The sequence below is a fragment of the Corvus moneduloides genome, unplaced genomic scaffold (genome assembly GCF_009650955.1).
Source record: "Corvus moneduloides isolate bCorMon1 unplaced genomic scaffold, bCorMon1.pri scaffold_63_arrow_ctg1, whole genome shotgun sequence".
NCBI classification, from domain to species: domain Eukaryota; kingdom Metazoa; phylum Chordata; class Aves; order Passeriformes; family Corvidae; genus Corvus; species Corvus moneduloides.
In genome coordinates, this window is record NW_022436935.1 from 75147 (window position 1) to 200102 (window position 124956).

The window sequence follows — 124956 nt, forward strand, 5'->3', positions numbered from 1 at the left end:
AATAATTGGTCTGGTCCTGCACTGCTCCAGGCCTTGAGATTTTCTCTTGTGGAAGCAATAATTTCCTGAAATGAGTTGCAAAACATTCCAGCTAATGATATGGTCAGTGTTTCAGATTCCTGCATTGTTAACTTTTGATTCCTGTGTTTATGTTTATTCCCCCATGGATATTTACTCTGAGGGCTGATGAGAATTCCAAGAATTTCTATTGCAGGAGCATGTCATTGCTACCATAAACTGCATAGGAAGTCCTGGAGGGTTCCCTTGCAGGCCAGAGTCACTGGCCTGGCACGCTCCTGTGGGGAGTTTCCAGGCAAGCTGACAGGGCACACAAAGCCAAGCTCCTTCCAGCCGTGCAATCCTTGGCCAGAGAGCCAAGGGTTCCTATGTGTGAGGACAGGTACTGCTCACCTGCAGAACTGCTCCTTTAGAAGAGGTGCTCTCACCTTGCTCTGGTGAGGGTGAAAAGACGCATCAGGGAATTAATTCAAGACTGGCCCTGACGTTGAAGGGATGCAGGGATTCTCTACTGGGGCAGGAGTTTGCCAGTTCCTCAGAGGTCCCCACCGGTCCCCAGTGCTCTGTTGCCAGGGTTGGCACCTGATTCCTCTCTCAGATATCCTTGAATAGAATGGAATCCCTGTGGCCTGACTCAGTCTGGTTATATCTGGGCCCTTCTGGCAGAGCTGTAAGAGCAGCAGCAAGCACTGCCCAGGACATGGCCATGGGGCCTAAGTCACTGCACACTTAACTACTGCTTTTCTTTCCACCTTCTTCCCTTCCTTGCTCCCTCTCTGCCTCCATTTATCTCTGCCTCACCTTCTAAATCACTCAGGCCAAGGTTTCTCACTTGTGTCTCTGAGGAAGTTCTCTACTGCTGTTTGGATTTTCTGCCCTCTAAACATGGGTTCTGTATTTCGAAGATGCAGCTGTGCCCATTAACACTAACAGGCGTCCCTACTGTATTTTCTGACTGGTACATACAGCTGTGTGTAATTTCTTTTTGTGTGTCAAAACTGCCAAAGACCCCTCTTTCCTCCATTCTAGCTTTGATTTGTGGATATTTGGACCCTGGATAACAGGAAATTGGGAGAAGGATGTAACTTTCTTAGCTGCTCCATAAATCCCAGAACCAGGGTGACACAACAGACCATTTCCTGGGAATTTTGTGGAACAAGAGAGCAGGAATCTGGGAGTGGGGCCACAGGCAGTTGTCCTCTAGGGCAACCTTACATGAGGTAAAGGTCATTACTGCGCTGTGGAACCACACTGATCTGAGAGCTGAGAGCTCTTGCCCTCACAATTTTGCTGTCCCCAGCCCTTGTGTTCTTGCTGATGAGCAAGGAATGGGGAAAATTCTTCCATGAGAACTTGCACCACACCTCTAGGTTTGCTTCCTGTAGCCTTTCCTTGCACTTCTACTGTTTCTCACATTTTTCCAGACACTGTGGGCCAGAGCACCATCACCCAGAAAAAGGACCAAGTCATGGCGGGACAGAATCACCTTCCAGACCACTCACACCTATCAGAGCTCTGACTTTTACACTATGATCTGATACCAGCAGAGGAGAGGACAGGTTCCGCCCAGTTGTTGCCATATCAGGCAGCAACTGGGTCCAAGGAGAGGAGCCCGTTCACCACATTGCTAAACACCACATGAAGTTCAGCTTCCTGACCTGATGTCTTGTGAGGTTTCTTGTTTGCCAGAGGGCAGATGCAACATGTTTCAGAAGGGCTGCTCAGCTTGTCCTGCCTTTGGAGCAATCCCATTTGCTGCTCTTTGATGTGGGCTCCAAGGAAAATGTCCAAAGTGTTTCTAGACTGACTGCAGAGCTCTGGGGTATAGTAAGGGTGTGAGGGCCCAAGTTGGAAAAGCTTGAGTAGAAAAGAACTCATCCCATGGGTGAATGCCTGACTGCAGGCTTTGTGCTGCAGGTGGAGATTTGGTTTTGATTGCCAGAGAAATGTCTGTGATGAATGAGGGGTACTGAGCAAGGATGGGAAATATTTGATAAAGTCATACAAATAATCTTTAAGCCTCGTAAGAAATCAACAGCATCCTTTACCTACCTCTTTATTCATCCTTCCCTTGGGTGTTATATTGGTATTGAATCTGTGCAAAGGAATTCACTGCTCTCTTGAGGAGGTATTATACAGAAATGGATCTCCTTGGCGCACACATCTAGAGTTCCCAGAGGAACAGTTTTTGTACAGTAGCATCAGACTCAGATGCTGGCTGGGTTGCCCGCAGTGGTTTTAAAACATGTGTGATCCCCCTAAAGGCATTACATGGCCCTGCCCCTAATGAAGTGTGGAATGTTTTTCACCACTCATTAAGAACTGGAAGGCAAATCATTCCCATGTGGTTAATTGGGGAGCTTTTCCAGTTTTGTTGGTTTGTTTGTTTTTACTGGCAAGGAGACGGTAAACAGGAGGATTTTAATCAGCTCTCAAAACAGTGGCATTTCTTTCTGTATTCTTTTGTCTGAGCCTTTGCCCTTTGTTTCTAGTAAAAGTCAAGGCATTCTCATGATGCAAATTTAGTGGATCAAGGTGCCTGTGTGGGAGATGCAGTATTTAGCTCTGGTGAGAGTCCTCTGAGCCTGGACATCTAGTGGAATTTTCACTCACCTTAAACTCCACTTCTCCAGCCTGTATCTCCCCAGTTTGGCTATAAGAATTATTTGGTAGAGAGGACAGAAGATTTTGGTAAAGCCAATGTGAACTGAATGTCCACTGCTCTGGTTGAATGGTGGGAACCAATTGTGTGATCCACGTGCATTTCCATGTGTGCATAACTTGCTCCAGCAAATGATTAGATGTGAACCCCCCACTTGCCATCGGAGCCTGTACCAGCAGCCCCACCTGATTGCCGAACCTCACACCCATGGCCAAAGTACTCTAGGGAGAGAGGTGGCACAGAGAGGGTTTTTGTGAGCAGGAGAGAAGTTGTGCTGGTTGCTCTAATCAGCTGCATCTGTCACACAAAGCACAAGTAAATCAGCCTCCTTTTAACCTCACTGAGCCTTTGGACTTGACACAGGAGTTGCAAAAAGTGATTTTCTCATGTCCAGCATATTTCTCTTTTGCCTCTAGACAGTGTAGGTCTTTTTGGGTGGGAGTCTTTTCAATAAAACCTGGAGATCTTCTCTGAATTTTTTTGCCTAGGTTATTTTTAGTCTTTAAACTCTCTTGAGCACCACTGGGAGAAAATTTGATCCTTGTAAAATGTGGCTTGCCTGACTTGTATAGTAACTTTTGGAGGAGATAAATTTAGGTCTGAAATTGCCCGTTTCTCCCCACTGATGATCTGTGACAAACAGCTCAGGTGAAGACACCTGCTCTGGAGGTCCAGGAGATAAATTCTTTTCTATTTAGAGTTATGTCTCCAAATAAATATCAGAAAAGTCTCAATTATCTCAGATAAGCTCTGTCTTGGAGCACAGTTTGCTCATTTATAACATGAAAAGGAGGTTTATGAGACTGATTCCTTGCAGATGTCTCCACTGGGATGGTAAAGCTACGTGTGGTGTATCAAAGGCATTCACCTCAATCCTTTCCTTCATCCATGCAAAGCGAGCGGCGCTTCCCATGGGTGATTCTTCACCTCCTACAGCAGGTCACCACCAGAGACACCTGCAGAGATACCTGCAATACCTCTCCCCACTGTCCTGAGTAAGGGCTGCAGATCATTTGCCTGATGCACAGCTCAGATGTTTATTTAGATTGTTATGATTTACACCTTAGCTGTGACAGGTGCTCTGGCATCTAAAATGAGCTTGGGAACACTTTGAGAGGACCAAAGGCTGGGTGCTTTGCTCTGGCTGCAACACCCTTGCTGTACTGGGGGAGCAATGGAGTGGAGAGGGAGAGGGAATACACATCCCTCTTCCCATCCATGAGTAAAATGGGTTCTTTCATTTTGCAGGCTCCCTAAGTCCTTGTTTACCCTCACCCAAGCTGTTTAATTAACTTGAATTAAATTTAATTTAACAACAGCTAGTTAATTAGCTGTACTAATTAACACTTGGTTTATTGTCAGGTTTGTGGAAACCAGTGTCATCCTGGCGTGAGAGGAGACAACTTTTGGGTGAGACAACAGTGAAACATGCCCTGAGGTGGCTGGTGCCTGGGTGACGGGGTGTGTGAAAGGGTTTGGGCAAGTGCCTGGAGCAGTTATCACCTCCCATATCCTGGGATTTTACACTTCAGCAGGCTAAAAATCCTGGTGAATTGGTGTCCCAGCTGATAGGAAGGTGCCTTGCTTGCCCCAATGAAAGCCAGCAGCTTTTGGCACTGTGTTGGAGTTTGACCTGTGCCAGTTGAGCCATGACTCATTTCAGTCAGAGGATTGTGGTTAGGGCAGGGACTAAACCACCTCTGGGAATGCCACGACTGAGCCAGGGATCCAAACTGCATCTGAGAACACAGTGGTTGGGACAGAGACTTAAACCACATGTGAGGACACCATAACTGAGACAGGGACCCAAACAGTAACTCCAGTAAGCATTCTTTCCAACCTGAACCATTCTATGATCCCGTAATTCCATTATTTTAGCATTATGCTGTCTACTGTGGAAACATGTGCATTTCCATTCCTGGTGACAATTTCTGTTCCTTGTATACTCAAGGAACAGAAAAGACAGTGCCCATGACTGTGGAAGATGGGTGATAGTCCCTTGATACGGGGGGAATCCCTGCTCACACTCTCATACAGCCAGAGTTGCTCCAAGCAGTTCTGCTCCTGCTGGTCCCTCCAGGTCCCAGGTCTGAGCTGCAGCTCCTGCTTGCTCCACACTCCCAGCCTCTATTTCTGGGGCTGCTGCCAGCTTTTCATGGACCACTAGGCTGACAATACCAGCCCCAAGGGCAGCACCAGCCTGTGGGGCTCTGGGGTGAAGGGGCTGTAGTGTGCCAATGTCCCTCCCTGGGTGTGGGGTGCCAGTGTCACTCCTTGGCTGTGCAGGGCCAAGGGCAGAGGTGAGTGATGAGACTGGGGTGTTGGGGAAGATGAAACAGGAAAGCCTTATAAATATGATTGCCTGACAAAAGATTTTGAGAATATGAAAACTATAAGCGACATCGAAATGAAAGCCACTTTTGAAATACCAAGTCTTAGTTACTGAACAACTGGAAAACAATGGTATGGCCGACTGAAGGTAATCCCCTCTTGATTGAACAATACCCTCTGCTTGCAGGCAGGTCCAAGGGTCAGAGCAGACCCTACTAGCTCAGCAGAAGGGGTCCAAAGAGTAGTTTTTAGAAGTTAAGATGTAACACTCTATGGTAATATAAGAACTCTTATAGGCTGTATGTAAATGCTATAGGATTTGTATCTTGCATTAGATTGGTTAGTGACAATTAGAATATTCAGTACAGAAGATGATTTATTGTATTGTAACCAGAACTTCAGTCACTCTCACTTCCTCTCTTACTCTTCGCACACTCTTACATATTCCACTCTTACCACACTCTTACTCTCTCTTACTACACTCTCTCTCACTTCTTCATTCTCATTCCTCTCTCGCTCTCTCTCTCTCTTTACTTACTATCTTGCTCTCTTGGGCCTGCTCAGAGCTGCAGCTGGCAGCTCTAAGCAGTGCCCCTATACCCATGCCCTTTGCAATAAACCGCATGATCCAAGATCTGACTATAGAGATCTCTCGTCACCGTCCCCGTCGCCGTCCGAACCACCCCAAAGCTCCTACACTGGGGGCTGATTTTGGGACTGCCACATGGTGGCCCAACAGTTCCATCAAGTCTGCTGTGACCTCTGGCTTCTTCACAGACCTCTTTGCCCTGGTGTGTCCTCCCAGACTGAAATTGAACAGGGCCCATATTTTTCCTGTCTTCCTTTTATCAGCAGAATACCCCTGCAAACTTTTCCTATTGCCCTTGATGTCCCTGGCCAGTTTTAGTTCTGTCAGGGCTTTAACTTTCCAAACCCAATCCCTGATTGCTCAGGCAATTTCTTTGTTGCTACAACACCCAGTGGGGATGGAGGGATAACTGCTCTTGCAAGGAGCCGTTCCAGAGCAGAGCTGGCATTTGGCAGGACCAAAAAGGCTGCCCCAGGCTTGGAGGAGACAAAGTACCACAGAGCAGCCACAGGTCTTTGGGCACTCTGGAGCTGCAGTCCCCACAGGGGTGTTGAGTTCACTGGGAGAGGGGGACTCATTTTTGTGGGATACCAATCTTAACCTGAGAGTTAACTCAGGCCTGAACACCTGAGCAGTGGCTGGGCCCTGCCAGGTGCTGAAGGACCATATGGGGTACATCTACCTGTGCCTGTGTGCACTGGCCATGGATTCTACACCAAGTAACGGAGAAGAGGGAAAGCAAGAGGTGAAACTGTGGACTGTTCCCAGATATTTTTGTCTTGCCAGTCCTGCCACCCTTTGGAGTCATCCTCTATTTAAACTGCCTACTCCAGAAAAAGCTCATGAGAGATCTGTTCCCCAGGAGCCGAAGGGGCTGCTGACCTCATCCACTGCCCTCCTGCAGCCATGGGCTCCTCACTGAAAGGCAGCAGTGGTTGGGCAGCTCCCCTTTCACACAGTGTGTTCCAAGGAACAGTGCTTGAGGCTGACCTGGGAAGAGATGTAGCAAGGCTGCATGGACTGGTGGCCATTGGTTTGAGGTAGTCAGGAGCATCTCCTTCACCTCCAAGGGACAGGGCACAAAAGACAACCAAGTTAAGTGAGTCCTACGCTCTCCTTCCTCTGGGAATGAGGAAGGGTCCCTTTTGTGCCCAACCTAATCCTCTCCAAAAACAACCTTTCTCCCTTAGCTCACTGAAGAGTTGTCACAGAATGAAAGAGGACTCAGAGGCCCAGGTTTGGATGCAAAACAACTTTAATGAGTCTAAAGAAGAAAAGGAGGAGTCTCACAGAGGGCACCAGGAGCAGCCTCTAAGATGCAGTGGGGGTGTCCGTCTGTCAGGCCTGCAGAGGGATGGAGGCCAACAGGTCCCACTAGGCTGTCCTAGGGAGACGTGGACAGCAAAGGAGAGAGAGGAAGGTGAAAAACGGAAAAGTAGACAATGGGTATTGCAGGCTGGATGCTTCCTGCCACCCTTTACAGAAGAAGCCAGAGATGAAGAGGTATTTTAAATACAAAGGTCTAAAGCTCTATCTCTTGTATAACACCATGTTCTGAGGTCTTGGAGGTTCTTGATCGAGGACATTGTTAGCAGCTTTAGCAAGGAAGGCACCTGTTCTCACAGGAGCGGCTGGTGATGCAGGAGATGTCAAAGCCGCCAGAGTTGATGGGCACTCCTTCAGAGCTGAGGATGCTGCCAACGGCAGCGGAGGTGGAGGATCCCACCACGGTGTTCTGTGGGAAGGAGCTGAGGATGGGCCCGGGCAGGGTCACCACGACTGCGGAGGGCTGGATGGCCACGGTGGAGCTCTGGCACTGCCTGACACAGCACTCATTGCAGCTGTTGGCCAGCGGGCAGGGGCCGCAGGGCTGGCAGCAAGGGTTGCAGGACATGGCTCGGGGTCACAGGTGCACCTGGCACAGAGGGCAGGGAGAAGCAGAATGTAAGGACGCTTGAGAAGCAGCAGTGCCCCCAAGCACCCTGCAGCCAAGGCACCTCCTGGCCCACACTGCAGTGCCCACCTCAAAGCCCAGGAGCCACCTCAGCCAAGTCCCAGCCTCTCTCTGCACAAGATCTTCTCCCCCCTGCCTTCTCCCAGCAGAAGCAGCTGCCAGCCCTGGGTTCTGACAGCCCCGATCAGCTGAGACCTCCAGCCAGGAAAGAGCTGGTCTGGAAGCAGGAGGAGAAGGAGGAGAAGGATTGGAGGCTTCCCACTCACCTGATTCCTGAGGAGGAGGAGGAGGTGAGAGAAGTGGATGCGAGAGCAGAGACTTGGGCTGCCTTTTATAGCAGTCCTGCACTGCCTCAGGCCCAGTAGCACCTTGGTGGAAGTAATAATTTTGTGACCAGCGCATGTCAAGTGTGCACCATCCCAGCTAATGGCAGGCGCTGTGTCCTGGTTTCCTGCAATTTGGCCTCTTCATTTCCTGTCTAATTCCGTGTGCTTTCCTCTATGAAAGCTTTTGTAAGGGCCAGGATGAGAGGCTCAAGGAATTCTGGGGCAGAAAGAATGCTCGGTGCATTTAGTATGCTCAGATCATGGGAGTGATTGCATTGTTCTCATGCTTCTTGCCCACATGCCCAAGGACTGCCATGTGAGGGGACATGACCCATCATTTTCTCTTGATTTTCCCATCTCTCCGTGATGGTCACTCACTGTTGCACACAGGTCTGCATCTGCTGGGAGGGTTGGAGCCTGTTGCTACTCTGACAGTGCTCATAGAAAAATTGTGTTGGCCTCATTTAGCTCATCCTCTTTCTGTGCACTCTCTGTGGGTCCTCTGCGAATACCAGGAGTTGTCTGGGACCTGATCCTTCTCCAGGATACCGAAGTAATTTTCTGCCACACTTGTCCCTAGTATCTCCTCAGCAGAGTTCCCAGAACTGCCCATCTTTTTTGTCTGTTCTTCTTTCTGTCTTTGCTGACTCTGTGTGAGCACACAGATCGTTGCATTATTCCACGCAGGTGTGTTTGAGTACACGCATGTCATTCTGTGCTTGGGTGACCCTCCTGAGGGCATGTGCAGGTCAGAGCAATGGGACTCTGCCCTGGTGTGTTCATGATCTCAGAGAGAAACACGTTCCCTTTGACATCAGGAATGGCACTTGGTCTGGAATCTACAGCTGAATGGTCATGGCTTCAACCTGGCAGAGCACTGAAATCAGCTTTGGCCTCCTGCACTCTCCATTTCTTGCCTCATGGAAAGGGAGAAAGACCAAGGAAGCCTGCCCACTTCTGCAGGTTGTTATCATTCAGTGGATGCCCTTCTGGTGTAATGTTGCTGGTGACTGGGATGGGACACAGGCTCCTCCTGTCCGGGCCAATGCCAGATGCACTTCTACAGCTCACCGGTACTGACCGACTGAGCAGGGCTGAGACCTCCCAGCAAACGGGTCTTAGACTGAAGGAGCTCATGTTCAGGTGTTGCTCTGCTGTGAGATGTAGGACAGTTGGATCAACCCACATGGCATAGCTGAGTGCTGCTCCCTTCCCTTTAGAGGCCTTGCTGGGAACTTTGGCAGATGGTGCTGCCAGGAGGCTTCAGCCAGGTCCAACTTCTGTTTGCACAGGAGGAGCTCTCAAGCTAAAATTCTAATACTTGGCTCCGAACATCTGTGCCTGTATCTGGCCATGGAGCTCACCAATCTCAATTTGGACTCTGACATATGTGTGACTTCCCAGCTTGACTTGGGACCTTCCTTTCCTCTACGAACACTCCTGGCGACTGCTGGATATTGTTGGAGCTTGAATACTGTCATGAGGCCTCATCCTGACCTTGACTCTCTGACTCACTGACTTGTCTTGCCCACTTGACTCCAGACACGTGTAAGAGAAGCCTGAGGCAAAACATGAGCAGAACATCATAAAGTTTGTGCACACCTGCAGACCTGAGACCTTACCGGGATTTTGGAGAAAGCTGGGGTAGCTCTCCTGTCTGTGGTGTGCAGTGGCTGTGCAGAACAGAGGGCAAAATTGCAACCCTGAACTCCATAAATGCAGACTTTTGTTGCCTCAGGGACCTGCTAGGAAGAATCCTTTGGGAAAGTGCCCTGGGGGGTTCAAAGAGGTCCAGGGAGAATGTGAAATACTGCAGTTAAGATCTCCAGGTAATAACATTATGGAAATGACCATAACTAGCTCCATCTGTTCAACTTGCCAAAGATACAAAGTAGATCTACCAAGGACTTTAGATGGTTGTATTTTTTGGAGCATTTCTTTCCAAATCTTACAGCATAATATCTTTTTTTAAGATAAGATCCAGGCACCCCTGGACTCCTCTCTCTGAGAAGGGGTTTAGAGAGCAAGGGGGTCTTCTCGGCACCTTGTGACTCAGTGGCCAGGCTTCTTTAATAAACTGTCTGAAGCTCCCTCTCCACCCGCGACAGATGGGCTCACATTGGAGCAGGAGAAAATGGGGGGAGGAAGGATGGACAGAAATGTTGTGTTCTTCCTTTTTTGTTGAAATAATTTTTATTCTCAAAGCTTTCCTCTTTTCTTTCCCAGGCACTGACCAGGCACTCCCCATCGTACTTCTCCTTATGTTTCTTGGACTGGACCTCTTTGGTGGCACTCAAGCTCCCATTTCTGTCTCTCCAAATTTCTTTTGCAGTGAGCCTGATGGGAGTCCTTGTTAGGAAGGGGAGGTAATTCTGATCAAGTGTAGCTAAAACTTCTTTACCGCCACAGTGATATGAATGGCCAAATATTCTCCTTGAGAGGCATTTGACAATTCCTTCATGCTTGAGGATGGCTTCAAATACCTGAGCAATAATTACATGAAACCTTAAAGCTCTCTAGTGGTTCTTGCTAGGGATTCTGGGGGCACCAAGAGCTGCTCTGCATGAAGCAGTGTCTCAATATTGTACTCCCGGGGCTGAAGAGGGTGATGTTTCTGGGACAAGCAGACTCCCCACTGCCTGCAATTGTTGAGACTGGGACATCATGCCATGCCCCCTCCTTCTTGAGATGGGTGGGAACATGAGGAGGAGGCTCTGGGCTCCAGCCTCGGTGATTTCTCCTACTATCTCCTACTGCCATACTTGTGGACATCTTCTGTCCAAACCGTCTCCCCCAGCACAGCTCAGCCAAGAGCAGGGGGAGCTGCCTTGTGTGCTTGGGGACCTTTGGACCTCCCAGGGCCTTCTGCAGCACTGGGATCCTCCCATGAACACAGCACAAGCTGGGGTCACCATCTACAGGGCACATTCTGAGGCCAAGGGGAACATTTCTGGGAAGACATGCAGCAAGGGAAGGGCTGATGGTGACTGGCTGTGAAGTAGCCAGAGCTGTTGTTCTCCAGTGATCAGGGCCTGAAGGAGGCCAGCAGGCAGAGAGTCCTGTCTTCTCAATCCTTCAGGAATGAGAAAGGTCCACTTGCTCACCCACTTGTACTGTCCCAGAGCATGTCCTTCTCCTGTGGCATGTTGACAGAGGATCCAGAGAGGAAAGGACCACACAGAGCCAGATGTTGGGATGCAGCAGAGTTTAACGGGCCGAGGAAGAGAAACATGAAGTCTCTGAGAGGTGGTAAGGGTGAAAGGATCACCGTGTGCAGCCAAAGGTCAGTGCAAGTCCCCCTAAAAAGCTGTTGGTGGGTGTCAAGACTGAGAGGAGATGAAAATAACAAAGCAAAAGGTGGAAATGGAGAAAGCAGAGGAAGTGAATGAGACACTTAGCCATATTTCCAGAGAGTCCAGGCAGGCCCTTTCCAAAGGGCTCCTCCTTTGCAGCAGGAGACACACATGCTCAGCCCTTCTGAAAGCCAAGGCCGCAGTCTGCTTAGTTGAGTCTGGAATCATCTTCTGGGCTATTTGTCTGGTCCGTCACCCATGTCTTTAGCAAGGGGGGCACCTCCTGCTGCCACCATAGCACTTGGTGATGTAGGAGAAGTCAAAGTCCCTCTGGTGCCCCTTGGGAAGATGTTGAAGACCACAATGAGGTCTGACCTCAGTCTCATCTTCCCCAGGCTGAATGGGCCAAGCGATCCCAGCCACTCCTCATACGGATCCTCCAGACCCTTCCCCATCCTCATGGCCTCCCTTGGTCACTCTCTAGTAGCTTACCGTCTTTTTTATATTGTGGTTCCCAAATGGAGCCAGGTGGAGGGGCTGCCCCTGGGGGGACATGCACACAGTGAAGAGGAACTGGAGATGATTTGGTTCTGGCAACTGAGACTAGTGCTTGGGCAACAGGTCTCACTAGGAGCAGGTGAAGCCTTCATTTCTGGACACAGCAAGATGTGCCAGCACCCAGTTAGAAGGACAAAGCCAGCTGCTGTCTCTGCCCAGCGGTCTAGGAAGGAGGAGCATATGTGGAAGGCCACATGCATCACAGAATGCTGTGAACCTGAGCTGGTATTTGGAGCCCAGCAATGTCTTTGGGAGTTCATTTTCTGCATCCAGGAGAATGTGGAAACCCAGCGAATGATGGGATTTGGAGCACTGCCTGGGGCTGAAGGCCAAGGACCAAACAGAAATTTTCAAGTACAGCTGAAAACATTCCTAAATGTTGGCATTAGTAGTGAAGCCACAAGTCATTTGCACAGGGAAGATGGACACCTGGAACAAAACATTAGATCCTTTTGGGGGTGTCAGGTTCATGGCAATGGGAACTTCAGTGCACAGATTGAGTTGTTACCAATCCTAACTTATGACTCACCTCAGCCCTGCATGTCTGGGCAGCAGCTGGGCCCTGCCAGGCACTGAGAGATTGTGTGATGTTTGGATCTCATCCACTTTTTCCCAGGTGTGCTGGCCACAGACCCTAGGCCAGGTAATGAAGGAAGGATGGGAAGAGATGAGGCTGTGGGGTGTCCCCAGGTGTTGTTGTTTCCCATCCCCACTCCTGAAACACTTTGGAGCCATAGTTTCCATGATGGCCTTTGGCTGCTGAGTAGCCAGGGATGTTCTTCATCAGCTCCAAGGGAAAAGGACACAAAGTAAAATCCACTGCAGCAAGCCCCACCCATTGCTTTCTCTACCTTTTTTCTTGAGCAGACTGGAAGAGTTGCCAGAGAAAAATAGATGACTCAGAGGCCAAGGCTTAAATGCAGTGCAACTTTAATAAGTCTAAAGAAGAAAAGGAGATGGCGCACAGAGAGCACCAGGAGCAGCCACTAAGATGGAGCTCCCATGTGGTGTTCTTTGGACTGCCCTGCAGAGGGAGGAAGGGTGAGAGGTCCACATGAGACTGGTCTGGGGAGACACAAAGAGCAAAGAGAGAAGAATAGGAAAAGCAAGCAATGGTTCAAAGCTGTAAATACAATGTCCAGAAGCTTTATCTCTGCCCAGAACCAGGTTCTGGCATCTTGGATGCTCTTGCCAAAGACATTCCCAGAGCAGATTTAGCAGGGACGACATCTGTTGCCACCATAGCAGTTGGTGATGCAGGAGATGTCAAAGCCCCCGGAGCTGATGGGCACTCCACCGGAGCTGAGGATGCTGCCAACAGCAGCGGAGGTGGAGGATCCCACGGCGGTGTTCTGTGGGAAGGAGCTGAGGATGGGCCCGGGCAGGGTCACCACCACTGGGGAGGGTTCAATGACGACGGTGGAGCTCTGGCACTGCCTGACACAGCACTCATTGCAGCTGTTGGCCAGCGGGCAGGGGCCGCAGGGCTGGCAGCAAGGGTTGCAGGGCTGGCAGCAGGACATGGCTCGGGGTCACAGGTGCACCTGGCACAGAGGGCAGGGAGAAGCAGAATGTTAGGACGCTTGAGAAGCAGCAGTGCCCCCAAGCACCCTGCAGCCAAGGCACCTCCTGGCCCACACTGCAGTGCCCACCTCAAAGCCCAGGAGCCACCTCAGCCAAGTCCCAGCCTCTCTCTGCACAAGATCTTCTCCCCCCTGCCTTCTCCCAGCAGAAGCAGCTGCCAGCCCTGGGCTCTGACAGCCCCGATCAGCTGAGACCTCCAGCCAGGAAAGAGCTGGTCTGGAAGCAGGAGGAGAGAAGGAGGAGAAGGATTGGAGGCTTCCCACTCACCTGATTCCTGAGGAGGAGGAGGAGGAGGAGAAGTGGATGTGAGAGCAGAGACTTGGGCTGCCTTTTATAGCAGTCCTGCACTGCCTCAGGCCCAGTAGCACCTTGGTGGAAGTAATAATTTTGTGACCAGCTCATGGCAAGTGTGCACCATCCCAGCTAATGGCAGGGGCTGTGAATTGGCTTCCTGCACTGTGGCCTCTTCATTTCCTGGTAATTTTGCATTCCTTCCTATATGAAGGGTTCCTTCTGTAAGTGCCGGGAAGACAAGCACAAGGATTTCCGTGGCAGAAAGACGTCAGCACAGGCAGAAGGCTCTGATCAAGTGCCAGCGGCATCTCTTGTGGGCAGGTGATGTTTACTTGGGTCATTTCTGATTGGGTTGTTTGTGGCAAAGTTGTCAGGAAATGGGCACTGCTCTGTTGCTTCTTGCTCACATGCCTAAGAAATGCCACGTGAGGGGACATGACAGAGCTTTTGATGTTCTTTCCTTCTTCCACTCTGCTCCTTCTTACCACCTGCTGTCTGTGTCTCCCCAGGCCAGTCTAGTTGGGATGTGTTACCCTCTGTCCCTTGGCAGGGGAGCAGATGGACACCCTGCTGGAGCTCCACTGCATGTTAGGGGCTGCCCCTGATGCCCTCTGTGAGCCACCTCCTTTTCTTCCTTCGACTCATTAAAGTTGTTCATCCAAACCTGAGCCTCCAAGTCATCCTTTGTTCTCTGGCAATGCTTCCAGTCTGCTCAGGGAAAAAGGTGGAGAACCTGTGTGTGGGAGTCCCTGTAGTGGATTTTACTTTGTGTCCTTTCTCTTGGAGCTGATGAAGACATCCCTGGCTACTCCAATGGCCATCAGGGAGATCCTGGATGCAAAGAGTGGCAGCAGTGAATGTGGGAAACAATCTTCACTGTGAGAGGAACAGCCCACAACCTCATCCGTTCCTTCTCCTCCTCTCCATTACCCACTCCATGAGCAGCACACATGGTCAAAGACATGACACCCTTTATGACACCTGTACTTCCTACAGTCCTCCAGCACCTGGCAGGGCCCAGCTGCTGTCCCGACATGCAGGGCTGAGGTGATTCACAAGTTAGGATAACATCTGCCACAATCAGGCTGCGCAGAGAAAAGCAATGTGTAGTATTTGTCAATTGCTCCTCTAAGTGTTAACATCTAACACAGCTACAACCTCCCTTAAAATGCAATAGCACCAAACAAATTTCTTACGCCTGGGACAACACTAAGTTACCTATAGGATGGGTTTTGCTGTGTGGCTGACCGGCCTACTCGTGTTCTGGCCAGTATTTTTCAAGTGCCCTGTGTGATTGGTAGGTTAACTCCTCTACTATTTCACCAAGAGGATGTGAAGCACAAAAGAGAAAACTGCTCAGCTTATCAGTCGACAGAGGATTGTGATCCTCTAGTTACCCTATCTAGTGAGAGTGACCTGGTTGCTGCTGCCCTTTGAACACCTGGAGTTGGGGTAGCTGTGAACTATCACACCATAAAGAGAACCACGTGTGCTTTAGTTAAAGATATAAATTACACTTCACAAGCATTAACAGGTCTGAGGACAGAAATGACACAAGTCAGAGAAGCTGCCCTTGAAAATCGAGCAGCAATTGACTACTTCTTGTTGAGACATAATCACGGATGTGAAGAATTTAAAGGGATGTATTCAGTCTTTCCAGTAACTCCTGACTAATGGAAAGAAATAACTAAAGAAACCAGCCACAAGTGCTACAGAGAGAGAGGGACTAGATTTCTCTTGGCTGCTTTTGTGGCCCGATACTCCTCAGCTTAGGATGGTTAAAACAATCTGTTGTACTTATTGTAATGTGATGCAGTACTCATGACCTTAATCACTTGTTTAATTCAGTGCTTACTGTTGTGCAGACTCAGTTAATAGAATAACTGGATATGACACTTTAAAGAAATTATATTAAAGTCTCAAAGGGGGCATTTGTTACTAAACAAGTTGTATTTCTTCAAGAAGTCTTTGCAGCAGTGGGGGAAGATGACTTTAGCACATATTGTATGATCCCTATATTCATGGTTAATGCTTTGTAGCAGACAGTGCTTAGTACAAATACCAGAGATTAACGTGACCTTTTGTTAACTCTCTACATCTATGACTGATAAGTCTTGTGTCAGCTAATGCTTCCTTATTTACTTATATTAGTGATTAATATGTACTAGCCAATGTCTTAGTTTTGAGACGTCCTGGTTTGAAAGACAGGTGCCTGCCAAGGAAGGCGGAAACCTTCCTTGGAATGGAGAATATGACCCCTGTCACTCGGAATTATTATAACTTTGAAATTAAGGGGCTTTCGGGCAAAGATTTGGGAAAAGGAATAACAGTTCTTTACTAGTATGTGTATGTATAACAAGGCAAACACAGAACAACAAAGAAGAACAGAAAACCCAATAAGCAGTCTCTTCCCGCTCTTTAAGCACATTCCCCTCGGTGCAGTTCCGCTCACGGCCGGCAGGGGCGCTGGTGGCTCCCAGCCGGGCAGGGCAGGTGCGGTGATTCCCTGCGCCTGCAGGGGGCGCTGTGGCGCCAGCTTGGCCTTGTCTCTCTCACGTGGCAATGGCGGGTGGGCTGGATGGCAAAAATGGCTGCAGCAGGAACCTCGGAGCAGCAGCCAGAATGGCAGGGCGGGCTCACCCAGGGCAGCAAGCAAGAGGCAGCAGAAACATGGCAGTGGCAGCCCGGCTCCCAAACACGGCCGGGAGAGGCTCCCCTGGAGGGGGAAAGGGCCAGGGTTACCCCTGAGGCAGCTGAGCAGATGGTGAAAGGTTTCCCCCCTAGTGAGCTAGGATGTTAATAAGGCTCCAGTGCAGCAGCAGCTGCCACAAGCAGAGCATCACTCACGGTAGGATAAGTAAGCAGGAGACAGAGCCTTGCAGGGGTGGCGAATTCCCCCACAGCGACCACAGCCTGCTTTCCTCTGAATGCTGGGAGAGCAAGAGCGTTAGGAGCTGTGCCCAGCCCCCTTTTTCCCAGCCCAAATCTTGAGTTATCTCTGCCTCTCCAAGAGAAACCCCCCAGCTAAGAGAGTAGCCAGCCACACCCTTCCCATGGTAATTTTTTTGTCCCTCTTAAGGATCAGTCCTTACTGTTTCTTAGTGACAGATGGGACAAAATTCCATGAAAGAAAGAAGCAAAAGGGAAAATCCTAAACCTCAACATGAGAACAAGGATTGTGTGTCAGAATGAAAAATGATAAGAGAAGTACCTTATGACCTGACCACATATTTAAGATACTCTCATGGAGAAAAGATTAATCGGAAGATCTGGAACCATATCCAAACAAGTCTATGGAAATAAATAACATATATGCATGATGAATATGTATTCATTTTCAGCATACAACCTGGTCTATTGGGTTACTGAGCATGCTTTGAGGAGACATCCCCATGCATCCAGCTCTGCTAATAAAGTAATGTCAGCTTTCTGACCCAGGAAATTGGCTGGAGATTTTATTTCCAGGTTTTTGGTGACAATGGGGCTTTGAGCAGCCTGGTCTAGTGGAAGATGTCCTTGCCCACAGCAGCTGGATGGGACAAGATTGTCTAACCTAAACCATTCGATGACTCTATGATCTGTGGGCTGTCTATGGCAGACCCTGTCTTCACCAGGGTCCATCTTCCTTTGTCTGTCTTGCAGTCCCCCTTGGGCACGGGTTTGGTCAAACGCTTCAGTCAGGAAGACACTGATGGACAGATTACATCTACCCGTACATGGGAGAAATGTGAATTAACAGTGAAGCAGTAAGTCATCTGCACATACTCAAGCAAAAGTCATTTACCACTGCATATGCTGAGTATGGCTGATACCAATCCTAACTTTTGAAATACCTCAGTGCTGCATCTTATGAGAGAGCTGGGCACTGCATGAGCTGAGGGACTCTATGAGATGTGTGTGGACCCTAGACCGGGTAATGGAGGGGAGGAGAAGGTAGAGATGAGGCTGTGGGCTGTTGCCACACATTGCTGTTTCCCAGCTGTTGGGAGGAAAAGGTTAAAACTGGAAGATTTGGAGAGGAGGATGATAGATTTGCACAAAGTGACCTTGTAGCTGGGGAGGCTGAGAATATCCACGCGAGAAACTTCACATATTTACTGCTGATTACCCTCTGTCGCTTGAGGGATAATAGAAAAGCTATCAGAACCTTAAGAGGCATCTCTCACAGACAGTCTTGAGCCTCCTGCTGAGAGACAGAGAGATCAAAAAGCTCAGAGGTCACAAAAGCACAGCATTGCGATGAACTGCGCGTGCATGAGGCCTCTTGAGATATTGGGACAGGCAGTGACCTGCCAGGATTGGACTGAGCCTAACGGTGCCACTGTTGCCATTTTATGTGTCTCTGTAGCCTGGTGATGCCTTGGGACCTTTCAGTTAATGAGGTAATGAAATAAATCAAGTCTTTGCATTTCAGCTGCGGTTTGGTGACTTGTACATATCAATTCACACACCAACCCACTCCTGCTACCCTCTGGAGCCTCGGTGTTCCTGATGGCCATTGGCTGTGCAGTATCCAGGTACGTTTTCCCCAGCTCCAAGGGAAAAGGGCACAAAATAAAATTCACTGCAGGGACTCCCACCTTCTGCTTCTCTACCTTTTACCCTGAGCAGACAGGAAGAGTTGCTGTGGAAAGAAAGAGAACTTGGAGGACAAGGCTTGGATGCAAAATAACTTTATTGAGTCAAAAGAAGAAAAGGAGATGGCTCACAGAGAGCACCAGGAGCAGCCACTAAGATGCAATGGAGCTCCTGCAGAGTGTGCATCTGCCCACCCTGCAGAGGAAGGGAGTGCAACACGTCCCCACTAGGCTGGTCTGGGGAGACAGACAGCAAGAGAGGAGAAAGAAAAGTAGAAGGGAATAATGGCTTGACGTTGTAAATGCAATGTCCCAAAGCTCTATCTCCCTCCCAGAACCAGGTTCTGGCATCTTGGAGAATCATGCCCAAGGACGTTGCCAGCAGATTTAGCAGGGGCGACATCTGCTGCCACCATAGCAGTTGGTGATGCAGGAGATGTCAAAGCCCCCGGAGCTGATGGGCACTCCGCCAGAGCTGAGGATGCTGCCAACGGCAGCGGAGGTGGAGGATCCCACCACGGTGTTCTGTGGGAAGGAGCTGAGGATGGGCCCGGGCAGGGTCACCACCACTGGGGAGGGCTGGATGGCCACGGTGGAGCTCTGGCACTGCCTGACACAGCACTCATTGCAGCTGTTGGCCAGCGGGCAGGGGCCGCAGGGCTGGCAGCAAGGGTTGCAGGGCTGGCAGCAGGACATGGCTCGGGGTCACAGGTGCACCTGGCACAGAGGGCAGGGAGAAGCAGAATGTAAGGACGCTTGAGAAGCAGCAGTGCCCCCAAGCACCCTGCAGCCAAGGCACCTCCTGGCCCACACTGCAGTGCCCACCTCAAAGCCCAGGAGCCACCTCAGCCAAGTCCCAGCCTCTCTCTGCACAAGATCTTCTCCCCCCTGCCCTCTCCCAGCAGAAGCAGCTGCCAGCCCTGGGCTCTGACAGCCTCGATCAGCTGAGACCTCCAGCCAGGAAAGAGCTGGTCTGGAAGCAGGAAGAGAAGGAGGAGAAGGATTGGAGGCTTCCCACTCACCTGATCCCTGAGGAGGAGGTGAGAGAAGTGGATGCGAGAGCAGAGACTTGGGCTGCCTTTTATAGCAGTCCTGCACTGCCTCAGGCCCAGTAGCACCTTGGTGGAAGTGATAATTTTGTGACAGCTCATGGCAAATGTGCCCCATCCCAGCTAATGGCAGGGGCTGTGTCCATATTTCCTGCACTCCCTCCTTTTCATTTCCTGCACATGTCACGTGCTTTTCTACATGAATTCTTCTGTAAGTGCTGAGATAAGAGGCCGAAGAATTTCCGGGACATAAAAATATCAGCACAGACGGAATGCTTATATCATGGTCTGGTGGCATTCCATGCAGGCACATAATGTAAAGCTGTGTAATTTCTATGGGTTTGTTTATGGCAAAGCTCTAGTGGCAAAGTAGTTTTCACATCTTGGCATCCATGCCAACCTATAGGAAGGGCTCATCCTGGAACAGAGAAAAATGTGAGGAGGCAGAAATGTACAGTTGTGTACTGACCAAAACTCCCCCCATTCCACACCCTGCAGTGCAGTGTAGGGCTGAAGGAAATAGCAGATTCATGAATGAAGGAGGGAAGTGGAATTTTTAAGAGAGAGGTGTGTTTGAACTGAGTCATAGAACCAAAGAATCATAGAATTTTTAAGGGTGGGAAGGACCTTAAAGATCATCTAGTCCTAACCCCCCCTTGCCATGGGCAAGGACAATGAAGTTAATTTAAGGGTTGTTTTGGGGGAAAGGAGGTGGTGTTTTTCTTCTTTTTTGCTGTTTCTCAACATCCTGCTCAAGTTTTTCCTTGTCAGTATCTTAAAACAAATGTCCCCCACCTCAGCTCTTTTTTTCTTTTCCCAACCATCTATCCTTCACTGACCCTCTCTCATGGCTAATCCACTCTGTATGTTTCCCAGACAGGTCTTTCAGAAGATCTCAACTGTCTTTGTAGTCCCAAATTTCTGAGGTTCAAGCACTAAAGACTGTTCTCAATGAGCTCCAGGCTTCAGGAGAGGTGGGAGAGAGGGGTAGAAGCGAAGTACAGTTCTCCTGTGTTGTCATCCAGGCAGGAGACCCTTCGGTGCAAGGCTGAGCTCTGCAGGAAGGGCCTCAGTTCTCCCCTGGCATCCCAATTTCCCTCATGCACCCAGAGATTGGAAAAAGATTCTCTTCCTGTGAGGGGCTGGGGTTATTGCCTCAGGGGAAAGGAAATGGTGGTGAGAGAGCTTCTGCCATGGAACTGTCCCAGGATGGGATTGCATTTGCAGTGACGTGCAAAGGGAGAGCAAGGGCTGTTCTGACTGGTGCTCTCTCCTGTACCATGGCAGGAACTGGCAGTGGCTTGTCTGTGTCATCTTGCCGGCCCATGTGAATAACCTTTCCTCTCCCAGAGGTGCTCTGTGTGATGAGAGTTGGGAATGTGCCATCTGCAAGATGCCTCAGCACTGCAAATGTGTGCAATGAACATCTGGGGCTGCACTGAGCACTGCAAGGCTGTGATGGAAGAGCAGTGACTGTCTTCTCTGAGGGGAAGAGGTATTTCCCTCTCAGAAAAAAAGGAGAAAAAGTTGTGGGTTGAGGTAAAGGCAGAGGGATTACTTATCAATCACCAGCACAGAAAAAACAAGGCTTGACTTGGGGAACATTCATTTTGCACTTTACAAACAAAACAGAGCAAGATTGTGCAAAAAACCACTAAAATAACTTCATCTCCAACTCTTTTTCACAGATGCAACTGCTCTTCCTCATCTCTGGTTCTCTTCTATTTTCTCCATGTTTAAGCAGCACAGTGGGGTGTAGAATGAGAACCTGCAGTCCGTACAAAACAGTTATTTTTTTGGGCAAAGATCGAGTTTAACAGACCTGATCATAAAAAAGCATCAGGATCTTGGTAGTTTGCCTAAAAAATTACACCTTCTTATCTTTCCAGACACAGTTGTTAGGCATGCAGACTCAATTTTTTGGGGGGTATGGAGGTCCTGGTGCTTGAACACAAAAGGACTTTAACTCAAAGATGTTTGACTTCCCCTGTACCACACAGAGAGTCTGTTCTACATCTCACAACAGAGCACAACCCAGGCCCCAGTCCCTTCGGTCCAACACCCATTTGCTGTGAGATGCAGCCACTTCCTCACTCAGCACCAGGTGGATGAGCTGTACAAGTGCATCTGGCATTGGTCTGCAGAGGAGGAATCTGTGTCCCATCCCAGTCACCAGCAACACTCCAGCAAAAGAGAATCAATTCAGGGACTTCAATTCAGCGGTCTGCCTGGAACCACTCTGAGAAAAATCTGTGCATTCACATAAGGACAGGAAAAATTCAGCAGCTGGGGCCTGTGCTGACACAGCATGTCCCCTCACATGGCAGTCCTTGGGCAAGAAGCACAAGAGTGGTGCCCATTTCCTGGCAACTTTGCCACAAAGAAACCCACAGGAATGACAAAGGTTCGCATCACGTGCCTGCATGGAATGCCACCAGCCCTTGATCTGAGTGTTCTGCCTGTGCTGATGTGTTTACATCCCGGAAATACTTGGGCTTGTCCTCCTGGTACTTACAAAAAACCCTCAAGCAGGAAAGAATATGGCACGTGCCAGGAAATGAAAAGGCAGTAATGCAGGAAACAAGGACACAGCCCCTGCCATTAGCTGGGATGGGGCACACTTGCCATGAGCTGGTCACAAAATTATTACTTCCACCAAGGTGCTACTGGGCCTGAGGCAGTGCAGGACTGCTATAAAAGGCAGCCCAAGTCTCTGCTCTCGCATCCACTTCTCTCACCTCCTCCTCCTCCTCAGGAATCAGGTGAGTGGGAAGCCTCCAATCCTTCTCCTCCTTCTCTTCCTGCTTCCAGACCAGCTCTTTCCTGGCTGGAGGTCTCAGCTGATCGGGGCTGTCAGAGCCCAGGGCTGGCAGCTGCTTCTGCTGGGAGAAGGCAGGGGGGAGAAGATCTTGTGCAGAGAGAGGCTGGGACTTGGCTGAGGTGGCTCCTGGGCTTTGAGGTGGGCACTGCAGTGTGGGCCAGGAGGTGCCTTGGCTGCAGGGTGCTTGGGGGCACTGCTGCTTCTCAAGCGTCCTTACATTCTGCTTCTCCCTGCCCTCTGTGCCAGGTGCACCTGTGACCCCGAGCCATGTCCTGCTGCCAGCCCTGCAACCCTTGCTGCCAGCCCTGCGGCCCCTGCCCGCTGGCCAACAGCTGCAATGAGTGCTGTGTCCAGCAGTGCCAGAGCTCCACCGTGGCCATCCAGCCCTCCCCAGTGGTGGTGACCCTGCCCGGGCCCATCCTCAGCTCCTTCCCACAGAACACCGTGGTGGGATCCTCCACCTCCGCTGCTGTTGGCAGCATCCTCAGCTCTGGTGGAGTGCCCATCGGCTCCGGGGGCTTTGACATCTCCTGCATCACCAGCGGCTATGGCGGCAGATGCTGTCCCCCCTGCTAAATCTGCTGGCAACCTCCTTGGGCAAGAACCTCCATGATGTCTGAACCTGGTTCCGGGTAGAGATAGAGCTTTGGGACATTGTATTTAGAGCTGCAGGCTACTTTTTCCTTTTTTTACTCTCTTCCCTCTCTCTCTTTATTTGCTGTCTGTGCCTTCCCAGACCAGTCTAGTGGGGACATGTTGCCCTCCGTCCCTCTTTCAGGCAGGCAGGTGGACACTCTGCAGGAGCTCCATTGCATCTTAGTGGCTCCTCCACGTGCCCTCTGTGAGCCATCTCCTTTTCTTCTTTTGACTCAATAAAGTTATTTTGCATCCAAGCCTTGGCTTCCACGTCTTCCTTTTGGCATCTCTTCCAGTCTGCTCAGGGAAAAAGGTGGAGGGACAGAGCATGGGACTCCCTCTAGTGGATTTTATTTTGTGCCTTTTTCTTTGGAGCTGATGAAGAACATCCCTGGCTACTCCACAGCCACTGGCAAACAGGAAAAGATGGCTCCAAAGAGTTGCAGGAATGAGAAAGGGAAACAACAATGTCTGAGAACAGTCCGCAGCCTCATCTCCTCCTTCTCCTCCCTTCACTACCCGGTCTAGTGTCCATGAGCAGCACATGTGGTCAAAGGCAGATGAGATAGGTAGCTCATAGAATCCTTCAGCACCTGGCAGGACTCAGCTGCTGTCCAGACATGCAGGGCTGAGGTGATGCAGAAGCTGGGATCAGCATCTGCCAGTCAAGTTGAGCAGACCATGGGGTCACACCGTTGAGGTGAAGGAAACACTCAAGATTCTTTAATGCTCATGGTTAAAAGCAATGGCAGAAGTCAGAAGGTTCATGAACAATCAGAAAGTTTTATTAGTAAATTACTCACTTGGTATGGAAATTGGTATGTTATAGTAGTCCCAGACCTACTATATAAGCACATGGCAGTGCGTTTTGGATTAAGGGGCTTGGTGAAAGGGAGGAGAGAAATTAAAGTGGGAAACATGAATTAATGAGGGAGAGAGAGAGAGAAAGAAAGAGAGGGGAAAAGAGAGGGAAAGAGAGATAAAAAGAGATCACCAGCCCTGGTTCCAGCTTCCACCCAGCTGATACTGATGCCTTTCTGTGCTGGGTCCTAAAGTCCTGGTCACAGTCTTAGATTGTTGCTTTGGCCCCTCTGTAATTTGCCGGCAAAGAGAGGGGCAAAGCAAGATGTGTTCCAACCCAAGACTGAGAGTTTCAAGGTCTTTAGGGTCCCTTCGTGGTCGCCAGCAACTGATGCCTTTTCCTGGTCTTAAAAATCAAGAGTCATACACGGTTAGAAGGGGAAAAGGGATTTTTCCTTGGTGTTTATTTTAAGGATGCTTAGGTGCACACATCCAGGTCATATGCATTGAGATGCACCCCACCCCAGAGTGTGTGTCTCTCTCCCACCCCAACATTGGGTATAACATTATAGGCTTTACTAATTAGCAGATCTATCAAAGATTCCCCAATGAAAGGTTCAAGTGAGCCCCCCCTCCCCAAGGAGCCTTCTCCTGGATGGTTCTATCTTGGTTTACAGAATGTGTTCTGGAGCGGACCTTGGGGTCTGGGGCACACTGATCCCTAGCTACAAAGCTTCTAAAATGTTTAGTCTCTCAGCTTGACAAACAAGTCCAAGAATGTAGGCAAAAAGCGCTAAGAATACGGAAGTTGTAAAAAGGTATAACGGCGTTGTAAGAGACGGTCCGAAGATCCCTCATCTGCCTCACGATCATCGCCAAGGACAGAGACTGAACACAGGAGTCCTGGCCTGGCTGAGGTGGGACGTCTGCCAAGTGTTGCCTACGGGTGTGCCCACTGGGAACTGGTACGCATTCCTGAGGAAAATTAGTGCAGGTCACAATGGACTGCGCCGTTCTTGCTGCCCAGGCGGGAAGGACTGCGCGGAAAGGAACGACCTGTCCTGTACACCTCTCCTGTACACCTGTCCTATACGTCTGTCCTGTACCTATTTCCCAAAGCAATGGACCCCATAACAATGGCTGTAGATTTCCCAACCTCTTGGCCAGTTGCCCCTCGCTTCTGAAAAGGACTATAAAGGGACCTTCTGAAATAACCGAGCCCGAGATCTCCCCACAGAAAGACGACAAATCTATTGGCAGAAGACCACGAGGGCTTCGTCTCATCCGTTGGTAGCTATTGCCCCTCTTTTTCCCCCTCTCTACTTTGTTTTTCTCTCTCTCTCTCTCTCTTACTCTCTTCTATTGCATTACTGTGTTGTGGGCACTTAATAAAGGTGCCCTGTTTTGACTAAAACCTAAATCTCTTGTGTCCTTTTACACTCTGAGATCGACAAACGAACCATCACAACCCCCGCTTGCATTAGCGGATCGTGACAGGGGTATAAAAGAAAAGGCAAAAATCTTCATGGCATCAATATGATGTCAATTCCAGTTTCAATGTTGATCCAGTGGGTGAGATCTCAGTCCTGGTTTCAGTGTTGAACCAGCTGCTGGGGTGTTTCTCTTTCTTCCTCCCTCCCTCCCTCCCTCCCTCCCTTCCTTCCTCCCTTCCTTCCTTCCTCCCTTCCTTCCTTCCTTCCTGCCTTCCTGCCTTCCTGCCTTCCTGCTTTCCTTCCTGCCTGCCTTCCTGCCTGCCTTCCTGCCTGCCTTCCTTCCTGCCTGCCTTCCTGCCTGCCTTCCTGCCTGCCTTCCTTCCTGCCTGCCTTCCTGCCTGCCTGCCTTCCTGCCTTCCTTTCTGCCTTCCATTCCTGCCTTCCTTCCTGCCTCCCTTCCCCTCTCTCTTCCTTTTTCAGTCTGTGTCTCCCCAGGCCAGTCTACTGGAGACCTGTTGACCTCCCTCCCTCTGCAGGGCAGGCAGATGCACACCCTGCAGGAACTCCACTGCAGTGGCTGCCCCTGGTGCTCTCCGTGAGTGAATTTCTTTTCTTCTTTAGACTCAATAAAGTTGCTTTGCATCCAAGCCTGGGGCTCTGAGTCCTCCTTCATTCTCTGACAACACTTCCAGTCTGCTCAGGAAAAAAGGTGGAGGAAACAGAGGATGAGAATCCATGCAGTGGATTTTTTTTTTTACTTCTCATGGAGAAATTCTTCCACAGCTCTCAGTTCTGCACTGTTTTTTAACAGGAGCCATGGAAACCTAGTATGGCCCCTCTGTAGGCACAGCACCAGTTCACTCCAGCCAGCCATCACCCTTCACCTTCCTACCCAGAAAAATTAGAGGGCAGGGAAATCACCAGCTCTATGAAGGTTAACAAAGACAAGTTCTGTATTCTGCACCTGCGATGGGGCACCCCTGGATGTACAGACAGACTTGGGAATGAGATGCTGGAGAACAGCACTGCAGAAAGGGATCTGGGGGTCCTGGTCAATGACAAGTTGGATATCAACAGCGTAACTTGGAAGCCAGGAAGGCCAATGGTGTCCTGGGGTGCATCAGGGACAGCATTTCCATCTCTCCTTTCCAGTAAATGCCAAAAAATATTCAGCTTGGAGCACTCCTTTACTGTCTAGTGGTCTCTGCTAGTGCAGTGAGCAGGAGCTGCAAAGTTTCAATTCAGCACAACAGCTCTCAGGATCACATGTTCAGGCTGCAGCAGGAGGGATGGGAAGTCCAGGAGACACAGGGGGAAGGGATAAAACTTTTCTGTCTACCTCTGAAATCAGTCAGTTTGAATATGGCCTTGCACCTGCTCAGGAAATTCTCACGAGTAGCCAGATGGGGTAAAACTGATTCCAGGGCATGGAGGGAGCAGGAGTGAGGGAACTGGCTTAGGGACTGGGTTCAGATGTACATAGTGGTCTTTCCAGGAATAAGTTTCTGGGGAAAGGAAGGCTGCAGGTTGCCTGGAAACACTGATAGCAAACAGCTGAACTTGGCAGGAGTCAGAGCAGGCAGCTGCAGCTTCTGCAGATGAAAGGCTGCATCTGGGAAAGGCCAAACCATTTTGCCAGAAAGCTTGCTTTTAATGAAAATCCTTCAAGCGCAGAGACAGTGGGTGGTTTCCCGGTGTGGTGATGCCAGGTGACGCTGGAGTTCCCCTCTGCTCCCTGAGGCCATGAGGCCCTGAAGTCAAGGCCAAATGTTTGAATGCCTGATAAGAACAGTAGAGCAGAACAGCATTTTACTCTTACCAAATTAACGGAACAATGTAGCCTTGGAGAATTAGATACGGCTGACCAAACTGAAGTCATGTGGAACAATGGTATTGTGCATTACTCAAAAGCTGAGGTCAAGGAACAGCCCCCTAAAAATTTTGGGACACCAGACCTTGATGGCCACTGAAGAAGACTCCAAAAGACCAAATAAGGACTAGCTATAAGGGGTGTGACTATGTAAAATAAAGTAATGCATATATATCAAGTAAGCAGGGACAGCAAATGAATATGTAATCAGTGTGTATGATAAAAATTCTGTTTACCCTACGTTTGGTGCACTTGATTAGAGGAAGGATCCTCTGAGTGCCCAGTGCTGCAATAAAGAATGCCTGCTTTCTAATACTCGAAATTGTGTTAGAAGGTTTATATCTGAATGATTTTGGTATCATGGCCATACTGCATCTTTAACTGCTGCTGTGCACCTGCTAACTCAAATTCAGAGAGCCTCCCATTCATGGATGGCACCTGGGGGTGTAAAAGAAATGGTTTTTTATTCCATGCTGGGAACATGACATGGCAATTCACACTTGCCTGGGAGTGAAGACAATACACCTTTATCAGACTCCCAAAGTCTGATATTGCCCAATGATGGCACAGGGTGTGCTTGCTGAACTTTTACTTTCTCAATCTGTCTGGACGTGAAATGATTTTAATCACAGAAGACCCCTGCCCAAAAAGGTGCTAAAGCTGCTGGGAGCGTCCCTGAGCAAGAACCTCCAAGACCTCAGAACATGGTGCTGGTCAGAAGACAGAGCTTTGGGACGTTGTATTTAGAACTTCAAGCCATTATCCCCTCCTTCAATTTTTGATTAAGGGATGAAAATCTGCAGGGGGGGGGGAAACATTCTTGGCCTTTTTTCCTGAACATAAAGCAAGAAGTGGAGGATGCAGGAGGCAGAAGCTTCATTTCAGTTCTCTGGGTACTTCTCTGCAAGCACCATTCAGCTGTAGATTGGCTTCTTCTGGCAAAGGTATCCAGCTACTCTGGATATCCAGGTATCCAGGGGCCAGCTGTGAGAATCTTCATGTGCCCTCATGATGAGGTTCACATGCACACACACACACATGCACACAAACACACACACACACAAACAACAGACTGACTCGTGTGTTCATGTATGGCTGGATGGAGCCAAGTAAAACTGTATAATCATAGAAGGCCAGAAAAATACCAGCAACTCAGAACTCTGCTGAGGACATGTTGGGAGCAACTCTGACAGGAGAGGACTCAGGTAACAGACACACTGATAGTGTTCACAGAGGACCAACAGAGACTGCACAGTAAGAGGATGAGTCAAATGAGACCAGCCGAATTTTCCTGAGAGCAATGTTTGTGTAGCAATAGGGTCAGTGCAGCAATGACTGACTGTCACAGAGAGCTGGGGAGAAAACCAGAAAAGGATGCTTAATGTCCCCTCACATGACAGTACTTGGCATGTAGGTGGAGAGGACTGAGAGCAGTGTACATTTCATGACAATTTTAGCACAAAAACCCACGCAGATGTGACACAGGTTCACATCAACTGACCACATGGAATGCCATCATCTGAGCATTCTGACAAAGCTGACGTGTTTATGTCCTGGAAATATTTGGGCTACTCATTCCATCACTAAAACAATCCTTCATATAGGAAAACACATGGAATTAGATAATAAATGAAAAGGCTGAAGTGCAGGAAACCAGGACACAGGCCCCACCATTAGCTGGGATAGTTCAGGTTTGCCATGAGCTGGTCACAAAATTATCACTTCCACCAAGGTGCTACTGGGCCTGAGGCAGTGCAGGACTGCTATAAAAGGCAGCCCAAGTCTCTGCTCTCACATCCACTTCTCTCACCTCCTCCTCCTCCTCAGGAATCAGGTGAGTGGGAAGCCTCCAGTCCTTCTCCTCCTTCTCTCCTCCTGCTTCCAGACCAGCTCTTTCCTGGCTGGAGGTCTCAGCTGATCGGGGGCTGTCAGAGCCCAGGGCTGGCAGCTGCTTCTGCTGGGAGAAGGCAGGGGGGAGAAGGTCTTGTGCAGAGAGAGGCTGGGACTTGGCTGAGGTGGCTCCTGGGCTTTGAGGTGGGCACTGCAGTGTGGGCCAGGAGGTGCCTTGGCTGCAGGGTGCTTGGGGGCACTGCTGCTTCTCAAGCGTCCTTACATTCTGCTTCTCCCTGCCCTCTGTGCCAGGTGCACCTGTGACCCCGAGCCATGTCCTGCAACCCTTGCTGCCAGCCCTGCGGCCCCTGCCCGCTGGCCAACAGCTGCAATGAGTGCTGTGTCAGGCAGTGCCAGAGCTCCACCGTGGCCATCCAGCCCTCCCCAGTGGTGGTGACCCTGCCCGGGCCCATCCTCAGCTCCTTCCCACAGAACACCGTGGTGGGATCCTCCACCTCCGCTGCCGTTGGCAGCATCCTCAGCTCTGGTGGAGTGCCCATCAGCTCCGGGGGCTTTGACATCTCCTGCATCACCAGCCGCTATGGTGGAAGCAGATGTCGTCCCTGTTAAAGCTGCTGACAATGTCCTTGGGATCATTGGAGTCTGGGGTCCAAGACCTCAGAACGTGGTACTGGACTGAAGATGGAATCTTTGGGACATTGTACATTTATGCCTTTGGGTTACTGTTGCCTTCTACCACTCTCTTCCCTTTCTCTTCCCTTCCTTTCCTTTCCTTCATCCTCACCCAATGCCAGCCAGCTGGGTCCTCTTGGCCTTCCTCCCTCTGCAGGCCAGGCAGACAGACACCCTCACTGCAGCTTAGTGGTTGCTCCCGGTGCCCTCTGTGACCCTCCCCCTCTCATTTAAACTCAATAAAGTCATTTTACTTCCAATTCTGTGCCTCTAAGATCTCCTTCCTTCTGTGTGAACTCTTCCAGTGAGCTCAGGGGAAAAGGTGGTGGTGGAAGCAGAGGGTAGGACACCCTGCAGTGGAATTTGTTTTGTGCCCTTTCCCTTGGAGCTCACAAACACATTAATGAGACAGTTCTGGCTCACATTTCAGACTGTCACAAAGATGCATCTTTAGACAGCACACTCCCATGCCTTTCTGAAGAAGCAAAAGAAGGGTGTGGGAATGGCCTCACTTGCCCACCCTGTGCACAGATCATTTCCCTCTCCACGTGGAACTGTGACCAGGCTCTTCAGTCCCCCCTGGAGGAGAGGTGCTCTGAGCTGCCAGGGAAGCCCAGTGTCCCAAGTCCAACTCCAGCACCGCCATGGTGGCCCCTGAGGCTCTGGATTGCGGTCAAATCATGGAGTAGGAAGCAATGTCCAACATTTCTACTTTCCCTGCTCTGATCCAGGATATTGCTGCCTCTTCACATCACTCACAGTGCAGCAATACATAAATGCAGCGGATCAGGGTGTGGATTTCTGCGTGTGTGCACTGATGTCACCCCACTTATTTGCCCAAGTTTATATTTCTACAGCTCGAAAGCATGGAAGTTACTCAGTTTTTGGAACAGCATGGGCACTGAAGATGCATGGCAGGTGATGGACCTGAACAATCAGGATCAGATGTATCCCAAGGGGAAATGTGTAATTGCACCACTCATGTCTACACTGTCACATGCAACACCTGTGCCCACATATTGCAACTGAATTGCCACTAAATCCCACAAGTTTCCTACGTTTCTCTCATGATCCTGAAGCCTCTTTTACACACAGCTGTGGGCTCAACCAAGCATGAGGACAGAACCAAAACTATCTTTCCACTGTTTTGGAAGCTGGCACTCTTCCCCTTCTCGGTGTGGGAGAGGAGCAAATCTTCCACCTTCTTGCCTCCACCTCCCAGACATGGTCAAACTCTTTTCTCCACATGCCTCGTGCTCTTTGACAGCATCCTTCTCCCATAGCTCCTGGCTCAGGACAAAGGCCACTGTGGCCACAGGACTCCCCCATCTCCACAGAGCCACCAGAACCCGGTAACCTCCAAGTTTCTCCATGAGGCAGGAGCAAGGACCCCGGGAAAGAGCGGAGTGTCCCAAGGCTGCCTGGAGGCAGCATCAAAGGGATGGCCTGGCTTTGGGACTGTCCTCGGTGTGCCGTGAGGGCCGTGGCCCTCTCCAGGTCCCTGCCGATAACGCGGGGCTGAGTGTGTGCGAGTGGCTGGCACTGCTGGGCAGGGAAGTCCCGACGAGGCTTGCAATGGCTGGGCTGAGACGTGAGCTCAGGCACAGCTGTGGACACACACACACACAGACACACAAACGGGCACTGACACATTGCCAGCCTGCCCAGGTGTGCACAGAGATGAACCCAGACGCACAGACCCCAGCAAACGTGCACAGGCGCACGGGCAGGGGGCTGCACACAAGTGCTCTGCCCTGTGCACAACCATCCCCGTGTAGGCCAGAGGCTCTCAGGGGGTGTTCCCACGAGTGCACAAGCCCAGGGATGTGCAGGCACTCGCACACACTGGGGCACAGCCACGCTGCCACGCACATTATTGCGGGGCAGCACATGGGGCACAGGCCATGGCAAGGGATGTGACTCAGGAGCTGCTGGGCAGCTCCCAGCCAGAGCAGGGACACAGCACTCCAAGCAGGACAGAAGCTCAGGCAGCAGTGCTACAGGAGTCTCATGGATTGTGCAGGCCGAGGAGGAAGGCAAAGAAGTTTCACTGAGGGGACAGTTCACATAGGCAGTGGAGCTGTTGGGTGCTGAGCCAAGGACTGGAAGGCTGAGAGCAGATGGGACCCCTCCAGTCAGCAGGAATTAGAAAAATCTGGCAGCGCTACAAAACTCCACCAGAGTGCCCCAGGCTGGCATCACCTGCCTCCTCTTGATCCCTTCTGCACTTAGTTCCTGACTTCTGCTCACACTGACACATCCTTACCCACAGAAATCCTGGAATCTTGCATTCCAGGACACAAAAAATGTAACTGTGAGAGAATGGAATGATGTAGGCCAGGAAATGCAAAGTCATTGTACAGGGAAAGAGTGACTCATGTGATAACATTCTGGGACATGTTTCCATTCATTGAGATCATGAAAGAAAATTGTCACTTATGCAGCATGGACTTTAGGCCCTGAGGCACTGTGGGGCCAGCATAAAAGGCAGCCTAACTGGTGGCTGTCTCATCCACTTCTGTCACCTCCTGCTCCTTGGGAACCAGGTGAGTTGGAAGCCCCTTTCTCCTCCACCATCTCTAGGACAGGGTTGAGCTTTCCAGCCCTTGTTCCCGCTCCTTGTTCTTCTGGGGTGTTCTCCGATGGTGCTCGTGTGGGCAGAGGGGAGAGCGTGTGTTGTGGCCAGAGGCTGAGGCTGGGCTGAGGTGCTTCTTTGCATCCAGGCTGGCAGCAGCACGGCGGGGGCTGGCTGAGCTCTGAAGGAGCATGCTGGGCTGAGGCCCAGGATCCCCAGTTTGGGCCCGCACAGGCTGGAGCTGCGCAAGCAGCAGGGGCCTTGTGTTGCTGGGGGTGCCTTGCGGGCTGTGTCTCAGGTGTGCGTGTGCTCTGCTTCCTCCCTGCCCTCTGTGCCAGGTGCAGCGCCAGGCTCGAGACATGTCCTGCCCTGAGAAGTGCCAGCAGTGCCGGCCCTGCAACCCTTGCTGCCAGCCCTGCGGCCCCTGCCCGCTGGCCAACAGCTGCAATGAGTGCTGTGTCAGGCAGTGCCAGAGCTCCACCGTCGTCATTGAGCCGCCTGCTGTGCTGGTGGCCCTGCCCGGGCCCATCCTCAGCTCCTTCCCACAGAACACCGTGGTGGGATCCTCCACCTCTGCTGCCGTTGGCAGCATCCTCAGCTCTGAAGGAGTGCCCATCAGCTCCGGGGGCTTTGACATCTCCTGCATCACCAGCGGCTATGGTGAAAGATGTTGTCGTCCCTGCTAAAGCTGCTGCCACCACCAACATCCTCAGGCAAGAACCTCCACGACCTCAGAACATGCTGCTGGACTGAAGACAGAGTGTTGGAACACTGTATTTAGACTTTTTGGCTATTAGTTCCTTCTTCTCTCTTTTTTCTTCTTCCCTTCCTTTCCTGTCAGCACCACCCAATGCCACCTACTGCGACCTTCTGTCCCCCCTCCTGCCCTCCTGCCCTCTGCAGGCCAGACACATGGGCACCCCCACTGCACCTTAGTGGCTGCTCCTGGTGCTGTCTCTGACGTACCCACTTTTCTTCTTTTGACTCAATAAAGTTGTTTTGCATTCAAACTTTGGCCTCTGATTTCTCCTTCCATCTGTGACAACTCTTCCAGTCTCCTCGGGAGAAAGGTGGAAATGCAGAGAGTGGGACTCACTGCTCTGAATTTTCCTTTGTGCCCTTTCCCTTGGAGCTGACAAAGATATCCCTGACAGCGAGGGTGATGAGGCACTGGAACAAGTTGCTCAGAGAAATTGTAGGTTTCTCATTCCTAGAAGTGTTCAAGGCAAGGTTTCTCAGGACTTTGAGCCACTTGGTTTGGTGGGTGCTATCCTTGCCCATGTTTTCTGGGGTGGCTGTGGAGGGTTGCAAATGAAAAAAAAAGGTTTTATGTTGTCTTCCATCCCAAGTGTTTGAGTTGACACATTTGGGCAGATGGAACAACCACAAAACCATGGCGGAAAGGCAAAGAGTAAATTTTTTCCTTCCCTCACTCCACAGAGGAGGACGAATCAACACTGAGGCAGAGATGCACAAGTGTCCCCTTTAGGGCCAGTCCTTGCTGGCAGGGCTCCTCTTTGCATCAGTGCTGTGATCTCCCTGTGCTTTTTGTGATCTCTGAGCCTCGATCTTCTCTCTCCCAAAACAGGGAGCTCAAGCATGTCTGTGAGAGGGCATCCAAGTTTCTCCAAACACCTGTGTTGTCTCTACACAGAAATTCTGCTTCTCCAAGGACAGGATAAACCAGCAGTAAGCATCTGTTACGGTTTTTCCCACACTGATACTCTCCAGGCCTTGGCATTCCCAGCTGCAAGGTCACTTGAGTGAACCTGCAATCATCCTCCTTATTCTTCTGCTTTTGACCCTTTCCTCCCAATCCAAACCATTTCTAATGACATACAGTTTCACAGAGGCATCACCAGTGTGACAAATGTGCTCAGTGTTGGGCAGCGCTGAGTCCCCTTTGGACACACTTGGAACTGACTCAGTCAGATGTGGCAGGAGATGCTGGACTCTTCTCACAGACCCCATTTCGTGCAACCTTCTGCCCCAGCTGCCAAAATTCACCACTTTTACACAAGAGAGAGTGTCCAACACAGTGTGAAGCACAATCAGATGAATAAAAATTTCAACAGCAGATTGTTATGCACAGTTTTGCTTTAGTCGACTGCCTTATCTCAAGGCTCAAGTTGTTTTCCTTCTTATTTTCCCTTCCCAGTTCACCTCAGAAGGGAGAGTGATGGAGTGGCTTGGAGGGCACTGGAAGTCCAGCCAAGGTCAGCCCAGCACAGCTGGTAATAACAACCAAGGATTGTCAGGAAGAACATGTGGTGAGAAAGACCAGGATGTGGCTGGAGAAGGGACCCTAGGGAGAGAGGGCAGCACTTTTCTGGGAGAAGCGTTCTTGCTGTGGCTCCTGGAGAGAAGCAAAACACAGCACAGGGCAAGAGCAGGAATGAGGTGGAGAAACGAGCATGGACTGTTGACCTAATGCTGACCCAGTAGAGAGGAATCAAGACCACAAAAGACCCCTGAGGCCCCCAACCCCTTTCCAGAATGGACCAGAAGGACAGATTGCACACGGAAACTCATTTGCACAGGAAGCGAGAAGATTGGCTCAATTGCAGGGAAATCGTGTCTAAAATCAGTGCCCCCAGGATGTCTGGGAAGTGCACCTAGAACCCTGGACACCATACCAGCTGGATTGATATATGAGCCAGGAGTATTGAGATTTCCCTCCCCTCCCCTCCCCTCCCCTCCCCTCCCCTCCCCTCCCCTCCCCTCCCCTCCCCTCCCCTCCCCTCCCCTCCCCTCCCCTCCCCTCCCCTCCCCTTCTTCTTTCATTCTTTCTGACTGATACCTATTTCCATGCCAAGTGTGCAATTTATTAAATAAAATGTTAAATCTTCTGTGGACCCTCTGGTCTTTCCTCTCAGCCACCAGCATGTAAAAATCTTGGCTGTTGCCTCCCCTTATGAGTGGGACACCACATCCACTTACCAGCGACACTCCAGCAGAGGGGGGATCTATTTGGGATGAATGCCTGCTGGTGCTGGCAGGATTTCTGGGCATTCTCCCTGGACATAAAGCAAGAAATGGAGGGTGGAGGCGGCAGAGGCTACATTTCAGTTCTCTGCACACTTCTCCGCAAGGTCAAAGGCAGCACCATTCAGCTGTACATTGGCTCTGTCTCGCCAGGGCAACCGGTGCCTCTGTGGGGTTCAAGGACATGCCAAAGGGAGGCCAACTGTGAGAATGTTCATGTGCCCTCATGATGCACACATGCACAGACTGACACGTGTGCTTAGGAAGGCCTCCCTTGAACCTTGCAAAAATCTGAACATTCATAAAAGAAACCATCAAAAAGTGGGAACTCCGTTGAGGTGTTTGGGACAACTCTGAGAGAACCAAGCAACCCATGAAGGGACCAGGCCACAGAAATGGTCCTTGTCTCCCAAAGGACCCACAGAGAGTGTACAGGAAGAGGATGAGGTTCAATGAGACCGGCACAATGTCCCTGAGATACTGTAAATAGAGCAGAGGGAAAAAACCCTCCAAGCAGAAGCCCATCTAAGTGATAAAAAGAGTGACTTCCAGAGAGATATGGGGGAGGAGGAGAAAAGGATGTTTCATCTTCCTTCACATGGCAGTCCTTGTGCATGAGTAAAAGAAGAAAGAGGGTGATGTCCTGAAAATTTTGCCACAAACAAACCCGCAGGAATGACACAGGTTCACCTCACGTGCCCGCATGGAATGCCACCAGACCATAATGCGAGCATTCTGCCTGTGATGACCTGTTTATATCACAGAAATTCTTGGGCCTCTCATCCCGGCCCTAACAGAAGTCTTCACACAGGAAATAGGGACGCACATGGCAGAAGCCAGGAAATGAAGAGGCTGCAGTGCAGGAAACCAGGACACAGCGCCTGCCATTAGCTGGGATGGTGCACATTTGCCATGAGCTGGTCACAAAATTATTACTTCCACCAAGGTGCTACTGGGCCTGAGGCAGTGCAGGACTGCTATAAAAGGCAGCCCAAGTCTCTGCTCTCGCATCCACTTCTCTCACCTCCTCCTCCTCCTAAGGAATCAGGTGAGTGGGAAGCCTCCAATCCTTCTCCTCCTGCTTCCAGACCAGCTCTTTCCTGGCTGGAGGTCTCAGCTGATCGGGGCTGTCAGAGCCCAGGGCTGGCAGCTGCTTCTGCTGGGAGAAGGCAGGGGGGAGAAGATCTTGTGCAGAGAGAGGCTGGGACTTGGCTGAGGTGGCTCCTGGGCTTTGAGGTGGGCACTGCAGTGTGGGCCAGGAGGTGCCTTGGCTGCAGGGTGCTTGGGGGCACTGCTGCTTCTCAAGCGTCCTAACATTCTGCTTCCTCCCTGCCCTCTGTGCCAGGTGCACCTGTGACCCCGAGCCATGTCCTGCTGCCAGCCCTGCAACCCTTGCTGCCAGCCCTGCGGTCCCTGCCCGCTGGCCAACAGCTGCAATGAGTGCTGTGTCCAGCAGTGCCAGAGCTCCACCGTCGTCATTGAGCCGCCTGCTGTGCTGGTGACCCTGCCCGGGCCCATCCTCAGCTCCTTCCCACAGAACACCGTGGTGGGATCCTCCACCTCCGCTGCCGTTGGCAGCATCCTCAGCTCTGGTGGAGTGCCCATCAGCTCCGGGGGCTTTGACATCTCCTGCATCACCAGCGGCTATGGCGGCAGATGCTGTCCCCCCTGCTAAATCTGCTGGCAATGTCCTTGGGCAAGACCTCGGAACCTGCTGCTGGAATGAAGACAGAATTTTGAGACATTGTATGTAGGGCTTCTGACTTTTGTTTCCTTGTTCTCTCGTCTCTCTTCCCTTCCTTCCCTGTCATCACCACCCAATGCCAGCCTAGTGGAACCTGTGGCCTCCCTCCCTCCCTCTCTCTGCAGACCAGCAGATGGGCACCCCCACTACACCTTAGTGGCTGCTCCTGGTGCTCTCTGAGAACATGTCCTTTTCTTGCTTAGGGTCATAAAGTCGTTTTGCATCCAAGCCTTGGCCTCTGATTCTCTTTCTATCGGTGGAAACTCTTCCAGTGAACTTAGGGCACAAGGTGGAGGAAGCAGAATGTGGGACTACTCTTGCAGTGGATTTTACTTCATGCCTTTTCTCTTGGAGCTGACAAAGACATTCCTCACTACTGCAGCTACCAGCAGGGAGCAGATGGTTCCCAAACCTGACAGAAAGGGGTGGGGGGGGGGGGGGGGGGGGGCGGGACTCAGCAATGCTGGGGGACAGCCCACAACCTCCTCTCTTCAAACAGCTCCCTCACCTTAACTGTTCTGCCCTGCTGCTGTACAGACACACAGGGCTGAGGGGTTTCATGGCTTAGGTTGTTATTAGCCACACGAAAGAGCTGATTGGGATCAGCTGCTCTGAGGAGGCATTTGGAGGTGAATGTACCATGAAGGAAGCTGTGACCCCATGAATAGCCTGTACCAGAAAAGATTCATGGCAGGAATGTCCACTGCAGTGGAGAGAAGGCCAAAATGGAGCAGGTCCTGCTGGCAGGACTTGTTCCCCTGTTGGGGAGCTACCATGGAGCATTATGTTCTTGAACAAGTGCACTCCTTGGAAATGACGCACCCGTCTCCATGTGAATCTTTGGAATGAAAGAGGCCCCATGCTTTTTGTAGCAACCCTTGAACTGCTGGAAAACTGCATGAGGCTTTCCCAAACCTTCTGCTTTCCAGAGAGAAAAGGCTCCACGCCTTCAGTCATAGCATTGGTTCTCCAGGTCTTTGGTCATCTCTGACGCATAGAATGGCGTTGGAGTGGCTGCTGGATTGAGATTTGACGCATTCCTGAGACAGTGCTGGCTCACCTCTCAGTCTGTCACAAAGATGCATTTTTAGACAGAACACTCCCATGCCTTTCTGAAGAAGCAAAAGAAGGGTGTGGGAATGGCCTCACTTGCCCACCCTGTGCAGGGATCATTTCAGTTTCCACCTACTGTTTATCCTCTGTCTGTTTGGAGAAGTAGAACCTCTGTGTAGAAACAACACAGGTGTTTAGAGAGACTTGGATGCCCTCTCACAGACATGCTTGAGCTCCCTGTTTTGGGAGAGAGAAGATCAAAGCTCAGAGATCACAAAAAGCCAGGGAGATCACAGCACTGATGCAAAGAGGAGCCCTGCCAGCAAGGACTGGCCCTAAAGGTATTGGAATTCCCGCCTATTTGCCTCCACAGGACTGATCCGAAAGGGTAACAGCATTCCCACTCTGCCCCAGTGTTGATTCGTCCTCCTCTGTGGAGTGAGATAAGGAAATAAATTTACTCTTTGCCTTTCCGCCATGGTTTTGTGGTTGTTCCATCTGCCCAACTGTGTTGACTCAAACACTTGGGATGGAAGCAAATTTAAAGAACATTTATTTCATCTGCAGCTCCACAGCCACCCCACAAAACAGACATTGATAGCATTCACCAAACTAAGTGGCTCAAAGTCCTGAGAAACCTTGCCTTGAACACTTCCAGGAACGGGAAGAAACTTCTCTGTTCCACTGCCTCATCACCCTGTCTTGGTTTGAAGACAAATTTAGGAGAAAATGCTCTGAAATGAGAGAATGGAGAGAAGGGCTCCAGTAATCCCTTTTGCCAATGAGAAATTAATACTAGTCAGTGAAAGTGAAAAAATCCCTGTTTATTAACAACAACAGCAAAAAGGGACATAGAAAAAGAAAGAAAAAAATTTAATCAGTGCTAGATATTGAAATTGTGGAACCTTACCCGCCACCAGACACCCGGTGCCAGCCGCTCTCTTTCTGCACTTTCCCCTCGGTGCAGTTCCGCTCACGGCCGGCAGGGGCGCTGGTGGCTCCCGGCCGGGCAGGGCGGGTGCGGTGATTCCCCCGCGCCTGCAGGGGGCGCTGTGGCGCGAGCTCACCGCCTCACTGCACGTGGCAATGGCGGCTCAGGCGATGGGACAGGATGGAGAAGGAAGGGACAGATGGGGAGCCGATCTTGCTGCCCCCTCTGGAGAGCGAAAGGAGCTGTAGCAGGAAACCTCAGAAAACGCAAGCTGGAACAGCAGGGCGGGCTCACCCAGGGTGGCAAGACAGAGGCAGAAGAAACTCCACTTCTGTAGGTGGAACCCAGGGATGTCTTGGCGGGTAAGGTGTGAACGGCTACAGCATAGCAAAAGAACCACGAAGCAGTAGCAGAAGAACAACAGAGGCCTGGGAAGCAAGCAGCAGCCCAGCTCCTGAACACAGCAGGGAAAATGTCCCCAGGATTTCTCACTGGTGCTGGCTGGTCCTTCAGGTCTGGGCTGTGTGGAGGAGGGGCAGCGGCCACCCCGTGAACATGACAAAACAAAACAGAACAAAACCCCCAACACCAACACAGGATAATAAACCATTCTGAAGAAACACCCTTACTGTCAGGGATATCTTTGTCAGCTCCAAGGGAAATGGCACAAAGAAATCCACAGCAGTGAGTCCTGCTCTCTGCATTTCCACCATTATCCCGAAGAGACTGGAAGAGTTGTCACAGAATGAAGGAGAAATCAGAGGCCAAAGTTTGAATGCAAAACCAACTTTATTGAGTCAAAAGAAGAAAAGGAGGAGGCTCACAGAGGGCACCAGGAGCAGCCGCTAAGATGCAGTGGGGGTGTCCATCTGGCCGGCCTGCAGAGGGAAGGAGGCCAGCAGGTCCCACTAGGGCTGGCAGTTGAGCTGGTGCTGACAGGAAAATGAAAAGGAAGAGAAAAAAGAGAGGAGAGGAGAGGAGAGGAGAGGAGAGTGAGAGGAGAGGAAACAATAGGCAGAAGCTCTAAATCCAGAGTCTTAAAGTTCTGTCTTCAGTCCAGCAGCATGTTCTGAGGTCGTGGAGGTTCTTGCCTGAGGATGTTGGTGGCGGCAGCAGCTTTAGCAGGGACGACAACATCTTTCACCATAGCCGCTGGTGATGCAGGAGATGTCAAAGCCCCCGGAGCTGATGGGCACTCCTTCAGAGCTGAGGATGCTGCCAACGGCAGCGGAGGTGGAGGATCCCACCACGGTGTTCTGTGGGAAGGAGCTGAGGATGGGCCCGGGCAGGGTCACCAGCACAGCAGGAGGCTCAATGACGACGGTGGAGCTCTGGCACTGCCTGACACAGCACTCATTGCAGCTGTTGGCCAGCGGGCAGGGGCCGCAGGGCTGGCAGCAAGGGTTGCAGGGCCGGCACTGCTGGCACTTCTCAGGGCAGGACATGTCTCGAGCCTGGCGCTGCACCTGGCACAGAGGGCAGGGAGGAAGCAGAGCACACGCACACCTGAGACACAGCCCGCAAGGCACCCCCAGCAACACAAGGCCCCTGCTGCTTGCGCAGCTCCAGCCTGTGCGGGCCCAAACTGGGGATCCTGGGCCTCAGCCCAGCATGCTCCTTCAGAGCTCAGCCAGCCCCCGCCGTGCTGCTGCCCAGCCTGGATGCAAAGAAGCACCTCAGCCCAGCCTCAGCCTCTGGCCACAACACACGCTCTCCCCTCTGCCCACACGAGCACCATCGGAGAACACCCCAGAAGAACAAGGAGTGGGAACAAGGGCTGGAAAGCTCAACCCTGTCCTAGAGAGGGTGGAGGAGAAAGGGGCTTCCAACTCACCTGGTTCCCAAGGAGCAGGAGGTGACAGAAGTGGATGAGACAGCCACCAGTTAGGCTGCCTTTTATGCTGGCCCCACAGTGCCTCAGGGCTCCAAGTCCGTGCTGCCTGAGTGATAAATTTCCTGTGTGATCCCAATGAATGGAAAGATCTCTGGGAATGGTATGGCATGACTTGCTGGTTCCCTCTACCATGACTTTGCGTTTCCTGGCCTACATCATTCCCATTCCCTCACGGACACTTCTTCTGAGAGCTGGTATGTGAGATTCCAGTTTTCCTGAGGGCAAGGATGTGTTGGTGTGCAGAAATTATGAAATTATGAATTAATTGCAGAAGGGATGCCAAGGAGGCAGGTGATGCCAGCCTGGGGCCCTCTGGTGATTTGTCCCTGCCAGATTTTTTCTAATTCCTGCTGACTGGAAGGGCCTCATCTGCTCCCAGCCCTCTGCTCTTTGAATTGTCGCCCAAGGGTTCCCCTGTGTGCTTTTCCCATGGGGTAGAAGCTCTTTGCCTTCCTCCTCGGCCTGCACAATCCATGAGACTCCTGTAGCACTGCTGCCTGAGCTTCTGTCCTGCTTGGAGTGCTGTGTCCCTGCTCTGGCTGGGAGCTGCCCAGCAGCTCCTGAGTCACATCCCTTGCCATGGCCTGTGCCCCATGTGCTGCCCCGCAATAATGTGCGTGGCAGCGTGGCTGTGCCCCAGTGTGTGCGAGTGCCTGCACATCCCTGGGCTTGTGCACTCGTGGGAACACCCCCTGAGAGCCTCTGGCCTACACGGGGATGGTTGTGCACAGGGCAGAGCACTTGTGTGCAGCCCCCTGCCCGTGCGCCTGTGCACGTTTGCTGGGGTCTGTGCGTCTGGGTTCATCTCTGTGCACACCTGGGCAGGCTGGCAATGTGTCAGTGCCCGTTTGTGTGTCTGTGTGTGTGTGTGTGTCCACAGCTGTGCCTGAGCTCACGTCTCAGCCCAGCCATTGCAAGCCTCGTCGGGACTTCCCTGCCCAGCAGTGCCAGCCACTCGCACACACTCAGCCCCGCGTTATCGGCAGGGACCTGGAGAGGGCCACGGCCCTCACGGCACACCGAGGACAGTCCCAAAGCCAGGCCATCCCTTTGATGCTGCCTCCAGGCAGCCTTGGGACACTCCGCTCTTTCCCGGGGTCCTTGCTCCTGCCTCATGGAGAAACTTGGAGGTTACCGGGTTCTGGTGGCTCTGTGGGGATGGGGGAGTCCTGTGGCCACCGTGGCCTTTGTCCTGAGCCAGGAGCTATGGGAGAAGGATGCTGTCAAAGAGCACGAGGCATGTGGAGAAAAGAGTTTGACCATGTCTGGGAGGTGGAGGCAAGAAGGTGGAAGATTTGCTCCTCTCGCACACCCAGAAGGGGAAAAAGTGGCAGCTGCCAGCACGATGTGAGGAGGATTTTGGCTCTGTTCTCATGCTTGGTTGAGCCAGTGAAACCCCTCAGCCCTGCGTGTCTGGACAGAAGGTGGGCAGAAGGCTTATTGTGAGGGAGCTGTTTGAAGAGAGGACGTTGTGGACTATCCCCAGGCATTGCTGATTGCCATTCCCTCACCGGTGACCTTTTAACATCATCCTCTCCTGCTGGTCACCATTTTGGAGAAGCCAGGGATGTGTTTGTCAGCTCCAATGGAAAAGGCAGAAATTAAAGTCCACCGTGAAGTGTCCACCCTCTGCTGTTTCCACCTTTTGCCCTGAGCTCACTGGAGGAGTTGCCACACAAGGAAGGAGAAAGCAGAGGCCCAGGTTTGGATGCAAAACAACTTTATTGAGTCTAAGCAAGAACAGGCTCAGAGAGGACACCAGGAGCAACCACTGAGGTGCAGTGGGGGTGTCCATCTGCCTGGCCTGCAGAGGAACGGAGGGAGGCCAACAGGTCCCAGTAGGCTGGCATTGAGTGGTGCCGACAGGAAAGGGAGGGAGGGAGGGGAAGAGAGTGGAAGAAAACAGCAGTAATCCAAGGGGTTAAATCCGTTGTTCCCAAGATCCATCTTCAGTCCAGCCCAAGTTCTGAGGTCGTGGAGGTTCTTGCTCGAGGATGTTGCCAGCAGATTTAGCAGGGGGGACAGCATCTGCCGCCATAGCCGCTGGTGATGCAGGAGATGTCAAAGCCGCCAGAGTTGATGGGCACTCCGCCAGAGCTGAGGATGCTGCCAACGGCAGCGGAGGTGGAGGATCCCACCACGGTGTTCTGTGGGAAGGAGCTGAGGATGGGCCCGGGCAGGGTCACCACCACTGGGGAGGGCTGGATGGCCACGGTGGAGCTCTGGCACTGCCTGACACAGCACTCATTGCAGCTGTTGGCCAGCGGGCAGGGGCCGCAGGGCTGGCAGCAAGGGTTGCAGGACATGGCTCGGGGTCACAGGTGCACCTGGAACAGAGGGCAGGGAGAAGCAGAATGTAAGGACGCTTGAGAAGCAGCAGTGCCCCCAAGCACCCTGCAGCCAAGGCACCTCCTGGCCCACACTGCAGTGCCCACCTCAAAGCCCAGGAGCCACCTCAGCCAAGTCCCAGCCTCTCTCTGCACAAGATCTTCTCCCCCCTGCCTTCTCCCAGCAGAAGCAGCTGCCAGCCCTGGGCTCTGACAGCCTCGATCAGCTGAGACCTCCAGCCAGGAAAGAGCTGGTCTGGAAGCAGGAGGAGAGAAGGAGGAGAAGGACTGGAGGCTTCCCACTCACCTGATTCCTGAGGAGGAGGTGAGAGAAGTGGATGCGAGAGCAGAGACTTGGGCTGCCTTTTATAGCAGTCCTGCACTGCCTCAGGCCCAGTAGCACCTTGGTGGAAGTAATAATTTTGTGACCAGCTCATGGCAAATGTGCACCATCCCAGCTAATGGCAGGCGCTGTGTCCTGGTTTCCTGCACTGCGGCCTCTTCATTTCCTGGCTTCTGCCGTGTGCGTTCCTGTGTGAAGACTTCTGTTAGGGCCGGGATGAGAGGCCTAAGTATTTCCAGGACATAAACACGTCAGAGTCGGCAGAATGCTCGCATCATGGTCTGGTGGCATTCCATGCGGGCACGTGAGGTGAACCTGTGTCATTCCTGTGGGTTTGGTTGTGGCAAAGTTCTCAGGGCATCACTCTTGTTCTTCTTGTACACATGCACCTCTCTCCCTCATCTCTGCGTGAGAGCACATGAGTTTTCATGTGCAGCCTGGTGTTCTGGAGCATTCGGGAAGTGGCTCAGATATGCTTTGTGGTCTTGCTTCCCCTCTAATACGTCTCCCTTTGGCCAACAGCCCATGCCCGCTTCTGCAGCTCCTTCCTGCTCTTGCCCTGGGCTGGATGACCAGCTGTCCCAAGGTTGGCCTTGGCTGCATGGATGGTGCTCACGACGCCACTCTATCAATCCCATGCGTGCAGTGGACAGAGAAGAGAAAATAAAAGAGAAAACAACTTGGAGCTTGTTACAAGGCAGTTTGCTAAAGCAAACACAAAGCGTTATGCGTGTATGAGAAAAGCAGAAAAATAAATAATTTTATGTCCAACTTCCCTCAGCAAGTGATGGCTGGCCACTTCCCTGGAAGCAGGGCTTCCTCATGTGTAGTGGGTGCTCAGGAAGGCCAACTTTGTAAATAAGGCTGCAGGAATGGGCTCTGTGGGAGGAGTGCAGCGTCTCCCGCCGCGTCTGACTGAGTCAGTTCCAAGGGTGTCCAAAGGGGACTCAGCGCTGCCCAACACTGAGCACATTTGTCACTCTGATGATGCCTCTGTGAAAGCGTATGTCATTAGAAATGGTCTGGGCTGGAAGGGAACTTAAAGATCATTTATTTCCACTCCCGCTGCCCTCAGCAGACGGGCACTGACGCCACCCACTAAAGCGGGTTGATCAAAGAGGTGTCCAACCTGGCCTTGCACACTTCCAGGGCTGAGGCATCCAAAACTTTTCTGGGCAATTTCCTACAGTGCCTCAGCAGCCTCACAGTGAGGCACATCTTTGTCAGCTCCAAGAGAAAGGGAACAAAGAAAATTGCACTGCCGGGATTCCAGCGCTCAGCTTCCTCCACTTTTTCCAATGGGCAAACAGGCAGAGTTGCAACAGGAAGAAGGAGAAATCAGAGGCCAAAGTTTGAATGCAAAACCAACTTTATTGAGTCAAAAGAAGAAAAGGAGGAGGCTCACAGAGGGCACCGGGAGCAGCCGCTAAGATGCAGTGGGGGTGTCCATCTGGCCGGCCTGCAGAGGGAAGGAGGCCAGCAGGTCCCACTAGGGCTGGCATTGAGCGGTGCTGACAGGAAATGAAAAGGAAGAGAAAAAAGAGAGGAGAGGAGAGGAGAGGAGAGGAGAGGAGAGGAGAGGAGAGGAGAGGAGAGGAGAGGAGAGGAGAGGAGAGGAGAGGAGAGGAGAGGAGAGGAGAGGAGAGGAGAGGAGAGGAGAGGAGAGGAGAGGAGAGGAGAGGAGAGGAGAGGAAACAACAATAGGCAGAAGCTCTAAATCCAGAGTCTTAAAGTTCTGTCTTCAGTCCAGCAGCATGTTCTGAGGTCGTGGAGGTTCTTGCCTGAGGATGTTGGTGGCGGCAGCAGCTTTAGCAGGGACGACAACATCTTTCACCATAGCCGCTGGTGATGCAGGAGATGTCAAAGCCCCCGGAGCTGATGGGCACTCCTTCAGAGCTGAGGATGCTGCCAACGGCAGCGGAGGTGGAGGATCCCACCACGGTGTTCTGTGGGAAGGAGCTGAGGATGGGCCCGGGCAGGGTCACCAGCACAGCAGGCGGCTCAATGACGACGGTGGAGCTCTGGCACTGCCTGACACAGCACTCATTGCAGCTGTTGGCCAGCGGGCAGGGGCCGCAGGGCTGGCAGCAAGGGTTGCAGGGCCGGCACTGCTGGCACTTCTCAGGGCAGGACATGTCTCGAGCCTGGCGCTGCACCTGGCACAGAGGGCAGGGAGGAAGCAGAGCACACGCACACCTGAGACACAGCCCGCAAGGCACCCCCAGCAACACAAGGCCCCTGCTGCTTGCGCAGCTCCAGCCTGTGCGGGCCCAAACTGGGGATCCTGGGCCTCAGCCCAGCATGCTCCTTCAGAGCTCAGCCAGCCCCCGCCGTGCTGCTGCCCAGCCTGGATGCAAAGAAGCACCTCGGCCCAGCCTCAGCCTCTGGCCACAACACACGCTCTCCCCTCTGCCCACACGAGCACCATCGGAGAACACCCCAGAAGAACAAGGAGTGGGAACAAGGGCTGGAAAGCTCAACCCTGTCCTAGAGAGGGTGGAGGAGAAAGGGGCTTCCAACTCACCTGGTTCCCAAGGAGCAGGAGGTGACAGAAGTGGATGAGACAGCCACCAGTTAGGCTGCCTTTTATGCTGGCCCCACAGTGCCTCAGGGCTCCAAGTCCGTGCTGCCTGAGTGATAAATTTCCTGTGTGATCCCAATGAATGGAAAGATCTCTGGGAATGGTATGGCATGACTTGCTGGTTCCCTCTACCATGACTTTGCATTTCCTGGCCTACATCATTCCCATTCCCTCACGGACACTTCTTCTGAGAGCTGGTATGTGAGATTCCAGTTTTCCTGAGGGCAAGGATGTGTTGGTGTGCAGAAATTATGAAATTATGAATTAATTGCAGAAGGGATGCCAAGGAGGCAGGTGATGCCAGCCTGGGGCCCTCTGGTGATTTGTCCCTGCCAGATTTTTTCTAATTCCTGCTGACTGGAAGGGCCTCATCTGCTCCCAGCCCTCTGCTCTTTGAATTGTTGCCCAAGGGTTCCCCTGTGTGCTTTTCCCATGGGGTAGAAGCTCTTTGCCTTCCTCCTCGGCCTGCGCAATCCATGAGACTCCTGTAGCACTGCTGCCTGAGCTTCTGTCCTGCTTGGAGTGCTGTGTCCCTGCTCTGGCTGGGAGCTGCCCAGCAGCTCCTGAGTCACATCCCTTGCCATGGCCTGTGCCCCATGTGCTGCCCCGCAATAATGTGCGTGGCAGCGTGGCTGTGCCCCAGTGTGTGCGAGTGCCTGCACATCCCTGGGCTTGTGCACTCGTAGGAACACCCCCTGAGAGCCTCTGGCCTACACGGGGATGGTTGTGCACAGGGCAGAGCACTTGTGTGCAGCCCCCTGCCCGTGCGCCTGTGCACGTTTGCTGGGGTCTGTGCGTCTGGGTTCATCTCTGTGCACACCTGGGCAGGCTGGCAATGTGTCAGTGCCCGTTTGTGTGTCTGTGTGTGTGTGTGTGTCCACAGCTGTGCCTGAGCTCACGTCTCAGCCCAGCCATTGCAAGCCTCGTCGGGACTTCCCTGCCCAGCAGTGCCAGCCACTCGCACACACTCAGCCCCGCGTTATCGGCAGGGACCTGGAGAGGGCCACGGCCCTCACGGCACACCGAGGACAGTCCCAAAGCCAGGCCATCCCTTTGATGCTGCCTCCAGGCAGCCTTGGGACACTCCGCTCTTTCCCGGGGTCCTTGCTCCTGCCTCATGGAGAAACTTGGAGGTTACCGGGTTCTGGTGGCTCTGTGGGGATGGGGGAGTCCTGTGGCCACCGTGGCCTTTGTCCTGAGCCAGGAGCTATGGGAGAAGGATGCTGTCAAAGAGCACGAGGCATGTGGAGAAAAGAGTTTGACCATGTCTGGGAGGTGGAGGCAAGAAGGTGGAAGATTTGCTCCTCTCGCACACCCAGAAGGGGAAAAAGTGGCAGCTGCCAGCACGATGTGAGGAGGATTTTGGCTCTGTTCTCATGCTTGGTTGAGCCAGTGAAACCCCTCAGCCCTGCGTGTCTGGACAGAAGGTGGGCAGAAGGCTTATTGTGAGGGAGCTGTTTGAAGAGAGGACGTTGTGGACTATCCCCAGGCATTGCTGATTGCCATTCCCTCACCGGTGACCTTTTAACATCATCCTCTCCTGCTGGTCACCATTTTGGAGAAGCCAGGGATGTGTTTGTCAGCTCCAATGGAAAAGGCAGAAATTAAAGTCCACCGTGAAGTGTCCACCCTCTGCTGTTTCCACCTTTTGCCCTGAGCTCACTGGAGGAGTTGCCACACAAGGAAGGAGAAAGCAGAGGCCCAGGTTTGGATGCAAAACAACTTTATTGAGTCTAAGGAAGAACAGGCTCAGAGAGGACACCAGGAGCAACCACTGAGGTGCAGTGGGGGTGTCCGTCTGCCTGGCCTGCAGAGGAACGGAGGGAGGCCAACAGGTCCCAGTAGGCTGGCATTGAGTGGTGCCGACAGGAAAGGGAGGGAGGGAGGGGAAGAGAGTGGAAGAAAACAGCAGTAATCCAAGGGGTTAAATCCGTTGTTCCCAAGATCCATCTTCAGTCCAGCCCCAAGTTCTGAGGTCGTGGAGGTTCTTGCTCGAGGATGTTGCCAGCAGATTTAGCAGGGGGGACAGCATCTGCCGCCATAGCCGCTGGTGATGCAGGAGATGTCAAAGCCGCCAGAGCTGATGGGCACTCCGCCAGAGCTGAGGATGCTGCCAACGGCAGCGGAGGTGGAGGATCCCACCACGGTGTTCTGTGGGAAGGAGCTGAGGATGGGCCCGGGCAGGGTCACCACCACTGGGGAGGGCTGGATGGCCACGGTGGAGCTCTGGCACTGCCTGACACAGCACTCATTGCAGCTGTTGGCCAGCGGGCAGGGGCCGCAGGGCTGGCAGCAAGGGTTGCAGGACATGGCTCGGGGTCACAGGTGCACCTGGCACAGAGGGCAGGGAGAAGCAGAATGTAAGGACGCTTGAGAAGCAGCAGTGCCCCCAAGCACCCTGCAGCCAAGGCACCTCCTGGCCCACACTGCAGTGCCCACCTCAAAGCCCAGGAGCCACCTCAGCCAAGTCCCAGCCTCTCTCTGCACAAGACCTTCTCCCCCCTGCCTTCTCCCAGCAGAAGCAGCTGCCAGCCCTGGGCTCTGACAGCCTCGATCAGCTGAGACCTCCAGCCAGGAAAGAGCTGGTCTGGAAGCAGGAGGAGAGAAGGAGGAGAAGGACTGGAGGCTTCCCACTCACCTGATTCCTGAGGAGGAGGTGAGAGAAGTGGATGCGAGAGCAGAGACTTGGGCTGCCTTTTATAGCAGTCCTGCACTGCCTCAGGCCCAGTAGCACCTTGGTGGAAGTAATAATTTTGTGACCAGCTCATGGCAAATGTGCACCATCCCAGCTAATGGCAGGCGCTGTGTCCCTGGTTTCCTGCACTGCGGCCTCTTCATTTCCTGGCTTCTGCCGTGTGCGTTCCTGTGTGAAGACTTCTGTTAGGGCCGGGATGAGAGGCCTAAGTATTTCCAGGACATAAACACGTCAGAGTCGGCAGAATGCTCGCATCATGGTCTGGTGGCATTCCATGCGGGCACGTGAGGTGAACCTGTGTCATTCCTGTGGGTTTGGTTGTGGCAAAGTTCTCAGGGCATCACTCTTGTTCTTCTTGTACACATGCACCTCTCTCCCTCATCTCTGCGTGAGAGCACATGAGTTTTCATGTGCAGCCTGGTGTTCTGGAGCATTCGGGAAGTGGCTCAGATATGCTTTGTGGTCTTGCTTCCCCTCTAATACGTCTCCCTTTGGCCAACAGCCCATGCCCGCTTCTGCAGCTCCTTCCTGCTCTTGCCCTGGGCTGGATGACCAGCTGTCCCAAGGTTGGCCTTGGCTGCATGGATGGTGCTCACGACGCCACTCTATCAATCCCATGCGTGCAGTGGACAGAGAAGAGAAAATAAAAGAGAAAACAACTTGGAGCTTGTTACAAGGCAGTTTGCTAAAGCAAACACAAAGCGTTATGCGTGTATGAGAAAAGCAGAAAAATAAATAATTTTATGTCCAACTTCCCTCAGCAAGTGATGGCTGGCCACTTCCCTGGAAGCAGGGCTTCCTCATGTGTAGTGGGTGCTCAGGAAGGCCAACTTTGTAAATAAGGCTGCAGGAATGGGCTCTGTGGGAGGAGTGCAGCGTCTCCCGCCGCGTCTGACTGAGTCAGTTCCAAGGGTGTCCAAAGGGGACTCAGCGCTGCCCAACACTGAGCACATTTGTCACTCTGATGATGCCTCTGTGAAAGCGTATGTCATTAGAAATGGTCTGGGCTGGAAGGGAACTTAAAGATCATTTATTTCCACTCCCGCTGCCCTCAGCAGACGGGCACTGACGCCACCCACTAAAGCGGGTTGATCAAAGAGGTGTCCAACCTGGCCTTGCACACTTCCAGGGCTGAGGCATCCAAAACTTTTCTGGGCAATTTCCTACAGTGCCTCAGCAGCCTCACAGTGAGGCACATCTTTGTCAGCTCCAAGAGAAAGGGAACAAAGAAAATTGCACTGCCGGGATTCCAGCGCTCAGCTTCCTCCACTTTTTCCAATGGGCAAACAGGCAGAGTTGCAACAGGAAGAAGGAGAAATCAGAGGCCAAAGTTTGAATGCAAAACCAACTTTATTGAGTCAAAAGAAGAAAAGGAGGAGGCTCACAGAGGGCACCGGGAGCAGCCGCTAAGATGCAGTGGGGGTGTCCATCTGGCCGGCCTGCAGAGGGAAGGAGGCCAGCAGGTCCCACTAGGGCTGGCATTGAGTGGTGCTGACAGGAAATGAAAAGGAAGAGAAAAAAGAGAGGAGAGGAGAGGAGAGGAGAGGAGAGGAGAGGAGAGGAGAGGAAACAATAGGCAGAAGCTCTAAATCCAGAGTCTTAAAGTTCTGTCTTCAGTCCAGCAGCATGTTCTGAGGTCGTGGAGGTTCTTGCCTGAGGATGTTGGTGGCAGCAGCAGCTTTAGCAGGGACGACAACATCTTTCACCATAGCCGCTGGTGATGCAGGAGATGTCAAAGCCCCCGGAGCTGATGGGCACTCCTTCAGAGCTGAGGATGCTGCCAACGGCAGCGGAGGTGGAGGATCCCACCACGGTGTTCTGTGGGAAGGAGCTGAGGATGGGCCCGGGCAGGGTCACCAGCACAGCAGGCGGCTCAATGACGACGGTGGAGCTCTGGCACTGCCTGACACAGCACTCATTGCAGCTGTTGGCCAGCGGGCAGGGGCCGCAGGGCTGGCAGCAAGGGTTGCAGGGCCGGCACTGCTGGCACTTCTCAGGGCAGGACATGTCTCGAGCCTGGCACTGCACCTGGCACAGAGGGCAGGGAGGAAGCAGAGCACACGCACACCTGAGACACAGCCCGCAAGGCACCCCCAGCAACACAAGGCCCCTGCTGCTTGCGCAGCTCCAGCCTGTGCGGGCCCAAACTGGGGATCCTGGGCCTCAGCCCAGCATGCTCCTTCAGAGCTCAGCCAGCCCCCGCCGTGCTGCTGCCCAGCCTGGATGCAAAGAAGCACCTCAGCCCAGCCTCAGCCTCTGGCCACAACACACGCTCTCCCCTCTGCCCACACGAGCACCATCGGAGAACACCCCAGAAGAACAAGGAGTGGGAACAAGGGCTGGAAAGCTCAACCCTGTCCTAGAGAGGGTGGAGGAGAAAGGGGCTTCCAACTCACCTGGTTCCCAAGGAGCAGGAGGTGACAGAAGTGGATGAGACAGCCACCAGTTAGGCTGCCTTTTATGCTGGCCCCACAGTGCCTCAGGGCTCCAAGTCCGTGCTGCCTGAGTGATAAATTTCCTGTGTGATCCCAATGAATGGAAAGATCTCTGGGAATGGTATGGCATGACTTGCTGGTTCCCTCTACCATGACTTTGCGTTTCCTGGCCTACATCATTCCCATTCCCTCACGGACACTCTTCTGAGAGCTGGTATGTGAGATTCCAGTTTTCCTGAGGGCAAGGATGTGTTGGTGTGCAGAAATTATGAAATTATGAATTAATTGCAGAAGGGATGCCAAGGAGGCAGGTGATGCCAGCCTGGGGCCCTCTGGTGATTTGTCCCTGCCAGATTTTTTCTAATTCCTGCTGACTGGAAGGGCCTCATCTGCTCCCAGCCCTCTGCTCTTTGAATTGTCGCCCAAGGGTTCCCCTGTGTGCTTTTCCCATGGGGTAGAAGCTCTTTGCCTTCCTCCTCGGCCTGCACAATCCATGAGACTCCTGTAGCACTGCTGCCTGAGCTTCTGTCCTGCTTGGAGTGCTGTGTCCCTGCTCTGGCTGGGAGCTGCCCAGCAGCTCCTGAGTCACATCCCTTGCCATGGCCTGTGCCCCATGTGCTGCCCCGCAATAATGTGCGTGGCAGCGTGGCTGTGCCCCAGTGTGTGCGAGTGCCTGCACATCCCTGGGCTTGTGCACTCGTGGGAACACCCCCTGAGAGCCTCTGGCCTACACGGGGATGGTTGTGCACAGGGCAGAGCACTTGTGTGCAGCCCCCTGCCCGTGCGCCTGTGCACGTTTGCTGGGGTCTGTGCGTCTGGGTTCATCTCTGTGCACACCTGGGCAGGCTGGCAATGTGTCAGTGCCCGTTTGTGTGTCTGTGTGTGTGTGTGTGTCCACAGCTGTGCCTGAGCTCACGTCTCAGCCCAGCCATTGCAAGCCTCGTCGGGACTTCCCTGCCCAGCAGTGCCAGCCACTCGCACACACTCAGCCCCGCGTTATCGGCAGAGACCTGGAGAGGGCCACGGCCCTCACGGCACACCGAGGACAGTCCCAAAGCCAGGCCATCCCTTTGATGCTGCCTCCAGGCAGCCTTGGGACACTCCGCTCTTTCCCGGGGTCCTTGCTCCTGCCTCATGGAGAAACTTGGAGGTTACCGGGTTCTGGTGGCTCTGTGGGGATGGGGGAGTCCTGTGGCCACCGTGGCCTTTGTCCTGAGCCAGGAGCTATGGGAGAAGGATGCTGTCAAAGAGCACGAGGCATGTGGAGAAAAGAGTTTGACCATGTCTGGGAGGTGGAGGCAAGAAGGTGGAAGATTTGCTCCTCTCGCACACCCAGAAGGGGAAAAAGTGGCAGCTGCCAGCACGATGTGAGGAGGATTTTGGCTCTGTTCTCATGCTTGGTTGAGCCAGTGAAACCCCTCAGCCCTGCGTGTCTGGACAGAAGGTGGGCAGAAGGCTTATTGTGAGGGAGCTGTTTGAAGAGAGGACGTTGTGGACTATCCCCAGGCATTGCTGATTGCCATTCCCTCACCGGTGACCTTTTAACATCATCCTCTCCTGCTGGTCACCATTTTGGAGAAGCCAGGGATGTGTTTGTCAGCTCCAATGGAAAAGGCAGAAATTAAAGTCCACCGTGAAGTGTCCACCCTCTGCTGTTTCCACCTTTTGCCCTGAGCTCACTGGAGGAGTTGCCACACAAGGAAGGAGAAAGCAGAGGCCCAGGTTTGGATGCAAAACAACTTTATTGAGTCTAAGCAAGAACAGGCTCAGAGAGGACACCAGGAGCAACCACTGAGGTGCAGTGGGGGTGTCCGTCTGCCTGGCCTGCAGAGGAACGGAGGGAGGCCAACAGGTCCCAGTAGGCTGGCATTGAGTGGTGCTGACAGGAAAGGGAGGGAGGGAGGGGAAGAGAGTGGAAGAAAACAGCAGAAATCCAAGGGGTTAAATCCGTTGTTCCCAAGATCCATCTTCAGTCCAGCCCCAAGTTCTGAGGTCGTGGAGGTTCTTGCTCGAGGATGTTGCCAGCAGATTTAGCAGGGGGGACAGCATCTGCCGCCATAGCCGCTGGTGATGCAGGAGATGTCAAAGCCGCCAGAGCTGATGGGCACTCCGCCAGAGCTGAGGATGCTGCCAACAGCAGCGGAGGTGGAGGATCCCACCACGGTGTTCTGTGGGAAGGAGCTGAGGATGGGCCCGGGCAGGGTCACCACGACTGCGGAGGGCTGGATGGCCACGGTGGAGCTCTGGCACTGCCTGACACAGCACTCATTGCAGCTGTTGGCCAGCGGGCAGGGGCCGCAGGGCTGGCAGCAAGGGTTGCAGGACATGGCTCGGGGTCACAGGTGCACCTGGCACAGAGGGCAGGGAGAAGCAGAATGTTAGGACGCTTGAGAAGCAGCAGTGCCCCCAAGCACCCTGCAGCCAAGGCACCTCCTGGCCCACACTGCAGTGCCCACCTCAAAGCCCAGGAGCCACCTCAGCCAAGTCCCAGCCTCTCTCTGCACAAGATCTTCTCCCCCCTGCCTTCTCCCAGCAGAAGCAGCTGCCAGCCCTGGGCTCTGACAGCCTCGATCAGCTGAGACCTCCAGCCAGGAAAGAGCTGGTCTGGAAGCAGGAGGAGAGAAGGAGGAGAAGGACTGGAGGCTTCCCACTCACCTGATCCCTGAGGAGGAGGTGAGAGAAGTGGATGCGAGAGCAGAGACTTGGGCTGCCTTTTATAGCAGTCCTGCACTGCCTCAGGCCCAGTAGCACCTTGGTGGAAGTAATAATTTTGTGACAGCTCATGGCAAATGTGCACCATCCCAGCTAATGGCAGGGGCTGTGCCCTCGTTTCCTACACTGCGGCCTCTTCATTTCCTGGCTTCTGCCGTGTGCGTTCCTGTGTGAAGACTTCTGTTAGGGCCGGGATGAGAGGCCTAAGTATTTCCAGGACATAAACACGTCAGAGTCGGCAGAATGCTCGCATCATGGTCTGGTGGCATTCCATGCGGGCACGTGAGGTGAACCTGTGTCATTCCTGTGGGTTTGGTTGTGGCAAAGTTCTCAGGGCATCACTCTTGTTCTTCTTGTACACATGCACCTCTCTCCCTCATCTCTGCGTGAGAGCACATGAGTTTTCATGTGCAGCCTGGTGTTCTGGAGCATTCGGGAAGTGGCTCAGATATGCTTTGTGGTCTTGCTTCCCCTCTAATACGTCTCCCTTTGGCCAACAGCCCATGCCCGCTTCTGCAGCTCCTTCCTGCTCTTGCCCTGGGCTGGATGACCAGCTGTCCCAAGGTTGGCCTTGGCTGCATGGATGGTGCTCACGACGCCACTCTATCAATCCCATGCGTGCAGTGGACAGAGAAGAGAAAATAAAAGAGAAAACAACTTGGAGCTTGTTACAAGGCAGTTTGCTAAAGCAAACCCAAAGCGTTATGCGTGTATGAGAAAAGCAGAAAAATAAATAATTTTATGTCCAACTTCCCTCAGCAAGTGATGGCTGGCCACTTCCCTGGAAGCAGGGCTTCCTCATGTGTAGTGGGTGCTCAGGAAGGCCAACTTTGTAAATAAGGCTGCAGGAATGGGCTCTGTGGGAGGAGTGCAGCGTCTCCCGCCGCGTCTGACTGAGTCAGTTCCAAGGGTGTCCAAAGGGGACTCAGCGCTGCCCAACACTGAGCACATTTGTCACTCTGATGATGCCTCTGTGAAAGCGTATGTCATTAGAAATGGTCTGGGCTGGAAGGGAACTTAAAGATCATTTATTTCCACTCCCGCTGCCCTCAGCAGACGGGCACTGACGCCACCCACTAAAGCGGGTTGATCAAAGAGGTGTCCAACCTGGCCTTGCACACTTCCAGGGCTGAGGCATCCAAAACTTTTCTGGGCAATTTCCTACAGTGCCTCAGCAGCCTCACAGTGAGGCACATCTTTGTCAGCTCCAAGAGAAAGGGAACAAAGAAAATTGCACTGCCGGGATTCCAGCGCTCAGCTTCCTCCACTTTTTCCAATGGGCAAACAGGCAGAGTTGCAACAGGAAGAAGGAGAAATCAGAGGCCAAAGTTTGAATGCAAAACCAACTTTATTGAGTCAAAAGAAGAAAAGGAGGAGGCTCACAGAGGGCACCGGGAGCAGCCGCTAAGATGCAGTGGGGGTGTCCATCTGGCCGGCCTGCAGAGGGAAGGAGGCCAGCAGGTCCCACTAGGGCTGGCATTGAGCGGTGCTGACAGGAAATGAAAAGGAAGAGAAAAAAGAGAGGAGAGGAGAGGAGAGGAGAGGAGAGGAGAGGAGAGGAGAGGAGAGGAGAGGAGAGGAGAGGAGAGGAGAGGAGAGGAGAGGAGAGGAGAGGAGAGGAGAGGAGAGGAGAGGAGAGGAGAGGAGAGGAGAGGAGAGGAGAGGAGAGGAGAGGAGAGGAGAGGAGAGGAGAGGAGAGAGGAGAGGAGAGGAGAGGAGAGGAGAGGAGAGGAGAGGAGAGGAGAGGAGAGGAAACAATAGGCAGAAGCTCTAAATCCAGAGTCTTAAAGTTCTGTCTTCAGTCCAGCAGCATGTTCTGAGGTCGTGGAGGTTCTTGCCTGAGGATGTTGGTGGTGGCAGCAGCTTTAGCAGGGACGACAACATCTTTCACCATAGCCGCTGGTGATGCAGGAGATGTCAAAGCCCCCGGAGCTGATGGGCACTCCTTCAGAGCTGAGGATGCTGCCAACGGCAGCGGAGGTGGAGGATCCCACCACGGTGTTCTGTGGGAAGGAGCTGAGGATGGGCCCGGGCAGGGTCACCAGCACAGCAGGAGGCTCAATGACGACGGTGGAGCTCTGGCACTGCCTGACACAGCACTCATTGCAGCTGTTGGCCAGCGGGCAGGGGCCGCAGGGCTGGCAGCAAGGGTTGCAGGGCCGGCACTGCTGGCACTTCTCAGGGCAGGACATGTCTCGAGCCTGGCGCTGCACCTGGCACAGAGGGCAGGGAGGAAGCAGAGCACACGCACACCTGAGACACAGCCCGCAAGGCACCCCCAGCAACACAAGGCCCCTGCTGCTTGCGCAGCTCCAGCCTGTGCGGGCCCAAACTGGGGATCCTGGGCCTCAGCCCAGCATGCTCCTTCAGAGCTCAGCCAGCCCCCGCCGTGCTGCTGCCCAGCCTGGATGCAAAGAAGCACCTCGGCCCAGCCTCAGCCTCTGGCCACAACACACGCTCTCCCCTCTGCCCACACGAGCACCATCGGAGAACACCCCAGAAGAACAAGGAGTGGGAACAAGGGCTGGAAAGCTCAACCCTGTCCTAGAGAGGGTGGAGGAGAAAGGGGCTTCCAGCTCACCTGGTTCCCAAGGAGCAGGAGGTGACAGAAGTGGATGAGACAGCCACCAGTTAGGCTGCCTTTTATGCTGGCCCCACAGTGCCTCAGGGCTCCAAGTCTGTGCTGCCTGAGTGATAAATTTCCTGTGTGATCCCAATGAATGGAAAGATCTCTGGGAATGGTATGGCGTGACTTGCTGGTTCCCTCTACCATGACTTTGCGTTTCCTGGCCTACATCATTCCCATTCCCTCACGGACACTTCTTCTGAGAGCTGGTATGTGAGATTCCAGTTTTCCTGAGGGCAAGGATGTGTTGGTGTGCAGAAATTATGAAATTATGAATTAATTGCAGAAGGGATGCCAAGGAGGCAGGTGATGCCAGCCTGGGGCACTCTGGTGATTTGTCCCTGCCAGATTTTTTCTAATTCCTGCTGACTGGAAGGGCCTCATCTGCTCCCAGCCCTCTGCTCTTTGAATTGTCGCCCAAGGGTTCCCCTGTGTGCTTTTCCCATGGGGTAGAAGCTCTTTGCCTTCCTCCTCGGCCTGCACAATCCATGAGACTCCTGTAGCACTGCTGCCTGAGCTTCTGTCCTGCTTGGAGTGCTGTGTCCCTGCTCTGGCTGGGAGCTGCCCAGCAGCTCCTGAGTCACATCCCTTGCCATGGCCTGTGCCCCATGTGCTGCCCCGCAATAATGTGCGTGGCAGCGTGGCTGTGCCCCAGTGTGTGCGAGTGCCTGCACATCCCTGGGCTTGTGCACTCGTGGGAACACCCCCTGAGAGCCTCTGGCCTACACGGGGATGGTTGTGCACAGGGCAGAGCACTTGTGTGCAGCCCCCTGCCCGTGCGCCTGTGCACGTTTGCTGGGGTCTGTGCGTCTGGGTTCATCTCTGTGCACACCTGGGCAGGCTGGCAATGTGTCAGTGCCCGTTTGTGTGTCTGTGTGTGTGTGTGTCCACAGCTGTGCCTGAGCTCACGTCTCAGCCCAGCCATTGCAAGCCTCGTCGGGACTTCCCTGCCCAGCAGTGCCAGCCACTCGCACACACTCAGCCCCGCGTTATCGGCAGAGACCTGGAGAGGGCCACGGCCCTCACGGCACACCGAGGACAGTCCCAAAGCCAGGCCATCCCTTTGATGCTGCCTCCAGGCAGCCTTGGGACACTCCGCTCTTTCCCGGGGTCCTTGCTCCTGCCTCATGGAGAAACTTGGAGGTTACCGGGTTCTGGTGGCTCTGTGGGGATGGGGGAGTCCTGTGGCCACCGTGGCCTTTGTCCTGAGCCAGGAGCTATGGGAGAAGGATGCTGTCAAAGAGCACGAGGCATGTGGAGAAAAGAGTTTGACCATGTCTGGGAGGTGGAGGCAAGAAGGTGGAAGATTTGCTCCTCTCGCACACCCAGAAGGGGAAAAAGTGGCAGCTGCCAGCACGATGTGAGGAGGATTTTGGCTCTGTTCTCATGCTTGGTTGAGCCAGTGAAACCCCTCAGCCCTGCGTGTCTGGACAGAAGGTGGGCAGAAGGCTTATTGTGAGGGAGCTGTTTGAAGAGAGGACGTTGTGGACTATCCCCAGGCATTGCTGATTGCCATTCCCTCACCGGTGACCTTTTAACATCATCCTCTCCTGCTGGTCACCATTTTGGAGAAGCCAGGGATGTGTTTGTCAGCTCCAATGGAAAAGGCAGAAATTAAAGTCCACCGTGAAGTGTCCACCCTCTGCTGTTTCCACCTTTTGCCCTGAGCTCACTGGAGGAGTTGCCACACAAGGAAGGAGAAAGCAGAGGCCCAGGTTTGGATGCAAAACAACTTTATTGAGTCTAAGGAAGAACAGGCTCAGAGAGGACACCAGGAGCAACCACTGAGGTGCAGTGGGGGTGTCCGTCTGCCTGGCCTGCAGAGGAACGGAGGGAGGCCAACAGGTCCCAGTAGGCTGGCATTGAGTGGTGCCGACAGGAAAGGGAGGGAGGGAGGGGAAGAGAGTGGAAGAAAACAGCAGTAATCCAAGGGGTTAAATCCGTTGTTCCCAAGATCCATCTTCAGTCCAGCCCCAAGTTCTGAGGTCGTGGAGGTTCTTGCTCGAGGATGTTGCCAGCAGATTTAGCAGGGGGGACAGCATCTGCCGCCATAGCCGCTGGTGATGCAGGAGATGTCAAAGCCCCCGGAGCTGATGGGCACTCCGCCAGAGCTGAGGATGCTGCCAACAGCAGCGGAGGTGGAGGATCCCACCACGGTGTTCTGTGGGAAGGAGCTGAGGATGGGCCCGGGCAGGGTCACCACCACTGCGGAGGGCTGGATGGCCACGGTGGAACTCTGGCACTGCCTGACACAGCACTCATTGCAGCTGTTGGCCAGCGGGCAGGGGCCGCAGGGCTGGCAGCAAGGGTTGCAGGACATGGCTCGGGGTCACAGGTGCACCTGGAACAGAGGGCAGGGAGAAGCAGAATGTTAAGGACGCTTGAGAAGCAGCAGTGCCCCCAAGCACCCTGCAGCCAAGGCACCTCCTGGCCCACACTGCAGTGCCCACCTCAAAGCCCAGGAGCCACCTCAGCCAAGTCCCAGCCTCTCTCTGCACAAGATCTTCTCCCCCCTGCCTTCTCCCAGCAGAAGCAGCTGCCAGCCCTGGGCTCTGACAGCCTCGATCAGCTGAGACCTCCAGCCAGGAAAGAGCTGGTCTGGAAGCAGGAGGAGAGAAGGAGGAGAAGGACTGGAGGCTTCCCACTCACCTGATTCCTGAGGAGGAGGTGAGAGAAGTGGATGCGAGAGCAGAGACTTGGGCTGCCTTTTATAGCAGTCCTGCACTGCCTCAGGCCCAGTAGCACCTTGGTGGAAGTAATAATTTTGTGACCAGCTCATGGCAAATGTGCACCATCCCAGCTAATGGCAGGCGCTGTGTCCTGGTTTCCTGCACTGCGGCCTCTTCATTTCCCGGCTTCTGCCGTGTGCGTTCCTGTGTGAAGACTTCTGTTAGGGCCGGGACAAGAGGCCTAAGTATTTCCAGGACATAAACACGTCAGAGTCGGCAGAATGCTCGCATCAGTGGTCTGGTGGCATTCCATGTGGGCACGTGAGGTGAACCTGTGTCATTCCTGTGGGTTTGGTTGTGGCAAAGTTCTCAGGGCATCACTCTTGTTCTTCTTGTACACATGCACCTCTCTCCCTCATCTCTGCGTGAGAGCACATGAGTTTTCATGTGCAGCCTGGTGTTCTGGAGCATTCGGGAAGTGGCTCAGATATGCTTTGTGGTCTTGCTTCCCCTCTAATACGTCTCCCTTTGGCCAACAGCCCATGCCCGCTTCTGCAGCTCCTTCCTGCTCTTGCCCTGGGCTGGATGACCAGCTGTCCCAAGGTTGGCCTTGGCTGCATGGATGGTGCTCACGACGCCACTCTATCAATCCCATGCGTGCAGTGGACAGAGAAGAGAAAATAAAAGAGAAAACAACTTGGAGCTTGTTACAAGGCAGTTTGCTAAAGCAAACACAAAGCGTTATGCGTGTATGAGAAAAGCAGAAAAATAAATAATTTTATGTCCAACTTCCCTCAGCAAGTGATGGCTGGCCACTTCCCTGGAAGCAGGGCTTCCTCATGTGTAGTGGGTGCTCAGGAAGGCCAACTTTGTAAATAAGGCTGCAGGAATGGGCTCTGTGGGAGGAGTGCAGCGTCTCCCGCCGCGTCTGACTGAGTCAGTTCCAAGGGTGTCCAAAGGGGACTCAGTGCTGCCCAACACTGAGCACATTTGTCACTCTGATGATGCCTCTGTGAAAGCGTATGTCATTAGAAATGGTCTGGGCTGGAAGGGAACTTAAAGATCATTTATTTCCACTCCCGCTGCCCTCAGCAGACGGGCACTGACGCCACCCACTAAAGCGGGTTGATCAAAGAGGTGTCCAACCTGGCCTTGCACACTTCCAGGGCTGAGGCATCCAAAACTTTTCTGGGCAATTTCCTACAGTGCCTCAGCAGCCTCACAGTGAGGCACATCTTTGTCAGCTCCAAGAGAAAGGGAACAAAGAAAATTGCACTGCCGGGATTCCAGCGCTCAGCTTCCTCCACTTTTTCCAATGGGCAAACAGGCAGAGTTGCAACAGGAAGAAGGAGAAATCAGAGGCCAAAGTTTGAATGCAAAACCAACTTTATTGAGTCAAAAGAAGAAAAGGAGGAGGCTCACAGAGGGCACCGGGAGCAGCCGCTAAGATGCAGTGGGGGTGTCCATCTGGCCGGCCTGCAGAGGGAAGGAGGCCAGCAGGTCCCACTAGGGCTGGCATTGAGTGGTGCTGACAGGAAATGAGAGGAGAGGAGAGGAGAGGAGAGGAGAGGAGAGGAGAGGAGAGGAGAGGAGAGGAGAGGAAACAATAGGCAGAAGCTCTAAATCCAGAGTCTTAAAGTTCTGTCTTCAGTCCAGCAGCATGTTCTGAGGTCGTGGAGGTTCTTGCCTGAGGATGTTGGTGGTGGCAGCAGCTTTAGCAGGGACGACAACATCTTTCACCATAGCCGCTGGTGATGCAGGAGATGTCAAAGCCCCCGGAGCTGATGGGCACTCCTTCAGAGCTGAGGATGCTGCCAACGGCAGCGGAGGTGGAGGATCCCACCACGGTGTTCTGTGGGAAGGAGCTGAGGATGGGCCCGGGCAGGGTCACCAGCACAGCAGGCGGCTCAATGACGACGGTGGAGCTCTGGCACTGCCTGACACAGCACTCATTGCAGCTGTTGGCCAGCGGGCAGGGGCCGCAGGGCTGGCAGCAAGGGTTGCAGGGCCGGCACTGCTGGCACTTCTCAGGGCAGGACATGTCTCGAGCCTGGCGCTGCACCTGGCACAGAGGGCAGGGAGGAAGCAGAGCACACGCACACCTGAGACACAGCCCGCAAGGCACCCCCAGCAACACAAGGCCCCTGCTGCTTGCGCAGCTCCAGCCTGTGCGGGCCCAAACTGGGGATCCTGGGCCTCAGCCCAGCATGCTCCTTCAGAGCTCAGCCAGCCCCCGCCGTGCTGCTGCCCAGCCTGGATGCAAAGAAGCACCTCAGGCCCAGCCTCAGCCTCTGGCCACAACACACGCTCTCCCCTCTGCCCACACGAGCACCATCGGAGAACACCCCAGAAGAACAAGGAGTGGGAACAAGGGCTGGAAAGCTCAACCCTGTCCTAGAGAGGGTGGAGGAGAAAGGGGCTTCCAGCTCACCTGGTTCCCAAGGAGCAGGAGGTGACAGAAGTGGATGAGACAGCCACCAGTTAGGCTGCCTTTTATGCTGGCCCCACAGTGCCTCAGGGCTCCAAGTCCGTGCTGCCTGAGTGATAAATTTCCTGTGTGATCCCAATGAATGGAAAGATCTCTGGGAATGGTATGGCGTGACTTGCTGGTTCCCTCTACCATGACTTTGCGTTTCCTGGCCTACATCATTCCCATTCCCTCACGGACACTTCTTCTGAGAGCTGGTATGTGAGATTCCAGTTTTCCTGAGGGCAAGGATGTGTTGGTGTGCAGAAATTATGAAATTATGAATTAATTGCAGAAGGGATGCCAAGGAGGCAGGTGATGCCAGCCTGGGGCCCTCTGGTGATTTGTCCCTGCCAGATTTTTTCTAATTCCTGCTGACTGGAAGGGCCTCATCTGCTCCCAGCCCTCTGCTACTTTGAATTGTCGCCCAAGGGTTCCCCTGTGTGCTTTTCCCATGGGGTAGAAGCTCTTTGCCTTCCTCCTCGGCCTGCACAATCCATGAGACTCCTGTAGCACTGCTGCCTGAGCTTCTGTCCTGCTTGGAGTGCTGTGTCCCTGCTCTGGCTGGGAGCTGCCCAGCAGCTCCTGAGTCACATCCCTTGCCATGGCCTGTGCCCCATGTGCTGCCCCGCAATAATGTGCGTGGCAGCGTGGCTGTGCCCCAGTGTGTGCGAGTGCCTGCACATCCCTGGGCTTGTGCACTCGTGGGAACACCCCCTGAGAGCCTCTGGCCTACACGGGGATGGTTGTGCACAGGGCAGAGCACTTGTGTGCAGCCCCCTGCCCGTGCGCCTGTGCACGTTTGCTGGGGTCTGTGCGTCTGGGTTCATCTCTGTGCACACCTGGGCAGGCTGGCAATGTGTCAGTGCCCGTTTGTGTGTCTGTGTGTGTGTGTGTGTCCACAGCTGTGCCTGAGCTCACGTCTCAGCCCAGCCATTGCAAGCCTCGTCGGGACTTCCCTGCCCAGCAGTGCCAGCCACTCGCACACACTCAGCCCCGCGTTATCGGCAGGGACCTGGAGAGGGCCACGGCCCTCACGGCACACCGAGGACAGTCCCAAAGCCAGGCCATCCCTTTGATGCTGCCTCCAGGCAGCCTTGGGACACTCCGCTCTTTCCCGGGGTCCTTGCTCCTGCCTCATGGAGAAACTTGGAGGTTACCGGGTTCTGGTGGCTCTGTGGGGATGGGGGAGTCCTGTGGCCACCGTGGCCTTTGTCCTGAGCCAGGAGCTATGGGAGAAGGATGCTGTCAAAGAGCACGAGGCATGTGGAGAAAAGAGTTTGACCATGTCTGGGAGGTGGAGGCAAGAAGGTGGAAGATTTGCTCCTCTCGCACACCCAGAAGGGGAAAAAGTGGCAGCTGCCAGCACGATGTGAGGAGGATTTTGGCTCTGTTCTCATGCTTGGTTGAGCCAGTGAAACCCCTCAGCCCTGCGTGTCTGGACAGAAGGTGGGCAGAAGGCTTATTGTGAGGGAGCTGTTTGAAGAGAGGACGTTGTGGACTATCCCCAGGCATTGCTGATTGCCATTCCCTCACCGGTGACCTTTTAACATCATCCTCTCCTGCTGGTCACCATTTTGGAGAAGCCAGGGATGTGTTTGTCAGCTCCAATGGAAAAGGCACAAATTAAAGTCCACCGTGAAGTGTCCACCCTCTGCTGTTTCCACCTTTTGCCCTGAGCTCACTGGAGGAGTTGCCACACAAGGAAGGAGAAAGCAGAGGCCCAGGTTTAGATGCAAAACAACTTTATTGAGTCTAAGCAAGAACAGGCTCAGAGAGGACACCAGGAGCAACCACTGAGGTGCAGTGGGGGTGTCCGTCTGCCTGGCCTGCAGAGGAACGGAGGGAGGCCAACAGGTCCCAGTAGGCTGGCATTGAGTGGTGCCGACAGGAAAGGGAGGGAGGGAGGGGAAGAGAGTGGAAGAAAACAGCAGAAATCCAAGGGGTTAAATCCGTTGTTCCCAAGATCCATCTTCAGTCCAGCCCCAAGTTCTGAGGTCGTGGAGGTTCTTGCTCGAGGATGTTGCCAGCAGATTTAGCAGGGGGGACAGCATCTGCCGCCATAGCCGCTGGTGATGCAGGAGATGTCAAAGCCGCCAGAGTTGATGGGCACTCCGCCAGAGCTGAGGATGCTGCCAACAGCAGCGGAGGTAGAGGATCCCACCACGGTGTTCTGTGGGAAGGAGCTGAGGATGGGCCCGGGCAGGGTCACCACCACTGCGGAGGGCTGGATGGCCACGGTGGAGCTCTGGCACTGCCTGACACAGCACTCATTGCAGCTGTTGGCCAGCGGGCAGGGGCCGCAGGGCTGGCAGCAAGGGTTGCAGGACATGGCTCGGGGTCACAGGTGCACCTGGCACAGAGGGCAGGGAGAAGCAGAATGTTAGGACGCTTGAGAAGCAGCAGTGCCCCCAAGCACCCTGCAGCCAAGGCACCTCCTGGCCCACACTGCAGTGCCCACCTCAAAGCCCAGGAGCCACCTCAGCCAAGTCCCAGCCTCTCTCTGCACAAGATCTTCTCCCCCCTGCCTTCTCCCAGCAGAAGCAGCTGCCAGCCCTGGGCTCTGACAGCCTCGATCAGCTGAGACCTCCAGCCAGGAAAGAGCTGGTCTGGAAGCAGGAGGAGAGAAGGAGGAGAAGGACTGGAGGCTTCCCACTCACCTGATTCCTGAGGAGGAGGTGAGAGAAGTGGATGCGAGAGCAGAGACTTGGGCTGCCTTTTATAGCAGTCCTGCACTGCCTCAGGCCCAGTAGCACCTTGGTGGAAGTAATAATTTTCTGACAGCTCATGGCAAATGTGCACCATCCCAGCTAATGGCAGGGGCTGTGCCCTCGTTTCCTACACTGCGGCCTCTTCATTTCCTGGCTTCTGCCGTGTGCGTTCCTGTGTGAAGACTTCTGTTAGGGCCGGGATGAGAGGCCTAAGTATTTCCAGGACATAAACACGTCAGAGTCGGCAGAATGCTCGCATCATGGTCTGGTGGCATTCCATGCGGGCACGTGAGGTGAACCTGTGTCATTCCTGTGGGTTTGGTTGTGGCAAAGTTCTCAGGGCATCACTCTTGTTCTTCTTGTACACATGCACCTCTCTCCCTCATCTCTGCGTGAGAGCATATGAGTTTTCATGTGCAGCCTGGTGTTCTGGAGCATTCGGGAAGTGGCTCAGATATGCTTTGTGGTCTTGCTTCCCCTCTAATACGTCTCCCTTTGGCCAACAGCCCATGCCCGCTTCTGCAGCTCCTTCCTGCTCTTGCCCTGGGCTGGATGACCAGCTGTCCCAAGGTTGGCCTTGGCTGCATGGATGGTGCTCACGACGCCACTCTATCAATCCCATGCGTGCAGTGGACAGAGAAGAGAAAATAAAAGAGAAAACAACTTGGAGCTTGTTACAAGGCAGTTTGCTAAAGCAAACCCAAAGCGTTATGCGTGTATGAGAAAAGCAGAAAAATAAATAATTTTATGTCCAACTTCCCTCAGCAAGTGATGGCTGGCCACTTCCCTGGAAGCAGGGCTTCCTCATGTGTAGTGGGTGCTCAGGAAGGCCAACTTTGTAAATAAGGCTGCAGGAATGGGCTCTGTGGGAGGAGTGCAGCGTCTCCCGCCGCGTCTGACTGAGTCAGTTCCAAGGGTGTCCAAAGGGGACTCAGCGCTGCCCAACACTGAGCACATTTGTCACTCTGATGATGCCTCTGTGAAAGCGTATGTCATTAGAAATGGTCTGGGCTGGAAGGGAACTTAAAGATCATTTATTTCCACTCCCGCTGCCCTCAGCAGACGGGCACTGACGCCACCCACTAAAGCGGGTTGATCAAAGAGGTGTCCAACCTGGCCTTGCACACTTCCAGGGCTGAGGCATCCAAAACTTTTCTGGGCAATTTCCTACAGTGCCTCAGCAGCCTCACAGTGAGGCACATCTTTGTCAGCTCCAAGAGAAAGGGAACAAAGAAAATTGCACTGCCGGGATTCCAGCGCTCAGCTTCCTCCACTTTTTCCAATGGGCAAACAGGCAGAGTTGCAACAGGAAGAAGGAGAAATCAGAGGCCAAAGTTTGAATGCAAAACCAACTTTATTGAGTCAAAAGAAGAAAAGGAGGAGGCTCACAGAGGGCACCGGGAGCAGCCGCTAAGATGCAGTGGGGGTGTCCATCTGGCCGGCCTGCAGAGGGAAGGAGGCCAGCAGGTCCCACTAGGGCTGGCATTGAGCGGTGCTGACAGGAAATGAAAAGGAAGAGAAAAAAGAGAGGAGAGGAGAGGAGAGGAGAGGAGAGGAGAGGAGAGGAGAGGAGAGGAGAGGAGAGGAGAGGAGAGGAGAGGAGAGGAGAGGAGAGGAGAGGAGAGGAGAGGAGAGGAGAGGAGAGGAGAGGAGAGGAGAGGAGAGGAGAGGAGAGGAGAGGAGAGGAGAGGAGAGGAGAGGAGAGGAGAGGAGAGGAGAGGAAACAATAGGCAGAAGCTCTAAATCCAGAGTCTTAAAGTTCTGTCTTCAGTCCAGCAGCATGTTCTGAGGTCGTGGAGGTTCTTGCCTGAGGATGTTGGTGGCGGCAGCAGCTTTAGCAGGGACGACAACATCTTTCACCATAGCCGCTGGTGATGCAGGAGATGTCAAAGCCCCCGGAGCTGATGGGCACTCCTTCAGAGCTGAGGATGCTGCCAACGGCAGCGGAGGTGGAGGATCCCACCACGGTGTTCTGTGGGAAGGAGCTGAGGATGGGCCCGGGCAGGGTCACCAGCACAGCAGGAGGCTCAATGACGACGGTGGAGCTCTGGCACTGCCTGACACAGCACTCATTGCAGCTGTTGGCCAGCGGGCAGGGGCCGCAGGGCTGGCAGCAAGGGTTGCAGGGCCGGCACTGCTGGCACTTCTCAGGGCAGGACATGTCTCGAGCCTGGCGCTGCACCTGGCACAGAGGGCAGGGAGGAAGCAGAGCACACGCACACCTGAGACACAGCCCGCAAGGCACCCCCAGCAACACAAGGCCCCTGCTGCTTGCGCAGCTCCAGCCTGTGCGGGCCCAAACTGGGGATCCTGGGCCTCAGCCCAGCATGCTCCTTCAGAGCTCAGCCAGCCCCCGCCGTGCTGCTGCCCAGCCTGGATGCAAAGAAGCACCTCAGCCCAGCCTCAGCCTCTGGCCACAACACACGCTCTCCCCTCTGCCCACACGAGCACCATCGGAGAACACCCCAGAAGAACAAGGAGTGGGAACAAGGGCTGGAAAGCTCAACCCTGTCCTAGAGAGGGTGGAGGAGAAAGGGGCTTCCAGCTCACCTGGTTCCCAAGGAGCAGGAGGTGACAGAAGTGGATGAGACAGCCACCAGTTAGGCTGCCTTTTATGCTGGCCCCACAGTGCCTCAGGGCTCCAAGTCCGTGCTGCCTGAGTGATAAATTTCCTGTGTGATCCCAATGAATGGAAAGATCTCTGGGAATGGTATGGCGTGACTTGCTGGTTCCCTCTACCATGACTTTGCGTTTCCTGGCCTACATCATTCCCATTCCCTCACGGACACTTCTTCTGAGAGCTGGTATGTGAGATTCCAGTTTTCCTGAGGGCAAGGATGTGTTGGTGTGCAGAAATTATGAAATTATGAATTAATTGCAGAAGGGATGCCAAGGAGGCAGGTGATGCCAGCCTGGGGCACTCTGGTGATTTGTCCCTGCCAGATTTTTTCTAATTCCTGCTGACTGGAAGGGCCTCATCTGCTCCCAGCCCTCTGCTCTTTGAATTGTCGCCCAAGGGTTCCCCTGTGTGCTTTTCCCATGGGGTAGAAGCTCTTTGCCTTCCTCCTCGGCCTGCACAATCCATGAGACTCCTGTAGCACTGCTGCCTGAGCTTCTGTCCTGCTTGGAGTGCTGTGTCCCTGCTCTGGCTGGGAGCTGCCCAGCAGCTCCTGAGTCACATCCCTTGCCATGGCCTGTGCCCCATGTGCTGCCCCGCAATAATGTGCGTGGCAGCGTGGCTGTGCCCCAGTGTGTGCGAGTGCCTGCACATCCCTGGGCTTGTGCACTCGTGGGAACACCCCCTGAGAGCCTCTGGCCTACACGGGGATGGTTGTGCACAGGGCAGAGCACTTGTGTGCAGCCCCCTGCCCGTGCGCCTGTGCACGTTTGCTGGGGTCTGTGCGTCTGGGTTCATCTCTGTGCACACCTGGGCAGGCTGGCAATGTGTCAGTGCCCGTTTGTGTGTCTGTGTGTGTGTGTGTCCACAGCTGTGCCTGAGCTCACGTCTCAGCCCAGCCATTGCAAGCCTCGTCGGGACTTCCCTGCCCAGCAGTGCCAGCCACTCGCACACACTCAGCCCCGCGTTATCGGCAGGGACCTGGAGAGGGCCACGGCCCTCACGGCACACCGAGGACAGTCCCAAAGCCAGGCCATCCCTTTGATGCTGCCTCCAGGCAGCCTTGGGACACTCCGCTCTTTCCCGGGGTCCTTGCTCCTGCCTCATGGAGAAACTTGGAGGTTACCGGGTTCTGGTGGCTCTGTGGGGATGGGGGAGTCCTGTGGCCACCGTGGCCTTTGTCCTGAGCCAGGAGCTATGGGAGAAGGATGCTGTCAAAGAGCACGAGGCATGTGGAGAAAAGAGTTTGACCATGTCTGGGAGGTGGAGGCAAGAAGGTGGAAGATTTGCTCCTCTCGCACACCCAGAAGGGGAAAAAGTGGCAGCTGCCAGCACGATGTGAGGAGGATTTTGGCTCTGTTCTCATGCTTGGTTGAGCCAGTGAAACCCCTCAGCCCTGCGTGTCTGGACAGAAGGTGGGCAGAAGGCTTATTGTGAGGGAGCTGTTTGAAGAGAGGACGTTGTGGACTATCCCCAGGCATTGCTGATTGCCATTCCCTCACCGGTGACCTTTTAACATCATCCTCTCCTGCTGGTCACCATTTTGGAGAAGCCAGGGATGTGTTTGTCAGCTCCAATGGAAAAGGCAGAAATTAAAGTCCACCGTGAAGTGTCCACCCTCTGCTGTTTCCACCTTTTGCCCTGAGCTCACTGGAGGAGTTGCCACACAAGGAAGGAGAAAGCAGAGGCCCAGGTTTGGATGCAAAACAACTTTATTGAGTCTAAGCAAGAACAGGCTCAGAGAGGACACCAGGAGCAACCACTGAGGTGCAGTGGGGGTGTCCGTCTGCCTGGCCTGCAGAGGAACGGAGGGAGGCCAACAGGTCCCAGTAGGCTGGCATTGAGTGGTGCTGACAGGAAAGGGAGGGAGGGAGGGGAAGAGAGTGGAAGAAAACAGCAGTAATCCAAGGGGTTAAATCCGTTGTTCCCAAGATCCATCTTCAGTCCAGCCCCAAGTTCTGAGGTCGTGGAGGTTCTTGCTCGAGGATGTTGCCAGCAGATTTAGCAGGGGGGACAGCATCTGCCGCCATAGCCGCTGGTGATGCAGGAGATGTCAAAGCCGCCAGAGCTGATGGGCACTCCGCCAGAGCTGAGGATGCTGCCAACAGCAGCGGAGGTAGAGGATCCCACCACGGTGTTCTGTGGGAAGGAGCTGAGGATGGGCCCGGGCAGGGTCACCACGACTGCGGAGGGCTGGATGGCCACGGTGGAGCTCTGGCACTGCCTGACACAGCACTCATTGCAGCTGTTGGCCAGCGGGCAGGGGCCGCAGGGCTGGCAGCAAGGGTTGCAGGACATGGCTCGGGGTCACAGGTGCACCTGGCACAGAGGGCAGGGAGAAGCAGAATGTTAGGACGCTTGAGAAGCAGCAGTGCCCCCAAGCACCCTGCAGCCAAGGCACCTCCTGGCCCACACTGCAGTGCCCACCTCAAAGCCCAGGAGCCACCTCAGCCAAGTCCCAGCCTCTCTCTGCACAAGATCTTCTCCCCCCTGCCTTCTCCCAGCAGAAGCAGCTGCCAGCCCTGGGCTCTGACAGCCTCGATCAGCTGAGACCTCCAGCCAGGAAAGAGCTGGTCTGGAAGCAGGAGGAGAGAAGGAGGAGAAGGACTGGAGGCTTCCCACTCACCTGATTCCTGAGGAGGAGGTGAGAGAAGTGGATGCGAGAGCAGAGACTTGGGCTGCCTTTTATAGCAGTCCTGCACTGCCTCAGGCCCAGTAGCACCTTGGTGGAAGTAATAATTTTCTGACAGCTCATGGCAAATGTGCACCATCCCAGCTAATGGCAGGGCGCTGTGCCCTCGTTTCCTACACTGCGGCCTCTTCATTTCCTGGCTTCTGCCGTGTGCGTTCCTGTGTGAAGACTTCTGTTAGGGCCGGGACGAGAGGCCTAAGTATTTCCAGGACATAAACACGTCAGAGTCGGCAGAATGCTCGCATCATGGTCTGGTGGCATTCCATGCGGGCACGTGAGGTGAACCTGTGTCATTCCTGTGGGTTTGGTTGTGGCAAAGTTCTCAGGGCATCACTCTTGTTCTTCTTGTACACATGCACCTCTCTCCCTCATCTCTGCGTGAGAGCACATGAGTTTTCATGTGCAGCCTGGTGTTCTGGAGCATTCGGGAAGTGGCTCAGATATGCTTTGTGGTCTTGCTTCCCCTCTAATACGTCTCCCTTTGGCCAACAGCCCATGCCCGCTTCTGCAGCTCCTTCCTGCTCTTGCCCTGGGCTGGATGACCAGCTGTCCCAAGGTTGGCCTTGGCTGCATGGATGGTGCTCACGACGCCACTCTATCAATCCCATGCGTGCAGTGGACAGAGAAGAGAAAATAAAAGAGAAAACAACTTGGAGCTTGTTACAAGGCAGTTTGCTAAAGCAAACACAAAGCGTTATGCGTGTATGAGAAAAGCAGAAAAATAAATAATTTTATGTCCAACTTCCCTCAGCAAGTGATGGCTGGCCACTTCCCTGGAAGCAGGGCTTCCTCATGTGTAGTGGGTGCTCAGGAAGGCCAACTTTGTAAATAAGGCTGCAGGAATGGGCTCTGTGGGAGGAGTGCAGCGTCTCCCGCCGCGTCTGACTGAGTCAGTTCCAAGGGTGTCCAAAGGGGACTCAGCGCTGCCCAACACTGAGCACATTTGTCACTCTGATGATGCCTCTGTGAAAGCGTATGTCATTAGAAATGGTCTGGGCTGGAAGGGAACTTAAAGATCATTTATTTCCACTCCCGCTGCCCTCAGCAGACGGGCACTGACGCCACCCACTAAAGCGGGTTGATCAAAGAGGTGTCCAACCTGGCCTTGCACACTTCCAGGGCTGAGGCATCCAAAACTTTTCTGGGCAATTTCCTACAGTGCCTCAGCAGCCTCACAGTGAGGCACATCTTTGTCAGCTCCAAGAGAAAGGGAACAAAGAAAATTGCACTGCCGGGATTCCAGCGCTCAGCTTCCTCCACTTTTTCCAATGGGCAAACAGGCAGAGTTGCAACAGGAAGAAGGAGAAATCAGAGGCCAAAGTTTGAATGCAAAACCAACTTTATTGAGTCAAAAGAAGAAAAGGAGGAGGCTCACAGAGGGCACCAGGAGCAGCCGCTAAGATGCAGTGGGGGTGTCCATCTGGCCGGCCTGCAGAGGGAAGGAGGCCAACAGGTCCCACTAGGGCTGGCATTGAGTGGTGCTGACAGGAAATGAAAAGGAAGAGAAAAAAGAGAGGAGAGGAGAGGAGAGGAGAGGAGAGGAGAGGAGAGGAGAGGAGAGGAGAGGAGAGGAGAGGAGAGGAGAGGAGAGGAGAGGAGAGGAGAGGAGAGGAGAGGAGAGGAGAGGAGAGGAGAGGAGAGGAGAGGAGAGGAGAGGAGAGGAGAGGAGAGGAGAGGAGAGGAGAGGAGAGGAGAGGAGAGGAGAGGAGAGGAGAGGAGAGGAGAGGAGAGGAGAGGAGAGGAGAGGAGAGGAGAGGAGAGGAGAGGAGAGGAGAGGAGAGGAGAGGAAACAATAGGCAGAAGCTCTAAATCCAGAGTCTTAAAGTTCTGTCTTCAGTCCAGCAGCATGTTCTGAGGTCGTGGAGGTTCTTGCCTGAGGATGTTGGTGGTGGCAGCAGCTTTAGCAGGGACGACAACATCTTTCACCATAGCCGCTGGTGATGCAGGAGATGTCAAAGCCCCCGGAGCTGATGGGCACTCCTTCAGAGCTGAGGATGCTGCCAACGGCAGCGGAGGTGGAGGATCCCACCACGGTGTTCTGTGGGAAGGAGCTGAGGATGGGCCCGGGCAGGGTCACCAGCACAGCAGGCGGCTCAATGACGACGGTGGAGCTCTGGCACTGCCTGACACAGCACTCATTGCAGCTGTTGGCCAGCGGGCAGGGGCCGCAGGGCTGGCAGCAAGGGTTGCAGGGCCGGCACTGCTGGCACTTCTCAGGGCAGGACATGTCTCGAGCCTGGCGCTGCACCTGGCACAGAGGGCAGGGAGGAAGCAGAGCACACGCACACCTGAGACACAGCCCGCAAGGCACCCCCAGCAACACAAGGCCCCTGCTGCTTGCACAGCTCCAGCCTGTGCGGGCCCAAACTGGGGATCCTGGGCCTCAGCCCAGCACGCTCCTTCAGAGCTCAGCCAGCCCCAGCCGTGCTGCTGCCCAGCCTGGATGCAAAGAAGCACCTCAGCCCAGCCTCAGCCTCTGGCCACAACACACGCTCTCCCCTCTGCCCACACGAGCACCATCGGAGAACACCCCAGAAGAACAAGGAGTGGGAACAAGGGCTGGAAAGCTCAACCCTGTCCTAGAGATGGTGGAGGAGAAAGGGGCTTCCAACTCACCTGGTTCCCAAGGAGCAGGAGGTGACAGAAGTGGATGAGACAGCCACCAGTTAGGCTGCCTTTTATGCTGGCCCCACAGTGCCTCAGGGCTCCAAGTCCGTGCTGCCTGAGTGATAAATTTCCTGTGTGATCCCAATGAATGGAAAGATCTCTGGGAATGGTATGGCATGACTTGCTGGATCCCTCTACCATGACTTTGCGTTTCCTGGCCTACATCATTCCCATTCCCTCACGGACACTTCTTCTGAGAGCTGGTATGTGAGATTCCAGTTTTCCTGAGGGCAAGGATGTGTCAGCTTGTGCAGAATATATGAACTAAGCGCAGAAGATATCCAAAGGATGGCATATGATTCCAGCCTGGGGTACTCTTCTGGATTTTTTTTTCTGCTGACTGGAGGGGCCTCATCTGCTACCAGCCCTCCAGTCTTTGGCTCATCACCCATGGGCTTTCAGTACCTTGTCCTCCACATAAAATCTCTTTGGCTTTTTTCTTAGCTGCACGGTCCCTTCGGCTCTTGTAGGACTGCTTCCTGAACCACAGTGTTCAAGTGTCTGCACCTCCATGGGCTTGTGCACTTGTGTGAACACACCCCTGTGTGCTGCTGTCCTACATGGGGAGCTTTTTGCTCAGGGGAGAGCACTTGTGTGCAACCACACACTGAGTAATTTCATTTATGCATTCCTGCACTTTGAGTGATGTCAAGAGACAACAATATCTGGGATCAGAGCAGGGAAAATAGAAATCCTGGACAGTGCTTCCTACTCCAAGTTTTGACAGCAGTCCAGAGCCTTAGGGGCCACCATAGTAGTGGTGGAGTTGGATTTGGGACACTGGGCTTCCCTGGAATCTCTGGGAGTCCTGGGGATTAGTGGCTACACATTAGTGATGGGCAGATGAGTTTCAGAGCTTGCTCTTATCTGTGGATGAACAGGAGGTTCAGGGATGAGAGACAGAGGAAGCTGAATTCCAGGATCTTGATTCTTTGAGTCCCTGCTGAAGAAAAGACGGGGCCAGCACATTCAATCCAGCAAGTGTGGGGACAACACTGTGTATTCATTGCTGGTACTCAGTAGAATGGGGTTTGGCCTCTATGGACCAGTGGTCGGAGCTTTCCATGAGCACATCTCATTGTTCAGAGCACCTGTCCTCCTGGAGGAACTGAAGGACCGTGCCTGGTCACTGCTCCATGTGGAGAGTCAATTGATCTCTACATGGGATGGGGAAGAAAGGCCATTCCTAGCATCTTTCTCTACTTCTCCAGAAAGGGATCAGAGTGTTTTGCCTAAAGAACCATTTATTGTGCTGTCTGTAAAGGTTAGCCAGCCTTCTCTCAGGAATGTGTCAATCCCCAAAGGGACAGATTTCCATCCATTCCCATGTCAGGCTGCAGAGAGATGCCTGGCTCAGTGGGTGTCCCACCATAGCTTTTGCTCTTTTGCAGCTCTCACCCAGTGTTCTCTCCTCTTCCAAATCACCTCTGATGAAATGTCTCCATTAGGGAGGGAATTTGATTTGTTTGGCCTCGAGAAAAGTAGGGTCAGTGAGGACTTTTTCACTGTCTACCACTGTCTATAAGGGCTAGTGCAGACTTTTTCAATCTCTGCCACTACCTGGAAGGAGATATTGTGGAGATTGGTGTTGGCTTCTTCTCCCAAGGAACCAAAGTTCTTGAGCAAGGCAATGGCTGGATCCTGATCCCTTCAGTTCCATCCTCGCATTTGTTGCAAGGTCTTGGCCCCTTCCTCACTCAGCACAAGTCTGAGTGGTGGCATAGGCCCAGACAGGAAGAGACTGTGTCCCATCCCAGTAGACAAGTGTAGGAGATAAGGGCTGATATGTATGTCTCAAACACGGGGAGCTGAATGCCTCTGGAGCCAACCAAGATTTGTGGGTGTATTGACTGAGATGCAGTTCATGTTCCCTGCAGCAGCCCTGGCAGCACTGTGCTCCGCACTGGGAGTTACAAAGGTGCCGATAACACTCCAGGCCTTTGGCTCCTGCTGAGCAGTGCTCACACAGTATCAGCGCTGTCTCTCCAACATTCCCTTCCCCGTTAGGAGCTGGAGGGTGGCAAGATCCTGGGAATGGCCAAAATTCAGACAGCTGACACAAACTGAGTAAAAGGAATATCCCTGCCATATGACATGAGCTCAGATACAACAGCTATGGAAAGGAGAAACAAGGGTGGGCATTTGTTATTTGCAATGTTTGCTTTTAAGCGACATCGGTACAGGTGCTCAAGCCCTGCTTCCTGGGAAGCAGCCAGACACAACTTTCTGATTGGAAGTAGAGCGTAAGAAGTGGGGTTTTTTCCAGTTTACTACTGCATGCACAGCATTTCGCTTTTGCTTTAGCCACCTGCCATATCTTAATATTCAAGTTGTTTTCCTTCTTATTTTCCCTTCCCAGTTCACCTCAGAAGGGAGAGTGATGGAGTGGCTTGGAGGGCACTGGAGGTCCAGCCAAGGTCAGCCCAGCACAGCTGGTAATAACAACCAAGGATTGTCAGGAAGAACATGTGGTGAGAAAGACCAGGATGTGGCTGGAGAAGGGACCCTAGGGAGGGAGGGCAGCACTTTTCTGGGAGAAGCGTTCTTGCTGTGGCTCCTGGAGAGAAGCAAAACACAGCACAGGGCAAGAGCAGGAATGAAGTGGAGAAACTTCATGGATGGTTGACTGAAGGCTGAGCCAGTAGAGAGGAATCAAGACGCATCATGTGCCTGCATGGAATGCCACCAGACCATGATCCAAGCATTCTGCCTGTGCAGTTGAGTTTATATCCCGGATGTAAAGGATGCCTTGGCCTCTCATCCTGGCTCTACAGGTAGGAATGCACATGGCAGAAGCCAGGAAATGAAGAGGCCGCAGTGCAGGAAACCAGGACACAGCCCCTGCCATTAGCTGGGATGGTGCACATTTGCCATGAGCTGGTCACAAAATTATTACTTCCACCAAGGTGCTACTGGGCCTGAGGCAGTGCAGGACTGCTATAAAAGGCAGCCCAAGTCTCTGCTCTCGCATCCACTTCTCTCACCTCCTCCTCAGGAATCAGGTGAGTGGGAAGCCTCCAGTCCTTCTCCTCCTTCTCTCCTCCTGCTTCCAGATCAGCTCTTTCCTGGCTGGAGGTCTCAGCTGATCGGGGCTGTCAGAACCCAGGGCTGGCAGCTGCTTCTGCTGGGAGAAGGCAGGGGGGAGAAGATCTTGTGCAGAGAGAGGCTGGGACTTGGCTGAGGTGGCTCCTGGGCTTTGAGGTGGGCACTGCAGTGTGGGCCAGGAGGTGCCTTGGCTGCAGGGTGCTTGGGGGCACTGCTGCTTCTCAAGCGTCCTTACATTCTGCTTCTCCCTGCCCTCTGTGCCAGGTGCACCTGTGACCCCGAGCCATGTCCTGCAACCCTTGCTGCCAGCCCTGCGGCCCCTGCCCGCTGGCCAACAGCTGCAATGAGTGCTGTGTCCAGCAGTGCCAGAGCTCCACCGTCGTCATTGAGCCGCCTGCTGTGCTGGTGACCCTGCCCGGGCCCATCCTCAGCTCCTTCCCACAGAACACCGTGGTGGGATCCTCCACCTCCGCTGCTGTTGGCAGCATCCTCAGCTCTGGCGGAGTGCCCATCAGCTCCGGGGGCTTTGACATCTCCTGCATCACCAGCGGCTATGGTGGCAGATGCTGTCCCCCCTGCTAAATCTGCTGGCAACATCCTCGGACAAGAACCTTCAAGACCTCAGAACTTGGGGCTGGACTGAAGACAGAATTTTTGGAACATTTTTGCCATTAGCTTACTGTTCACTTGTACCACTCTCTTCCCTTTCTATTCCCTTCCTTCCCTGTCATCACCACCCAATGCCAGCCTGTTGGGGACCTGTCGGTCTCCTTCCCTCCCTCTGCAGGCCAGGCAGATGGACACCCTCATTGCATCTTAATGTCTCCTCCTGGTGCCCCCTGTGAGTTTCCGCCTTCTCTACTTTGGACTCAATAAAGTTGTTTTGCATCCAAACCTGGGCCTCTAGATCTCCTTCCTTGTGTGGGAACTTTTCCAGTGAGATCAAGGTATAAGGTGGAAATAGTAGAGGGTGGACACTCCGCAGTGGAATTTTCTTTGTGCCCTTTCCATAGGAGGTGATGAACGCATCCCTGGCTACTCCACAGAAATGACCATCAGGGAATGGAAAACAGCAAGGCCTGGGGATAGCCCACAACCTCCTGTCTTCCAACACCTCCCTCACATTTAATGTTTGGCCCAATTTCTGTGCAGACAGGCTGGGCTGAGGGGTTTCACGGCTTAGGATTGGTATCAGCCACACAGAAGAGCTGATTCAGAACAGCTTTTCTGTGGAGTCCTTTGCTGCTTCATGCAGAAACCACAGAATTTCCTCCAATGTCGCAAAATGCAACCAAGTGGGGATTTCTTTACCATGCCCATTTTAGATTGTCCACTACCCATTTCCAAATACCAGCCCAAAAATATAACTATACTGATAGAAATAGAAGCACTAACCTATTATCAATTGATCAAACCAAGTCAAATGCCAAATTCCAGGATGCCAAATAACCCATTCCCAGTGCTGGAAGATCTACACATCTTATACAGGATTTTGGCAGGATTGCCAAAAGAATGCCTTACTATCAAATGGGGTCTTACCGGTGTCCCAGACTGGTCCCAGGGTCTGAGGTCTTCTTGAGAACAGTCCCAGTGCTTGCCAGAGATCCCTCGGATTCACAGGAGATCAGGTAGAGGGTTGCATCTGAGTGGCCAAAAATGATACTAAAATTGGCCAGATAGACAATTTATAACAGAGCTTTGAGTGTTAGAAAGCAGGAATTCATCACTGCAGCATTGGGCACTCAGGGGATCCTTCCTCTAATTGAGTGCAATGGGGCTCCAATAAAGAGAGATTTAATCATGCACGCTGATTACATATTCATTAGCTAGCCCAGCTTCCTTGACTTTATTCTACATGGTTTCAATCCTTGTCAGCAGTCCTTATATGCTTCTTTGGGGTCTGGCCTCAAGTCTGATGTCCTTTTTAGGTGGCTGGTCCTCAACTGCTGCTTTTGAGTAAGCGCAGTATTGTTATTTAGCAGAACGCTGCTTTAACAGAGTTGCAGAGCTGAGCTGGCATGCTGCCTGCCTTTTCCCTGACTTCTGTTTGCCTGAGCAACAACCTTTATGTATTTCTCCACGGCTGTGCTGTTGTGTTCTACAGTTCTAATCAGAATTGTCCGTTTTCCACGCTTCACGTGTCAAAGGAAAATAACTTTAAGGGATGGGACTATGCAATTACACGAATTTATTGTTTAAAATAACAAGCACATCAGTCGAGGCGTGAGATTTTACAACACCTCCGAGTAACGGCGACTAGTCACAAGATTTAGGGTTACATCGTAATTTATAACTTTCTAATCCAATAGATACTTAAAACGACACTTTGTTTTAGATTAATGACCTATCACCTGTGGCACTTCTCACTGCAATGCAGCTATGTCTTGACCAGTAACTTCTCATGTCACGTACACACATATGTCTCTCTTATACCATCTACATTCTTAAACTATATAAAACCACACTATTATATTTTAAAACCCTTCACCAAAACACCCAGTGTACAATTTTACTTATAATGATAGGAACACAAGTTTGTAATCCTTTTACTTAAAGTCCACAAATCTCTGTCAATTAAGCCAGACCTAGTCTCTTCCAGGGTTGTAAATCAAAGCCTCCTTTAATTGCAGGAGTTTCTACTCCTCTGTCTCCCACACAGAATAAAATGCTATTCTGCTCTACTGTCCTTTTCAACCTTCCTCCTTTGACCTCCAAGACATGGTCAAACTCTTTTCTCCACATGCCTCATGTTCTTTGACAGCTTCCTTCTCCCATAGCTCCTGCCTTGGCAGACAGACACCCCCACTGCACCTCAGTGGTTGCTCCTGGTGTCCTCTCTGAGCCTGTTCTTGCTTAGACTCAATAAAGTTGTTTTGCATCCAAACCTGGGCCTCTGCTTTCTCCTTCCTTGTGTGGCAACTCCTCCAGTGAGCTCAGGGCAAAAGGTGGAAACAGCAGAGGGTGGACACTTCACGGTGGACTTTAATTTCTGCCTTTTCCATTGGAGCTGACAAACACATCCCTGGCTTCTCCAAAATGGTGACCAGCAGGAGAGGATGATGTTAAAAGGTCACCGGTGAGGGAATGGCAATCAGCAATGCCTGGGGATAGTCCACAACGTCCTCTCTTCAAACAGCTCCCTCACAATAAGCCTTCTGCCCACCTTCTGTCCAGACACGCAGGGCTGAGGGGTTTCACTGGCTCAACCAAGCATGAGAACAGAGCCAAAATCCTCCTCACATCGTGCTGGCAGCTGCCACTTTTTCCCCTTCTGGGTGTGCGAGAGGAGCAAATCTTCCACCTTCTTGCCTCCACCTCCCAGACATGGTCAAACTCTTTTCTCCACATGCCTCGTGCTCTTTGACAGCATCCTTCTCCCATAGCTCCTGGCTCAGGACAAAGGCCACGGTGGCCACAGGACTCCCCCATCCCCACAGAGCCACCAGAACCCGGTAACCTCCAAGTTTCTCCATGAGGCAGGAGCAAGGACCCCGGGAAAGAGCGGAGTGTCCCAAGGCTGCCTGGAGGCAGCATCAAAGGGATGGCCTGGCTTTGGGACTGTCCTTGGTGTGCCGTGAGGGCCGTGGCCCTCTCCAGGTCCCTGCCGATAACGTGGGGCTGAGTGTGTGCGAGTGGCTGGCACTGCTGGGCAGGGAAGTCCCGACGAGGCTTGCAATGGCTGGGCTGAGATGTGAGCTCAGGCACAGCTGTGGACACACACACACACAGACACACAAACGGGCACTGACACATTGCCAGCCTGCCCAGGTGTGCACAGAGATGAACCCAGACGCACAGACCCCAGCAAACGTGCACAGGCGCACGGGCAGGGGGCTGCACACAAGTGCTCTGCCCTGTGCACAACCATCCCCGTGTAGGCCAGAGGCTCTCAGGGGGTGTTCCCACGAGTGCACAAGCCCAGGGATGTGCAGGCACTCGCACACACTGGGGCACAGCCACGCTGCCACGCACATTATTGCGGGGCAGCACATGGGGCACAGGCCATGGCAAGGGATGTGACTCAGGAGCTGCTGGGCAGCTCCCAGCCAGAGCAGGGACACAGCACTCCAAGCAGGACAGAAGCTCAGGCAGCAGTGCTACAGGAGTCTCATGGATTGCGCAGGCCGAGGAGGAAGGCAAAGAGCTTCTACCCCATGGGAAAAGCACACAGGGGAACCCTTGGACAACAATTCAAAGAGCAGAGGGCTGGGAGCAGATGAGGCCCTTCCAGTCAGCAGGAATTAGAAAAAATCTGGCAGGGACAAATCACCAGAGGGCCCCAGGCTGGCATCACCTGCCTCCTTGGCATCCCTTCTGCAATTAATTCATAATTTCATAATTTCTGCACACCAACACATCCTTGCCCTCAGGAAAACTGGAATCTCACATACCAGCTCTCAGAAGAAGTGTCCGTGAGGGAATGGGAATGATGTAGGCCAGGAAACGCAAAGTCATGGTAGAGGGAACCAGCAAGTCATGCCATACCATTCCCAGAGATCTTTCCATTCATTGGGATCACACAGGAAATTTATCACTCAGGCAGCACGGACTTGGAGCCCTGAGGCACTGTGGGGCCAGCATAAAAGGCAGCCTAACTGGTGGCTGTCTCATCCACTTCTGTCACCTCCTGCTCCTTGGGAACCAGGTGAGTTGGAAGCCCCTTTCTAACCTCCACCCTCTCTAGGACAGGGTTGAGCTTTCCAGCCCTTGTTCCCACTCCTTGTTCTTCTGGGGTCTTCTCCGATGGTGCTCGTGTGGGCAGAGGGGAGAGCGTGTGTTGTGGCCAGAGGCTGAGGCTGGGCTGAGGTGCTTCTTTGCATCCAGGCTGGGCAGCAGCACGGCTGGGGCTGGCTGAGCTCTGAAGGAGCGTGCTGGGCTGAGGCCCAGGATCCCCAGTTTGGGCCCGCACAGGCTGGAACTGCGCAAGCAGCAGGGGCCTTGTGTTGCTGGGGGTGCCTTGCGGGCTGTGTCTCAGGTGTGCGTGTGCTCTGCTTCCTCCCTGCCCTCTGTGCCAGGTGCAGCGCCAGGCTCGAGACATGTCCTGCCCTGAGAAGTGCCAGCAGTGCCGGCCCTGCAACCCTTGCTGCCAGCCCTGCGGTCCCTGCCCGCTGGCCAACAGCTGCAATGAGTGCTGTGTCCAGCAGTGCCAGAGCTCCACCGTCGTCATTGAGCCGCCTGCTGTGCTGGTGACCCTGCCCGGGCCCATCCTCAGCTCCTTCCCACAGAACACCGTGGTGGGATCCTCCACCTCCGCTGCCGTTGGCAGCATCCTCAGCTCTGGTGGAGTGCCCATCAGCTCTGGGGGCTTTGACATCTCCTGCATCACCAGCGGCTATGGTGAAAGATGTTGTCGTCCCTGCTAAAGCTGCTGCCACCACCAACATCCTTAGGCAAGAACCTCCACGACCTCAGAACATGCTGCTGGACTGAAGACAGAATTTCTGGGACAGTGCATTTAGACTTTTTGGCTATTAGTTCCTTCTTCCTCTCTGTCCTCTCTCTTCCTTTTCATTTCGTGTCAGCACCACTCAATGCCAGCCCTAGTGGGACCTGTTGGCCCCCTCCTGCCCTCCTTCCCTCTGCAGGCCGGCCAGATGGACACCCCCACTGCATCTTAGTGTCTGCTCCTGCTGTTTTCTCTAAGAACTACCTCCTTTTCTTCTTCTGACTCAATAAAGTTGGTTTTGCATTCAAACTTTGGCCTCTGATTTCTCCTTCATTCTGTGACAACTCTTCCAGTCTCTTCGGGATAATGGTGGAAATGCAGAGAGCAGGACTCACTGCTGTGGATTTTCTTTGTGCCATTTCCCTTGGAGCTGACAAAGATATCCCTGACAGTAAGGGTGTTTCTTCAGAATGGTTTATTATCCTGTGTTGGTGTTGGGGGTTTTGTTCTGTTTTGTTTTGTCATGTTCACGGGGTGGCCGCTGCCCCTCCTCCACACAGCCCAGACCTGAAGGACCAGCCAGCACCAGTGAGAAATCCTGGGGACATTTTCCCTGCTGTGTTCAGGAGCTGGGCTGCTGCTTGCTTCCCAGGCCTCTGTTGTTCTTCTGCTACTGCTTCGTGGTTCTTTTGCTATGCTGTAGCCGTTCACACCTTACCCGCCAAGACATCCCTGGGTTCCACCTACAGAAGTGGAGTTTCTTCTGCCTCTGTCTTGCCACCCTGGGTGAGCCCGCCCTGCTGTTCCAGCTTGCGTTTTCTGAGGTTTCCTGCTACAGCTCCTTTCGCTCTCCAGAGGGGGCAGCAAGATCGGCTCCCCATCTGTCCCTTCCTTCTCCATCCTGTCCCATCGCCTGAGCCGCCATTGCCACGTGCAGTGAGGCGGTGAGCTCGCGCCACAGCGCCCCCTGCAGGCGCGGGGGAATCACCGCACCCGCCCTGCCCGGCCGGGAGCCACCAGCGCCCCTGCCGGCCGTGAGCGGAACTGCACCGAGGGGAAAGTGCAGAAAGAGAGCGGCTGGCACCGGGTGTCTGGTGGCGGGTAAGGTTCCACAATTTCAATATCTAGCACTGATTAAATTTTTTTCTTTCTTTTTCTATGTCCCTTTTTGCTGTTGTTGTTAATAAACAGGGATTTTTTCACTTTCACTGACTAGTATTAATTTCTCATTGGCAAAAGGGATTACTGGAGCCCTTCTCTCCATTCTCTCATTTCAGAGCATTTTCTCCTAAATTTGTCTTCAAACCAAGACAGGGTGATGAGGCAGTGGAACAGAGAAGTTTCTTCCCGTTCCTGGAAGTGTTCAAGGCAAGGTTTCTCAGGACTTTGAGCCACTTGGTTTGGTGAATGCTATCAATGTCTGTTTTGTGGGGTGGCTGTGGAGCTGCAGATGAAATAAATGTTCTTTAAATTTGCTTCCATCCCAAGTGTTTGAGTCAACACAGTTGGGCAGATGGAACAACCACAAAACCATGGCGGAAAGGCAAAGAGTAAATTTATTTCCTTATCTCACTCCACAGAGGAGGACGAATCAACACTGGGGCAGAGTGGGAATGCTGTTACCCTTTCGGATCAGTCCTGTGGAGGCAAATAGGCGGGAATTCCAATACCTTTAGGGCCAGTCCTTGCTGGCAGGGCTCCTCTTTGCATCAGTGCTGTGATCTCCCTGTGCTTTTTGTGATCTCTGAGCTTTGATCTTCTCTCTCCCAAAACAGGGAGCTCAAGCATGTCTGTGAGAGGGCATCCAAGTCTCTCTAAACACCTGTGTTGTTTCTACACAGAGGTTCTACTTCTCCAAACAGACAGAGGATAAACAGTAGGTGGAAACTGAAATGATCCCTGCACAGGGTGGGCAAGTGAGGCCATTCCCACACCCTTCTTTTGCTTCTTCAGAAAGGCATGGGAGTGTTCTGTCTAAAAATGCATCTTTGTGACAGACTGAGAGGTGAGCCAGCACTGTCTCAGGAATGCGTCAAATCTCAATCCAGCAGCCACTCCAACGCCATTCTATGCGTCAGAGATGACCAAAGACCTGGAGAACCAATGCTATGACTGAAGGCGTGGAGCCTTTTCTCTCTGGAAAGCAGAAGGTTTGGGAAAGCCTCATGCAGTTTTCCAGCAGTTCAAGGGTTGCTACAAAAAGCATGGGGCCTCTTTCATTCCAAAGATTCACATGGAGACGGGTGCGTCATTTCCAAGGAGTGCACTTGTTCAAGAACATAATGCTCCATGGTAGCTCCCCAACAGGGGAACAAGTCCTGCCAGCAGGACCTGCTCCATTTTGGCCTTCTCTCCACTGCAGTGGACATTCCTGCCATGAATCTTTTCTGGTACAGGCTATTCATGGGGTCACAGCTTCCTTCATGGTACATTCACCTCCAAATGCCTCCTCAGAGCAGCTGATCCCAATCAGCTCTTTCGTGTGGCTAATAACAACCTAAGCCATGAAACCCCTCAGCCCTGTGGGTCTGTACAGCAGCAGGGCAGAACAGTTAAGGTGAGGGAGCTGTTTGAAGAGAGGAGGTTGTGGGCTGTCCCCCAGCATTGCTGAGTCCCGCCCCCCCCCCCCCCCCCCCCCCCCCACCCCTTTCTGTCAGGTTTGGGAACCATCTGCTCCCTGCTGGTAGCTGCAGTAGTGAGGAATGTCTTTGTCAGCTCCAAGAGAAAAGGCATGAAGTAAAATCCACTGCAAGAGTAGTCCCACATTCTGCTTCCTCCACCTTGTGCCCTAAGTTCACTGGAAGAGTTTCCACCGATAGAAAGAGAATCAGAGGCCAAGGCTTGGATGCAAAACGACTTTATTGACCCTAAGCAAGAAAAGGACATGGTTCTCAGAGAGCACCAGGAGCAGCCACTAAGGTGTAGTGGGGGTGCCCATCTGCTGGTCTGCAGAGAGAGGGAGGGAGGGAGGCCAACAGGTTCCACTAGGCTGGCATTGGGTGGTGATGACAGGGAAGGAAGGGAAGAGAGACGAGAGAACAAGGAAACAAAAGTCAGAAGCCCTACATACAATGTCTCAAAATTCTGTCTTCATTCCAGCAGCAGGTTCCGAGGTCTTGCCCAAGGACATTGCCAGCAGATTTAGCAGGGGGGACAGCATCTGCCGCCATAGCCGCTGGTGATGCAGGAGATGTCAAAGCCCCCGGAGCTGATGGGCACTCCACCAGAGCTGAGGATGCTGCCAACGGCAGCGGAGGTGGAGGATCCCACCACGGTGTTCTGTGGGAAGGAGCTGAGGATGGGCCCGGGCAGGGTCACCAGCACAGCAGGCGGCTCAATGACGACGGTGGAGCTCTGGCACTGCTGGACACAGCACTCATTGCAGCTGTTGGCCAGCGGGCAGGGGCCGCAGGGCTGGCAGCAAGGGTTGCAGGGCTGGCAGCAGGACATGGCTCGGGGTCACAGGTGCACCTGGCACAGAGGGCAGGGAGGAAGCAGAATGTTAGGACGCTTGAGAAGCAGCACTCCCCCCAAGCACCCTGCAGCCAAGGCACCTCCTGGCCCACACTGCAGTGCCCACCTCAAAGCCCAGGAGCCACCTCAGCCAAGTCCCAGCCTCTCTCTGCACAAGATCTTCTCCCCCCTGCCTTCTCCCAGCAGAAGCAGCTGCCAGCCCTGGGCTCTGACAGCCCCGATCAGCTGAGACCTCCAGCCAGGAAAGAGCTGGTCTGGAAGCAGGAGGAGAAGGATTGGAGGCTTCCCACTCACCTGATTCCTTAGGAGGAGGAGGAGGTGAGAGAAGTGGATGCGAGAGCAGAGACTTGGGCTGCCTTTTATAGCAGTCCTGCACTGCCTCAGGCCCAGTAGCACCTTGGTGGAAGTAATAATTTTCTGACAGCTCATGGCAAATGTGCACCATCCCAGCTAATGGCAGGCGCTGTGTCCTGGTTTCCTGCACTGCAGCCTCTTCATTTCCTGGCTTCTGCCATGTGCGTCCCTATTTCCTGTGTGAAGACTTCTGTTAGGGCCGGGATGAGAGGCCCAAGAATTTCTGTGATATAAACAGGTCATCACAGGCAGAATGCTCGCATTATGGTCTGGTGGCATTCCATGCGGGCACGTGAGGTGAACCTGTGTCATTCCTGCGGGTTTGTTTGTGGCAAAATTTTCAGGACATCACCCTCTTTCTTCTTTTACTCATGCACAAGGACTGCCATGTGAAGGAAGATGAAACATCCTTTTCTCCTCCTCCCCCATATCTCTCTGGAAGTCACTCTTTTTATCACTTAGATGGGCTTCTGCTTGGAGGGTTTTTCCCTCTTGCTCTATTTACAGTATCTCAGGGACATTGTGCCAGTCTCATTGACCTCATCCTCTTCCTGTACACTCTCTGTGGGTCCTTTGGGGAGACAAGGACCATTTCTGTGGCCTGGTCCCTTCATGGGTTGCTTGAGTTCTCTCAGAGTTGTCCCAAACACCTCAACGGAGTTCCCACTTTTTGATGGTTTTCTTTTATGAATGTTCAGATTTTTGCAAGGTTCAAGGGAGGCCTTCCTAAGCACACGTGTCAGTCTGTGCATGTGTGCATCATGAGGGCACATGAACATTCTCACAGTTGGCCTCCCTTTGGCATGTCCTTGAACCCCACAGAGGCACCGGTTGCCCTGGCGAGACAGAGCCAATGTACAGCTGAATGGTGCTGCCTTTGACCTTGCGGAGAAGTGTGCAGAGAACTGAAATGTAGCCTCTGCCGCCTCCACCCTCCATTTCTTGCTTTATGTCCAGGGAGAATGCCCAGAAATCCTGCCAGCACCAGCAGGCATTCATCCCAAATAGATCCCCCTCTGCTGGAGTGTCGCTGGTAAGTGGATGTGGTGTCCCACTCATAAGGGGGAGGCAACAGCCAAGATTTTTACATGCTGGTGGCTGAGAGGAAAGACCAGAGGGTCCACAGAAGATTTAACATTTTATTAATAAATTGCACACTTGGCATGGAAATAGGTATCAGTCAGAAAGAATGAAAGAAGAAGGGGAGGGGAGGGGAGGGGAGGGGAGGGGAGGGGAGGGGAGGGGAGGGGAGGGGAGGGGAGGGGAGGGGAGGGGAGGGGAGGGGAGGGGAGGGGAGGGGAGGGGAGGGGAGGGGAGGGGAGGGGAGGGAAATCTCAATACTCCTGGCTCATATATCAATCCAGCTGGTATGGTGTCCAGGGTTCTAGGTGCACTTCCCAGACATCCTGGGGGCACTGATTTTAGACACGATTTCCCTGCAATTGAGCCAATCTTCTCGCTTCCTGTGCAAATGAGTTTCCGTGTGCAATCTGTCCTTCTGGTCCATTCTGGAAAGGGGTTGGGGGCCTCAGGGGTCTTTTGTGGTCTTGATTCCTCTCTACTGGGTCAGCATTAGGTCAACAGTCCATGCTCGTTTCTCCACCTCATTCCTGCTCTTGCCCTGTGCTGTGTTTTGCTTCTCTCCAGGAGCCACAGCAAGAACGCTTCTCCCAGAAAAGTGCTGCCCTCTCTCCCTAGGGTCCCTTCTCCAGCCACATCCTGGTCTTTCTCACCACATGTTCTTCCTGACAATCCTTGGTTGTTATTACCAGCTGTGCTGGGCTGACCTTGGCTGGACTTCCAGTGCCCTCCAAGCCACTCCATCACTCTCCCTTCTGAGGTGAACTGGGAAGGGAAAATAAGAAGGAAAACAACTTGAGCCTTGAGATAAGGCAGTCGACTAAAGCAAAACTGTGCATAACAATCTGCTGTTGAAATTTTTATTCATCTGATTGTGCTTCACACTGTGTTGGACACTCTCTCTTGTGTAAAAGTGGTGAATTTTGGCAGCTGGGGCAGAAGGTTGCACGAAATGGGGTCTGTGAGAAGAGTCCAGCATCTCCTGCCACATCTGACTGAGTCAGTTCCAAGTGTGTCCAAAGGGGACTCAGCGCTGCCCAACACTGAGCACATTTGTCACACTGGTGATGCCTCTGTGAAACTGTATGTCATTAGAAATGGTTTGGATTGGGAGGAAAGGGTCAAAAGCAGAAGAATAAGGAGGATGATTGCAGGTTCACTCAAGTGACCTTGCAGCTGGGAATGCCAAGGCCTGGAGAGTATCAGTGTGGGAAAAACCGTAACAGATGCTTACTGCTGGTTTATCCTGTCCTTGGAGAAGCAGAATTTCTGTGTAGAGACAACACAGGTGTTTGGAGAAACTTGGATGCCCTCTCACAGACATGCTTGAGCTCCCTGTTTTGGGAGAGAGAAGATCGAGGCTCAGAGATCACAAAAAGCACAGGGAGATCACAGCACTGATGCAAAGAGGAGCCCTGCCAGCAAGGACTGGCCCTAAAGGGGACACTTGTGCATCTCTGCCTCAGTGTTGATTCGTCCTCCTCTGTGGAGTGAGGGAAGGAAAAAATTTACTCTTTGCCTTTCCGCCATGGTTTTGTGGTTGTTCCATCTGCCCAAATGTGTCAACTCAAACACTTGGGATGGAAGACAACATAAAACCTTTTTTTTTCATTTGCAACCCTCCACAGCCACCCCAGAAAACATGGGCAAGGATAGCACCCACCAAACCAAGTGGCTCAAAGTCCTGAGAAACCTTGCCTTGAACACTTCTAGGAATGAGAAACCTACAATTTCTCTGAGCAACTTGTTCCAGTGCCTCATCACCCTCGCTGTCAGGGATATCTTTGTCAGCTCCAAGGGAAAGGGCACAAAGGAAAATTCAGAGCAGTGAGTCCCACTCTCTGCATTTCCACCTTTCTCCCGAGGAGACTGGAAGAGTTGTCACAGATGGAAGGAGAAATCAGAGGCCAAAGTTTGAATGCAAAACAACTTTATTGAGTCAAAAGAAGAAAAGTGGGTACGTCAGAGACAGCACCAGGAGCAGCCACTAAGGTGCAGTGGGGGTGCCCATGTGTCTGGCCTGCAGAGGGCAGGAGGGCAGGAGGGGGGACAGAAGGTCGCAGTAGGTGGCATTGGGTGGTGCTGACAGGAAAGGAAGGGAAGAAGAAAAAAGAGAGAAGAAGGAACTAATAGCCAAAAAGTCTAAATACAGTGTTCCAACACTCTGTCTTCAGTCCAGCAGCATGTTCTGAGGTCGTGGAGGTTCTTGCCTGAGGATGTTGGTGGTGGCAGCAGCTTTAGCAGGGACGACAACATCTTTCACCATAGCCGCTGGTGATGCAGGAGATGTCAAAGCCCCCGGAGCTGATGGGCACTCCTTCAGAGCTGAGGATGCTGCCAACGGCAGCAGAGGTGGAGGATCCCACCACGGTGTTCTGTGGGAAGGAGCTGAGGATGGGCCCGGGCAGGGTCACCAGCACAGCAGGTGGCTCAATGACGACGGTGGAGCTCTGGCACTGCCTGACACAGCACTCATTGCAGCTGTTGGCCAGCGGGCAGGGGCCGCAGGGCTGGCAGCAAGGGTTGCAGGGCCGGCACTGCTGGCACTTCTCAGGGCAGGACATGTCTCGAGCCTGGCGCTGCACCTGGCACAGAGGGCAGGGAGGAAGCAGAGCACACGCACACCTGAGACACAGCCCGCAAGGCACCCCCAGCAACACAAGGCCCCTGCTGCTTGCGCAGCTCCAGCCTGTGCGGGCCCAAACTGGGGATCCTGGGCCTCAGCCCAGCATGCTCCTTCAGAGCTCAGCCAGCCCCCGCCGTGCTGCTGCCCAGCCTGGATGCAAAGAAGCACCTCAGCCCAGCCTCAGCCTCTGGCCACAACACACGCTCTCCCCTCTGCCCACACGAGCACCATCGGAGAACACCCCAGAAGAACAAGGAGTGGGAACAAGGGCTGGAAAGCTCAACCCTGTCCTAGAGATGGTGGAGGAGAAAGGGGCTTCCAACTCACCTGGTTCCCAAGGAGCAGGAGGTGACAGAAGTGGATGAGACAGCCACCAGTTAGGCTGCCTTTTATGCTGGCCCCACAGTGCCTCAGGGCCTAAAGTCCATGCTGCATAAGTGACAATTTTCTTTCATGATCTCAATGAATGGAAACATGTCCCAGAATGTTATCACATGAGTCACTCTTTCCCTGTACAATGACTTTGCATTTCCTGGCCTACATCATTCCATTCTCTCACAGTTACATTTTTTGTGTCCTGGAATGCAAGATTCCAGGATTTCTGTGGGTAAGGATGTGTCAGTGTGAGCAGAAGTCAGGAACTAAGTGCAGAAGGGATCAAGAGGAGGCAGGTGATGCCAGCCTGGGGCACTCTGGTGGAGTTTTGTAGCGCTGCCAGATTTTTCTAATTCCTGCTGACTGGAGGGGTCCCATCTGCTCTCAGCCTTCCAGTCCTTGGCTCAGCACCCAACAGCTCCACTGCCTATGTGAACTGTCCCCTCAGTGAAACTTCTTTGCCTTCCTCCTCGGCCTGCACAATCCATGAGACTCCTGTAGCACTGCTGCCTGAGCTTCTGTCCTGCTTGGAGTGCTGTGTCCCTGCTCTGGCTGGGAGCTGCCCAGCAGCTCCTGAGTCACATCCCTTGCCATGGCCTGTGCCCCATGTGCTGCCCCGCAATAATGTGCGTGGCAGCGTGGCTGTGCCCCAGTGTGTGCGAGTGCCTGCACATCCCTGGGCTTGTGCACTCGTGGGAACACCCCCTGAGAGCCTCTGGCCTACACGGGGATGGTTGTGCACAGGGCAGAGCACTTGTGTGCAGCCCCCTGCCCGTGCGCCTGTGCACGTTTGCTGGGGTCTGTGCGTCTGGGTTCATCTCTGTGCACACCTGGGCAGGCTGGCAATGTGTCAGTGCCCGTTTGTGTGTCTGTGTGTGTGTGTGTCCACAGCTGTGCCTGAGCTCACGTCTCAGCCCAGCCATTGCAAGCCTCGTCGGGACTTCCCTGCCCAGCAGTGCCAGCCACTCGCACACACTCAGCCCCGCGTTATCGGCAGGGACCTGGAGAGGGCCACGGCCCTCACGGCACACCGAGGACAGTCCCAAAGCCAGGCCATCCCTTTGATGCTGCCTCCAGGCAGCCTTGGGACACTCCGCTCTTTCCCGGGGTCCTTGCTCCTGCCTCATGGAGAAACTTGGAGGTTACCGGGTTCTGGTGGCTCTGTGGAGATGGGGGAGTCCTGTGGCCACAGTGGCCTTTGTCCTGAGCCAGGAGCTATGGGAGAAGGATGCTGTCAAAGAGCACGAGGCATGTGGAGAAAAGAGTTTGACCATGTCTGGGAGGTGGAGGCAAGAAGGTGGAAGATTTGCTCCTCTCCCACACCCAGAAGGGGAAAGAGTGCCAGCTTCCAAAACAGTGGAAAGATAGTTTTGGTTCTGTCCTCATGCTTGGTTGAGCCCACAGCTGTGTGTAAAAGAGGCTTCAGGATCATGAGAGAAACGTAGGAAACTTGTGGGATTTAGTGGCAATTCAGTTGCAATATGTGGGCACAGGTGTTGCATGTGACAGTGTAGACATGAGTGGTGCAATTACACATTTCCCCTTGGGATACATCTGATCCTGATTGTTCAGGTCCATCACCTGCCATGCATCTTCAGTGCCCATGCTGTTCCAAAAACTGAGTAACTTCCATGCTTTCGAGCTGTAGAAATATAAACTTGGGCAAATAAGTGGGGTGACATCAGTGCACACACGCAGAAATCCACACCCTGATCCGCTGCATTTATGTATTGCTGCACTGTGAGTGATGTGAAGAGGCAGCAATATCCTGGATCAGAGCAGGGAAAGTAGAAATGTTGGACATTGCTTCCTACTCCATGATTTGACCGCAATCCAGAGCCTCAGGGGCCACCATGGCGGTGCTGGAGTTGGACTTGGGACACTGGGCTTCCCTGGCAGCTCAGAGCACCTCTCCTCCAGGGGGGACTGAAGAGCCTGGTCACAGTTCCACGTGGAGAGGGAAATGATCTGTGCACAGGGTGGGCAAGTGAGGCCATTCCCACACCCTTCTTTTGCTTCTTCAGAAAGGCATGGGAGTGTGCTGTCTAAAGATGCATCTTTGTGACAGTCTGAAATGTGAGCCAGAACTGTCTCATTAATGTGTTTGTGAGCTCCAAGGGAAAGGGCACAAAACAAATTCCACTGCAGGGTGTCCTACCCTCTGCTTCCACCACCACCTTTTCCCCTGAGCTCACTGGAAGAGTTCACACAGAAGGAAGGAGATCTTAGAGGCACAGAATTGGAAGTAAAATGACTTTATTGAGTTTAAATGAGAGGGGGAGGGTCACAGAGGGCACCGGGAGCAACCACTAAGCTGCAGTGAGGGTGTCTGTCTGCCTGGCCTGCAGAGGGAGGAAGGCCAAGAGGACCCAGCTGGCTGGCATTGGGTGAGGATGAAGGAAAGGAAAGGAAGGGAAGAGAAAGGGAAGAGAGTGGTAGAAGGCAACAGTAACCCAAAGGCATAAATGTACAATGTTCCAAAGATTCCATCTTCAGTCCAGTACCACGTTCTGAGGTCTTGGACCCCAGACTCCAATGATCCCAAGGACATTGTCAGCAGCTTTAACAGGGACGACATCTGCTTCCACCATAGCGGCTGGTGATGCAGGAGATGTCAAAGCCCCCGGAGCTGATGGGCACTCCACCAGAGCTGAGGATGCTGCCAACGGCAGCGGAGGTGGAGGATCCCACCACGGTGTTCTGTGGGAAGGAGCTGAGGATGGGCCCAGGCAGGGTCACCAGCACAGCAGGCGGCTCAATGACGACGGTGGAGCTCTGGCACTGCCTGACACAGCACTCATTGCAGCTGTTGGCCAGCGGGCAGGGGCCGCAGGGCTGGCAGCAAGGGTTGCAGGACATGGCTCGGGGTCACAGGTGCACCTGGCACAGAGGGCAGGGAGAAGCAGAATGTAAGGACGCTTGAGAAGCAGCAGTGCCCCCAAGCACCCTGCAGCCAAGGCACCTCCTGGCCCACACTGCAGTGCCCACCTCAAAGCCCAGGAGCCACCTCAGCCAAGTCCCAGCCTCTCTCTGCACAAGACCTTCTCCCCCCTGCCTTCTCCCAGCAGAAGCAGCTGCCAGCCCTGGGCTCTGACAGCCCCGATCAGCTGAGACCTCCAGCCAGGAAAGAGCTGGTCTGGAAGCAGGAGGAGAGAAGGAGGAGAAGGACTGGAGGCTTCCCACTCACCTGATTCCTGAGGAGGAGGAGGAGGTGAGAGAAGTGGATGTGAGAGCAGAGACTTGGGCTGCCTTTTATAGCAGTCCTGCACTGCCTCAGGCCCAGTAGCACCTTGGTGGAAGTGATAATTTTGTGACCAGCTCATGGCAAACCTGAACTATCCCAGCTAATGGTGGGGCCTGTGTCCTGGTTTCCTGCACTTCAGCCTTTTCATTTATTATCTAATTCCATGTGTTTTCCTATATGAAGGATTGTTTTAGTGATGGAATGAGTAGCCCAAATATTTCCAGGACATAAACACGTCAGCTTTGTCAGAATGCTCAGATGATGGCATTCCATGTGGTCAGTTGATGTGAACCTGTGTCACATCTGCGTGGGTTTTTGTGCTAAAATTGTCATGAAATGTACACTGCTCTCAGTCCTCTCCACCTACATGCCAAGTACTGTCATGTGAGGGGACATTAAGCATCCTTTTCTGGTTTTCTCCCCAGCTCTCTGTGACAGTCAGTCATTGCTGCACTGACCCTATTGCTACACAAACATTGCTCTCAGGAAAATTCGGCTGGTCTCATTTGACTCATCCTCTTACTGTGCAGTCTCTGTTGGTCCTCTGTGAACACTATCAGTGTGTCTGTTACCTGAGTCCTCTCCTGTCAGAGTTGCTCCCAACATGTCCTCAGCAGAGTTCTGAGTTGCTGGTATTTTTCTGGCCTTCTATGATTATACAGTTTTACTTGGCTCCATCCAGCCATACATGAGCACACGAGTCAGTCTGTTGTTTGTGTGTGTGTGTGTTTGTGTGCATGTGTGTGTGTGTGCATGTGAACCTCATCATGAGGGCACATGAAGATTCTCACAGCTGGCCCCTGGATACCTGGATATCCAGAGTAGCTGGATACCTTTGCCAGAAGAAGCCAATCTACAGCTGAATGGTGCTTGCAGAGAAGTACCCAGAGAACTGAAATGAAGCTTCTGCCTCCTGCATCCTCCACTTCTTGCTTTATGTTCAGGAAAAAAGGCCAAGAATGTTTCCCCCCCCCTGCAGATTTTCATCCCTTAATCAAAAATTGAAGGAGGGGATAATGGCTTGAAGTTCTAAATACAACGTCCCAAAGCTCTGTCTTCTGACCAGCACCATGTTCTGAGGTCTTGGAGGTTCTTGCTCAGGGACGCTCCCAGCAGCTTTAGCACCTTTTTGGGCAGGGGTCTTCTGTGATTAAAAATCATTTCACGTCCAGACAGATTGAGAAAGTAAAAGTTCAGCAAGCACACCCTGTGCCATCATTGGGCAATATCAGACTTTGGGAGTCTGATAAAGGTGTATTGTCTTCACTCCCAGGCAAGTGTGAATTGCCATGTCATGTTCCCAGCATGGAATAAAAAACCATTTCTTTTACACCCCCAGGTGCCATCCATGAATGGGAGGCTCTCTGAATTTGAGTTAGCAGGTGCACAGCAGCAGTTAAAGATGCAGTATGGCCATGATACCAAAATCATTCAGATATAAACCTTCTAACACAATTTCGAGTATTAGAAAGCAGGCATTCTTTATTGCAGCACTGGGCACTCAGAGGATCCTTCCTCTAATCAAGTGCACCAAACGTAGGGTAAACAGAATTTTTATCATACACACTGATTACATATTCATTTGCTGTCCCTGCTTACTTGATATATATGCATTACTTTATTTTACATAGTCACACCCCTTATAGCTAGTCCTTATTTGGTCTTTTGGAGTCTTCTTCAGTGGCCATCAAGGTCTGGTGTCCCAAAATTTTTAGGGGGCTGTTCCTTGACCTCAGCTTTTGAGTAATGCACAATACCATTGTTCCACATGACTTCAGTTTGGTCAGCCGTATCTAATTCTCCAAGGCTACATTGTTCCGTTAATTTGGTAAGAGTAAAATGCTGTTCTGCTCTACTGTTCTTATCAGGCATTCAAACATTTGGCCTTGACTTCAGGGCCTCATGGCCTCAGGGAGCAGAGGGGAACTCCAGCGTCACCTGGCATCACCACACCGGGAAACCACCCACTGTCTCTGCGCTTGAAGGATTTTCATTAAAAGCAAGCTTTCTGGCAAAATGGTTTGGCCTTTCCCAGATGCAGCCTTTCATCTGCAGAAGCTGCAGCTGCCTGCTCTGACTCCTGCCAAGTTCAGCTGTTTGCTATCAGTGTTTCCAGGCAACCTGCAGCCTTCCTTTCCCCAGAAACTTATTCCTGGAAAGACCACTATGTACATCTGAACCCAGTCCCTAAGCCAGTTCCCTCACTCCTGCTCCCTCCATGCCCTGGAATCAGTTTTACCCCATCTGGCTACTCGTGAGAATTTCCTGAGCAGGTGCAAGGCCATATTCAAACTGACTGATTTCAGAGGTAGACAGAAAAGTTTTATCCCTTCCCCCTGTGTCTCCTGGACTTCCCATCCCTCCTGCTGCAGCCTGAACATGTGATCCTGAGAGCTGTTGTGCTGAATTGAAACTTTGCAGCTCCTGCTCACTGCACTAGCAGAGACCACTAGACAGTAAAGGAGTGCTCCAAGCTGAATATTTTTTGGCATTTACTGGAAAGGAGAGATGGAAATGCTGTCCCTGATGCACCCCAGGACACCATTGGCCTTCCTGGCTTCCAAGTTACGCTGTTGATATCCAACTTGTCATTGACCAGGACCCCCAGATCCCTTTCTGCAGTGCTGTTCTCCAGCATCTCATTCCCAAGTCTGTCTGTACATCCAGGGGTGCCCCATCGCAGGTGCAGAATACAGAACTTGTCTTTGTTAACCTTCATAGAGCTGGTGATTTCCCTGCCCTCTAATTTTTCTGGGTAGGAAGGTGAAGGGTGATGGCTGGCTGGAGTGAACTGGTGCTGTGCCTACAGAGGGGCCATACTAGGTTTCCATGGCTCCTGTTAAAAAACAGTGCAGAACTGAGAGCTGTGGAAGAATTTCTCCATGAGAAGTAAAAAAAAAAATCCACTGCATGGATTCTCATCCTCTGTTTCCTCCACCTTTTTTCCTGAGCAGACTGGAAGTGTTGTCAGAGAATGAAGGAGGACTCAGAGCCCCAGGCTTGGATGCAAAGCAACTTTATTGAGTCTAAAGAAGAAAAGAAATTCACTCACGGAGAGCACCAGGGGCAGCCACTGCAGTGGAGTTCCTGCAGGGTGTGCATCTGCCTGCCCTGCAGAGGGAGGGAGGTCAACAGGTCTCCAGTAGACTGGCCTGGGGAGACACAGACTGAAAAAGGAAGAGAGAGGGGAAGGGAGGCAGGAAGGAAGGCAGGAATGGAAGGCAGAAAGGAAGGCAGGAAGGCAGGCAGGCAGGAAGGCAGGCAGGAAGGAAGGCAGGCAGGAAGGCAGGCAGGAAGGCAGGCAGGAAGGAAAGCAGGAAGGCAGGAAGGCAGGAAGGCAGGAAGGAAGGAAGGAAGGGAGGAAGGAAGGAAGGGAGGAAGGAAGGGAGGGAGGGAGGGAGGGAGGAAGAAAGAGAAACACCCCAGCAGCTGGTTCAACACTGAAACCAGGACTGAGATCTCACCCACTGGATCAACATTGAAACTGGAATTGACATCATATTGATGCCATGAAGATTTTTGCCTTTTCTTTTATACCCCTGTCACGATCCGCTAATGCAAGCGGGGGTTGTGATGGTTCGTTTGTCGATCTCAGAGTGTAAAAGGACACAAGAGATTTAGGTTTTAGTCAAAACAGGGCACCTTTATTAAGTGCCCACAACACAGTAATGCAATAGAAGAGAGTAAGAGAGAGAGAGAGAGAGAAAAACAAAGTAGAGAGGGGGAAAAAGAGGGGCAATAGCTACCAACGGATGAGACGAAGCCCTCGTGGTCTTCTGCCAATAGATTTGTCTTCTTTCTGTGGGGAGATCTCGGGCTCGGTTATTTCAGAAGGTCCCTTTATAGTCCTTTTCAGAAGCGAGGGGCAACTGGCCAAGAGGTTGGGAAATCTACAGCCATTGTTATGGGGTCCATTGCTTTGGGAAATAGGTACAGGACAGACGTATAGGACAGGTGTACAGGAGAGGTGTACAGGACAGGTCGTTCCTTTCCGCGCAGTCCTTCCCGCCTGGGCAGCAAGAACGGCGCAGTCCATTGTGACCTGCACTAATTTTCCTCAGGAATGCGTACCAGTTCCCAGTGGGCACACCCGTAGGCAACACTTGGCAGACGTCCCACCTCAGCCAGGCCAGGACTCCTGTGTTCAGTCTCTGTCCTTGGCGATGATCGTGAGGCAGATGAGGGATCTTCGGACCGTCTCTTACAACGCCGTTATACCTTTTTACAACTTCTGTATTCTTAGCGCTTTTTGCCTACATTCTTGGACTTGTTTGTCAAGCTGAGAGACTAAACATTTTAGAAGCTTTGTAGCTAGGGATCAGTGTGCCCCAGACCCCAAGGTCCGCTCCAGAACACATTCTGTAAACCAAGATAGAACCATCCAGGAGAAGGCTCCTTGGGGAGGGGGGGCTCACTTGAACCTTTCATTGGGGAATCTTTGATAGATCTGCTAATTAGTAAAGCCTATAATGTTATACCCAATGTTGGGGTGGGAGAGAGACACACACTCTGGGGTGGGGTGCATCTCAATGCATATGACCTGGATGTGTGCACCTAAGCATCCTTAAAATAAACACCAAGGAAAAATCCCTTTTCCCCTTCTAACCGTGTATGACTCTTGATTTTTAAGACCAGGAAAAGGCATCAGTTGCTGGCGACCACGAAGGGACCCTAAAGACCTTGAAACTCTCAGTCTTGGGTTGGAACACATCTTGCTTTGCCCCTCTCTTTGCCGGCAAATTACAGAGGGGCCAAAGCAACAATCTAAGACTGTGACCAGGACTTTAGGACCCAGCACAGAAAGGCATCAGTATCAGCTGGGTGGAAGCTGGAACCAGGGCTGGTGATCTCTTTTTATCTCTCTTTCCCTCTCTTTTCCCCTCTCTTTCTTTCTCTCTCTCTCTCCCTCATTAATTCATGTTTCCCACTTTAATTTCTCTCCTCCCTTTCACCAAGCCCCTTAATCCAAAACGCACTGCCATGTGCTTATATAGTAGGTCTGGGACTACTATAACATACCAATTTCCATACCAAGTGAGTAATTTACTAATAAAACTTTCTGATTGTTCATGAACCTTCTGACTTCTGCCATTCCTTTTAACCATGAGCATTAAAGAATCTTGAGTGTTTCCTTCACCTCAACGGTGTGACCCCATGGTCTGCTCAACTTGACTGGCAGATGCTGATCCCAGCTTCTGCATCACCTCAGCCCTGCATGTCTGGACAGCAGCTGAGTCCTGCCAGGTGCTGAAGGATTCTATGAGCTACCTATCTCATCTGCCTTTGACCACATGTGCTGCTCATGGACACTAGACCGGGTAGTGAAGGGAGGAGAAGGAGGAGATGAGGCTGCGGACTGTTCTCAGACATTGTTGTTTCCCTTTCTCATTCCTGCAACTCTTTGGAGCCATCTTTTCCTGTTTGCCAGTGGCTGTGGAGTAGCCAGGGATGTTCTTCATCAGCTCCAAAGAAAAAGGCACAAAATAAAATCCACTAGAGGGAGTCCCATGCTCTGTCCCTCCACCTTTTTCCCTGAGCAGACTGGAAGAGATGCCAAAAGGAAGACGTGGAAGCCAAGGCTTGGATGCAAAATAACTTTATTGAGTCAAAAGAAGAAAAGGAGATGGCTCACAGAGGGCACGTGGAGGAGCCACTAAGATGCAATGGAGCTCCTGCAGAGTGTCCACCTGCCTGCCTGAAAGAGGGACGGAGGGCAACATGTCCCCACTAGACTGGTCTGGGAAGGCACAGACAGCAAATAAAGAGAGAGAGGGAAGAGAGTTAAAAAAGGAAAAAGTAGCCTGCAGCTCTAAATACAATGTCCCAAAGCTCTATCTCTACCCGGAACCAGGTTCAGACATCATGGAGGTTCTTGCCCAAGGACGTTGCCAGCAGATTTAGCAGGGGGGACAGCATCTGCCGCCATAGCCGCTGGTGATGCAGGAGATGTCAAAGCCCCCGGAGCTGATGGGCACTCCACCAGAGCTGAGGATGCTGCCAACAGCAGCGGAGGTGGAGGATCCCACCACGGTGTTCTGTGGGAAGGAGCTGAGGATGGGCCCGGGCAGGGTCACCACCACTGGGGAGGGCTGGATGGCCACGGTGGAGCTCTGGCACTGCTGGACACAGCACTCATTGCAGCTGTTGGCCAGCGGGCAGGGGCCGCAGGGCTGGCAGCAAGGGTTGCAGGACATGGCTCGGGGTCACAGGTGCACCTGGCACAGAGGGCAGGGAGAAGCAGAATGTAAGGACGCTTGAGAAGCAGCAGTGCCCCCAAGCACCCTGCAGCCAAGGCACCTCCTGGCCCACACTGCAGTGCCCACCTCAAAGCCCAGGAGCCACCTCAGCCAAGTCCCAGCCTCTCTCTGCACAAGATCTTCTCCCCCCTGCCTTCTCCCAGCAGAAGCAGCTGCCAGCCCTGGGCTCTGACAGCCCCGATCAGCTGAGACCTCCAGCCAGGAAAGAGCTGGTCTGGAAGCAGGAAGAGAAGGAGGAGAAGGATTGGAGGCTTCCCACTCACCTGATTCCTGAGGAGGAGGAGGAGGTGAGAGAAGTGGATGCGAGAGCAGAGACTTGGGCTGCCTTTTATAGCAGTCCTGCACTGCCTCAGGCCCAGTAGCACCTTGGTGGAAGTAATAATTTTGTGACCAGCTCATGGCAAGTGTGCCCCATCCCAGCTAATGGCAGGGGCTGTGTCCTTGTTTCCTGCATTACTGCCTTTTCATTTCCTGGCACGTGCCATATTCTTTCCTGCTTGAGGGTTTTTTGTAAGTACCAGGAGGACAAGCCCAAGTATTTCCGGGATGTAAACACATCAGCACAGGCAGAACACTCAGATCAAGGGCTGGTGGCATTCCATGCAGGCACGTGATGCGAACCTTTGTCATTCCTGTGGGTTTCTTTGTGGCAAAGTTGCCAGGAAATGGGCACCACTCTTGTGCTTCTTGCCCAAGGACTGCCATGTGAGGGGACATGCTGTGTCAGCACAGGCCCCAGCTGCTGAATTTTTCCTGTCCTTATGTGAATGCACAGATTTTTCTCAGAGTGGTTCCAGGCAGACCGCTGAATTGAAGTCCCTGAATTGATTCTCTTTTGCTGGAGTGTTGCTGGTGACTGGGATGGGACACAGATTCCTCCTCTGCAGACCAATGCCAGATGCACTTGTACAGCTCATCCACCTGGTGCTGAGTGAGGAAGTGGCTGCATCTCACAGCAAATGGGTGTTGGACCGAAGGGACTGGGGCCTGGGTTGTGCTCTGTTGTGAGATGTAGAACAGACTCTCTGTGTGGTACAGGGGAAGTCAAACATCTTTGAGTTAAAGTCCTTTTGTGTTCAAGCACCAGGACCTCCATACCCCCCAAAAAATTGAGTCTGCATGCCTAACAACTGTGTCTGGAAAGATAAGAAGGTGTAATTTTTTAGGCAAACTACCAAGATCCTGATGCTTTTTTATGATCAGGTCTGTTAAACTCGATCTTTGCCCAAAAAAATAACTGTTTTGTACGGACTGCAGGTTCTCATTCTACACCCCACTGTGCTGCTTAAACATGGAGAAAATAGAAGAGAACCAGAGATGAGGAAGAGCAGTTGCATCTGTGAAAAAGAGTTGGAGATGAAGTTATTTTAGTGGTTTTTTGCACAATCTTGCTCTGTTTTGTTTGTAAAGTGCAAAATGAATGTTCCCCAAGTCAAGCCTTGTTTTTTCTGTGCTGGTGATTGATAAGTAATCCCTCTGCCTTTACCTCAACCCACAACTTTTTCTCCTTTTTTTCTGAGAGGGAAATACCTCTTCCCCTCAGAGAAGACAGTCACTGCTCTTCCATCACAGCCTTGCAGTGCTCAGTGCAGCCCCAGATGTTCATTGCACACATTTGCAGTGCTGAGGCATCTTGCAGATGGCACATTCCCAACTCTCATCACACAGAGCACCTCTGGGAGAGGAAAGGTTATTCACATGGGCCGGCAAGATGACACAGACAAGCCACTGCCAGTTCCTGCCATGGTACAGGAGAGAGCACCAGTCAGAACAGCCCTTGCTCTCCCTTTGCACGTCACTGCAAATGCAATCCCATCCTGGGACAGTTCCATGGCAGAAGCTCTCTCACCACCATTTCCTTTCCCCTGAGGCAATAACCCCAGCCCCTCACAGGAAGAGAATCTTTTTCCAATCTCTGGGTGCATGAGGGAAATTGGGATGCCAGGGGAGAACTGAGGCCCTTCCTGCAGAGCTCAGCCTTGCACCGAAGGGTCTCCTGCCTGGATGACAACACAGGAGAACTGTACTTCGCTTCTACCCCTCTCTCCCACCTCTCCTGAAGCCTGGAGCTCATTGAGAACAGTCTTTAGTGCTTGAACCTCAGAAATTTGGGACTACAAAGACAGTTGAGATCTTCTGAAAGACCTGTCTGGGAAACATACAGAGTGGATTAGCCATGAGAGAGGGTCAGTGAAGGATAGATGGTTGGGAAAAGAAAAAAAGAGCTGAGGTGGGGGACATTTGTTTTAAGATACTGACAAGGAAAAACTTGAGCAGGATGTTGAGAAACAGCAAAAAAGAAAAAAAACACCACCTCCTTTCCCCCAAAACAACCCTTAAATTAACTTCATTGTCCTTGCCCATGGCAAGGGGGGGTTAGGACTAGATGATCTTTAAGGTCCTTCCCACCCTTAAAAATTCTATGATTCTTTGGTTCTATGACTCAGTTCAAACACACCTCTCTCTTAAAAATTCCACTTCCCTCCTTCATTCATGAATCTGCTATTTCCTTCAGCCCTACACTGCACTGCAGGGTGTGGAATGGGGGGAGTTTTGGTCAGTACACAACTGTACATTTCTGCCTCCTCACATTTTTCTCTGTTCCAGGATGAGCCCTTCCTATAGGTTGGCATGGATGCCAAGATGTGAAAACTACTTTGCCACTAGAGCTTTGCCATAAACAAACCCATAGAAATTACACAGCTTTACATTATGTGCCTGCATGGAATGCCACCAGACCATGATATAAGCATTCCGTCTGTGCTGATATTTTTATGTCCCGGAAATTCTTCGGCCTCTTATCTCAGCACTTACAGAAGAATTCATGTAGAAAAGCATGTGACATGTGCAGGAAATGAAAAGGAGGGAGTGCAGGAAATATGGACACAGCCCCTGCTATTAGCTGGGATGGGGCACATTTGCCATGAGCTGTCACAAAATTATCACTTCCACCAAGGTGCTACTGGGCCTGAGGCAGTGCAGGACTGCTATAAAAGGCAGCCCAAGTCTCTGCTCTCGCATCCACTTCTCTCACCTCCTCCTCCTCCTCAGGAATCAGGTGAGTGGGAAGCCTCCAATCCTTCTCCTCCTTCTCTTCCTGCTTCCAGACCAGCTCTTTCCTGGCTGGAGGTCTCAGCTGATCGAGGCTGTCAGAGCCCAGGGCTGGCAGCTGCTTCTGCTGGGAGAGGGCAGGGGGGAGAAGATCTTGTGCAGAGAGAGGCTGGGACTTGGCTGAGGTGGCTCCTGGGCTTTGAGGTGGGCACTGCAGTGTGGGCCAGGAGGTGCCTTGGCTGCAGGGTGCTTGGGGGCACTGCTGCTTCTCAAGCGTCCTTACATTCTGCTTCTCCCTGCCCTCTGTGCCAGGTGCACCTGTGACCCCGAGCCATGTCCTGCTGCCAGCCCTGCAACCCTTGCTGCCAGCCCTGCGGCCCCTGCCCGCTGGCCAACAGCTGCAATGAGTGCTGTGTCAGGCAGTGCCAGAGCTCCACCGTGGCCATCCAGCCCTCCGCAGTGGTGGTGACCCTGCCCGGGCCCATCCTCAGCTCCTTCCCACAGAACACCGTGGTGGGATCCTCCACCTCCGCTGCTGTTGGCAGCATCCTCAGCTCTGGCGGAGTGCCCATCAGCTCCGGGGGCTTTGACATCTCCTGCATCACCAACTGCTATGGTGGCAGCAGATGTCGCCCCTGCTAAATCTGCTGGCAACGTCCTTGGGCATGATTCTCCAAGATGCCAGAACCTGGTTCTGGGAGGGAGATAGAGCTTTGGGACATTGCATTTACAACGTCAAGCCATTATTCCCTTCTACTTTTCTTTCTCCTCTCTTGCTGTCTGTCTCCCCAGACCAGCCTAGTGGGGACGTGTTGCACTCCCTTCCTCTGCAGGGTGGGCAGATGCACACTCTGCAGGAGCTCCATTGCATCTTAGTGGCTGCTCCTGGTGCTCTCTGTGAGCCATCTCCTTTTCTTCTTTTGACTCAATAAAGTTATTTTGCATCCAAGCCTTGTCCTCCAAGTTCTCTTTCTTTCCACAGCAACTCTTCCTGTCTGCTCAGGGTAAAAGGTAGAGAAGCAGAAGGTGGGAGTCCCTGCAGTGAATTTTATTTTGTGCCCTTTTCCCTTGGAGCTGGGGAAAACGTACCTGGATACTGCACAGCCAATGGCCATCAGGAACACCGAGGCTCCAGAGGGTAGCAGGAGTGGGTTGGTGTGTGAATTGATATGTGCAAGTCACCAAACCGCAGCTGAAATGCAAAGACTTGATTTATTTCATTACCTCATTAACTGAAAGGTCCCAAGGCATCACCAGGCTACAGAGACACATAAAATGGCAACAGTGGCACCGTTAGGCTCAGTCCAATCCTGGCAGGTCACTGCCTGTCCCAATATCTCAGGAGGCCTCATGCACGCGCAGTTCATCGCAATGCTGTGCTTTTGTGACCTCTGAGCTTTTTGATCTCTCTGTCTCTCAGCAGGAGGCTCAAGACTGTCTGTGAGAGATGCCTCTTAAGGTTCTGATAGCTTTTCTATTATCCCTCAAGCGACAGAGGGTAATCAGCAGTAAATATGTGAAGTTTCTCGCGTGGATATTCTCAGCCTCCCCAGCTACAAGGTCACTTTGTGCAAATCTATCATCCTCCTCTCCAAATCTTCCAGTTTTAACCTTTTCCTCCCAACAGCTGGGAAACAGCAATGTGTGGCAACAGCCCACAGCCTCATCTCTACCTTCTCCTCCCCTCCATTACCCGGTCTAGGGTCCACACACATCTCATAGAGTCCCTCAGCTCATGCAGTGCCCAGCTCTCTCATAAGATGCAGCACTGAGGTATTTCAAAAGTTAGGATTGGTATCAGCCATACTCAGCATATGCAGTGGTAAATGACTTTTGCTTGAGTATGTGCAGATGACTTACTGCTTCACTGTTAATTCACATTTCTCCCATGTACGGGTAGATGTAATCTGTCCATCAGTGTCTTCCTGACTGAAGCGTTTGACCAAACCCGTGCCCAAGGGGGACTGCAAGACAGACAAAGGAAGATGGACCCTGGTGAAGACAGGGTCTGCCATAGACAGCCCACAGATCATAGAGTCATCGAATGGTTTAGGTTAGACAATCTTGTCCCATCCAGCTGCTGTGGGCAAGGACATCTTCCACTAGACCAGGCTGCTCAAAGCCCCATTGTCACCAAAAACCTGGAAATAAAATCTCCAGCCAATTTCCTGGGTCAGAAAGCTGACATTACTTTATTAGCAGAGCTGGATGCATGGGGATGTCTCCTCAAAGCATGCTCAGTAACCCAATAGACCAGGTTGTATGCTGAAAATGAATACATATTCATCATGCATATATGTTATTTATTTCCATAGACTTGTTTGGATATGGTTCCAGATCTTCCGATTAATCTTTTCTCCATGAGAGTATCTTAAATATGTGGTCAGGTCATAAGGTACTTCTCTTATCATTTTTCATTCTGACACACAATCCTTGTTCTCATGTTGAGGTTTAGGATTTTCCCTTTTGCTTCTTTCTTTCATGGAATTTTGTCCCATCTGTCACTAAGAAACAGTAAGGACTGACCCTTAAGAGGGACAAAAAAATTACCATGGGAAGGGTGTGGCTGGCTACTCTCTTAGCTGGGGGGTTTCTCTTGGAGAGGCAGAGATAACTCAAGATTTGGGCTGGGAAAAAGGGGGCTGGGCACAGCTCCTAACGCTCTTGCTCTCCCAGCATTCAGAGGAAAGCAGGCTGTGGTCGCTGTGGGGGAATTCGCCACCCCTGCAAGGCTCTGTCTCCTGCTTACTTATCCTACCGTGAGTGATGCTCTGCTTGTGGCAGCTGCTGCTGCACTGGAGCCTTATTAACATCCTAGCTCACTAGGGGGGAAACCTTTCACCATCTGCTCAGCTGCCTCAGGGGTAACCCTGGCCCTTTCCCCCTCCAGGGGAGCCTCTCCCGGCCGTGTTTGGGAGCCGGGCTGCCACTGCCATGTTTCTGCTGCCTCTTGCTTGCTGCCCTGGGTGAGCCCGCCCTGCCGTTCTGGCTGCTGCTCCGAGGTTTCTGCTGCAGCCATTTTTGCCATCCAGCCCACCCGCCATTGCCACGTGAGAGAGACAAGGCCAAGCTGGCGCCACAGCGCCCCCTGCAGGCGCAGGGAATCACCGCACCTGCCCTGCCCGGCTGGGAGCCACCAGCGCCCCTGCCGGCCGTGAGCGGAACTGCACCGAGGGGAATGTGCTTAAAGAGCGGGAAGAGACTGCTTATTGGGTTTTCTGTTCTTCTTTGTTGTTCTGTGTTTGCCTTGTTATACATACACATACTAGTAAAGAACTGTTATTCCTTTTCCCAAATCTTTGCCCGAAAGCCCCTTAATTTCAAAGTTATAATAATTCCGAGTGACAGGGGTCATATTCTCCATTCCAAGGAAGGTTTCCGCCTTCCTTGGCAGGCACCTGTCTTTCAAACCAGGACGTCTCAAAACTAAGACATTGGCTAGTACATATTAATCACTAATATAAGTAAATAAGGAAGCATTAGCTGACACAAGACTTATCAGTCATAGATGTAGAGAGTTAACAAAAGGTCACGTTAATCTCTGGTATTTGTACTAAGCACTGTCTGCTACAAAGCATTAACCATGAATATAGGGATCATACAATATGTGCTAAAGTCATCTTCCCCCACTGCTGCAAAGACTTCTTGAAGAAATACAACTTGTTTAGTAACAAATGCCCCCTTTGAGACTTTAATATAATTTCTTTAAAGTGTCATATCCAGTTATTCTATTAACTGAGTCTGCACAACAGTAAGCACTGAATTAAACAAGTGATTAAGGTCATGAGTACTGCATCACATTACAATAAGTACAACAGATTGTTTTAACCATCCTAAGCTGAGGAGTATCGGGCCACAAAAGCAGCCAAGAGAAATCTAGTCCCTCTCTCTCTGTAGCACTTGTGGCTGGTTTCTTTAGTTATTTCTTTCCATTAGTCAGGAGTTACTGGAAAGACTGAATACATCCCTTTAAATTCTTCACATCCGTGATTATGTCTCAACAAGAAGTAGTCAATTGCTGCTCGATTTTCAAGGGCAGCTTCTCTGACTTGTGTCATTTCTGTCCTCAGACCTGTTAATGCTTGTGAAGTGTAATTTATATCTTTAACTAAAGCACACGTGGTTCTCTTTATGGTGTGATAGTTCACAGCTACCCCAACTCCAGGTGTTCAAAGGGCAGCAGCAACCAGGTCACTCTCACTAGATAGGGTAACTAGAGGATCACAATCCTCTGTCGACTGATAAGCTGAGCAGTTTTCTCTTTTGTGCTTCACATCCTCTTGGTGAAATAGTAGAGGAGTTAACCTACCAATCACACAGGGCACTTGAAAAATACTGGCCAGAACACGAGTAGGCCGGTCAGCCACACAGCAAAACCCATCCTATAGGTAACTTAGTGTTGTCCCAGGCGTAAGAAATTTGTTTGGTGCTATTGCATTTTAAGGGAGGTTGTAGCTGTGTTAGATGTTAACACTTAGAGGAGCAATTGACAAATACTACACATTGCTTTTCTCTGCGCAGCCTGATTGTGGCAGATGTTATCCTAACTTGTGAATCACCTCAGCCCTGCATGTCGGGACAGCAGCTGGGCCCTGCCAGGTGCTGGAGGACTGTAGGAAGTACAGGTGTCATAAAGGGTGTCATGTCTTTGACCATGTGTGCTGCTCATGGAGTGGGTAATGGAGAGGAGGAGAAGGAACGGATGAGGTTGTGGGCTGTTCCTCTCACAGTGAAGATTGTTTCCCACATTCACTGCTGCCACTCTTTGCATCCAGGATCTCCCTGATGGCCATTGGAGTAGCCAGGGATGTCTTCATCAGCTCCAAGGGAAAGGACACAAAGTAAAATCCACTACAGGGACTCCCACACACAGGTTCTCCACCTTTTTCCCTGAGCAGACTGGAAGCATTGCCAGAGAACAAAGGATGACTTGGAGGCTCAGGTTTGGATGAACAACTTTAATGAGTCGAAGGAAGAAAAGGAGGTGGCTCACAGAGGGCATCAGGGGCAGCCCCTAACATGCAGTGGAGCTCCAGCAGGGTGTCCATCTGCTCCCCTGCCAAGGGACAGAGGGTAACACATCCCAACTAGACTGGCCTGGGGAGACACAGACAGCAGGTGGTAAGAAGGAGCAGAGTGGAAGAAGGAAAGAACATCAAAAGCTCTGTCATGTCCCCTCACGTGGCATTTCTTAGGCATGTGAGCAAGAAGCAACAGAGCAGTGCCCATTTCCTGACAACTTTGCCACAAACAACCCAATCAGAAATGACCCAAGTAAACATCACCTGCCCACAAGAGATGCCGCTGGCACTTGATCAGAGCCTTCTGCCTGTGCTGACGTCTTTCTGCCACGGAAATCCTTGTGCTTGTCTTCCCGGCACTTACAGAAGGAACCCTTCATATAGGAAGGAATGCAAAATTACCAGGAAATGAAGAGGCCACAGTGCAGGAAGCCAATTCACAGCCCCTGCCATTAGCTGGGATGGTGCACACTTGCCATGAGCTGGTCACAAAATTATTACTTCCACCAAGGTGCTACTGGGCCTGAGGCAGTGCAGGACTGCTATAAAAGGCAGCCCAAGTCTCTGCTCTCACATCCACTTCTCTCACCTCCTCCTCCTCCTCAGGAATCAGGTGAGTGGGAAGCCTCCAATCCTTCTCCTCCTTCTCTCCTCCTGCTTCCAGACCAGCTCTTTCCTGGCTGGAGGTCTCAGCTGATCGGGGCTGTCAGAGCCCAGGGCTGGCAGCTGCTTCTGCTGGGAGAAGGCAGGGGGGAGAAGATCTTGTGCAGAGAGAGGCTGGGACTTGGCTGAGGTGGCTCCTGGGCTTTGAGGTGGGCACTGCAGTGTGGGCCAGGAGGTGCCTTGGCTGCAGGGTGCTTGGGGGCACTGCTGCTTCTCAAGCGTCCTAACATTCTGCTTCTCCCTGCCCTCTGTGCCAGGTGCACCTGTGACCCCGAGCCATGTCCTGCAACCCTTGCTGCCAGCCCTGCGGCCCCTGCCCGCTGGCCAACAGCTGCAATGAGTGCTGTGTCAGGCAGTGCCAGAGCTCCACCGTCGTCATTGAACCCTCCCCAGTGGTGGTGACCCTGCCCGGGCCCATCCTCAGCTCCTTCCCACAGAACACCGCCGTGGGATCCTCCACCTCGGCTGCTGTTGGCAGCATCCTCAGCTCCGGTGGAGTGCCCATCAGCTCCGGGGGCTTTGACATCTCCTGCATCACCAACTGCTATGGTGGCAACAGATGTCGTCCCTGCTAAATCTGCTCTGGGAATGTCTTTGGCAAGAGCATCCAAGATGCCAGAACCTGGTTCTGGGCAGAGATAAAGCTTCTGGACATTGTATTTACAGCTTTGAACCATTGCTTGCTTTTCCTATTCTTCTCTCTTTGCTCTTTGTGTCTCCCCAGACCAGTCTCATGTGGACCTCTCACCCTTCCTCCCTCTGCAGGGCAGTCCAAAGAACACCACATGGGAGCTCCATCTTAGTGGCTGCTCCTGGTGCTCTCTGTGCGCCATCTCCTTTTCTTCTTTAGACTTATTAAAGTTGCACTGCATTTAAGCCTTGGCCTCTGAGTCATCTATTTTTCTCTGGCAACTCTTCCAGTCTGCTCAAGAAAAAAGGTAGAGAAAGCAATGGGTGGGGCTTGCTGCAGTGGATTTTACTTTGTGTCCTTTTCCCTTGGAGCTGATGAAGAACATCCCTGGCTACTCAGCAGCCAAAGGCCATCATGGAAACTATGGCTCCAAAGTGTTTCAGGAGTGGGGATGGGAAACAACAACACCTGGGGACACCCCACAGCCTCATCTCTTCCCATCCTTCCTTCATTACCTGGCCTAGGGTCTGTGGCCAGCACACCTGGGAAAAAGTGGATGAGATCCAAACATCACACAATCTCTCAGTGCCTGGCAGGGCCCAGCTGCTGCCCAGACATGCAGGGCTGAGGTGAGTCATAAGTTAGGATTGGTAACAACTCAATCTGTGCACTGAAGTTCCCATTGCCATGAACCTGACACCCCCAAAAGGATCTAATGTTTTGTTCCAGGTGTCCATCTTCCCTGTGCAAATGACTTGTGGCTTCACTACTAATGCCAACATTTAGGAATGTTTTCAGCTGTACTTGAAAATTTCTGTTTGGTCCTTGGCCTTCAGCCCCAGGCAGTGCTCCAAATCCCATCATTCGCTGGGTTTCCACATTCTCCTGGATGCAGAAAATGAACTCCCAAAGACATTGCTGGGCTCCAAATACCAGCTCAGGTTCACAGCATTCTGTGATGCATGTGGCCTTCCACATATGCTCCTCCTTCCTAGACCGCTGGGCAGAGACAGCAGCTGGCTTTGTCCTTCTAACTGGGTGCTGGCACATCTTGCTGTGTCCAGAAATGAAGGCTTCACCTGCTCCTAGTGAGACCTGTTGCCCAAGCACTAGTCTCAGTTGCCAGAACCAAATCATCTCCAGTTCCTCTTCACTGTGTGCATGTCCCCCCAGGGGCAGCCCCTCCACCTGGCTCCATTTGGGAACCACAATATAAAAAAGACGGTAAGCTACTAGAGAGTGACCAAGGGAGGCCATGAGGATGGGGAAGGGTCTGGAGGATCCGTATGAGGAGTGGCTGGGATCGCTTGGCCCATTCAGCCTGGGGAAGATGAGACTGAGGTCAGACCTCATTGTGGTCTTCAACATCTTCCCAAGGGGCACCAGAGGGACTTTGACTTCTCCTACATCACCAAGTGCTATGGTGGCAGCAGGAGGTGCCCCCCTTGCTAAAGACATGGGTGACGGACCAGACAAATAGCCCAGAAGATGATTCCAGACTCAACTAAGCAGACTGCGGCCTTGGCTTTCAGAAGGGCTGAGCATGTGTGTCTCCTGCTGCAAAGGAGGAGCCCTTTGGAAAGGGCCTGCCTGGACTCTCTGGAAATATGGCTAAGTGTCTCATTCACTTCCTCTGCTTTCTCCATTTCCACCTTTTGCTTTGTTATTTTCATCTCCTCTCAGTCTTGACACCCACCAACAGCTTTTTAGGGGGACTTGCACTGACCTTTGGCTGCACACGGTGATCCTTTCACCCTTACCACCTCTCAGAGACTTCATGTTTCTCTTCCTCGGCCCGTTAAACTCTGCTGCATCCCAACATCTGGCTCTGTGTGGTCCTTTCCTCTCTGGATCCTCTGTCAACATGCCACAGGAGAAGGACATGCTCTGGGACAGTACAAGTGGGTGAGCAAGTGGACCTTTCTCATTCCTGAAGGATTGAGAAGACAGGACTCTCTGCCTGCTGGCCTCCTTCAGGCCCTGATCACTGGAGAACAACAGCTCTGGCTACTTCACAGCCAGTCACCATCAGCCCTTCCCTTGCTGCATGTCTTCCCAGAAATGTTCCCCTTGGCCTCAGAATGTGCCCTGTAGATGGTGACCCCAGCTTGTGCTGTGTTCATGGGAGGATCCCAGTGCTGCAGAAGGCCCTGGGAGGTCCAAAGGTCCCCAAGCACACAAGGCAGCTCCCCCTGCTCTTGGCTGAGCTGTGCTGGGGGAGACGGTTTGGACAGAAGATGTCCACAAGTATGGCAGTAGGAGATAGTAGGAGAAATCACCGAGGCTGGAGCCCAGAGCCTCCTCCTCATGTTCCCACCCATCTCAAGAAGGAGGGGGCATGGCATGATGTCCCAGTCTCAACAATTGCAGGCAGTGGGGAGTCTGCTTGTCCCAGAAACATCACCCTCTTCAGCCCCGGGAGTACAATATTGAGACACTGCTTCATGCAGAGCAGCTCTTGGTGCCCCCAGAATCCCTAGCAAGAACCACTAGAGAGCTTTAAGGTTTCATGTAATTATTGCTCAGGTATTTGAAGCCATCCTCAAGCATGAAGGAATTGTCAAATGCCTCTCAAGGAGAATATTTGGCCATTCATATCACTGTGGCGGTAAAGAAGTTTTAGCTACACTTGATCAGAATTACCTCCCCTTCCTAACAAGGACTCCCATCAGGCTCACTGCAAAAGAAATTTGGAGAGACAGAAATGGGAGCTTGAGTGCCACCAAAGAGGTCCAGTCCAAGAAACATAAGGAGAAGTACGATGGGGAGTGCCTGGTCAGTGCCTGGGAAAGAAAAGAGGAAAGCTTTGAGAATAAAAATTATTTCAACAAAAAAGGAAGAACACAACATTTCTGTCCATCCTTCCTCCCCCCATTTTCTCCTGCTCCAATGTGAGCCCATCTGTCGCGGGTGGAGAGGGAGCTTCAGACAGTTTATTAAAGAAGCCTGGCCACTGAGTCACAAGGTGCCGAGAAGACCCCCTTGCTCTCTAAACCCCTTCTCAGAGAGAGGAGTCCAGGGGTGCCTGGATCTTATCTTAAAAAAAGATATTATGCTGTAAGATTTGGAAAGAAATGCTCCAAAAAATACAACCATCTAAAGTCCTTGGTAGATCTACTTTGTATCTTTGGCAAGTTGAACAGATGGAGCTAGTTATGGTCATTTCCATAATGTTATTACCTGGAGATCTTAACTGCAGTATTTCACATTCTCCCTGGACCTCTTTGAACCCCCCAGGGCACTTTCCCAAAGGATTCTTCCTAGCAGGTCCCTGAGGCAACAAAAGTCTGCATTTATGGAGTTCAGGGTTGCAATTTTGCCCTCTGTTCTGCACAGCCACTGCACACCACAGACAGGAGAGCTACCCCAGCTTTCTCCAAAATCCCGGTAAGGTCTCAGGTCTGCAGGTGTGCACAAACTTTATGATGTTCTGCTCATGTTTTGCCTCAGGCTTCTCTTACACGTGTCTGGAGTCAAGTGGGCAAGACAAGTCAGTGAGTCAGAGAGTCAAGGTCAGGATGAGGCCTCATGACAGTATTCAAGCTCCAACAATATCCAGCAGTCGCCAGGAGTGTTCGTAGAGGAAAGGAAGGTCCCAAGTCAAGCTGGGAAGTCACACATATGTCAGAGTCCAAATTGAGATTGGTGAGCTCCATGGCCAGATACAGGCACAGATGTTCGGAGCCAAGTATTAGAATTTTAGCTTGAGAGCTCCTCCTGTGCAAACAGAAGTTGGACCTGGCTGAAGCCTCCTGGCAGCACCATCTGCCAAAGTTCCCAGCAAGGCCTCTAAAGGGAAGGGAGCAGCACTCAGCTATGCCATGTGGGTTGATCCAACTGTCCTACATCTCACAGCAGAGCAACACCTGAACATGAGCTCCTTCAGTCTAAGACCCGTTTGCTGGGAGGTCTCAGCCCTGCTCAGTCGGTCAGTACCGGTGAGCTGTAGAAGTGCATCTGGCATTGGCCCGGACAGGAGGAGCCTGTGTCCCATCCCAGTCACCAGCAACATTACACCAGAAGGGCATCCACTGAATGATAACAACCTGCAGAAGTGGGCAGGCTTCCTTGGTCTTTCTCCCTTTCCATGAGGCAAGAAATGGAGAGTGCAGGAGGCCAAAGCTGATTTCAGTGCTCTGCCAGGTTGAAGCCATGACCATTCAGCTGTAGATTCCAGACCAAGTGCCATTCCTGATGTCAAAGGGAACGTGTTTCTCTCTGAGATCATGAACACACCAGGGCAGAGTCCCATTGCTCTGACCTGCACATGCCCTCAGGAGGGTCACCCAAGCACAGAATGACACGCGTGTACTCAAACACACCTGCGTGGAATAATGCAACGATCTGTGTGCTCACACAGAGTCAGCAAAGACAGAAAGAAGAACAGACAAAAAAGATGGGCAGTTCTGGGAACTCTGCTGAGGAGATACTAGGGACAAGTGTGGCAGAAAATTACTTCGGTATCCTGGAGAAGGATCAGGTCCCAGACAACTCCTGGTATTCGCAGAGGACCCACAGAGAGTGCACAGAAAGAGGATGAGCTAAATGAGGCCAACACAATTTTTCTATGAGCACTGTCAGAGTAGCAACAGGCTCCAACCCTCCCAGCAGATGCAGACCTGTGTGCAACAGTGAGTGACCATCACGGAGAGATGGGAAAATCAAGAGAAAATGATGGGTCATGTCCCCTCACATGGCAGTCCTTGGGCATGTGGGCAAGAAGCATGAGAACAATGCAATCACTCCCATGATCTGAGCATACTAAATGCACCGAGCATTCTTTCTGCCCCAGAATTCCTTGAGCCTCTCATCCTGGCCCTTACAAAAGCTTTCATAGAGGAAAGCACACGGAATTAGACAGGAAATGAAGAGGCCAAATTGCAGGAAACCAGGACACAGCGCCTGCCATTAGCTGGGATGGTGCACACTTGACATGCGCTGGTCACAAAATTATTACTTCCACCAAGGTGCTACTGGGCCTGAGGCAGTGCAGGACTGCTATAAAAGGCAGCCCAAGTCTCTGCTCTCGCATCCACTTCTCTCACCTCCTCCTCCTCCTCAGGAATCAGGTGAGTGGGAAGCCTCCAATCCTTCTCCTCCTTCTCCTCCTGCTTCCAGACCAGCTCTTTCCTGGCTGGAGGTCTCAGCTGATCGGGGCTGTCAGAGCCCAGGGCTGGCAGCTGCTTCTGCTGGGAGAAGGCAGGGGGGAGAAGATCTTGTGCAGAGAGAGGCTGGGACTTGGCTGAGGTGGCTCCTGGGCTTTGAGGTGGGCACTGCAGTGTGGGCCAGGAGGTGCCTTGGCTGCAGGGTGCTTGGGGGCACTGCTGCTTCTCAAGCGTCCTAACATTCTGCTTCTCCCTGCCCTCTGTGCCAGGTGCACCTGTGACCCCGAGCCATGTCCTGCAACCCTTGCTGCCAGCCCTGCGGCCCCTGCCCGCTGGCCAACAGCTGCAATGAGTGCTGTGTCAGGCAGTGCCAGAGCTCCACCGTGGCCATCCAGCCCTCCCCAGTGGTGGTGACCCTGCCCGGGCCCATCCTCAGCTCCTTCCCACAGAACACCGTGGTGGGATCCTCCACCTCCGCTGCCGTTGGCAGCATCCTCAGCTCTGAAGGAGTGCCCATCAACTCTGGCGGCTTTGACATCTCCTGCATCACCAGCCGCTCCTGTGAGAACAGGTGCCTTCCTTGCTAAAGCTGCTAACAATGTCCTCGATCAAGAACCTCCAAGACCTCAGAACATGGTGTTATACAAGAGATAGAGCTTTAGACCTTTGTATTTAAAATACCTCTTCATCTCTGGCTTCTTCTGTAAAGGGTGGCAGGAAGCATCCAGCCTGCAATACCCATTGTCTACTTTTCCGTTTTTCACCTTCCTCTCTCTCCTTTGCTGTCCACGTCTCCCTAGGACAGCCTAGTGGGACCTGTTGGCCTCCATCCCTCTGCAGGCCTGACAGACGGACACCCCCACTGCATCTTAGAGGCTGCTCCTGGTGCCCTCTGTGAGACTCCTCCTTTTCTTCTTTAGACTCATTAAAGTTGTTTTGCATCCAAACCTGGGCCTCTGAGTCCTCTTTCATTCTGTGACAACTCTTCAGTGAGCTAAGGGAGAAAGGTTGTTTTTGGAGAGGATTAGGTTGGGCACAAAAGGGACCCTTCCTCATTCCCAGAGGAAGGAGAGCGTAGGACTCACTTAACTTGGTTGTCTTTTGTGCCCTGTCCCTTGGAGGTGAAGGAGATGCTCCTGACTACCTCAAACCAATGGCCACCAGTCCATGCAGCCTTGCTACATCTCTTCCCAGGTCAGCCTCAAGCACTGTTCCTTGGAACACACTGTGTGAAAGGGGAGCTGCCCAACCACTGCTGCCTTTCAGTGAGGAGCCCATGGCTGCAGGAGGGCAGTGGATGAGGTCAGCAGCCCCTTCGGCTCCTGGGGAACAGATCTCTCATGAGCTTTTTCTGGAGTAGGCAGTTTAAATAGAGGATGACTCCAAAGGGTGGCAGGACTGGCAAGACAAAAATATCTGGGAACAGTCCACAGTTTCACCTCTTGCTTTCCCTCTTCTCCGTTACTTGGTGTAGAATCCATGGCCAGTGCACACAGGCACAGGTAGATGTACCCCATATGGTCCTTCAGCACCTGGCAGGGCCCAGCCACTGCTCAGGTGTTCAGGCCTGAGTTAACTCTCAGGTTAAGATTGGTATCCCACAAAAATGAGTCCCCCTCTCCCAGTGAACTCAACACCCCTGTGGGGACTGCAGCTCCAGAGTGCCCAAAGACCTGTGGCTGCTCTGTGGTACTTTGTCTCCTCCAAGCCTGGGGCAGCCTTTTTGGTCCTGCCAAATGCCAGCTCTGCTCTGGAACGGCTCCTTGCAAGAGCAGTTATCCCTCCATCCCCACTGGGTGTTGTAGCAACAAAGAAATTGCCTGAGCAATCAGGGATTGGGTTTGGAAAGTTAAAGCCCTGACAGAACTAAAACTGGCCAGGGACATCAAGGGCAATAGGAAAAGTTTGCAGGGGTATTCTGCTGATAAAAGGAAGACAGGAAAAATATGGGCCCTGTTCAATTTCAGTCTGGGAGGACACACCAGGGCAAAGAGGTCTGTGAAGAAGCCAGAGGTCACAGCAGACTTGATGGAACTGTTGGGCCACCATGTGGCAGTCCCAAAATCAGCCCCCAGTGTAGGAGCTTTGGGGTGGTTCGGACGGCGACGAGGACGGTGACGAGAGATCTCTATAGTCAGATCTTGGATCATGCGGTTTATTGCAAAGGGCATGGGTATAGGGGCACTGCTTAGAGCTGCCAGCTGCAGCTCTGAGCAGGCCCAAGAGAGCAAGATAGTAAGTAAAGAGAGAGAGAGAGCGAGAGAGGAATGAGAATGAAGAAGTGAGAGAGAGTGTAGTAAGAGAGAGTAAGAGTGTGGTAAGAGTGGAATATGTAAGAGTGTGCGAAGAGTAAGAGAGGAAGTGAGAGTGACTGAAGTTCTGGTTACAATACAATAAATCATCTTCTGTACTGAATATTCTAATTGTCACTAACCAATCTAATGCAAGATACAAATCCTATAGCATTTACATACAGCCTATAAGAGTTCTTATATTACCATAGAGTGTTACATCTTAACTTCTAAAAACTACTCTTTGGACCCCTTCTGCTGAGCTAGTAGGGTCTGCTCTGACCCTTGGACCTGCCTGCAAGCAGAGGGTATTGTTCAATCAAGAGGGGATTACCTTCAGTCGGCCATACCATTGTTTTCCAGTTGTTCAGTAACTAAGACTTGGTATTTCAAAAGTGGCTTTCATTTCGATGTCGCTTATAGTTTTCATATTCTCAAAATCTTTTGTCAGGCAATCATATTTATAAGGCTTTCCTGTTTCATCTTCCCCAACACCCCAGTCTCATCACTCATCTCTGCCCTTGGCCCTGCACAGCCAAGGAGTGACACTGGCACCCCACACCCAGGGAGGGACATTGGCACACTACAGCCCCTTCACCCCAGAGCCCCACAGGCTGGTGCTGCCCTTGGGGCTGGTATTGTCAGCCTAGTGGTCCATGAAAAGCTGGCAGCAGCCCCAGAAATAGAGGCTGGGAGTGTGGAGCAAGCAGGAGCTGCAGCTCAGACCTGGGACCTGGAGGGACCAGCAGGAGCAGAACTGCTTGGAGCAACTCTGGCTGTATGAGAGTGTGAGCAGGGATTCCCCCCGTATCAAGGGACTATCACCCATCTTCCACAGTCATGGGCACTGTCTTTTCTGTTCCTTGAGTATACAAGGAACAGAAATTGTCACCAGGAATGGAAATGCACATGTTTCCACAGTAGACAGCATAATGCTAAAATAATGGAATTACGGGATCATAGAATGGTTCAGGTTGGAAAGAATGCTTACTGGAGTTACTGTTTGGGTCCCTGTCTCAGTTATGGTGTCCTCACATGTGGTTTAAGTCTCTGTCCCAACCACTGTGTTCTCAGATGCAGTTTGGATCCCTGGCTCAGTCGTGGCATTCCCAGAGGTGGTTTAGTCCCTGCCCTAACCACAATCCTCTGACTGAAATGAGTCATGGCTCAACTGGCACAGGTCAAACTCCAACACAGTGCCAAAAGCTGCTGGCTTTCATTGGGGCAAGCAAGGCACCTTCCTATCAGCTGGGACACCAATTCACCAGGATTTTTAGCCTGCTGAAGTGTAAAATCCCAGGATATGGGAGGTGATAACTGCTCCAGGCACTTGCCCAAACCCTTTCACACACCCTGTCACCCAGGCACCAGCCACCTCAGGGCATGTTTCACTGTTGTCTCACCCAAAAGTTGTCTCCTCTCATGCCAGGATGACACTGGTTTCCACAAACCTGACAATAAACCAAGTGTTAATTAGTACAGCTAATTAACTAGCTGTTGTTAAATTAAATTTAATTCAAGTTAATTAAACAGCTTGGGTGAGGGTAAACAAGGACTTAGGGAGCCTGCAAAATGAAAGAACCCATTTTACTCATGGATGGGAAGAGGGATGTGTATTCCCTCTCCCTCTCCACTCCATTGCTCCCCCAGTACAGCAAGGGTGTTGCAGCCAGAGCAAAGCACCCAGCCTTTGGTCCTCTCAAAGTGTTCCCAAGCTCATTTTAGATGCCAGAGCACCTGTCACAGCTAAGGTGTAAATCATAACAATCTAAATAAACATCTGAGCTGTGCATCAGGCAAATGATCTGCAGCCCTTACTCAGGACAGTGGGGAGAGGTATTGCAGGTATCTCTGCAGGTGTCTCTGGTGGTGACCTGCTGTAGGAGGTGAAGAATCACCCATGGGAAGCGCCGCTCGCTTTGCATGGATGAAGGAAAGGATTGAGGTGAATGCCTTTGATACACCACACGTAGCTTTACCATCCCAGTGGAGACATCTGCAAGGAATCAGTCTCATAAACCTCCTTTTCATGTTATAAATGAGCAAACTGTGCTCCAAGACAGAGCTTATCTGAGATAATTGAGACTTTTCTGATATTTATTTGGAGACATAACTCTAAATAGAAAAGAATTTATCTCCTGGACCTCCAGAGCAGGTGTCTTCACCTGAGCTGTTTGTCACAGATCATCAGTGGGGAGAAACGGGCAATTTCAGACCTAAATTTATCTCCTCCAAAAGTTACTATACAAGTCAGGCAAGCCACATTTTACAAGGATCAAATTTTCTCCCAGTGGTGCTCAAGAGAGTTTAAAGACTAAAAATAACCTAGGCAAAAAAATTCAGAGAAGATCTCCAGGTTTTATTGAAAAGACTCCCACCCAAAAAGACCTACACTGTCTAGAGGCAAAAGAGAAATATGCTGGACATGAGAAAATCACTTTTTGCAACTCCTGTGCCAAGTCCAAAGGCTCAGTGAGGTTAAAAGGAGGCTGATTTACTTGTGCTTTGTGTGACAGATGCAGCTGATTAGAGCAACCAGCACAACTTCTCTCCTGCTCACAAAAACCCTCTCTGTGCCACCTCTCTCCCTAGAGTACTTTGGCCATGGGTGTGAGGTTCGGCAATCAGGTGGGGCTGCTGGTACAGGCTCCGATGGCAAGTGGGGGGTTCACATCTAATCATTTGCTGGAGCAAGTTATGCACACATGGAAATGCACGTGGATCACACAATTGGTTCCCACCATTCAACCAGAGCAGTGGACATTCAGTTCACATTGGCTTTACCAAAATCTTCTGTCCTCTCTACCAAATAATTCTTATAGCCAAACTGGGGAGATACAGGCTGGAGAAGTGGAGTTTAAGGTGAGTGAAAATTCCACTAGATGTCCAGGCTCAGAGGACTCTCACCAGAGCTAAATACTGCATCTCCCACACAGGCACCTTGATCCACTAAATTTGCATCATGAGAATGCCTTGACTTTTACTAGAAACAAAGGGCAAAGGCTCAGACAAAAGAATACAGAAAGAAATGCCACTGTTTTGAGAGCCGATTAAAATCCTCCTGTTTACCGTCTCCTTGCCAGTAAAAACAAACAAACCAACAAAACTGGAAAAGCTCCCCAATTAACCACATGGGAATGATTTGCCTTCCAGTTCTTAATGAGTGGTGAAAAACATTCCACACTTCATTAGGGGCAGGGCCATGTAATGCCTTTAGGGGGATCACACATGTTTTAAAACCACTGCGGGCAACCCAGCCAGCATCTGAGTCTGATGCTACTGTACAAAAACTGTTCCTCTGGGAACTCTAGATGTGTGCGCCAAGGAGATCCATTTCTGTATAATACCTCCTCAAGAGAGCAGTGAATTCCTTTGCACAGATTCAATACCAATATAACACCCAAGGGAAGGATGAATAAAGAGGTAGGTAAAGGATGCTGTTGATTTCTTACGAGGCTTAAAGATTATTTGTATGACTTTATCAAATATTTCCCATCCTTGCTCAGTACCCCTCATTCATCACAGACATTTCTCTGGCAATCAAAACCAAATCTCCACCTGCAGCACAAAGCCTGCAGTCAGGCATTCACCCATGGGATGAGTTCTTTTCTACTCAAGCTTTTCCAACTTGGGACCTCACACCCTTACTATACCCCAGAGCTCTGCAGTCAGTCTAGAAACACTTTGGACATTTTCCTTGGAGCCCACATCAAAGAGCAGCAAATGGGATTGCTCCAAAGGCAGGACAAGCTGAGCAGCCCTTCTGAAACATGTTGCATCTGCCCTCTGGCAAACAAGAAACCTCACAAGACATCAGGTCAGGAAGCTGAACTTCATGTGGTGTTTAGCAATGTGGTGAACGGGCTCCTCTCCTTGGACCCAGTTGCTGCCTGATATGGCAACAACTGGGCGGAACCTGTCCTCTCCTCTGCTGGTATCAGATCATAGTGTAAAAGTCAGAGCTCTGATAGGTGTGAGTGGTCTGGAAGGTGATTCTGTCCCGCCATGACTTGGTCCTTTTTCTGGGTGATGGTGCTCTGGCCCACAGTGTCTGGAAAAATGTGAGAAACAGTAGAAGTGCAAGGAAAGGCTACAGGAAGCAAACCTAGAGGTGTGGTGCAAGTTCTCATGGAAGAATTTTCCCCATTCCTTGCTCATCAGCAAGAACACAAGGGCTGGGGACAGCAAAATTGTGAGGGCAAGAGCTCTCAGCTCTCAGATCAGTGTGGTTCCACAGCGCAGTAATGACCTTTACCTCATGTAAGGTTGCCCTAGAGGACAACTGCCTGTGGCCCCACTCCCAGATTCCTGCTCTCTTGTTCCACAAAATTCCCAGGAAATGGTCTGTTGTGTCACCCTGGTTCTGGGATTTATGGAGCAGCTAAGAAAGTTACATCCTTCTCCCAATTTCCTGTTATCCAGGGTCCAAATATCCACAAATCAAAGCTAGAATGGAGGAAAGAGGGGTCTTTGGCAGTTTTGACACACAAAAAGAAATTACACACAGCTGTATGTACCAGTCAGAAAATACAGTAGGGACGCCTGTTAGTGTTAATGGGCACAGCTGCATCTTCGAAATACAGAACCCATGTTTAGAGGGCAGAAAATCCAAACAGCAGTAGAGAACTTCCTCAGAGACACAAGTGAGAAACCTTGGCCTGAGTGATTTAGAAGGTGAGGCAGAGATAAATGGAGGCAGAGAGGGAGCAAGGAAGGGAAGAAGGTGGAAAGAAAAGCAGTAGTTAAGTGTGCAGTGACTTAGGCCCCATGGCCATGTCCTGGGCAGTGCTTGCTGCTGCTCTTACAGCTCTGCCAGAAGGGCCCAGATATAACCAGACTGAGTCAGGCCACAGGGATTCCATTCTATTCAAGGATATCTGAGAGAGGAATCAGGTGCCAACCCTGGCAACAGAGCACTGGGGACCGGTGGGGACCTCTGAGGAACTGGCAAACTCCTGCCCCAGTAGAGAATCCCTGCATCCCTTCAACGTCAGGGCCAGTCTTGAATTAATTCCCTGATGCGTCTTTTCACCCTCACCAGAGCAAGGTGAGAGCACCTCTTCTAAAGGAGCAGTTCTGCAGGTGAGCAGTACCTGTCCTCACACATAGGAACCCTTGGCTCTCTGGCCAAGGATTGCACGGCTGGAAGGAGCTTGGCTTTGTGTGCCCTGTCAGCTTGCCTGGAAACTCCCCACAGGAGCGTGCCAGGCCAGTGACTCTGGCCTGCAAGGGAACCCTCCAGGACTTCCTATGCAGTTTATGGTAGCAATGACATGCTCCTGCAATAGAAATTCTTGGAATTCTCATCAGCCCTCAGAGTAAATATCCATGGGGGAATAAACATAAACACAGGAATCAAAAGTTAACAATGCAGGAATCTGAAACACTGACCATATCATTAGCTGGAATGTTTTGCAACTCATTTCAGGAAATTATTGCTTCCACAAGAGAAAATCTCAAGGCCTGGAGCAGTGCAGGACCAGACCAATTATTAACTCTCCCATCTCTTTGTTGCAGATTAGGATTTTTCTTTTTTTTGTTTTTCTTCTTTTTCTCTCAAGGAATTTTCTCCCATCTGTTGCCTAAGAGATAGTAACAACCAGTACTTACGAGACAAAAGAAGTGGCCAAGGTGGGGGGAAGGATGCGGTTGCGCTGTGGTAGCTGAGGGACTTTCTCTTGGAAAGGCAGAGATATCGCAAGATTTTGGCTGGGGGGGAAGGTCTGGTCTTGGCTCCTCTCTCTCACTCTTGGGATCAGAGGGGAATGGTCAAGTTGCTGCTGCCACGAGAAGAATTCGCTGCCACCATGGAGTCCAGCCCAGCACTGCTTCTTCTTTACTGTGGGTGAGCATCTGCTCCTAAGAGCACCCAGTGAACTGGGACCTTACTAACACCCGATCTGACTGGAAAGGACCCTCACCATCTACTCGGGTGCCTCAGGGGAAAAACCCGGGACCCTAACCCCTCTCCCTTCCTGGAGGGTGCATCTCCCTAGCTGCATGCAGCAGCTGCTACAGACGAGCCTGGCTGCCACTGCCCAGCCCCACTATTTTCTGCTGCTGCCTTGGGCTTTTTCGCTACACTCTAACCCAACACCCCATGTACGCCTGACCCCCCGGCTCCTGCTAAAGCTGCGGAGTTTTCTCTTACATTTCGTCCACCACCCCGGGGTGTGCCCCCCTCTGCCGTTCCAGCTGCCGCTCTGAGGTTCCTGCTACAGCCCATTTTGCCATCCGGAGGGGCACCGGGACTGACTGCCCACCATAAGTTTGTAAAGGAAGCCCCTCTTCCATCCCTTCTGCCGCCTGAGCCGCCATTGCCATGTGCAGTGAGGCGGCGAGCTCGCGCCACAGCGCCCCCTGCAGGCGCGGGGGAATCACCGCACCCGCCCTGCCCGGCCGGGAGCCACCAGCGCCCCTGCCGGCCGTGAGCGGAACTGCACCGAGGGGAAAGGGCCGGCGGCCGGGCGCGGCTGGCACCGGGTGTCTGCTTCTGTTTGTTGTTGCTGCCGTTGTGGTTTGTTTGCCTTGTTATATATTCTAGTAAATAACTTTTATTCTTTTTCCCATATCTTTCCCTGAAATCCCCATCATTTCAAAGCTGTAATAATTTGGAGGGAAGGTGTCACATTTTCCATTCCAAGGCAGGTTCCCACCTTCCTGTGCAGACATCTGTCATTTAAACCAGGACACTCTTCACTCCCCTTTTCCTCATTCTGCAACAGGTCAGATGGGAGCCCTGTTGTCTTCCTCCAGGATGTGGACTTGCATGAATGGATCCTGTGGTCTGAGCCAGACAAGAATGTTCATGGGTGTGGCTGTTATTTGCAGAGTCCTTGGGGCCTAAAGGCAAGGATTATATTTGCTTTTCTACATAGCACCTAAATTACATAAATGGGCCTAATGTAAAAACCCTGTGTGCCATCCCACTGCTGAGCATGACTGTGTGCTCTGATAGAGGTGCTGGCCTGGTCTGATTTCTTTGGAATCCTTGCTACATCTCTCTTGCAGTTTAACCAGTTGCATTGCAGTGCAAGGTTTATCTTTAGTTGTTACAGTGGGCCCCACCTCATAAATTAATTCATCTTTTACAAGTGGATGGAGTTTAGGGTGAGGTGGACAGTTTGGCTTTACTGCATCAAACTCCTCTGACGATGAAAAAAGGGTGGGGAAATCAGATTGAATGGAGTCTGCCTCCCTCTCTGCCTCATTAGCAAGGCTGGAAAGCCCCTCCTTATCCTCCACCTCCCCATTGAGACAGGGAGTTTGCAAATTTAATTCTCTTTGTCTTTGGAAGAAATCATCCAACTGGTTCCTCAAGTTTTCACCCAATCTCTTTTTAGCATTCAATTCCTTTTCATCTTTCTCTCCAGCTAGGTGTTCAACTTCGAATTTGCAAAGTTTTAGTTAAGTCAAACAAAGACAACATTCCTTATTTCATTGCTTTGCAACGTACTTCTGTCACCAAAATGGCAGGGTGTTTTTCCTTTTCTATTACCATGTCCCTTGTTTTCTTGACTATACTGTGCCTCTGTAAATATTATGTTTAAGCCTTTTGTCAATTTCTCAAAATTTGCCATCCTGCCAACTATGCCAAATTGTCACAGGTGGAGAGGGACCTTCAGACCTTTTAATAGAGAAGTCCTGTTGAACTGTGAGGTGCACAGAGGACACCCTGGCTTTCTAAATTCCTCCTCAGAGAGGAGTCTGGGTGAAGTTGCATCCAATCTTAGCCCTAGACTGTAAATGGTTTAATTAACTTTGTCCCACAGGAATAATGATGGAAAATTAAATATCTATCTATCTATCTGTAAAATGAACTATTTTTTATGACAAATTATTAGACAATCTTAATATGAATTATTTACTACACAGTATAAAATCTAAAACTACTAGTACTGTATAGAATATGATAAGATTGTGCACTGTATCAAAGCAATTATATTAATGCAATTATATTAAAGCTAGCAAAAATAAACTATTAAAACAGATATTGATCAACTCAGCATACCAATGGTCATGGGCAGATCTCTTTCACTTGACATAAGGGAGTATTCTTGAAGGGACATTTCCATTCCAAGGCAGGAAAGTTCATACACACATCCAAGCAGGAAAGTATTAGAAGCTAATGCATGAAATAGGACTGGACTTCTATATTATAGAGTGACTGACTGTCAATCATGTCTAGGGTTGCAACAATGCAAGGATGTTGATTAGGGTTTCGTGAGCCAGACACAGGATGCCCTCTCTCATTCCACTACCGATAGCCTGGAAAATAGGGCATTCTCCAAGTTGCTTGACTGCATTACAGGGCAGAGCATCCTGTTACAGTGTCTCACCCTTTCCTCCCTCCAGGAAAGCCCATGGCTCTGATCTGTGGCTGCCACATCCCCCCCCAGAGCAACACCTTTCTCTCTGGCAGCTGGGGACACCGTGGGGAGAGAGAAGGACCACACAGAGGCACAGGCTAGGATGCAGCAAAACTTTAATGAGTTGGAAGAGGGAAAGGAGGTCCTCTGAGTGGGCAGTGTGGTGCAGGGAGCACCAGGGGGAGGTAGGAGACTCCGTCCCTTGGCCAGGGTGCAGTTCACACCTTGGATGGAGCTTAGCCAGTGATCACAGCCCAGGGAAGGACATGAGAGCAGAGACAAGAATGAACAGGGGGGAAACAGGCAAGTTAGACAAGGGCCATGGTTTCAGAGAGCCCAGGCACCCCTCCTCCAGTGCAGGTGGAGCCATGGATGCTCAGTGCCTCTGAAAGCAAGGCTCAGGATCTCCATGCTCAGTCCATTTCCATCTTCTGGGTTCCAGGGGGTCCTTCTGTGGGGCTGCCACCAGCAGCTTTAGCAGATCCTGTTGCAGTAGCGGTTGGTGATGCAGGAGAGGTCAAAGCCACCAGAGTTGATGGGCACTGCATTGCAGCTGAGAGCACTGCCAACGGCAGCCGAGGTGGAGGATCCCACCACGGTGTTCTGTGGGAAGGAGCTGAGGATGGGCCCGGGCAGGGTCACCACCACGGGCGAGGGTTCAATGACGACGGTGGAGCTCTGGCACTGCCTGACACAGCACTCATTGCAGCTGTTGGCCAGCGGGCAGGGGCCGCAGGGCTGGTAGCAAGGGTTACAGGGCTGGAAGCAGGACATGGCTCGGGGTCACAGGTGCACCTGGAAGAGAAGAAAGGGACAAAATGGGGATGGTTGAGGAGCTGCCTCTCCACCCACCACAAGGGAGCCAAGACACAGGCTGGCGTGGGAGCTGGAGCCAGTGCAGGGAGGACCACGCAACTCTTTGCCTGACCCCCACCACTGAGCAAGGACAGACAGGCCCATGAAAGCACTTTCTTAGTCAGGAGAACAAGAGTCCCCTCAGCCCAGACACAGCCCCTCTCCACAACAAACCTTCTCCCCCCATCCCCTCCCAAACAGGCAGCCCCAAGCCCAGCGCAGGACAGAGCTTCCAACTCACTTGCTTCCAAAGGAGAAGAAGGGCAGTGAAGTGGATGAGAGAGTGAAAAGCTGCCATGCCTTTTATACTGGTCCTGCACTGCCCCAGGTCCAGAGGAAGCCTCTCTGGAAACAATAATTTTCTGAGAAGCTCATTTCAAATGCAAAACACCCCAGCTAATGATACAGGCTGTGTTTTGGTTTCCTATATGGCCACATCTTCATTGCCTTCTTTGGCCACACACGTTTCTCCCTGAAGGCTCCTTTTTAGAGCTGGGCAGGGAAGCCCCCATGGACTTCTGGGACAGGAGCTCATTGGTGCCAGCAGAAGATGAGTCTCGAGTGCCAGAGGCATTGCCCGCAGTCTGGGGATATTGGCTTGGGGCACTCCCGTGGGCTTGTTTGCAGCCCCGTGGGCAGGAAGGGCCCTGCTGCTCCAAGCCCTGGAATGTCTGCCCGGATGCCAAAGGGCTACTGAACGTGATGATGTGCCACGTCCCCTTTCTCCCACCCTCCAAACTCTCTGACTGACACCGGCCTTGGCAGGTTGGTCGTCAGCGCTGCTGCTCTTGTCTCTCTTCCTCTTGATGCTGCTCTTAGGAGCACTTGTTGGGCCTCCCCCACTCCATGGACTCTCTCTGGTGCTGGGAAGGGAAGGGAAGGGAAGGGAAGGGAAGGGAAGGGAAGGGAAGGGAAGGGAAGGGAAGGGAAGGGAAGGGAAGGGAAAAGTAAATCAAGGCACAGCAAGGCAGGGCAAGGGAAGAGAAGGTATAGAGAGCTGTCAATGAATATTGTTCCTTAGGTGTTGTCCATCTGCAGGGATGTCTAGGGTACCTCAGGGACCATCTACATGCAACAACTATATTG

The 124956-nt window shown here is 52.4% G+C and overlaps 25 protein-coding genes and 1 long non-coding RNA gene across 40 annotated transcripts; 8 read left to right on the top strand and 18 right to left on the bottom strand.

Annotated features, from left to right (window-relative positions):
- Positions 1 to 6837: 6837 nt before the first annotated feature.
- On the bottom strand, positions 6838 to 7929 carry LOC116438968 (feather keratin Cos1-2-like). 2 transcript variants are annotated; one of them, XM_032098004.1, is made up of 2 exons: positions 7821 to 7929; positions 6838 to 7515 (listed from the first exon to the last, which is right to left on the bottom strand). In XM_032098004.1, the coding sequence occupies exon 2, from the start codon at positions 7492 to 7494 to the stop codon at positions 7198 to 7200; it is 297 nt and encodes a 98-aa protein (XP_031953895.1). In that variant the 5' UTR covers positions 7495 to 7515; positions 7821 to 7929; the 3' UTR covers positions 6838 to 7197. The 2 variants fall into 2 exon arrangements, with proteins under 2 accessions (XP_031953895.1, XP_031953896.1); XM_032098005.1 differs by lacking the exon at positions 7821 to 7929 and adding an exon at positions 7624 to 7737.
- A 4715-nt stretch (positions 7930 to 12644) lies between these two features.
- Positions 12645 to 13621, bottom strand: LOC116439001 (feather keratin Cos1-1/Cos1-3/Cos2-1-like). 2 transcript variants are annotated; one of them, XM_032098047.1, is made up of 2 exons: positions 13583 to 13621; positions 12645 to 13275 (listed from the first exon to the last, which is right to left on the bottom strand). In XM_032098047.1, the coding sequence occupies exon 2, from the start codon at positions 13252 to 13254 to the stop codon at positions 12946 to 12948; it is 309 nt and encodes a 102-aa protein (XP_031953938.1). In that variant the 5' UTR covers positions 13255 to 13275; positions 13583 to 13621; the 3' UTR covers positions 12645 to 12945. The 2 variants fall into 2 exon arrangements, with proteins under 2 accessions (XP_031953938.1, XP_031953939.1); XM_032098048.1 differs by lacking the exon at positions 13583 to 13621 and adding an exon at positions 13384 to 13570.
- A 4645-nt stretch (positions 13622 to 18266) lies between these two features.
- Positions 18267 to 19079, bottom strand: LOC116439002 (feather keratin Cos1-2-like). The gene is made up of 2 exons (XM_032098049.1): positions 19012 to 19079; positions 18267 to 18903 (listed from the first exon to the last, which is right to left on the bottom strand). The coding sequence occupies exon 2, from the start codon at positions 18880 to 18882 to the stop codon at positions 18574 to 18576; it is 309 nt and encodes a 102-aa protein (XP_031953940.1). The 5' UTR covers positions 18883 to 18903; positions 19012 to 19079; the 3' UTR covers positions 18267 to 18573.
- A 2809-nt stretch (positions 19080 to 21888) lies between these two features.
- Positions 21889 to 22949, top strand: LOC116438990 (feather keratin Cos1-2-like). 2 transcript variants are annotated; one of them, XM_032098032.1, is made up of 2 exons: positions 21889 to 21997; positions 22303 to 22949. In XM_032098032.1, exon 2 carries the CDS (start codon positions 22324 to 22326, stop codon positions 22630 to 22632), a length of 309 nt encoding a protein of 102 aa, XP_031953923.1. In that variant the 5' UTR covers positions 21889 to 21997; positions 22303 to 22323; the 3' UTR covers positions 22633 to 22949. The 2 variants fall into 2 exon arrangements, with proteins under 2 accessions (XP_031953923.1, XP_031953924.1); XM_032098033.1 differs by lacking the exon at positions 21889 to 21997 and adding an exon at positions 22041 to 22194.
- Positions 22950 to 28588: 5639 nt separating this feature from the next.
- Positions 28589 to 29325, top strand: LOC116438995 (feather keratin Cos1-2). 2 transcript variants are annotated; one of them, XM_032098041.1, is made up of 2 exons: positions 28589 to 28630; positions 28939 to 29322. In XM_032098041.1, the coding sequence occupies exon 2, from the start codon at positions 28960 to 28962 to the stop codon at positions 29254 to 29256; it is 297 nt and encodes a 98-aa protein (XP_031953932.1). In that variant the 5' UTR covers positions 28589 to 28630; positions 28939 to 28959; the 3' UTR covers positions 29257 to 29322. The 2 variants fall into 2 exon arrangements, with proteins under 2 accessions (XP_031953932.1, XP_031953933.1); XM_032098042.1 differs by lacking the exon at positions 28589 to 28630 and adding an exon at positions 28806 to 28830 and having other exon boundaries at positions 28939 to 29325.
- Positions 29326 to 31756: 2431 nt separating this feature from the next.
- LOC116438988 (feather keratin Cos2-2-like) lies at positions 31757 to 32904 on the top strand. Its single transcript, XM_032098030.1, has 2 exons — positions 31757 to 31865; positions 32233 to 32904. Exon 2 carries the CDS (start codon positions 32254 to 32256, stop codon positions 32578 to 32580), a length of 327 nt encoding a protein of 108 aa, XP_031953921.1. The 5' UTR covers positions 31757 to 31865; positions 32233 to 32253; the 3' UTR covers positions 32581 to 32904.
- A 2983-nt stretch (positions 32905 to 35887) lies between these two features.
- Positions 35888 to 36745, top strand: LOC116438992 (feather keratin Cos1-1/Cos1-3/Cos2-1-like). 2 transcript variants are annotated; one of them, XM_032098035.1, is made up of 2 exons: positions 35888 to 35927; positions 36225 to 36745. In XM_032098035.1, the coding sequence occupies exon 2, from the start codon at positions 36246 to 36248 to the stop codon at positions 36552 to 36554; it is 309 nt and encodes a 102-aa protein (XP_031953926.1). In that variant the 5' UTR covers positions 35888 to 35927; positions 36225 to 36245; the 3' UTR covers positions 36555 to 36745. The 2 variants fall into 2 exon arrangements, with proteins under 2 accessions (XP_031953926.1, XP_031953925.1); XM_032098034.1 differs by lacking the exon at positions 35888 to 35927 and adding an exon at positions 35935 to 36115.
- A 2910-nt stretch (positions 36746 to 39655) lies between these two features.
- Positions 39656 to 40648, bottom strand: LOC116438986 (feather keratin Cos1-1/Cos1-3/Cos2-1-like). Its single transcript, XM_032098028.1, has 2 exons — positions 40442 to 40648; positions 39656 to 40073 (listed from the first exon to the last, which is right to left on the bottom strand). Exons 1-2 carry the CDS (start codon positions 40631 to 40633, stop codon positions 39726 to 39728), a joined length of 540 nt encoding a protein of 179 aa, XP_031953919.1. The 5' UTR covers positions 40634 to 40648; the 3' UTR covers positions 39656 to 39725.
- A 1830-nt stretch (positions 40649 to 42478) lies between these two features.
- On the bottom strand, positions 42479 to 43244 carry LOC116438994 (feather keratin Cos1-2-like). Of its 2 annotated transcripts, none has more exons than XM_032098039.1 (2): positions 43136 to 43244; positions 42479 to 42828 (listed from the first exon to the last, which is right to left on the bottom strand). In XM_032098039.1, exon 2 carries the CDS (start codon positions 42805 to 42807, stop codon positions 42511 to 42513), a length of 297 nt encoding a protein of 98 aa, XP_031953930.1. In that variant the 5' UTR covers positions 42808 to 42828; positions 43136 to 43244; the 3' UTR covers positions 42479 to 42510. The 2 variants fall into 2 exon arrangements, with proteins under 2 accessions (XP_031953930.1, XP_031953931.1); XM_032098040.1 differs by lacking the exon at positions 43136 to 43244 and adding an exon at positions 42937 to 43066.
- A 1665-nt stretch (positions 43245 to 44909) lies between these two features.
- On the bottom strand, positions 44910 to 45889 carry LOC116438987 (feather keratin Cos1-1/Cos1-3/Cos2-1-like). Its single transcript, XM_032098029.1, has 2 exons — positions 45696 to 45889; positions 44910 to 45327 (listed from the first exon to the last, which is right to left on the bottom strand). The coding sequence occupies exons 1-2, from the start codon at positions 45885 to 45887 to the stop codon at positions 44980 to 44982; spliced, it is 540 nt and encodes a 179-aa protein (XP_031953920.1). The 5' UTR covers positions 45888 to 45889; the 3' UTR covers positions 44910 to 44979.
- Positions 45890 to 47458: 1569 nt separating this feature from the next.
- LOC116438993 (feather keratin Cos1-2-like) lies at positions 47459 to 48500 on the bottom strand. 2 transcript variants are annotated; one of them, XM_032098036.1, is made up of 2 exons: positions 48391 to 48500; positions 47459 to 48083 (listed from the first exon to the last, which is right to left on the bottom strand). In XM_032098036.1, exon 2 carries the CDS (start codon positions 48060 to 48062, stop codon positions 47766 to 47768), a length of 297 nt encoding a protein of 98 aa, XP_031953927.1. In that variant the 5' UTR covers positions 48063 to 48083; positions 48391 to 48500; the 3' UTR covers positions 47459 to 47765. The 2 variants fall into 2 exon arrangements, with proteins under 2 accessions (XP_031953927.1, XP_031953928.1); XM_032098037.1 differs by lacking the exon at positions 48391 to 48500 and adding an exon at positions 48192 to 48215.
- Positions 48501 to 49993: 1493 nt separating this feature from the next.
- On the bottom strand, positions 49994 to 50492 carry LOC116438989 (feather keratin Cos1-1/Cos1-3/Cos2-1-like). Its single transcript, XM_032098031.1, has one exon. The coding sequence runs from the start codon at positions 50452 to 50454 to the stop codon at positions 50128 to 50130; it is 327 nt and encodes a 108-aa protein (XP_031953922.1). The 5' UTR covers positions 50455 to 50492; the 3' UTR covers positions 49994 to 50127.
- A 2388-nt stretch (positions 50493 to 52880) lies between these two features.
- LOC116439009 (feather keratin Cos1-2-like) lies at positions 52881 to 53469 on the bottom strand. The gene is made up of 2 exons (XM_032098059.1): positions 53339 to 53469; positions 52881 to 53230 (listed from the first exon to the last, which is right to left on the bottom strand). Exon 2 carries the CDS (start codon positions 53207 to 53209, stop codon positions 52913 to 52915), a length of 297 nt encoding a protein of 98 aa, XP_031953950.1. The 5' UTR covers positions 53210 to 53230; positions 53339 to 53469; the 3' UTR covers positions 52881 to 52912.
- A 1856-nt stretch (positions 53470 to 55325) lies between these two features.
- Positions 55326 to 56265, bottom strand: LOC116438969 (feather keratin Cos1-1/Cos1-3/Cos2-1-like). Its single transcript, XM_032098007.1, has 2 exons — positions 56176 to 56265; positions 55326 to 55807 (listed from the first exon to the last, which is right to left on the bottom strand). Exon 2 carries the CDS (start codon positions 55784 to 55786, stop codon positions 55460 to 55462), a length of 327 nt encoding a protein of 108 aa, XP_031953898.1. The 5' UTR covers positions 55787 to 55807; positions 56176 to 56265; the 3' UTR covers positions 55326 to 55459.
- A 1671-nt stretch (positions 56266 to 57936) lies between these two features.
- LOC116439006 (feather keratin Cos1-2-like) lies at positions 57937 to 58979 on the bottom strand. 2 transcript variants are annotated; one of them, XM_032098056.1, is made up of 2 exons: positions 58870 to 58979; positions 57937 to 58561 (listed from the first exon to the last, which is right to left on the bottom strand). In XM_032098056.1, exon 2 carries the CDS (start codon positions 58538 to 58540, stop codon positions 58244 to 58246), a length of 297 nt encoding a protein of 98 aa, XP_031953947.1. In that variant the 5' UTR covers positions 58541 to 58561; positions 58870 to 58979; the 3' UTR covers positions 57937 to 58243. The 2 variants fall into 2 exon arrangements, with proteins under 2 accessions (XP_031953947.1, XP_031953948.1); XM_032098057.1 differs by lacking the exon at positions 58870 to 58979 and adding an exon at positions 58671 to 58846.
- Positions 58980 to 60469: 1490 nt separating this feature from the next.
- Positions 60470 to 61425, bottom strand: LOC116439005 (feather keratin Cos1-1/Cos1-3/Cos2-1-like). Its single transcript, XM_032098055.1, has 2 exons — positions 61321 to 61425; positions 60470 to 60951 (listed from the first exon to the last, which is right to left on the bottom strand). The coding sequence occupies exon 2, from the start codon at positions 60928 to 60930 to the stop codon at positions 60604 to 60606; it is 327 nt and encodes a 108-aa protein (XP_031953946.1). The 5' UTR covers positions 60931 to 60951; positions 61321 to 61425; the 3' UTR covers positions 60470 to 60603.
- A 1934-nt stretch (positions 61426 to 63359) lies between these two features.
- Positions 63360 to 64126, bottom strand: LOC116438973 (feather keratin Cos1-2-like). Of its 2 annotated transcripts, none has more exons than XM_032098009.1 (2): positions 64017 to 64126; positions 63360 to 63709 (listed from the first exon to the last, which is right to left on the bottom strand). In XM_032098009.1, exon 2 carries the CDS (start codon positions 63686 to 63688, stop codon positions 63392 to 63394), a length of 297 nt encoding a protein of 98 aa, XP_031953900.1. In that variant the 5' UTR covers positions 63689 to 63709; positions 64017 to 64126; the 3' UTR covers positions 63360 to 63391. The 2 variants fall into 2 exon arrangements, with proteins under 2 accessions (XP_031953900.1, XP_031953901.1); XM_032098010.1 differs by lacking the exon at positions 64017 to 64126 and adding an exon at positions 63818 to 63967.
- Positions 64127 to 65767: 1641 nt separating this feature from the next.
- On the bottom strand, positions 65768 to 66723 carry LOC116438972 (feather keratin Cos1-1/Cos1-3/Cos2-1-like). Its single transcript, XM_032098008.1, has 2 exons — positions 66618 to 66723; positions 65768 to 66249 (listed from the first exon to the last, which is right to left on the bottom strand). Exon 2 carries the CDS (start codon positions 66226 to 66228, stop codon positions 65902 to 65904), a length of 327 nt encoding a protein of 108 aa, XP_031953899.1. The 5' UTR covers positions 66229 to 66249; positions 66618 to 66723; the 3' UTR covers positions 65768 to 65901.
- Positions 66724 to 68653: 1930 nt separating this feature from the next.
- On the bottom strand, positions 68654 to 69420 carry LOC116438976 (feather keratin Cos1-2-like). 2 transcript variants are annotated; one of them, XM_032098014.1, is made up of 2 exons: positions 69311 to 69420; positions 68654 to 69003 (listed from the first exon to the last, which is right to left on the bottom strand). In XM_032098014.1, exon 2 carries the CDS (start codon positions 68980 to 68982, stop codon positions 68686 to 68688), a length of 297 nt encoding a protein of 98 aa, XP_031953905.1. In that variant the 5' UTR covers positions 68983 to 69003; positions 69311 to 69420; the 3' UTR covers positions 68654 to 68685. The 2 variants fall into 2 exon arrangements, with proteins under 2 accessions (XP_031953905.1, XP_031953906.1); XM_032098015.1 differs by lacking the exon at positions 69311 to 69420 and adding an exon at positions 69112 to 69259.
- A 1731-nt stretch (positions 69421 to 71151) lies between these two features.
- On the bottom strand, positions 71152 to 72099 carry LOC116438975 (feather keratin Cos1-1/Cos1-3/Cos2-1-like). Its single transcript, XM_032098013.1, has 2 exons — positions 71993 to 72099; positions 71152 to 71624 (listed from the first exon to the last, which is right to left on the bottom strand). The coding sequence occupies exon 2, from the start codon at positions 71601 to 71603 to the stop codon at positions 71277 to 71279; it is 327 nt and encodes a 108-aa protein (XP_031953904.1). The 5' UTR covers positions 71604 to 71624; positions 71993 to 72099; the 3' UTR covers positions 71152 to 71276.
- A 2836-nt stretch (positions 72100 to 74935) lies between these two features.
- On the top strand, positions 74936 to 75982 carry LOC116438977 (feather keratin Cos1-1/Cos1-3/Cos2-1-like). 2 transcript variants are annotated; one of them, XM_032098016.1, is made up of 2 exons: positions 74936 to 75045; positions 75353 to 75982. In XM_032098016.1, exon 2 carries the CDS (start codon positions 75374 to 75376, stop codon positions 75668 to 75670), a length of 297 nt encoding a protein of 98 aa, XP_031953907.1. In that variant the 5' UTR covers positions 74936 to 75045; positions 75353 to 75373; the 3' UTR covers positions 75671 to 75982. The 2 variants fall into 2 exon arrangements, with proteins under 2 accessions (XP_031953907.1, XP_031953908.1); XM_032098017.1 differs by lacking the exon at positions 74936 to 75045 and adding an exon at positions 75090 to 75244.
- A 3544-nt stretch (positions 75983 to 79526) lies between these two features.
- On the top strand, positions 79527 to 80783 carry LOC116438974 (feather keratin Cos1-1/Cos1-3/Cos2-1-like). Its single transcript, XM_032098012.1, has 2 exons — positions 79527 to 79733; positions 80104 to 80783. Exons 1-2 carry the CDS (start codon positions 79542 to 79544, stop codon positions 80449 to 80451), a joined length of 540 nt encoding a protein of 179 aa, XP_031953903.1. The 5' UTR covers positions 79527 to 79541; the 3' UTR covers positions 80452 to 80783.
- Positions 80784 to 90622: 9839 nt separating this feature from the next.
- LOC116438978 (feather keratin Cos1-1/Cos1-3/Cos2-1-like) lies at positions 90623 to 91670 on the bottom strand. 2 transcript variants are annotated; one of them, XM_032098018.1, is made up of 2 exons: positions 91571 to 91670; positions 90623 to 91263 (listed from the first exon to the last, which is right to left on the bottom strand). In XM_032098018.1, the coding sequence occupies exon 2, from the start codon at positions 91240 to 91242 to the stop codon at positions 90946 to 90948; it is 297 nt and encodes a 98-aa protein (XP_031953909.1). In that variant the 5' UTR covers positions 91243 to 91263; positions 91571 to 91670; the 3' UTR covers positions 90623 to 90945. The 2 variants fall into 2 exon arrangements, with proteins under 2 accessions (XP_031953909.1, XP_031953910.1); XM_032098019.1 differs by lacking the exon at positions 91571 to 91670 and adding an exon at positions 91372 to 91480.
- Positions 91671 to 97207: 5537 nt separating this feature from the next.
- LOC116438979 lies at positions 97208 to 98256 on the bottom strand. Its single transcript, XR_004238007.1, has 2 exons — positions 98148 to 98256; positions 97208 to 97842 (listed from the first exon to the last, which is right to left on the bottom strand). It is a non-coding gene; the product is annotated as an uncharacterized LOC116438979 (long non-coding RNA).
- Positions 98257 to 100833: 2577 nt separating this feature from the next.
- On the top strand, positions 100834 to 101884 carry LOC116439003 (feather keratin Cos1-2-like). 2 transcript variants are annotated; one of them, XM_032098051.1, is made up of 2 exons: positions 100834 to 100942; positions 101248 to 101884. In XM_032098051.1, the coding sequence occupies exon 2, from the start codon at positions 101269 to 101271 to the stop codon at positions 101575 to 101577; it is 309 nt and encodes a 102-aa protein (XP_031953942.1). In that variant the 5' UTR covers positions 100834 to 100942; positions 101248 to 101268; the 3' UTR covers positions 101578 to 101884. The 2 variants fall into 2 exon arrangements, with proteins under 2 accessions (XP_031953942.1, XP_031953943.1); XM_032098052.1 differs by lacking the exon at positions 100834 to 100942 and adding an exon at positions 101006 to 101139.
- A 4584-nt stretch (positions 101885 to 106468) lies between these two features.
- Positions 106469 to 107495, top strand: LOC116439004 (feather keratin Cos1-1/Cos1-3/Cos2-1-like). Of its 2 annotated transcripts, none has more exons than XM_032098053.1 (2): positions 106469 to 106569; positions 106877 to 107495. In XM_032098053.1, exon 2 carries the CDS (start codon positions 106898 to 106900, stop codon positions 107192 to 107194), a length of 297 nt encoding a protein of 98 aa, XP_031953944.1. In that variant the 5' UTR covers positions 106469 to 106569; positions 106877 to 106897; the 3' UTR covers positions 107195 to 107495. The 2 variants fall into 2 exon arrangements, with proteins under 2 accessions (XP_031953944.1, XP_031953945.1); XM_032098054.1 differs by lacking the exon at positions 106469 to 106569 and adding an exon at positions 106592 to 106768.
- The last annotated feature ends 17461 nt before the right edge of the window (positions 107496 to 124956 follow it).

Coding starts and splice junctions, on each gene's coding strand:
- LOC116438990 (XM_032098032.1), top strand. CDS start 22,324: ATGTCCTGCTGCCAGCCCTGCAACCCTTGCTGCCAGCCCTGCGGCCCC.
- LOC116439001 (XM_032098047.1), bottom strand. CDS start 13,254: ATGTCCTGCTGCCAGCCCTGCAACCCTTGCTGCCAGCCCTGCGGCCCC.
- LOC116438986 (XM_032098028.1), bottom strand. CDS start 40,633: ATGGTAGAGGGAACCAGCAAGTCATGCCATACCATTCCCAGAGATCTT. Junction 40,074..40,441: donor TCCTGCTCCTTGGGAACCAG/GTGAGTTGGAAG, acceptor CCTCTGTGCCAG/GTGCAGCGCCAGGCTCGAGA.
- LOC116439003 (XM_032098051.1), top strand. CDS start 101,269: ATGTCCTGCTGCCAGCCCTGCAACCCTTGCTGCCAGCCCTGCGGCCCC.
- LOC116438995 (XM_032098041.1), top strand. CDS start 28,960: ATGTCCTGCAACCCTTGCTGCCAGCCCTGCGGCCCCTGCCCGCTGGCC.
- LOC116438972 (XM_032098008.1), bottom strand. CDS start 66,228: ATGTCCTGCCCTGAGAAGTGCCAGCAGTGCCGGCCCTGCAACCCTTGC.
- LOC116438973 (XM_032098009.1), bottom strand. CDS start 63,688: ATGTCCTGCAACCCTTGCTGCCAGCCCTGCGGCCCCTGCCCGCTGGCC.
- LOC116438993 (XM_032098036.1), bottom strand. CDS start 48,062: ATGTCCTGCAACCCTTGCTGCCAGCCCTGCGGCCCCTGCCCGCTGGCC.
- LOC116438968 (XM_032098004.1), bottom strand. CDS start 7,494: ATGTCCTGCAACCCTTGCTGCCAGCCCTGCGGCCCCTGCCCGCTGGCC.
- LOC116438994 (XM_032098039.1), bottom strand. CDS start 42,807: ATGTCCTGCAACCCTTGCTGCCAGCCCTGCGGCCCCTGCCCGCTGGCC.
- LOC116438989 (XM_032098031.1), bottom strand. CDS start 50,454: ATGTCCTGCCCTGAGAAGTGCCAGCAGTGCCGGCCCTGCAACCCTTGC.
- LOC116439005 (XM_032098055.1), bottom strand. CDS start 60,930: ATGTCCTGCCCTGAGAAGTGCCAGCAGTGCCGGCCCTGCAACCCTTGC.
- LOC116439006 (XM_032098056.1), bottom strand. CDS start 58,540: ATGTCCTGCAACCCTTGCTGCCAGCCCTGCGGCCCCTGCCCGCTGGCC.
- LOC116439004 (XM_032098053.1), top strand. CDS start 106,898: ATGTCCTGCAACCCTTGCTGCCAGCCCTGCGGCCCCTGCCCGCTGGCC.
- LOC116438992 (XM_032098035.1), top strand. CDS start 36,246: ATGTCCTGCTGCCAGCCCTGCAACCCTTGCTGCCAGCCCTGCGGTCCC.
- LOC116438969 (XM_032098007.1), bottom strand. CDS start 55,786: ATGTCCTGCCCTGAGAAGTGCCAGCAGTGCCGGCCCTGCAACCCTTGC.
- LOC116438976 (XM_032098014.1), bottom strand. CDS start 68,982: ATGTCCTGCAACCCTTGCTGCCAGCCCTGCGGCCCCTGCCCGCTGGCC.
- LOC116439009 (XM_032098059.1), bottom strand. CDS start 53,209: ATGTCCTGCAACCCTTGCTGCCAGCCCTGCGGCCCCTGCCCGCTGGCC.
- LOC116438987 (XM_032098029.1), bottom strand. CDS start 45,887: ATGGTAGAGGGAACCAGCAAGTCATGCCATACCATTCCCAGAGATCTT. Junction 45,328..45,695: donor TCCTGCTCCTTGGGAACCAG/GTGAGTTGGAAG, acceptor CCTCTGTGCCAG/GTGCAGCGCCAGGCTCGAGA.
- LOC116438977 (XM_032098016.1), top strand. CDS start 75,374: ATGTCCTGCAACCCTTGCTGCCAGCCCTGCGGCCCCTGCCCGCTGGCC.
- LOC116438978 (XM_032098018.1), bottom strand. CDS start 91,242: ATGTCCTGCAACCCTTGCTGCCAGCCCTGCGGCCCCTGCCCGCTGGCC.
- LOC116438975 (XM_032098013.1), bottom strand. CDS start 71,603: ATGTCCTGCCCTGAGAAGTGCCAGCAGTGCCGGCCCTGCAACCCTTGC.
- LOC116438988 (XM_032098030.1), top strand. CDS start 32,254: ATGTCCTGCCCTGAGAAGTGCCAGCAGTGCCGGCCCTGCAACCCTTGC.
- LOC116438974 (XM_032098012.1), top strand. CDS start 79,542: ATGGTAGAGGGAACCAGCAAGTCATGCCATACCATTCCCAGAGATCTT. Junction 79,734..80,103: donor TCCTGCTCCTTGGGAACCAG/GTGAGTTGGAAG, acceptor CCTCTGTGCCAG/GTGCAGCGCCAGGCTCGAGA.
- LOC116439002 (XM_032098049.1), bottom strand. CDS start 18,882: ATGTCCTGCTGCCAGCCCTGCAACCCTTGCTGCCAGCCCTGCGGCCCC.